This window comes from Mobula hypostoma, chromosome 7 (assembly GCF_963921235.1).
Source record: "Mobula hypostoma chromosome 7, sMobHyp1.1, whole genome shotgun sequence".
NCBI classification, from domain to species: domain Eukaryota; kingdom Metazoa; phylum Chordata; class Chondrichthyes; order Myliobatiformes; family Myliobatidae; genus Mobula; species Mobula hypostoma.
The window spans coordinates 23023913-23168091 of record NC_086103.1 but is presented as its reverse complement, the minus strand read 5'-3'; the positions used below and the strand labels follow the sequence as shown (position 1 = coordinate 23168091).

The following is a 144179-nucleotide window of genomic DNA, read 5'->3' as shown; positions in this document are numbered from 1 at the left end:
AAGGCATTGGTGAGGCCGAATCTGGAGTATTGTGTTCAGTTTTGGTCACCAAATTACAGGAAGGATATAAATAAGGTTGAAAGAGTGCAGAGAAGGTTTACAAGGATGTTGCCGGAACTTGAGAAACTCAGTTACAGAGAAAAGTTGAATAGGTTAGGACTTCATTCCCTGAAGCGTAGAAGAATGAAGGGAGATTTGATAGAGGTATATAAAATTATGATGGCTATAGATAGAGTGAATGCAAGCAGGCTTTTTCCACTGAGGCAAGGGGAGAAAAAAACCAGAGGACATGGGTTAAGGATGAGGGGGGAAAAGTTTAAAGGGAACATCAGTGGGGACTTCTTCACACAGAAAGTGGTGGGAGTATGGAGTGAGCCACCAGATGAGGTGGTAAATGCGGTTCTTTTTTAACATTTAAAAATAAGTTGGACAGATACATGGATGGGAGGTGTACGGAGGGATATGGTCCGTGTGCAGGTCAGTGGGACTAGGCAGAAAATGGTTCGGCACAGCCAAGCAGGGCCAAAAGGCCTGTTTCTGTGCTGTAGTTTCTATGGTTTCTATGGTTTCTATGGTTCCTATGGTTCATAAAACCATTGCCTAATTTTTCTCACAATGAGCTTTCTGAATATTTCCGGCGGATGCACAGAAGAGCTACGGTGGTGTCTGGTCAGATTCGACAAGCTATTCAGGATGACACATACAAGGCTTGTTTATCACCCACCTGCCCTGGTATCTGTTTCATGCCTGGATAACAGACAATCCAATTTTGGGCTGATTATTATCTAATAACCCAGGAGCATCAGCTGAGCAAAGTTAGTTTACACATAACAAATTTTCCAGTCTTTTGCTTACATGATAATGTTAATTTCGATATGGTTAGAATGAAATTAGAGTCTCACATTGCACTGAATTTCTTTCAGTTTCCTTAGTGCTAACATCAAGAGACATATTTATCTACCAAGGGGCAATATCAGGTTTTTTGAGTTGTAATATTCCTTCCATCATGTGAAACGGTTGAGTGATGGATTTACAAAGATTGTCAAAGCCCTTTGCTCTGGGGTTGGTTTCAAATTAGTGCCAGGAGCTAGAAATTGTTCTTTGCAATGTCAGACTGAGTTGAAATATATTTATATATTGCATTTGATGCAGAGGAGCTGAAATATTAGAGCAATTTCAAGATTTACCCTCGTATTGCAAATAAAATGTTGGCTGTGTAGAAAATTCCAAGAGATATTGAAGAAAAGGTATAGCACAATAAATAAATTACTTCTTAAAAAAGATCTAGTGCTTTCCTGGTATGTATGATGAATAAACTCTTCTTGGGCTTCCAGCCTGGTACAGGTATCTATTTTAACAGACATTTTGATGACAAATGCATCAGGGATGATGCCTGGGTATGTCTACTCTGGTGGTATTCACACCTTTGTCATCTATCCCTCCTGATTGGTTAGTCCTCATCCAATCAGTTTCCTGCTCTCCCATCTTGTTTACAATCAAATTCCAGTTCTTACTTAGAGTGAGACCTTGTCCTTTGATAAAACACTTTTCTTCTGGATTTATTTCAATGGCTTTCTTCACTAGGCAGTGCCAAAAGCCATTGGCACAGCACAGTAATTTTGTGCTGTCAAAGTCAATACTATGGCCTTTGCGAATACAATGTTCTGCTACCGCCGATTTCTCCAGATAACCCAAACGGATACACCTCCTGTGGTCCTTGATGCGGGTTGTGTACGATTGGATACTATCAACTGAAAAGAATTTATAACAGGAGTAGATCAAAGTTCAAGCTGAAAGTATATCTATTACAATCGAATTGCAGTTCTTACTTAGAGTGAGACTTTGCTCTTTGATAAAACACTTTTCCTCTTGTTTTATTTCAATGGCTTTCTTCACCAGGCAGTGCCAAAAGCCATTGGCACAGCACAGTAATTTTGTGCTGTCAAAGTCAATTCTATGGCCTTTGTGAATACAATGTTCTGCTACCGCCGATTTCTCCAGGTAACCCAAACGGATACACCTCCTGTGGTCCTTGATGCGGGTTTCCACTATGTGTCCTATCTGGCCGATATATACTGCTCTGCATTCTGTAAACGCCAGCTGTCCTGACTTCCAGGTCATCGTTGACCCATATAAGCTATGATTTAAGCTTCTTTACGGGATATGGATGGTATTAATCTGGAATTTATTCAGGATCCTGGCGATCCTTCCAGAAACGAAGGGATATAGGGAAGACAGGTGGTAGCGACGGGTTCCTCCTTACTGTTAGGTTTCCTGGTTTTTCCGTTGGCCATTTTAAGGGGCCAATTGACTTCCCTTACCTTGAAGCCAATCTACAGGAACATTGTGGGTAATCGTCCCATTTCCTCGTGGAGACGCTCCAAGGCCCAAATAGTTTTTGCACAGTTAATCATCTTACTTGTTGACTTCTAAAATTACTTTTTTTTCACACAGTTCATGATGCACGTCTTCCATCTTATCTATTTATTTATTGAGATACAGAGCAGAGTAGGCCCTTCTGGTCCTTCAACTCATGCGGCTGAGGAAACCCCCAATTTAACCCTAAGCTAATCGCGTGGCAATTTACAATGAACAACTAACCTACCAACCGGTATGTCTTCGGACTGTGGGAGGAAACCAGAGCACCCAGAAGAAACCCACGCAGTCACAGGGAGAATATACAAACTCCTTACAGGCAGTGTCAGGAATTGAACCTGGGTCGACTGTACTACAAAATGGTGTGCTAACCATTACGCTACCATGCTGCCCCAAAATTCTTTTAAATTCTTTTTTCAAAACCTATTGACATGTATAGTTAAAGAACCATAAACTAGAAATAATTGTCTCTAAGATGCACCTTTCTTATTCCTTTTCATCTGTTCTAAAGAACTTCACAGCCACTGCAGTAATTTCAAAGTGTAGTCAAGGGGGAGTGTGAGTTTCCTCCCGTATTCCAAGGATGCATGGTTAGGGTTAGTGAACCGGTGGGCAAGTTATGTAGGCACCAAAAATGTGGCAACTCTTGCAGGCTGTCCCCAGCACATCCCCAATGCAAGCAACGCATTTCACTGTATGTTTCAATGTTTCAATATACGTATGACAAATAAAGCTCATCTTTTAATCTTTACCTTTAATGTTGGGAACATAGCATGCAGCACTTACACCAGTTCCCATAAACAGTAATCTGATAATAATTAGATAATCTGCTGTGATGATAAATATTGGACAGGGAATGGTAGCAACACATATAAATGTTGGAGGAACTCAACAGGTTAGGATACATATGGAATTCAACAGATGCTGCCTGACCTCCTGAGCTCCTCCACCATTTCGTGTATGTTGCTCAAGATCTCCAGCACATGCAGAATCTCTTGTGTCTAGGATACGTGACAGATCTTCCTGCTCTTCTGCGAAATAGTACGATGAGATCTGTTATGTTTTCATTTTAACCATATAACCATACAACAATTACAGCATGGAAGCAGGCCATCTCGGCCCTTCAAGTCCATGCCGAACTCCTACTCTCACCTAGTCCCACCGACCTGCACTTGATCCATAACCCTCCATTCCCTTCCTGTCCATATACCTATCCAACTTAACTTTAAACGACAACATCGAACCTGCCTCAACCACTTCTGCTGGAAGCTCGTTCCACACAGCTACCACTCTCTGAGTAAAGAAGTTCCCCCTCATGTTACTCTTAAACTTTTGCCCTTTAACTCTCAACTCATGTCCTCTTGTTTGAATCTCCTCCATTCTCAATGGAAAAAGCCTATCCACGTCAACTCTATCAATCCCCTTCATAATTTTAAACACCTCTATCAAGGCCCCCCTCAACATTCTACGCTCCAAAGAATAAAGACTTAACTTGTTCAACCTTTCTCTGTAACTTGGGAGATGAAACCCAAGCAACATTTTAGTAAATCTCCTTGTACTCTCTCAATTTTATTGACATCTTTCCTATAATTCGGTGACCAGAACTGTACACAATACTCCAAATTTGGCCTTACCAATGCCTTAAACAATTTCAACATTACATCCCAACTCCTATACACAATGCTCTGATTAATAAAGGCCAGCATACCAAAAGCTTTCTTCACCACCCTATCCACGTGAGATTCCACCTTCAGGGAACTATGCACCATTATTTCTAGATCCCTCTGTTCTACAGCATTCTTCAATGCCCTACCATTTACCATGTATGTCCTATTTTGAATAGTCCTACCACAATGTAGCACCTCACATATTTCAGCATTAAACTCCATCTGCCATCTTTCAGCCCACTCTTCTAACTGGCCTAAATCTCTCTGCAAGCTTTGAAAACCTACTTCATTATCCACAACGCCACCTATCTTAGTATCATTTGCATACTTACTCATCCGATTTACCACCCCATCATCCAGATCATTAATATATATGACAAACAACATTGAGCCCAGTACAGATCCTTGAGGCACACCGCTACACACCGTCCTCCAATCTGACACACAGTTATCCACCACTACTCTCTGGCGTCTCCCATCCAGTCACTGCTGAATCCATTTTACTACTTCAAGATTAATGCCTAACGATTGAACCTTCCTAACTAACTTTCCATGTGGAACCTTGTCAAAGGCCTTACTGAATTCCATATAGACAACATCCACCGCTTTACCCTCATCAACTTTCCTAGTAACCTCATCAAAAAAATTCAATAAGATTTGTCAAACATGACCTTCCACGCACAAATCCATCTTGACTGTTCCTAATCAGACCCTGTCTATCCAGATAATTATATATGCCATCTCTAAGAATACTTTCCATCAATTTACCCACCATTGACATCAAACTCACAGGCCGGTAATTGCTAGGTTTACTCTTAGAACCCTTTTTAAACAATGGAACCACATGAGCAACGTGCCAATCCTCTGACACCATCCCTGTTTCTAATGATATTTGTAATATTCCTGTCAGAACCCCTGCTATTTCCACTCTAACTTCCCTCAAGGTCCTAGGGAATATCCTGTCCGGGTCGACTTATCCACTTTTATATTCCTTAAAAGCACCAGTACTTCCTCTTCTTTAATCATCATACTTTCCAAAACTACCCTTCTTGTTTCCTTCTCCTTAGTGAATACCGAAGAAAAGAAATTGTTCAAAATCTCCCCCATCTCTTTTGGCTCCGCACATAGCTGTCCACTCTTGTTCTTTAAGGGACCAATTTTATCCCTCACTATTTATATAACTGTAGAAACCCTTTCGATTTATTTTCACCTTACTTGCTGAAGCTGCCTCGTACCTTCTTTTAGCTTTTCTAATTTCTTTCTTAAGATTCTTTTTACATTCTTTATATTCCTCGTGTAACTCATTAACTCCAAGATGCCTATATTTATTGTAAATCCCTCTCTTTTTCCCAACAAAGTTTCCTATATCCCTTGAAAACTATGGCTCTCTCAAACTTTTAACCTTTCCTTTCAACCTAACAGGAACATAAAGATCCTGTACCCTCAAAATTTCACCTTTAAATGACCTCCATTTCTCTATTACATCCTTCCCTATAAAACAAATTGTTCCAATCCACTCCTTCTAAATCGTTTCACATCTCCTCAAAGTTAGCCTTTCTGCAATCAAAAATCTCAACCCTGGGTCCAGTCCTATCCTTCTCCATAATTATATTGAAACTAATGATATTGTGATCACTGGACCCGAAGTGCTCCCCAACACATACCTCCATCACCTGCCCTATCTCATTCCCTAACAGGAGATCCAACACTGCCCCTTCTCTATTTGGTACCTCTATGTATTGCTGCAAAAAACTATCCTGCACACATTTGACAAACTCCAAACCATCCAGCCCTTTTACAGAATGGGCTTCCAGGTCTATGTGTGGAAAATTAAAATCTCCCACAATCACAACCTTGTGCTTACTACAAATATCTGCTATCTCCCTACAAATTTGCTCCTCCAGTTCTCGGTCCCCATTAGGTGGTCTATAATACACCCGTATAAGCATCACTACACCTTCCCTATTCCTCAGTTCCACCCAAATAGCCTCCCTGGACAAGTCCACTAATCTATCCTGCCAGAGCACCGCTGTTATATATTCCTCTGACAAGCAATGCAACACCTCCCCCTCTTGCCCCTCTCATTCTATCACACCCGAAGAAATGAAATCCTGGAATATTTAGTTGTCAATCACACCCCTCCTACAACCATGTTTTTCTAATAGCTACAACATCATATTTCCAGGTATCATTCCATGCTCTAAGCTCATCCACCTTTCTTACAATGCTCCTAGCATTAAAATAGATGCATTTAAGAAACTCTCCAACTCTTATTCTCTGTTTATCCTCAATGGAGCAAACAACTTTGTAATCTTTTTCTTCCTTGTCCCCTACATCTTTGGTCTGAGTGCTCCTGACCTCTGTCCCCTGCCTATCCTCCCTCACACACTGTCTACTAGCTTTCTCTATTTGTGAACTAACCTCCTCTCTCCTAGTCTCTTTTATTTGATTCCCACCCCTCAACTATTCTAGTTTAAAGTCATCTCAGTAGCCCCCGCTAATCTCCCTGCCAGGATATTGATCCCCCTAAGATTCAAGTGTAACCCATCCTTTTTGCACAAGTCACACCTATGCCAAAAGAGGTCCCAATGATCCAAAAAATTGAATCCCTGCCCCCTGCTCCAATCCTTCAGCCACGCATTTATCCTCCACCTCATTGCATTCCTACTCTCACTGTCGCGTAGCACAGGCAGTAATCCTGAGATTACTACCTTTGCGGTCCTTTTACTCAACTCCCTTCCTAACTCCCTATATTCTCCTTTCAGGACCTCTTCCCTTTTCCTACCTATGTCATTGGTACCTATATGTACCACGACCTCTGGCTCCTCTCCCTCCCACTTCAGGATATCTTGGACACAATCAGAAATATCCCGGACCCTAGCACCAGGGAGGCAAACTACCATCCGGGTCTCCAGACTGCGTCCACAGAATCGCCTATCTGACCCCCTTACTATCGAGTCCCCTATTACTGCTGCCCTCCTCTTCCTTTCCCTACCCTTCTGAGCTACAGGGCTGGACTCTGTGCCGGAGGCATGGCCACTGTCACTTCCCCCAGGTAAACTGTCCCCCGCAACAGTACTCAAACAGGAATACCTTGTCAAGGGGCCCAGCCACTGGGGTACTCTGAATTACCTGACTCTTCCTCTTCCCCCTCCTAGCCGTGACCCACTTGTCTGCCTCCCGTGGGCCCGGTGTGACCACCTGCCTGTAACTCCTCTCTATCAACTCCTCACTCTCCCTGACCAGATGAAGGTCATCGAGCTGCAGCTCCAGTTCCCTAACGCGGTCCCTTAGGAGCTGCATCTTGGCGCACCTTTTGAAGAGGCAATTGAAATTCAGCTTCGTACATCATCCAGAAGAGAATACCTCCAGCAGTGCAGTACTACTCTAATACTGCACTCAAACATTAGACTAGATTTATACGTTTAGGACCCTGGCTGGGCTTGGCCCAAAACCTTCTACTATACCACCATCTGATTACTCCCAGTGGCCACACATTTTAATTCCACATCCCATTCCCATTCTGACATGTCTATCCACCCATTCCCATTCTGACATGTCTATCCACGGCCTCCTTTACTGTAAAGATGAAGCCACACTCAGGTTAGAGGAACAACACCTTATATTCCGTCTGGGTAGCCTCCAACCTGATGGTATGAATACTGACTTCTCTAACTTCCGCTAATGCCCCACCTCCCCCTCGTACCCCATCCGTTATTTATTTATATTCACACATTCTTTCTCTCTCTCTCTCCTTTTTCTCCCTTGCCCATCCTTTGGGTATACCCCTTGCCCATCCTCTGGGTTCCGCCCCCCCCATCTCCTTCTCCCTGGGTATATGTCCCATGATCCTCTCATATTCCTTTTGCCAATCACCTGTCCAGCTCTTGGCTCCATCCCACCCCCTCCTGTCTTCTATCATTTTGGATCTCCCCCTCCCCCTCCCACTTTCAAATCTCTTACTAACTCTTCCTTCAGTTAGTCCTGACGAAGGGTCTCAGCCTGAAATGTCGATTGTACCTCTTCCTAGAGATGCTGCCTGGCCTGCTGCGTTCACCAGCAACTTTGATGTGTGTTGCTTGAATTTCCAGCATCTGCAGAATTCCTGGAGTTTATCTGATTACTGATTGGTTGTGTATGATTGGATACTATCAACTGAAAAGAATTTATAACAGGAGTAGATCAAAGTTCAAGTTGAAAGTATATCCATTATCAAAGTATAGTACATATTTTTCACCAAAAACAACCCTGGGAGTTATTTTCTTGTGGGCTATCACAGTAAATACAAGAAACTCAATAGAATCAATGAAAGACTGTACCCAACAGGGTGGTCAACAACCATTGTGCAAGAAAAAAACAATAAATTATGGAAACAGAAAAAGAAAGAGAAAAAATGAGTTAATAGTAACAACAAATATGCAATAAATATTGAGAATATGAGATGACAAGTCCTTGAAAGTGAGTCTATAGATTGTGAGAACATCTCACTGATGGGGAGAGTGAAGATGAGTGAAATTATCCTCTCTGGTTCAAGAGTCTGATGGTTGAAGGGTAATAACTGTTGCTGAACCTGGTGGTGTGAGTCCTGAGGCTCCTGTACTTCCTTCCTGATGCCAGTAGTGAGGAGAGCTTGTCCTGGGCGGTGGGGATCCCTGATGATGGATGCTGCTTTCCTGCAAGAGTGCTCCGTGTTGACGTGCTCAGTGGTGTAGAGGGATTTACCTGCAATGAACTGGGCCACACGACTACTTTTGTAGGCTTTTCTCTACAAGGGCAATGGGCATTTCCATACAAGAGCGTTCTCATTCTGCATGCAATTACATGTTTATTTTGCTGGAATTGTTTTCCTTAAATAGCGAGAGACGCAGTGATAGATATATCATTGACTCAACTCTTAGTAGTCCACGAGTCTGTGAAGTCATGTAGATGATCTGAGCAGATATGACCAAACATGCAAACTTAATCAAAAGTAGTCTTCTGAAAATGTATGTGAAACGTGTGTTTGCAGATATTGACTCACAGACTAATCCTGCAGGAATGCTTGGGAAAATGTGGGAATGGTTTACAAACTAGCATTGTACCAAATCTCCACTGGATTTAGCAAATTGAAACTCCAAGAAAAATGCAGGGAGTGGCTCTAGGCACTACACATGGCATTTTCCAATCTCAGTAAACCTTTTAACTCCAACAATCAGGAGGGCCTGTAGAAAACGCTCCCCAAGTTCCTTTGCCCATAGAAATTCATTTCCATCTTATTTATTTTTTAAATTTTATTTAAAGTCAGAGAGTCATAGAGAAGTACAGCACAGAAACAGGGCCTTTGGCCCATCTAGTCCATGCCAAAACCATTTAAACTGCCTACTCTCTTCAACCTGAATCGGGACAATAGCCCTCCATACACATATCATCCATGTACCTATTGAAATTTCTCTTAAATTTTAACGTCAAGTTTGCAGGCACCACTTGTGCTGGCAGCTCATTCCACACCCTTATGACCCTCTGAGTGAAAAAGATTCCCCTCATGCTCCCCTTGATCCTTAACCCATGACCTCTGGTTGTAGTCCCACCCAACCTCAATGGAAAAAGTCTGCTTGCACTAACTCTATCTATATACTTCATAATTTTGTACATCTCTATCAAATCTCCTCTCAATCTTCTACGTTCTAAGGAATATAGTCCTAACCTATTCAATCTTTTCAGACCTTGAAATATCCTTGCAAATTTTCTCTACACTCTTTCAACCTTGTTACCCTGCAGGTGGGTAACCAAAACTGCACACAGTACTAGAAATTAGGCCTCATTAGCATCTTATACAACTTCAACATAACACCCCATCTCTTGTACTCAGTACTTTGATTTATGAAGTCAGATATGTCATAAGCTTTCTTTATAACCCTATCTACCTGCGATGCCACTTCCAACAAATTATGGACCTGTATTTCCAGATCCCTTTGTTGTACCACACTCCTCAGTGCCCTGTCATTCACTGTGTACGACCTACCCTGGTTGGTCCTACCTCACACTTGTTTGCATTAAATTTAGCCATTTTCAGCCCATTTTTCCAGCTGATGCAGATTCCTCTGCAAGCCATGATAGTCTTCCCCGCAGTCCATTATATCCCCAATCTTGGTGTCATCTGCAAATTTGCTGATCCAGTTGACCACATTATCATTCCGATTATTGATATAGATGACAAACAAGAAAGGACTCAGCACTGATCCCTATGGCATACCACTAGTCACAGGCTTCCAGTCAGAGAGGCAACCATCTACTACCACTCTCTGGCTTCTCCCACAAAGCCGATGTCTAATTCAATTCACTACTACATCTGTAATGCTGAGTGACTGAAACTCAGAAACTTTTTAACCAATCTCCCATACAAGACCCTGCCTTTGCTAAATTCCATGTAGATAATGTCTACTGCCTTGCCTTCATCCACTTTACTGCTAACTTCCTCGAAAAACTATAAGATAGGTTAGATATGACTTACATCACGCAAAGCCATGCCGACTATCATTAATCCATCCATGTCTATCCAAATATCTATATATCCAGTCCCTCAGAATACCTTCTAATAATTTTCCCACAACTGATGTCAGACTCACCGGCCTATAATTTCTTGGTTTATGTTTAGAGCCTTTTTTAAAAAGCGAAATAAATATAAGTATCTCAGCTAGGGCCCAGGCAATTTCTGCATTTGCCTCCAGTAGGGACAATGGAACATCTTGTCAGGCACTGGGGATCTGTCCACTCTGATTTGCCTCAGGATAACAAACTTCTCCTCCTCTGTAATCTGTGCATGGTCCACGAAGTTGGTGCTGCTTTGCCTCACTTCTATGAACTCTGTGTCCATCCCCTGAGTAAATACAGATGCAAAAAAATTATTTACCATCTCCCCAGTCTGTTTTGGCTCCACATGTAGATTACCATTCTGGTCTTTCAGAGGACCAATTTTATCCCCTGCAATCTTTTTGCTCTTAACATATCTGTAGAATCCCTTATGATTCTCCTTCACCTTATTAGCTCAAGCAACTTCATTCCTTCTCTTAGTCCTCCTGATTTCTTTCTTAAGTACTCTCTTGCATTTCTTGTACTCCATAAGCACCTCATTTATTCCTACCTGCTAATATCTGCTCTACCCCTCCTTTTTCTCCATCAGGTGCCTCAATATCTCTTGAAAACCAAGGTTCCCTACACTTCAGCTTGACTTCCGACATCTTCTGGATAGACCATGAAACCATATATTTCATGTCTTTTTTAAACGCAAACAACAGGAATTCTATAGCGAGTTTGAGTCAAAGTCTGGATAGCGAGTTTGAGTCAAAGTCTGGATAGCGAGTTTGAGTCAAAGTCTAGTAGCGAGTTTGAGTCAAAGTCTGTCTTTTATGTCTCTTAAGTTTGCTTTTCATCTTGGATGTGATTCTGGAACTGTTGGAGCCTGTGATTTGCAGTTCACAAATCATTTGTGTGCTCCAGCGCTCTGCAGTCTCACAGAGGACTCTGCGAGACAGAGGCAGCGTGTGTGAATCTTATAGCGGGTAGGCTATGAGCTGGTGTTCAACTCCATTTCACCTATTAAAGCTTCCATCGTTTGCCGATTAAAGCGACGATGGAGATTGAAACATTGAGGTGAATGCGGAAGCTTGGAGATCGTTTGGGTGCTTCAGCACTCTGCGGTCTCCAAGAGGATTCGGGGAGACAGAAGCAGTGTGCACGAACTTCATGGCAAGAAGGCTACAGGACAGGGTACAAGCCGATATTTGACTCCACTTCACTAATTAAAGCTTCCATTGTTCGCCAATTAAAGCGACGAGTGAGATTGAAGCATCAAGGCGAGCGCAGAGGGTTCCCTGTCTTTTGATCAATCTGCTATGGAGAGGGAAAGGTCGGCCGCTGAGCCTGGAGAGTGTTCCCCAGGTTTTCTGCGTTTTGGATGTGGACTTGGACTATAGACTTATTGTCAGTCTTATGGTTTGTTTTTTTATATTCTGTGTTTTTCACTCAAGCTTTCTTGTTTTTTTTTGTGCGGGGAGGGGAATTTGGGGGTTGATGTGCCTGTTCATTATGTTTGTTTTTTTCTGTGTGGGAGGAGGGATTTGGGGGTTCATGTGCCTGTTCTATTTTTGTTTTTTTTTGTGCAGGCAGGTGGGTGGGGGGGATTTGTGGGAATGATGATCATGCTGCTTTTCTTTTCTTTCTTGGTTTCATGGCTACCCAGAGAAGAAGAATTTCAAGTTGTATACTTTGATAATAAACGAATCTTTGAATCTTTGAACCTTTGAACTTGTTATTTTTACCTTTTATTCTGGCAGGTACATACAAGCTTTGTACTCTCAAAATTTTGCCTTTGAAGGTCTCCCACTTACCAAGTACACCTTTGCTAGAAAACAGCCTGTCCCAATCCACATTTGTAAAATCTTTTTTGATACCATCAAAATTGGCCTTACTCCAATTTAGAATCTGAACCGCAAACCAGACCTGTCTCTTTGCATATTTGCTTTGAAATTAATGGCATTGTGGTCACTAGATGCAAGGTATTCCTCTACACAAACTATTGTCATCTGCCCTGTCTCATTCCCTAATAGCAGATCCAATATTGCATGCTCTCTTGTTGGGGCTTTCATGTACTGATGAAGGAAACTTTCCTGAATGCATTTAACAAACTGTATCCCATCTAGTCCTTTTACAATATGGGAACACCAGGCAAATTGCAGAGAGTTAAAATCACCTACTATAACAACCTCATGTTTCTTGCAACAGTCTGGGATCCCTTTATAAAGTTGTTACTCTAAATCTTTAGGACTATTGGGTGGTCTGTAATATAGCCCCATTAATGTGGTTATACCTTTCTTAGCTCTCAGTTCCACCAGTAACGCCTCACTAGGCAGTTCTCCAGTCTATCCTGACTGAGCACTGCCATGTCTTTTTCCCTGACCAGTAACGTCACCTGCTCTCCTTTAATTCTTCCCTCCCTGTCACATCTAAAACAATGGTACCCCAGAATATTGAGCTGCCAGTCCTGCCCCTCGGTCAACCAAGTCTCACTAATGGCCACGATATCATAATTCTAGGTGTTGATCCATACCCTGAGCTCATTCACCTTTCCTACAATACTTCTTGCATTGAAACATACACAGCTCAGGACACTTAGTCCTGTTAGTCCTGACGAAGAGTCTCGGCCTGAAACGTCGACTGCGCCTCTTCCTATAGATGCTGCTTGGCCTGCTGCGTTCACCAGCAACTTTGATGTATGCAGCTCAGGACACTAGTCGCACCATGCTCAGCCTTTTGATTCCTAACTTTGCCTGAGGTCTTACCAACATCTGTCTCCACAACCTCTCCTCTAGCTGTTTTGGCACTCTGGTTCCCATTCCCCTGCAACTCTAGTTTAAACCTCACCATGCAGCATTAGCAAACCTTTCTGTTCGAATATTAGTCCCCTTCCAGTTCAGGTGCAAACTGTCCCTTCTGTACAGGTCCCACCTTCCCAGGAAGAGAGCCCAATGATCCTAAAATCTTATGCCCTCCCTCCTACCCAAACTTCTTAGACAAGTGTTAAACTGTTTAACCTTCCTTTTTCTGGCCTCACTAGCATGTGGCATAGGTAGTAATCCTGAGATCACAACCCTGGAGGTCCTGCCCTTCAACTTAGCACCTAATTCCTTGAACTTCCTATGCAGAACCTCATCACCCCTCCTACCCAAGTCATTGGCACCTACATAGATCACAGCCTCTGGCTGTTCACCACCCACCCCCCAACTTGAGAATCCTGAGGTCTCGATCTGAGATGTCCCAGACCCTGGCACCTGCCACAGAACCTCCTTTCTGTTCCCCTAACTAATGAATCGCTTATCACAACAACAGGTCTCTTTCTTCCCCTCCTCCTTCCCTTCTGAGTCACAGAGCCAGACTCAGTGCCAGGGACCTGACTGCTGCGACTTTCCTCTGGTAGGTCATCATCCCCACCCCCCTACCCCATGCTATCCGAAGTTTTACTTAGAGATACAGCACGGAACAGGCCCTTGTGGTCCAACAAGGTGAAATGCCCACCAATCACCTATTTAACACTCGCCTAATCACCCGACAATTCACAATGACCAATTAACCTACTAACCTACAGTCCTTTTTTGGACTGTGGAAGGAAACTGGAGCACCCGGAGGAAACCCATGCATTCACAGGGAGAACGTACAAACTTCTTACAGACGCCACTGGAATTGAACTCCAAACTCTGGAACGCTCGGAGCTGTAACCACTACGCTATCTTTAGCTTATGTCACAATGTGACAGAAAGCCTATTTTAACCAAGCGATCTGCAACATAACCAATCTTAGTGGCGGATGAGGTTAAAATGGGTGTGTCATTGGCACACACTTTTCTCAGTCTTTTTTGCCCAATAGTGCATTTCATCCCCAACAAATATTCTGTGGGAGTGACTATCCTTCAGAAATAGAGGGAAACTCATCAACTGTCTGACCTAAAAATAATTACACTCTAGAACCAACATCACCAAAAAATCTCTAGTTGATTAGCAGTAAAACACCTGGAGGGCTGTAGAGGAGGGTGGTTTGCATAGTCCGAGGTGCTTTTTCTAACATGCATAGTGTGTGTAGTATCAGATGATCCTCTATGAGTGACCACATGACCAGAGTAGCATAGAAACATAGAAACATAGAAAATAGGTGCAGGAGTAGGCCATTCGGCCCTTCGAGCCTGCACCACCATTCAGTATGATCATGGCTGACCATTCAACTCAGAACCCTGTACCAGCCTTCCCTCCATACCCCCTGATCCCTTTAGCCACAAGGGCCATGTCAAAAGTCTGGATGAATTTAGCAGGTTGGGACGTCTCCATTGAAGGAAATAAACAGTCAACGTTCTGGGCGAAGCCACTTCATTAGGACTAGCCTACACCAGATGAAGGGTCTTGGCCTGGAAGGTCAGCTGTTTATTCCTCTCCATAGATGTTGCCTGACCCATTAAGTTCCTCCAGCATTTTGCATGTGTTGCTCTGGATCTCCAACATCTGTAGACTCTCTTGTGTTTATATACCTTGTGACCGGTTGCTCTGTGGTACAGAACTTGTGAGAAGCTGTCTGCCTCTGTGGAGTGAACGCACAGTGTAAAAATACTGCCTTCTTATGAACCTTCTATGAAGTTTCTAGATACTTCAGGTAACTGCGACAACTGCAAATGATGGTTAGCAACAGTGTTTCTTTCCTTCAAAGCCACAGAACAGAAAACAAATAGTGGACCACTTCTAGGAAGAGAACTTCTGGAGAGGTGATTGCCAGCTAGGTTGCAAAGTATATCAATCAGATTGTGTATAACATTACCCTGCCTTTCTGAATCAATAAATGGTGTTACTGAAAGAAAGGGCCTTTGACGAGTGAATCTCGCTGTTTTAGTAAGATGTTAAAAACTGAAAGTTAACAAGACAGCAAGAGGTGCACTATCCACTGACTGGTGGAACTAGCGTCCTTCTCTAGCTATGTGTGCATCAAGAAATCCTTCATCCCTGGGAAACACTCCAGGAGCTGCTAGAAGCCTTTCTCCTTGCAGGTTCAGACTGAGAATGCAGTCCATGAGAAAAATCAGCCTCTTGCCTGATTCGTCTAGGTCTTCGCAGCCCTGAGAGGGAAGAATTCAAAGCAGTGGGACTCAGACAGATCAACAAAACAGCTCTGCTCACTCTCACCCCCAACCTTGGTGGCACGAGGATCAGATAATCTTAACTTGCCTAGTTTGTTTTGCCTATCAGATATCCAGCTAAGGGGCAATGGAACTGGCTAGTGGAGATGTGAGGTTGTTTGTGTGCTGGCCGGGGAAGCAAATGCATTAGTGGGTATTGGGCAGCACCAAATGAAGGATCACAGGCAACAGGGATGACGTGAGCTCATGAGCAAGGGGTGCAGAGAGGATTTGGCAGGAGCAAAGTGAGATACCATTTCTTTATAAGAAGTTGTTGATTTAATAGTTACCACAGCCACGTATAAATAACCAATTCCAATGTGAACTTATGAGAACCTATGAGAAAATTCTGGGAGATCAGCCACCCTGTCAAACCACCCCATCTGGCACCAACAATAATCCCACAGTCAAAGTCACTTGGATCACATTTCTTCCTCATTCTGATGTTTGGTCTGAACAACAGCTGAACCTCTTGACCATGTCTGCATGTGTTTATGACATGAGTTGCTGTCACATCACTGGTCAATTAGATATTTGCACTAAGGAGCAGGGGTGTACCTAATAAGGTGGCTACTGAATGTCCACATGACAAAAAAAATCTAATCTTTAACACCAAAGTCATTTTAATGGATTATTATACACACAAGAAAACCTGCAGGTGCTGGAAATTCAAAGCAACACATGCAAAATGTCGGAGGAACTCACCGGGCCAGGCAGCATCTATGGAAAAGAGTAAATAGTTGAGGTTTCAGGCTGAGACCCTTCTTCAGGACTGAAGAATTATTATAATGTTGCTTCTGGAATCTTACTGTGTGCAATGTGACTGTCATGTGTCATCTTCAATTGCAGTGATTATATTTCAAACATGCTTCATTGTCTGTAAAGCACTTTGGAATATCTTGAGTTTCCATATCACTCCCTGCCTGAAAATCTTTCCTTTATCTTAAATTGTATTTTCTATGCCTATTGTTACCTAGCTTTCTGAATAACATGCAGGAAACAGGTCATTTTATACCAAGCATGGATTGGATCTCCTTCTTATCTGAGGTCCCTTAACTAAAGGACAATTCCTTTTGCTGGTTACTATTAATAACATTTCCTGGTCATTCTATAAGACAGATTTTAATTGATATTCTTGCTAAACGGTCCATCAGTTACACTGCACTCGATATTTATCCTTCCTTTGTGGTTTTTCTTCACTGCAATTACTTACAATTATAACTTTTATATCTTGCGTGCTTACTATAAATATTCAAATTTTATGACTGTTTGAAGCTGTAATCAGTCCTTTATTTATAACTCCTCATTACTCAACGCATTGGCACGGGCCGATAAAAGCATGCCGATTAAACAAACAAACGACTGGGGAAACTGGGAGCAAAATTGGAGTTGCTGGAGGCACTCCTCAGGCAAGGCAGCATTTGTGGAGGGAACCGGACAGCTAATGTTCCAGGTTGAGACTCTTCAATGAGCCTGAAAGAGCAGAGGGAAGACAACAATCAAAAAAGACGAGGAGGTGGGGTGGAGCAAGAGATGGCAAGTGATAGGTGGATCCAGGTGAGGAGGAGTTGATTAGCAGAGGGACTTAGGTGGAGGAGGGAAGGATGGAGTTAGTGACAGAGGCTGGGAAGTGATAGGTGGAGGCAACAAAGAGCTGCACGTGATGAGTTCCAATAGGAAGGAAGATGAAGAGTGGAACCATGTACAATGCCAACCAAAAAACATATCTTATACCATGTCATTGGGACTCAACTTTGACATGTTAGCTTTTTCATTTACCTGGACCAAGCAACTACATCCAGTTAGAAACCGGTATGTTAAAGCAGTAGAGGTGGGGAAAGCAATTCTGAGAGCCTAAAATGGCTGCTTGGTCTATTTTCATTCTTCACTCCCTCTTGTTTCAGCCCAGGTGGGCTGAGTTAAACTTCACTGCTGATCCTCAATACCTGAAATTCTCAGGCATTCTACCTCCAGCAGGAGATCCAGGATAAATCAGGTAGTGAGTGATCCTGGGAACGAGTGATACACGGCAATGCAATCTGACTTAATTTCTTTGGGAATATTAATTAGGCTTCTATTTTCAGTTCTGTACTTTCTTTTGTCTTTGACACCTTTTAATTAATTGTCCTGTTGATGGACCATACCTGTAGCAGAACTAGACAATTTGCTTCCCAACATAAACAGCATGCAGACAGCGCAGAATTTTACAGTATACGTCCACATTTAAATTAAAAGAAAGCAATTATTCACTAAATATTTAAGTTAGTGATCTACTTTTATTAAATTGTAATGTAAATGTTTCTTATGGAAATAAAATTGTCAATTACTTTCAATATTAACTTTTTTTGGCAAGGATGTAATATGTTACACTGTTTTTGCACTACTTATTTAATTTTACTGTTATATATATTGATATAGAAACATAGAAACATAGAAAATAGGTGCAGGAGTAGGCCATTCGGCCCTTCGAGCCTGCACCACCATTTATTATGATCATGGCTGATCATCCAACTCAGAACCCAGCCTTCCCTCCATACCCCCTGACCCCTGTAGCCACAAGGGCCATATCTAACTTCCTTTTAAACATAGCTAATGAACTGGCCTCAACAGTTTGCTGTGGCAGAGAATTCCACAGATTCACCACTCTCTGTGTGAAGAAGTTTTTCCTAACCTCGGTCCTAAAAGGCTTCCCCTCTATCCTCAAACTGTGACCCCTCGTTCTAGACCTCCCCAACATCGGGAACAATCTTCCCGCATCTAGCCTGTCCAATCCCTTTAGGATCTTATACGTTTCAATCAGATCCCCCCTCAATCTTCTAAATTCCAACGAGTACAAGCCCAGTTCATCCAGTCTTTCTTCATATGAAAGACCTGCCATCCCAGGAATCAATCTGGTGAACCTTCTTTGTACTCCCTCTATGGCAAAGATGTCTTTCCTCAGATTAGGGGACCAAAACTGCACACAATACTCCAGGTGTGGTCTCACCAAGGCCTTGTACAACTGCAGTAGTACCTCCCTGCTCCTGTACTCGAATCCTCTCGCTATAAATGCCAGCATACCGTTCGCCTTTTTCACCGCCTGCTGTACCTGCATGCCCACTTTCAATGACTGGTGTATAATGACACCCAGGTCTCGTTGCACCACCCCTTTTCCTAATCGGCCACCATTCAGATAATAATCTGTTTTCCTATTTTTGCCACCAAAGTGGATAACTTCACATTTATCCACATTAAATTGCATCTGCCATGAGTTTGCCCACTCACCCAACCTATCCAAGTCACCCTGCATCCTCTTAGCATCCTCCTCACTGCTAACACTGCCACCCAGCTTTGTGTCATCCGCAAACTTGGAGATGCTGCATTTAATTCCCTCATCCAAGTCATTAATATATATTGTAAATAACACTAATTCACAGTTTTTTCTCTTGATTATCATGTATTGCATCGTACTGCTGCTGCAAAGTTAATGAATTTCACTGCACATGCCAGTGATATTAAACCTGATTCTGATTCTGATCCTGAATAAAGTTATTGTAATCCAAATATGCTTTCAAAAGTAAATTTTGAAATGGAATACTACAGATTTTCTGAGTATACTCATTATTTTCTTTATAATGATTAGTTTGTATATTGCTGTCTTGGCTTACATTTAAAGAAAAATAGCTATCTAAAACTGTTTTGTTTTGATACTATACATTTAAACATTTATCCCTTTCCTTCTAAAACAGCATTGGATTCTCACATCCAGTACTTCATACAAACGTTCCAATGACTTACAGTTAATAAGAAGGAAAACATCTTGTGGTTTATTTGAGAAGGAGGGACTCCACCCTTCAGCATCTGACCAGTCCCACAGTCAACTTTGTCCACCTCTTTCTTCTCTCCTTGAGGTAAATCTGACCATTTTCCTAAATATGACTGAAATTACAGAGAGGAGTGAACACCATGTTCCTGGAACAACTCTTTATATCATTCAGACTGTACATTAATTATATGGTGATCTATATAAAGCAATGACTCATGTCTCTCCCTAACTTTGGCAATAATTAAAAAAAACAAAATTCAACACACTCTTCTGTGAAGCCCAGTGCACAGGATACACAACTAACGGCCTGAAGAATGCTTGCATGTCAAATCCTGGCTGGTATCCCAGCCAACTGAGAGGAAAACAACTCCCTGTCCAAAAATGTATAGCCGCAGGCCATGAATGTACCTGTGTGATAGCCCCTGCAATCACTGCGCACAGCTGTAAAACTGCAGCACCTCCGATCAAAATCTCTGTACCTGCTAAACACAGATGCAGGACCTATTGAAATGTTTGCTAACTGTACATCTTTTGTACTGATCAACAGAATATGCTAAAAATTCATAACTGATGAAAAATCAAAGCAACTTGTGTTGACATGTTGAAGGAGATTTTTGTCAGCTCACGATAGGAACTCTTTGGTGTTGACTAAGCAAAACAGGAAAGATGCAGTAAAACTAACATGCAGTAGAATATCATTCAGAATAAGTACAGAGCGTCAACGGTGAAAAAGGTGGTCAAGGATTTATATGTTTCAGCAAAAAAAAGTTTCCTTAATGAAGGAGCAGACAGACGAATCTCGTGTACTGAATGAAGAGTCTGCATAGTGTGGGCAGTAATTCCCCCAGGAGGACTACAGCCTTGTCATAGGGTTTGCCTCAATGACTCAGAGTATTTTGTTGGCTAGAGACACGGCCTTGTGCTCTAGCTTTTGGTAAGGTCACCTGTGCCAAACAGGTCAAAGGGTAGAGGCAAGACTAGGAGTGGTCCACCAATCCTCCAAGTTCAGGGGTTCAGCTCAGGTCTAACACTCCTGACTGGTAAAGCAAAATTGTTACAGAAACAGCAATGAAGTGCCCTTCTGTATCTGTGTGTGACTGTGTGGGACAGACAGAGATGCAGGACCTTCATTGCTGTCCTAAATGCCAGCGGCGTAAAGGACAGTAAGAAAGTAAATAATGTGGTGATTTGGTTTATTATTGTCCCTTGTACTGAGATACAGTGAAAAGCTTATGTTTGCATGCCACGTGGACAGATTATTCCAATCCTTAATACCTTAATACGTGCGTTAAGACAGCACCAAGAGAAAAGCAGTATAGTGTTACAGTTACAGAGAAAATTTAATCAAGTTGACAGATGGTTTGCAAAGGTCACGATGAGGTAGAGTGAGACATCAGGAATTCGTGTTTTTCATGCAATAAGTGCACTCAAACAGGACTCGGGCAGATGGGACTCATCAGCCAAGAATGGCAGGCCACCCAGGAGAAGGAAAACTCTGATCTCAAACCTCTGCTCTCTTGAGACTACGCCCACATATGGGGAAAACTTCAGGAGTAAATCCGGAGGAAAATATCCGGAGTTGGAGTCCCTAAGGCAGTCCTACGTTGAGTTCAACGCTGACTGGCAATTCCTGCGACACTGCTGGTGCCAAATTGTATCAAGATTCAAACTCTCACTTTGTGATCAACCTTTGGGTTTCAATCTTCAGCATTAACCCAGGACTTAGACCATAAGACCATAAGACATAGGAGCAGAATTAGACTATTTATTCCACTGAGTCTGCTCTGCCATTCCGTCATGGCTGATCCTGGATCCCATTCAAACCAAACACCTGCCTTCTTGCCATATCCTTCGATGCCCTGACCAATCAGGAAACTATCAACTTTTGCCTTAAATGAACCCACGGACTTGGCCTCCACCGCGGTCTGTGGCAGAGCATTCCACAGATTCACTACTCTCTGGTTAAAAAAATTCCTCCTTATCTCTGTTTTTAAAAGGTCACCCCTCAATTTTGAGGCTGTGCCCTCTAGTTCTGGATACCCCCACCATAGGAAATATCCTCTCCACACCGACCCTATCTAGTCCTTCAAAATTTGGTAGGTTTCAATGAGATCACCCTGCATTCATTTAAATCCAGTGAGTGCAGGCCCAAAGCTGCCAAACGCTCATTATCTGTTAACCCCTTCATTCCAAGAATCATTCTCATTAGCCTCCTCTGTATTTTCTCCAACGATAACACATCCTTTCTGAGATATCGAGCCCGAAACTGTTGATAATACTCGAAGTGCGGCCTGACTAGTGTCTTATAAAGTCTTGGCATTATCTCTTTGTTTTTATGTTCTATTCCTCTTGAAATAAATGGCAACATTACATTTGCCTTCCTTACTCAACCTTCTGTGAGTCTTGCACGAGGACCCCTAAGTCCTTCTGCACCTCTGATGTTTGAACCTTCTCCCCACTTAGATAATAGTCTGCATTGTTGTTCCTTTAACCAAAATGTATTATCATACATTTTCCAACACTGTATTCCATCTGCCACTTTTTTGCCTATTCTTCCAATAAGTTCTGCTGCAATCACATTGTTTCCTCAGCACCACCCACCCCTCCACCTATCTTCGTATCATCTGCAAACTTTGCCGCAAAGCCATCAGTTCCATTATGTAAATCACTGACAAACAATGTGAGAAGTAATGGTCCCAATATTGACCTCTGGAGAACACCACTTGTCACTGGCAGCCAACCAGAAAAGACCCCCTTTATTCCCACTCACTGCCTCTTGCCTGTCAGCCATTCCCCTATCCATTCCTGTGTCTGTTCTGTACCTCCACAGGATTTTATCTTGTTAAGCAACTTCTTGTGTGGCACCTGGCACCCTATCAAATGCTTTCTGAAAATCCAGGTAAATGACATCCATTGCATCTCCTTTGTGCACCCTGCTTGTAACTTCCTCAAAGAGTTCTAGCAGATTTGTCAAGCAATATTTCCCTTCATAGAAACCATGCTGGCTTATTTTATCATTAGTCTCCAAGTACCCGGAAACCTCATCCCTAATAATAGACACTAACTCTTTCCCGACCACTGAGGTTAGGCTAACTGGCCTATAATGTTCTTTCCTCTGCCTTCCTCACTTCTTAAAGAGTGGAATGACGTTTGCAATCTTCCAGTCCTCTGGGACCATGCCAGAATCAAGTGATGCTTGAAAAATCATGACCAATGCATCTGTTATCTCTTCAGCAACTTCTCTCGAGATTCTGGGATGTGGTCCATCTGGTCCAGGTGACTTATCCACCTTAAGATCTTTGAGTTTGCCTCATACTTTTTCCTTTGTAATAGCAATGGCATTAATTCCTGCTCCCTGACACTCAAGGACCTCTGGCATACTGCTAATGCCTTCCACAGTGAAGACTGATGCAAAGTACTTTAAAAGTTCATCAGCCATATCTTTGTCCCCCCATTGCTACCTCACCAGCATCATTTTCCAGTGCTCCAATATCAACTCTTACCTCCATTTTACTCTTTATATAACTGAAAAAACTTTTAGTATCCTGCTTTATACTACTGGGTAGCTTGCCCTCATATTTCATCTTTTTCCTTCATAGCTTTTTTAGTTGCTTTTTGGTGGATTTTAAAACCTTCCTAATCATGCATCTTCCCACTCAATTTTGCTACCTTATGTGCCCTTTCCTTGGCTTTTATGCAGTCCTTAATTTCCCTTGTCAGCCACGGTTGCCGAGCTCCTGCCACTTGAGAACTTTGTCTTCTGTGGGACATATCTATTAGGCGCCTTGTGAACTATTCCCAGAAACTTCAGCTACCTCTGCTCTGCCGTCATCCCCGACAGTATCTTCCTCCAATCCACCGGGGCGAGTTCCTCGCTCATGCCTATGTAATTCCCTTTATTCCATTGTGATACTGATACATATGACTTATGCTTCTTCCTCTCAAATTGCAGTATGAATTCAATCATATTATGGTCACTGCCTCCTAAGGGTTTCTTTACGTTAAGCTCCCTAATAAGATCTGGGTTACTACACAATACCCAATCTAAGATAGCATTTCCCCGAGTAGGGTCGAGCTCAAGCTGATCTAAAAAAGCCATCTTGTAGGCATTCAACAAACTCCCTTTCTTGCAATCCAACACCAATCTGATTTTGCCAATCCCCTTGCATATTGAAGTCCCCCATTATGATTGTGTGATTACCCTTATTACATGCCTTTTCCAGCTCCCTTTGCAATCTGAATCACACATCTTGGCTACTATTTGTAGGCCTATATATTATTCTCATAATACCCTTGTAGTTTCTTAACTCCACCCAAAAATATTCCACGTCCTCTGACCTTATGTCACATCTTTTTAAAGATGTAATTCCATCTCTTACCATCAGAACCACACCACCACCTATGCCTTCCTGCCGGACTTTTCGATACAAAGTATAACCTTTGATGTTAAGCTCCCAACTATGGCCTTCTTTCAGCTGCAACTCAGTGATGTCCGCGTCATACCGACCAATCTCTAATTGCACCACAAGTCCGTCCATCTTATTCCGAATGCTATGTGCATTTAAATTGAGCACCTTCAGTCCTGCATTCTTCACCCTTTTGAATTTTGCCTCTGCAATACAAATTAATTTGTTGCTCTGTCTGCATTTGTACCAAATCATTGGCTTGTCCTTCCTTACATTCATATCACATCCATCATCTACTTGCAAACCTGCTGGCTCATCCTCAGCTCTATCATGCTGGCTCCCATCCCTCTTGCCACATTTGTTTAAAGCACTCCCAACAGCTCTAGTAAACCTAGCTGCAAGAATATTGGTCCCCCTCACATTCATCCCTTTTGTAGGGGTCACACCTGCCCCAGAGGAGGTCCCAATGACCCAAGAAATCTGAATCCCTGCCCGTTGCTCTAATTCTTCAGTCATTCATTTATCTGCCACCTCATTCTATTCCTATGCTCACAGTCGCGTGGCACAGGCAGTAATCCTGAGATTACCACCCTTGAGGCCCTGATTCTCAGCTTCCTTCGTAACTTCCTGTATTCTGTTTTTAGGACCTTCTCCCATTTTCTACCTATGTCGTTGGTACCAATATGTACCAGGACTTCTGGCTGCTCCCCTCCCTTTTCAGGATATTGTGGACACGTTCAGAAACATCGCTGAAGCAAACTACCATCCATTTCTTTTTTTGCATCTACAGAATCTCCTATCTGGCCCCTGACTATAGAGTCCCCTATTACTGCTGCCATCTTCTTCAGTTCTCCACCCTTCTGAAACACTGGGCAAGACTCAGTGCCAGAGGCACAGCCGCTGTTACTTTCCCCAGGTAGGTTGTACCCCACAACAGTACTCAAAATGAAATACTTATTGATAAGGGGCATGGCCACAGGGGTGCTCTCCATTATCTGTTGTTTTTCCTTCCCTCTCCTGACAGTCAGCCATTTATCTGTCTCCTGTAGCCTTGTGGTGCCTACCTCCCTGTAACCCCTGGTCTATCACTGCTTCACTTTCCCTAACAAGCTGAAGGTCGTCGAGCTGCAGCTCCAGTTCCCCTAATGTGGTCTCACATCTGACACTCAGAATAGTACACTGGCCCTGTAGACATAACCCTTATTCTCTCAAGAGTTAAATAAGAAAAAACAAAGGAATGAACTTACCTACTTACCTAGCCTCCACCTGTTCTCGCGGAAGCCATATTGAGTCAAAGCTTTACTACTCTGACTCAGTCTACTCCCACGACAACTGCTCCCACAATGACCTCTCCGCTAGATGATACCTCTCTTTTATGAAGACTGGCTTTTTAAAGTACCTTGCCAGACCCATGCAGGAATGCTTCCGTTGTGTCTGCGCAGTATTCCAATCAATGACTTGCTGATGACGGGACTTGAACACTTGGTCTCTCCAATTTGTGTACCTAAGGGGGTCACCATCGCTTTTGCCTCCTGCCCACATGAAACTTCGGTCCTGGAACACACTAACAACTCCAAATCTGTCTGCCCAGCATCCACGTCATTGGTCTTTGAATGTAGAGCAGAGACTTGGACAGCAGTCTGTCCTTTAATTCCCTCACATCCCTGTCCCTAAATACTAAGCTGACCCCTAATTCCTCTCTCTGTCCCCAAAATCATCCTTATGAATCTAAAAATCCTGGAAAAATAACTGAGTTTGTGCTGCAACCTCAACTGGAGAAACTGCTGCTCAGTGCCAGTTTGATGCAATGAGGTCCAACAGCAGGGACCTGTTGACCGTTCATCAACAGAACTAGTTTAGGAAATTCACCTTGCAACTCGTAATTAATTGAAGCTCACACTTTATTGTCTGCACAAACAGCAATGTAACTACTTTGACTCCGGCCCAACAACTTGGAACATGAATCTTACTGTTTCCTCTGTGCCAATACTCACTTAGACCACTTGTCCGATTTATAACACTGAAATAGGGGATCTCCACTGGCCAGATTATCGATCTTTACTTCTCCCAGCCCCTGGCATGGGGGTTCTTCCTTGCAATGGTGGGTCTCTTGAGAAAGTTATTGCTGGTAGCTCACTCGAAGTGTCCATTTTTATATTTGTTCCTTACCAATTCAAATATTGCATTCCAGTGTCGTTGACTGAAGGTCATCTGATTGACCTTAAAAACCTTTTTATTGGCTCTGCTCCAGGCCAGCCCACTTCCCAGCAAGAGACAATGGGTGATTTATGGCTCTTTGTTCTCTTCAGTAACCAGCTCAAATCACTCTATGCAGGCACCAACTCCAACATTCACAAAGCTTCATGTTATATTCTATCAAAGAATACCTCACAAATAACTTATTTGGAAATGATCTCTAGTTCAGCATCATTGCGTCTGCTTTAAAACACAGAAAAGCAAAGCAACTTCATCTCGCAAGATGAAAGTTCCACAAAATGGCAGCCTCCATCTCCAAGTGCATGGCAGAAACAAAGACAATTGATCTGTCTGCTTCCACTGTCCTTGACACCTTCGAGTTTGACCTTTTCTTCTGTATTGTCGATCCGCCATGGCCAACTGGCCAAAATATGGGCCATTATTACCGGAAACAAAGAAAAGCAGTGATACAGAGGTGCAGTAAGGGAATTCTTTACAGAATTAGAGATGAGCATTATTGGACTTGTACATCAAAACATAGAAAGAAATGCAACATTAGCTTCAATGACCAACATAGTCCGTGGATGTGCTGGGGGCAGCCTGCAAGTGTTGTCGTGCATCCGGTGCCAAATAGCATGCCCAAAACTTACTAACCCTGATGAGTATGCCTTTGGAATGTCGGAGGAAACTGGAGAGCCAGGAGGAAACCCACACAGTCACGGGGAGAACATGCAAATTCCTTATAGACAATGGTGGGAATTGAATCCAGATCACTGGTACTCTAAGGCATTAAGCTCACCACTGCACCACTGTGCTGCCAGACCTCAGGTTCAGTATGGCTGAAAGTGCAGCTACCAGGGGTAGATAATGACTCAAAGTTAAGTTTATTGTTATTATTAAAGTTAAGCACGCGTGCAAAAAAAACCTACTTGCAGCTGTATCACAGGTACAAAGCATTAATCATTGTCTCCAGATCAAAGACCAAAGAGTAACAGGGTAGCGTAGTGATTTGTACAATACTTTACAGGGCCAGCTATTTTATAAGAAGTTTGTACATCCTCCCCACAACTGCAAGGGTTTCCCCCAGGTGCTCGGGTTTCTCCCACATTCCAAAGGTGTATGTTTAGAGTTAGTGAACGTGCGATGTTGGCGCTGGAAGCATGGTGACACTTTCAGGCCGCTCAGCGCAACCCTCGCTGGTTTGATTGATGTAAGACGTTGCCATGGGAAGTCACAAGGGCCCAAGCAAATCTGTCTCTTTTTGGATATGTGAAACAGCCTTGTTTAAGTGTTACTCAGGACCGGTTGCTCTATCATTTCTCTGCTGCATCATTGATGCTATTTCAGAATCAGAAAACGTCTGCTGGCAATTTTCACCCTCACTTCACCTTTACTTGCTCTGTCTCTGACTCTTCCCTTCCCTATTTAGATCTCTCTGCTCCCATCCCAGGAGACAGGCTAGTAACAAACATGACTTACAAGTGACAGACACCCATAGCTGTCTTTACCATACTTCCATCTTGCCTCCTGCACGGGTTTGGGTCCATTCCAAACAGGTATCTCGGACATGTCTGCAATTTTCCTGATACATAGCTACTTCTCTATCATGGCTTATAGAGGCTTTGACCACATCACCAACATCATCATTATGTGCTGTGTCATATGACATAAGCGATAATGGTCTTGACCATTAATGCTATTAGCAATTTCTTCTGCAACAGTGGTTTGCCATTGCCTTCTCTGGGCAGCGTCTTTATAAGACGGGTGACCCCAGGCATTATCAATACTCTTCAGAGATTGTCTGCCTGGAGTCAGTGGTCGCATAACCAGGACTTGTGATATTCACCAGCTGCTCATACAACAATCTGCTCCCATGGCTTAATGTGACCCTGATCAGGGGGGCTACGCAGGTGCTATACCTTGCCCAAGGGTGACTTTCAGGCTAGTGGAGGGAAGGAGAGCTTTACACCACCTTTGGTAGAGACGTATCTTCACCCTGCCACCTTAACCACATCTCATCTATTGACCACACCACCACTCTCACTGTTCTCCTCCTGGCTAAGGACCCGATAGACTTCCACAGGATAGTCTTCACTTTGCATTCCACTAGCCTAATCATTCACATCATCCTGTTCAATTTTTATTAGCTTCCTGAGAATCCACCACAAAAGATTTCTTCCCCTCTACTTCAATGTCAGTATTTCAAAAAACACAGAACACAGAAGAGTACAGCAGAGTACAGGCCCTTCAGCCCATGTAGTTGGGCTGACCATTTAACATATTTCGTAATCAACCTGACCCTTCCCTCCCACAAAGTCCTCCATTTTCCTTTTGAAGTTCAAAGTCCAAACTAAATTTATGATTAAGCTACATTTTCTTGTGGGCATTTATAGTAAATATAAAGAAACGCAATAGATTCGATGAAAACCCACACTCAACAAGATGGACAAACAACCAGTGTTCAAAGGACAAATTATACAAATACAAAAGAGAAAAATGCAAAATAATAAATAAATAAATAGATAGATAGATAGATAGATAGATAGATAGATAGATAAATAAATGAATGAATGAATGAATGTATGTAGAGAACATGATTTGTAGGATCCTTGAAATTGATTCCAAAGGTTGTGGAATCAGTTCAGTGTTTAGGTGAGTGAAGTTATCCACTTTGGTTCAAGAGCCTGATAGTTGAGGGATAAATGCTGTTCCTGAACCTGGTGGTGTGGAATCTGAGGCTCCTGTCCTTTCTTCCCGATAGCAGAAGTGTGAAGACAGCGTAGCTTGGATCATGGGGGTCCTTGATGATGGATGCTGCTTTCATATGACAGAACTCCTCATAGATTTACTCAATGGTGGGAAGGACTCTACTTGTGATGGACTGAGCTGTGTCCACTACTTCTGGTAGGTTTCCAGTTCAAGAGCATTGATGTTTCCATACCAGGTCATGATACTCTCTACTGTGCATCTATAGTAGTCTGAGAAAAGTTTTAGATGACATGCTGAAACTTCACCAACTCCTAAGGAAGTAGAAGTGCTTCAGTGTCTTCTTTGTAGTGGCACTTATGTACCGGACCCAGGATGGTTCCTCTGAAATAATAACACCAAGGAATTTAAAGTTGCTGACCCTCTCCACCTCTGATCCCCTGAGGAGAACTGGCTCATGGATCTTCGGTTTCCTCCTCTCGTAGTCAATTGGTTTTACTGTCATTGAGTGAGAGGTTGTTGTTGTGGCATCCATGTGCTGATCTAAAGATCTCCTAAATGTCCCGAACGTACCAGCATCTACACCACCCTCATCAGTGTCTCCCATGCATCTACCACTCTCTGTGTAAAAAAAATCTTACCTCTGACATCCCCTCTACACTTTCCTTCACTCACCTTGTCCTCTCATATTTGCTGTTGCCACCCTTTGCAAAGTGGCACTGGCTGTCCATGCAATTTATGCCTCTTACTAGCTCATATACCTCTTTGAAATCACCTCTCAACTTCTTCCGTCTAAAGGGAAAAGTCCTGGATTGTACAATCTTTCCTCAGAAGACAGGTTCCAGAAAGGACTAGAGTGGATATGGAGAGGATATTTCCTACGGTGGGGGAGTCAATCACCGGAGGGCACAGCTTCAGAAGAGAAGAATGTCCATTTCGAACTGAGATGAGGAAGAATTTCTTTCTTTAGCCAGTGGGTAATGAATCTATGGAACTCATTGCCACAGACAGCTGTGGAGGTGAAGTCATTGGTTATATTTAAAGTAGAGCTTGATAAATTCTTGATTAGTACGGGTGTCAAAGGTTGCAGGGAGAAGGCTGCAGAATGGGCTTGGGAGGAATAATAAATCAACCATGATGGAATGGTGGAGCAGACGCGATAGGCCGAATGGCCCAATCCTTTTCCTATGTCTTATGGTTTTATATTCTCTAATCAAGACAGAATCTGGTAAATTTCCTCTGCACCTTCTCCGAAGCTTCCTATGATGAAGTATCCAGAATGTGCCATTCATGACTTTCTGGTCTAATCCACCATCCCAACCAACCACTCCCCTTCTGACAGCACTTTCCTGTGTAACTGCAGGGGATGTGACAACCCTCATTTTACCTCTTCCCATCTCACCATTCAATGTCCCAAAGAGTCCTTCCAAGTAAAACATCGATTCATATGCACTGCTTCCAATCAAGTGCACTGTATTTCACCCTCATTTATCAGAGAAACCAAATACATATTGAGTGGAAGTTTATGGTGAACTGGTGATTTGGCATTCTGTGCTGCCTGTCACTTTAGCACTTCACCCTGCTCACGCTCTGAACCATCTGCCTGTTGCTTCCTACACCGTTAAATGGAGGCCCAATGTAAGATTGAGAGACTGCATCTCTTCTATTTGGCCAAGCTGCGGCAGTCTGGACTCACTAATGAAGCCTACAACTTCAGATAGCTCATGTTCACTGTTCCTATAAGAATGGGCAATTTTTGCTGTGATTTTGACTCATTTCTTTTTTCCTTCTCAGCTCCCCAGAACCTGCTTCTTACACCAGCTCAGATTCATTTTTATTCTTTATCTGATCCTAACAAGATCTTGTTCCTTTTTTTCTTCTCTCCCTATCAATGTTCAAAGTTCAAAGTAAATTTATTGTCAAAGTACATACATGTCACCAAATACAACCCTGGGATTCATTTTCTTGGGGGCATGCTCAATAAATTAATAAAAGAATAATAGTCATAACAGCATCAATAGAAGACCACACCAACTTGGGTGTTAAACCAGTGTGCAAAGGACAACAGACTGCAAATACAAAAAGAAAGAAACAATAACAATAAGTAATAACTATTGAGGACTTGAGATGAAGAGTCCTTGAAAGTGAGCCCATAGGGAGCATTTGAATGATGTGACAAGTGAAGTTGAGTGAAGTTATCCCTTTGGCTCAAGAGCCTGATGGCTGACATGTTCACTGAACCTGGTGTTGTGAACCCTGAGGCTCCTATACCTTCTTCCTGATGGCAGTAGTGAGAAGAAAGCACATCCTGGTTGAATGATGGATGCTGCTTTCCTGCGACAGCATTTCAAAGCTCAATGGTGGGGAGAGCTTTACTTGTGTTAGATTGGACCATATCCACTACTTTTTGTAGGATTTTCCATGCAAGATCATTGGTGTTTCCATTCCATTCCATGCAAACTGTCAATATACTATCCACTACACATCTGTAGAAGTGCGTTGAAATTTTAGATGTCATACCAAATCTTTGCAAACCCCTGAAGATGTAGACCACACTCACTGACTAGGAGAACTTCAATGACATATCCCCAAGGTGACTCTAGCTTCACTCTATCAGCAATATTCCCTTGGTCATATTTTATACTATATCCCACTCCCATCCCTTTCCCAAATTCCTCCGTGACTTAAAAAGGCTTGTTTTCTGTCTTTCTAGTTCTGACATGTTAACTCTATCTGGATGCTGCAAGACCTATTGAATGCCTCCAGCGTTTTATGTTTTTGTTCAGAGCAGCAATAGATGTTGCAAGGTGTGCGTGTGGGCAGATAAAGAACCGTGAATTGGAAACTCACAAAGATATCGTGGAAATAGAGTGAGAGGAAGTTAGAAAAATACGGAGCGTAAGGCCAGTGGAGGGATTTGAGAACAAGGATGAGAATTTTAAAATCAGAATTTGGCAAACCACTGGCTGCCGCAGTATTAAGACTGACGGTAAGTTAGGGCAGCTGTCTTTTAGAAAGCATAAATTTATAGAGAGCAGCAGATTGGAGATTGATTCAAAAAGCATTGTAAGAGTGGATTCTGCAAGAAATAAAGACACAGATGTAGGTTTCATCACAGAATGCAGCAGGGCAAAGAATGGTTGAGGAACTTTTGATTAAAGTCAGAGGCTTAGGACCTTATAGAAAGTTACAGTTGTGATAAATTGTATTCAACCTCAGAGAGTTGACCATAACATCATCCTTTTCAGTTGGATTTAACTTAGAAGCTCCATAATTAAGTGCTTTGAGAGACAAGCAATAGCCCTCTCAGAAAATCTACACCAACCTCCCGGACAATCTAGACCCCCCTACAATTTGCATACAAGAAACATAGGATCTACAGAGAAAACCACCTCTCTTACAGTATATTTAGTTCTCGATCTCCTTAATAATAGTAATGCATATGTTAAACACAAGAAATTCTGTAGATGTGGAAAATCCAGAGCAACCCACAAAATCCTGAGGAACTCGGCAGGTCAGACAGCATCTATGAAGGGGAATAAATAGTTGATATTTTCGAGAGAGATCCTTCATTAGGATATCAGCATGTTATTCATTGAATATAGCTTAATCTTCAACAGCATAATTTCTATTATTTTCATTTCTAAACTCTGAGCTCTTTACTTTGAAGCTCCCATTTGCAACTGTCTTCTAGATTTTTTGACCAGCAGACTTGAGTCGATTAGAACTGATTAAAATTAGTCATAACATTTCATCCACCCTGATCCTTATAGATACAGTGCCAAATACAATCGCAACTCGATCTCTAAGTTTGCTGATGGCACCACTATTACGGATTGGATCAACAACAAAGATGAGACGGAGTGCAGGAATCATGAACCTTGTCTCAGGGTAGCATGGCCGTTAGCGTAAAGCTGTAACAGTGCCAGCAACCCGGGTTCAATTCTGTCGCTGTCTATAAGGAGATTGTATGTTCTCCTCCTGACTGTGTGGATTTTCTCCAGATGCTCTGGATCCCTCCCACTTCCCGAAGAAGTACGTTAGTAGGTTAATTGGTCATATGCTTGTAATTGTGTGGCATGGGCTTGTTGTGCTAGAAGGATTATTACCATGCCTAAATAAAATAATAAAAAAGGTGTCAGAACAAGCACCTAGCATTTAACGTCAGCAAGATGAAAGAAATGGTTCTTGACCTAAGGAAGTAGGCGTGGGAGTTCATTTGGAGTGGGGAGGGGCATTGAGCACAACCCTGTCTTCATCAGTGGAGATGTTCAACATCTTCAAGCTCCCAAATATCAATATCACCAGCAATCTCACCTGGTCCCTCCAAACTGGTGTATGGATCAAGACCACACATCAGTGTAAGTACTTTTTTTAGGCACCTGAAAAGATTTGGCTTATCTATGACGATTCTCTCCAACTTCTACCGAAGTGCCTGAGATATTGCATCTCAGCCTGGTATGGCAACTGCTCTGCTCTGGACTGGAAGGTGTTGTAAACTCTGTCCAGTCCACACAAGCTCATCACTTCCTTCCATCCAGTCTATAATATAACTAAGGCAAATACATTATCAAGGATGCCTGCCAATCTGACCATTTCCTCTGCTCTTTTTTACCTTCTGGGAGAAGATTCAAGAGCTTAAAATTTCAGATGACCAGACTCAAGAACAACTTCTTCCCCCACTGCTATCAGACTCCCACAGATGCTGTTAAACTACTCCAGCAGATTGCTTCTTGTTGAGTTTCAATCGTCCACATTCACAAATGAAAGAATGACACATTTAGACAGAGACGAAATGTAAAGATTTTTACTCCTCACGTATATGAAGGATGTAAGTAATAAAGTTAACTCAATTCAATTCAACTCATTTACCCATGTCACAGTTCAACAACTTTACTTCAGTATAGATATCACAACTTCCAGCTGCTGTTTAAGAGTGACAAGATTGAAATTGCTATTGAGTAAGGTGGATGATGGATAATTGACTGTAAATTTTAAACCTCATTGAAAAGAAACTCAGACAGACTAAAGCTAGGTATCTCTTTATGAAACAGACATCAAAGTTGCTGGTGAATGCAACAGGCCAGGCAGCATCTCTAGGAAGAGGTACAGTCGACGTTTCAGGCCGAGACCCTTCGAAAGGACTAACTGAAAGAAGAGCTAGTAAGAGATTTGAAAGTGGGAGGGGGAGGGGGTGATCCAAAATGATAGAAGAACACAGGAGAGGGAGGGATGGAGCCAAGAGCTGGACAGGTGATTGGCAAAAGGGATATGAGAGGATCATGGGACAGGAGGCCCAGGGAGAAGGAAAAGGGGGAGGGGGGAAAAGACCCAGAGGATGGGCAAGGGGTATAGTGAGAGGGACAGAGGGAGAAAAAGGAGAGAGAGAGAAAAAGAACGTGTGTATATAAACCCCTGCTGAAATCTGGAGGAAAACACACAGAGGGGGATCACAAAGCCAAGGAAAGAGGACCGGGTCGAGACAACAGAGACTTTTGGAGAAGAGGAGTTCGGTGGGTAATACCGTTCTGACTGACCGGAAGTGCACTGACAGCGGTAAGTGTAAAGGAGTTCGGTGCTTACTGTTCTGGCTAACAACGGATGGTGCAGTCCGGGGTATATTACGATCGAGGAACGTGTTTGCAGACTGGATATTGAACTTTTTACTGTTGGACTTCGGCCACGTTCCACCGTGATACAACACTTGGCGGCACGGGAGGTCGTTCCTGCCTGTGGCCATCGAATGTGCAGCTCCTCCCGTGGAGGGTCAGACACCCTGAGCCAATAGACTGGTCCTGGACTGATTTTCCATCTGGCATAGTTTGCATTTTGTTGTTTGATTGTTTGTGGTTTTGTATTGCTATATTTACGCTCTATTCTTGGTTGGTGGAGCTGTAACGAAACCAAATTTCCCTCAGGATTAATAAAGTATATTTATCTATCAATCTAAATAAATAACAGATGGGGTACGAGGGGAAGGTATCTCTTTATGATTTTCCATTTTGCTTCACTGCTGAACAACAACTTTGTGTCGACCTTTATTTTATACAATTGATGCATCAACTGGTAATAATTGGCAATAGTTCAAGTGCAAGTACAGTCACTGGCAACATAAGGAGCACAAGCTGTGTTCAAAATTGGCAGTGCCAGCTGTAGTTCAGAAGGTACATTCGGCTGAGAAGGTTACACGTTGAGTCTCACTCCTGAGTTGAGGAGCATAAAATTAAGACTGATACTCCAGTGTGATACTGACAGGATGGTGCACTATTATTTGCCTTCTCACAGGAACATAAAACAAAACGTGGTCACAGGAGATTCTGCAGATCCCAGAAATCTTGAGAACACAAAGTACTGGAGGAACTCGGGCAGAATTTATGGAGAAGAATAAACAGTCAATGTTTTAGGGCCAAGATTCTTCAGCAGGACTGGAAAGGAAGGGGGAAGAAGGTAGAATAAGAAGCTGGAGGAAGGGTAGGAGTGCAGGCTGGGAGGTGATACATGAAGCTGGGTGGGCAAAGGATGGAGATTTGAAGTAGGACGTTGGGAAGTGATAAGTGTAAGAGGTAGAGGGCTGAAGAAGAAGTCTGAAAGGAGAGGACAGTGAAAGTTAAGGAGGAGGGAGGTGATGGCTGGTGAGGAAGTGAGAAAGGGTAAAAGGGGAGACAGAATGGGGAATAGAAAAATAGAGAAGGGGGAGTGGGAGAAATTATTGGAAATTAAAGAAATTGAGGTTCATACCATCAGGTTGGAGGCTATTCAGATTTAATATGAAGTGCTGCTTCTCCGGTGCGAGTGTGGCCTCACCGTGGCAGTACAGGAGGCCATTGACTGCGATGTCCGAAAGTGAATGCAAAGTTAAATTGAAATTGGTGGCCACTTGGAAATTGTGGCAGATGGAGTGAAGGTGCTTAACAAATCAGACCCCTAATCCACATCAGATCTCACTGATGCACTGGGGTACAAGACAAGGCATTATTTTGAATAGGTGTGGAGAGATGCAGAGATAACAGAGGAACTGGATGCATATCAGTCTTCACAGTGGAAGATATCTGCATATCTTGGTTACACTGGCTGCTGATGTGTCTAAAATGGTTTCTTTGTATGTTATATAAAATGGCTTTTCTGTAATAATAACTGTGATGTAAGGAGTTCTCTCTCTCTCTGATTGTTTGGGTTATATTATTGATAAGGGAGGGAACAAACAAATGAGTATCCATGTTATTCCTTTTGTGTCTCATAAGGCTGGGGACAGTGTGGTTTGGCAGTTTTTTTCGGGTGGAGAAGATGAAGGAAGGTTGCATTCAGAGGCGCTCTGGTCGACCACCCGAGGAGTGGTCCCGTGAGCGTCGTCAGAGGCCGAGGACGGAGGGTCGAGGTTCAGCGGGATATTGAGCTCCAACGAAACCTTAAGTGCGCTGACTTTTAAAACTCTATTCGAACTTTGGCACCTTTCTTTGTTTTATTCTTTTAGAGTGTATTCTTTGTTAACTGATATTCGCAGTTAGATTTATAAAGTGTACGTATTTAACCTCTTATGGTGTTCTGTCTGATCTGTGAATTGGGCGTTTACGCAGCCTCCACATAAACTGGCTTACGCAGTTGGCTGGTTGTGGGGTTTCCCTGGACACTGAGGAGCAGGATTTGTCTATAGCCTTACACCGGACATTCAAGAGTGTCAGGGAAGTGCATTATGTGCAGTGAAAATTACGACTGAGAACATGCTCAGGAAGCTCAATGGTCTGAGGGTGGATAAATCTCCTGGACCCGATGGAATGCACCCACGAGTTCTGAAGGAAGTAGCTGGAGAGATTGCAGAGGCATTAACAATGATCTTTCAAGAATTGATAGATCTCGGCATTGTACCGGATGACTGGAATATTGCAAATGTTGCTTCACTATTTAAGAAGAGTGGAAGGCAACAGAAAGGAAACTATAGACCTGTTAGCCTGACGTCAGTGGTTGAGAAGTTGTTGGAATCGATTGTTAGGGATGAGATTATGGAGTACCTGGAGGCACATGACAAGACAGGCCAAAGCCAGCATGGTTTCCTGAAAGGAAAGTCATGCCTGACTAACCTACTGCAGGTACAACAGATTATTAAGAAGGCAAACGGAACACCGGCCTTCATGGCTAGAGGGACTGAATTCAAGAGCAGGGAGATTATGTTGCAACTATACTGGGTACTGGTGAGGCCGCACCTGGAGTAGTGTTTGCAGTTCTGGTCTCCATATTTGAGTAAGGATATACTGGCTTTGGAGGCAGTGCAGAGGAGGTTCACCAGGTTGATTCCGGAGATGAAGGGGTTAACTTATGAGGAGAGATTGAGTCACCTGGGACTATACTTTCTGGAATTCAGAAGAATGAGAGGGGATCTTATAGAAACATACAAAATTTTGAAAGGGATAGATAAGATAGAAGTAGGAAAGTTGTTTCCATTGGTAGGTGAGACTAGAACTAGGGGACATTGCCTCAAGATTCGGGGAGAAGATTTAGGACGGAGATGAGGAGAAACTGTTTTTCCCAGAGAGTGGTGAATCTGTAGAATTCTCTGCCCTGGGAAACAGTTGAGGCTTCTTCACTAAATATATTTAAGATACAGTTAGATAGATTTTTACATAGTGAGGGAATTAAGAGTGATGGGGAAAAGGCAGGTAGATGGAGCTGAGTTTACGGACAGATCAGCCATGATCTTATTGAATGGCGGGGTAGGCTCAATGGGCCTACTCCTGCTCTTATTTCTTATGTTTTTATGTTACTGCAATTTTCTGAGGAAATTACAAGCAGGGTAGACAAAGGAGATGTGGTGTACTTGGATTTTCACAAGGCTTTTGACAAGATGCCGCACATGAGGCTGCTTAGCAAGATAAGATTCCATGGAATTACAGGGGACTTACTAGCATGGGTGGAGCATTGGCTGATTGGCAAAAAACAGAGAGTAGGAACAAAGGGATCCTATTCTGTCTGGCTGCCGGTTACCAGTGGAGTTTCACAGGGGTTGGTGATGGAACCGTTGCTTTTTACGATATATATCAATGATTTGGACTATGGGATTAATGGATTTGTGGCTAAATTTGCTGATAATACAAAGATAGGTGGAGGAGCGGGTGGTGTTGAGGAAACAGAGAGCCTGCAGAGAGACTTAGTGGCAAATGAAATACAATGTTGGAAAGTGTATGGTCACGCACTTTGGTGGAAGAAATAAATGGGCAGACTACTATTTAGATGGGGAAAGAATTCAAAATGCAGAGTTGCAAAGGAACTTGGGAGTCCTTGTGCTGGATACCCTAAAGGTTAACCTCCAGGTTGAGTCGGTGGTGAAGAAGGCAAATGCAATATTGGCATTGATTTCTGGAGTAATAGAATATAAGAGTAGGGCTATGATGTTAAGGCTCTATAAGGCACTAGTGAGACCACATTTGGAGTATTGTGTACGATTTTGGGCTCCTTATTTTAGAAAGAATATACTGACATTGCAGAGGGATCAGAGAAGATTCACGAGAATGATTCCAGGAATGAAAGGGTGACTGTATGAGGAAAGTCTGGCAGCTCTTGGGCTTTATTCCCTGGAGTTCAGGAGAATGGGGGGGGGGGGGGGGGGATCTCATAGAAACATTACGAATGTTAAAAGGCCTGAACAGATTAGATATGGCAGTTATTTCCCATGGTAGCGGAATCTAGGACAAGAGGGCACAACTTCAGGATTGAAGAACATCCATTTAGAACACAGATGCAGAGAAATTACTTTAGTCAGAGAGTGGTAAATCTGTGGAATTTGTTGGCAAGAGTGGCTGTGGAGGCCAAGTCAATGGATGAATTTAAGGCAGAGATAGATAGGTTCTTGATTAGCCAGGGCATCAAAGGGTATGGGGGGAAGGTAGGGGAGTGGGGATGACTGGAAGAATTGGATCACCCCATGATTGATTGGTGGAGCAGACTCAGGCTGAATGGCCTACTTCTGCTCCTATATCTTATGGTTTTATGGTCTTATGATCTGAAACCTGGCTGCCAACGGAGATAAGCTGTAAACAAGTATTTCAGGGTATTTTGAAAGGAACAGGAAAGGTTAAATTCAACTTCTCTCACTGAGAAGTTTCATTAATGAAGACATTTGACTTTATTTTGGCTTGCATTTCTCTCAAGCTTCTGTAATTCCATGGCCTGAGGTGAGCCAACTACTGTACACTTAAAACTGCCTGCTCTTTAAATCAGCCTTGATCAGAATTGATCACTAAATTACAACATCTGTCAAGTCAAGTGAATCTCTGTCAGCCAATGACGTGGCGGCGAGGAAGACCACCCCTCCTCCAAATGATCGGGTGCTGTGTCTTATCGTGGCCGATGTGAGGAGAACCCTGTGCGGGGTCAACCCGTGGAAGGCTGCTGGACCAGACAATATTCCTGGCAGAGTGTTTAGAGGATGAGCAGACCAGCTAGCAGAGATTCTCACTGGCATCTTTAACATCTCCCTGAGCAGCGCCGTCGTTCCTACGTGCTTCAAGGCCACCACCATTGACCCCGTACCAAAGAGGTCTTCAGTATCCTGCCTCAGCGACTACTGTCCCGTTGCACTCACATCCATCATCATGAAGTGTTTCCAGAGGCTCGCCATGAGGCACATCAAGACGCTGCTGCCCCCCTCACTGGACCCCCTGCAGTTTGCGTACCATCCCAATCGTTCAACAGACAACACCATTGCCATCACCCTCCACCTGGCCCTAACCCATCTGGACAAAAAAGACACGTATGTTTGAATGCTGTTCATAGACTTCAGTTCAGCATTCAACACAATAATTCCTCAGAAACTGATTGGAAAGCTGAGCCTACTGGGCCTGAACACTTCCCTCTGCAAATGGATCCTAGACTTCCTGACTGGGAGACCTCAGTCAGTCCAGATTGGAAGCAGCATCTCCAACACCATCACTCTGAGCACGGGGGCCCCCCAGAGTTGTGTGCTCAGTCCACTGCTGTTCACTCTGTTGACCCACAATTGTGCAGCAATACACAGCTCGAACCACATCATCAAATTCGCCGATGACATGACCATGGTGGGTCTCATCAGCAAGAACGATGAGTCAGCATACAGAGAGGAGGTGCAGTGGCTAACGGACTGGTACAGAGCCAACAACCTATCTTTGAATGTGAACAAAACAAAAGAGATGGTTGTTGACTTCAGGAGGACACGGAGCGACCACTCTCCACTGAACATCGACGACTCCTCCATAGAAATCGTTAAGAGTACCAAATTTCTTGGTGTTCACCTGGTGGAGAATCTCACCTGGTCCCTCAACACCAGCTCCATAGCAAAGAAAGCCCAGCAGCATCTCTACTTTCTGCGAAGGCTGAGAAAAGTCCATCTCTCACCCCCCATCCTCACCACATTCTACAGAGGTTGTATTGAGAGCATCCTGAGCAGCTGCATCACTGCTTGGTTCAGAAATTGCACCATCTCGGATCGCAAGACCCTGCAGCAGATAGTGAGGTCAGCTGAGAAGATCACTGGGGTCTCTCTTCCCTCCATTATAGACATTTACACCATATGCTGCATCTGTAAAGCAAACAGCATTATGAAGGACCCCACGCACCCCTCATACAAACTCTTCTCCCTCCTGCCATCTGGCAAAAGGTACCAAAGCATTTGGGCTCTCATGACCAGACTATGTAACGGTTTCTTCCCCCAGGCCATCAGACTCCTCAATACCCAGAGCCTGGACTGACACCAACCTACTGCCCTCTACTGTGCCTAGTGTCTTGTTTATTATTTATTGTAATGCCTGCACTGTTCTGTGCATTTTATGCAGTCCTGGGTAGGTCTGTAGTCTAGTGTAGTCTTACGTAGTTCAGTGTAGTTTTTGTATTGTTTCATGTAGCACCATGGTCCTGAAAAATGTTGTCTCGTTTTTACTGTGTACTGTACCAGCAGTTATAATCGAAATGACAATAAAAAGTGACTTGACAAAGAACATTTTGGATTTGATCATAGAATGATGCACCCTCTAGTGGACTGAGACTTTCATAACAGAAGATGATAATATTTACAGCACAGTATTTGGTTAATTACAACATTTCTGGTGCTCTTTCACAAAGCCGACATTACTCAGTACATCTGGTTATTGGCCACTCGCAGAATTTATTTTACTGACTAATTAATAACCTATCAAGCTGACTGAACTATAACTGTATCTCCAATTATTGATAATCAACCACAACAAGTGGCTTTAATTTGTCATATCTTATTTTATGATACAGCATGGTAACAGTCTGTTCTGGCCTGACGAACTCGACCTGCCCAATTACACCCATGTGACCAATTAACCTGCTAACCTGTACATCTTTGGAATGTGGGAAGAAACTGGAGTGTCCAGAGGAATCCCATGCAGTCACCAGGAGAACGTACAAACCCCTTCCAGACAGTGGTGGGGATTGAACCTGTGTTGCTGTAAAGCATTGTGCTACTTTACTGTGCTGCCCACCTGCACCTTTTGCTTTCACTTCAGTCCTATATACATGCTTTCTTACTGCAACAAAGTCAGAGCCTTTTGTACGTGCAAGAGAGATGGTGTTGATGACTAGTTGTAGTCATATTGTGCCCTCAATGAAAAAAAATCCCTAAGGGACTTAGAAAAGATGAAGGGGCTCTCTGAAATGTGAGTTATTAAAAAGGGTAGCCAAAAGACATATTACATTGTACAGGAAAGAAAAATTGTCATACATTAAGATATATTACATTCTGTATAATGTTGAATCCTTTAACTTCAGGTAACTTGATTTCTTTGTATCAGTCATCCATCTTTGATATTGGCTCATATTGTATTTTATTGTCTCCTTTTCTTGTTTCTCCTCTCTGGAACGGGAGGACATGCCCAAACTGACCTGCCAGGCATGTCTCCTTGCCGTGCATTTTGCAGCCCTGATATTCTTTCACCTATGTTCATTATGTTCTCGAGATGCTACCATTCAGTTATTGGGCCGATGACCTTGTTTACTGCTTAACTCCCTGGTCATCTTGATTTTGGCTTTATTAGTGATGTCCCACTCCATCACTCTTCCTGCAGCTTCTTAGTCTCTTTCCCAGTTCTGATGAAGGGTCATAAACCTGAAGCATTAACTCTGTTTTTCTTCCCACAGATGCACCCTGACCTGTTCAGTATTCCCAGCATTTTTATGTTTAATATATGTTTTCCAGCATCTGCAGTTTCTTCACAATACATTAAAGAGGTAGATTGAGGGTAAGTTTTAAAGGAAAGTGTTAGACTTTAGAGAAGGAATTCCATGTGTCTGCTCCAAGTGGGATGAGGGGCACGAGAGTGAAAGGAACTTGCATTTCTAGGGAAGTCCTGATGAAGAGTCTCGGCTCAAGATGCTGAATGTTTATTCCTCTCCATAGATGTTGCCTATCCTGCTGAGTTCCTCCAGCATTTTGTGTGTGTTAGTCTAGGTAATGTTGCTGAAGAAGTGATTGGACAAATAAACATACTCACATGGGCAAATATTTGATCTGTTGGATGTTGCAACTTATCTTTTAGTTGTTCATCCTTTACCGATTACATTCCTTATCACAAATTATGGCTCCTTGACATGCCATGCTCCAAGTTAATTTCAGAACTATCTGTAAAACTTCAACTTGTGCATATTTATTTCAATGTGGGAGATTTGACAGAGGTATACAAAATGATAATGGGTATAGGTAGGGTAAATGTAAGCAGGCTTTTTCCGCTGAGGTTGGGTGAGACTACAACTCGAGGCCACGGTTTAAGGGTGAAAGGTGAAATGTTTAATGGGAACTTCTTCACTCAGAGGGTGGTGAGAGCTTCCTGCACAAGTGATGGATGCTGCGTCAATTTCAACACTTAAGAGAAATTTGGATAGGTACATGGATGGGAGGGGTATTGAGTGCGATTGTCCAGGTGCAGGTCAATGGGACTAGGCAAGTTAACTCTAAACCTGCCCCTAGATGGTCCAAGGGGCCTGTTTCTGAGCTGTAGTGCTCTATGACACTAATGTATTTTGTGCACCTGTTATGTCATGCTCATATTTTAACCTCTAACTTATTTTCAAAATAATTCTTTGTTCTTTAGAATTATTGAAAATTGTGTTTTTATTGTTGTTATGTTGTGTCAACACACCACGGTGAATTCCTAACATGTGTAAATGTATATGGCGAATAAAGTTGATCCTTGTTTTGTTTCCTCCATCCTGACTGCATCCTGTGACTCAAGAAAGCTCCGTACTCAGTTGCAGAGATGGCACTTCAGTAATGAGTATGATGCAAAATGTGTGTTCCTTAGTATTTCAATAACCACCAAATAAATTAACATGCACAAGCAATCCTAGTTTATTTTACTTCTTACAGTCAACCTCTGCACTGAATTCAGATCTAACACATTGTGTTCATCCATCGTTGACATTGTTGAGGACCTCGACACCATTATGATGGTGTCAAGACTAGCGCGTGATTTGGATTTAAGTGAGGGAGAGTTGCGCAGCGTCAGCCTCACTCTCTCTTCCCAATTCCCATCTGGATCCAGTGGCAAGGCAGAGTCGAGATGGCTAGAGATGGGACTAGGCACAGCAGATGACCAGGACGTCTTCTGTGTTTTGTCCTGCTCTACACGTTCCACGACGCTTGCAGAGTCCGCCTTCTTGACCATTGGACCTTCCATTGGTCTCCTCCGCTCAATCCGCCGGAGTCTGTCTTCACATGCTGGGATAGACAACTCCCTATCTCACCAAGGGTTTGAGACCCGTCGGCTACCCTCACCTGGTTTAGCCAGCTTGTCGAAGCCGTTGCCCGGGGTGTGGCTGCTGTCGCATGCAAACAGCTACAGGGAGCCACAGGTGAGAGCTGAGTCCCAGATAGGGACCAAAGGTGGGCTAACTGCCTTGAAAAGGATGCGATATGTTCCCCCACCAGAGGTGTTACCCCTCCCTGACACCCCATACACCCCTACAACATATCTACTGCAGCATCAAGCCCACAAGATGATTTACTTAACAATGAATTCACTCAAATCTACATACATCACACTTCATTGTGAAGTCTTTCAGTTCGGTTTTCTTTCCTGGCAACACAGTGACTGATGATACCATCTCAAATAGCTGCTCTCTGCCTGTGCTGTCGTCAGTCCCAGCTGCTGGACTGCAATATTTTCTTCATATTCTCTTCAAGTGCAGCAAAACTGCTTACTTCGCTTTTCTATGGTTCTTCAGATTTTTCTTTCTCTCTCTCAAGGTTCCTCATTTTCAGCTTAGATTCATAGTCATGATGCAGATATGCTGTCAGAATATATTTCATACTTTTTATTGCAGCTACTGCATATTCTATGTTTAAGCTTCTCAGTAATGCTGCTACAAGTCACACCACTCTTCGGCTGATAATCATCCAAGTAACATTGCTGTAAAAAATTGCATTGAATTATAAAAGAAGGTAATGCTGAAAATATTCAGCTGGCCAATCAGCATTTACGGAGAGAGAAAAGTCAGGAATGAAATATATAGAATATCAAGCTGCAAAAGAATGGAGTGATGGAGAGATCAATTGAATATTCACAGTGGAAGACACTAGCAGTATTGTAAGGTGTGCTAAGCTATCATAAGTAGAGGGAAGGTTCTTAGCGAACTGAAAGGACTGAAGGTAGATAAGTCACCTGGACCAGATGGTGTACCCCGAGAGTTCTGAAACAAGTTGGTGAAAAGATCGTAGAGGCATTAGAAATGATCTTTCATTCTAATGTGCACATTAGTAATGATCTCTCAGCGAGGTCCTCAATGAATACTTCTCTTTGGTATTCACCAATGAGAGGGAACTTGATGACGGTGAGGACAATATGAGTGGGGTTGATGTTCTGGAGCATGTTGATATTAAGAGAGAGGAGGTGTTGGAGTTGTTAAAATACATTAGGATGGATAAGTCCCCGGGGCCTGACGGAATATTCCCCAGGCTGCTCCACGAGGCAAGGGAAGATATTGTTGAGCCTCTGGCTAGGATCTTTATGTTCTCGTTGTCTACGGGAATAGTACTGGAGTATTGGAGGGAGGTGAATGTTGTCCCCTAGTTCAAAAAAGGTAGTAAGGATAGTCCGTAAAGTGAGCCTTACGTCTGTGGTGGGAAAGCTGTTGGAAAAGATTCTTAGAGATCAGATCTATGGGCATTAAGAGAATCAGGGTCTGATCAGGGGCAGTCAGCATGGCTTTGTGAAGGGCAGATTGTGTCTAACAAGCATGATAGAGTTCTTTGAGGAAGTGACTGGGCATATAGATGAGGGTAGTGCAGTGGATGTGATCTACATGGATTTTAGTAAGGCATTTGACAAGGTTCCACACGGTAGGCTTATTCAGAAAGTCAGAAGGCATGGGATCCAGGGAAGTTTGGCCAGGTGGATTCAGAATTGGCTTGACTGCAGAAGGCAGAGAGTTGTGGTGGAGGGAGTACATACAGATTGGAGGGTTGTGACTAGAGGTGTCCCACAAGGATCTGTTCTGGGACCTCTACTTTTCGTGATTTTTATTAACAACCTGGATACGGGGGTAGAAGGGTGGGTTGACAAGTTTGCAGACGACACAAAGGTTGGTGGCACTGTAGATAGTGTAGAGGATTGTCAAAGATTGCAGAGAGACATTGATAGGATGCAGAAGTGGCCTGAGAAGTGGCAGATGGAGTTCAACCCAGAGAAGTGTGAGATGGTACACTTTGGAAGGACAAATTCCAAGGCAGAGTACAAAGTAAATGGCAGGATACTTGGTAGCGTGGAGGAGCAGAGGGATCTGGGAGTACATGTCCACAGATCCCTGAAAGTTGCCTCACAGGTAGATAGGGTAGTTAAGAAAGCGTATGGGGTGTTAGCTTTCATAAGTCGAGGGGCAGAGTTCAAGAGTCGCGATGTAATGATGCAGCTCTGTAAAACTCTGGTTAGGCCACACTTGGAGTACTGTGTCCAGTTCTGGTCGCCTCACTATAGGAAGGATGTGGAAGCATTGGAAAGGGTCCAGAGGAGATTTACTAGGATGCTGCCTGGTTTAGAGAGTATGCATTATGATCAGAGATTAAGAGAGCTAGGGCTTTATTCTTTGGAGAGAAGGAGGATGAGAGGAGACATGATAGAGGTATACAAGATATTAAGAGGAATAGATAGAGTGGACAGCCAGTGCCTCTTCCCCAGGGCACCACTTCTCAATACAAGAGGACATGGCTTTAAGGTAAGGGGTGGGAAGTTCAAGGGGGATATTAGAGGAAGGGTTTTTACTCAGAGAGTGGTTGGTGAGTGGAATGCACTGCCTGTGTCAGTGGTGGAGGCAGATACACTAGTGAAGTTTAAGAGACTACTAGACAGGTATATGGAAGAATTTAAGGTGGGGGGGTTACATGGGAGGCAGGGTTTGAGGGTTGGCACAACATTGTGGGCCGAAGGGCCTGTACTGTGCTGTACTATTCTGGAATGAAAAATTGCAAATGTTGCTCCACTCTTCAAGAAAGGAGAGAGGCAGAAGAAAGGAAATTATAGGCCAGTTTGTCTGACTCCAGTTGTTGGGAAGATGTTGGAGTCAACTATTAAGGATGAGTTCTTGGGGTACTTGAAGGCACATGATAAAATAGGGAATAGTCAGCATGGTTTCCTCAAGGGAAAATCTTGCCTGACAAAGCTGTTGGAATTCTTTGAAGAAGTTACAAGTGGGATAGACAAAGGAAAATTGTGTATGTGGATTTTCAGAAGGCCTTTGAAAATATGCCACACTTGAGGATGCTTAACAAGCCACGTTCATGGTATTACAGGAAAGATTCTAACATCGATAAAGCAGTGGCTGATAGTCAGGAGGCAAAGAGTGGGAATAAAGGGAGCCTTTTCTGACTGGCTGCCAGTGACCACGGTTTTCCAAAATGGTCTCTGCTGGGACTGATTCTGCTTACAATATATGTCAATGATTTGAATGATGGAATTGATGGCTTTGTTGTGAAGTTTGCAGATATGAAGATAGGTGGAAGGGCAGGTAGTTTTGAGGAAGAAGGAGGGGCTACAGGAGGATTTAGACAGATTAGGAGAATGGGCAAAGAAATGGCACATGGAATACAGTGTCCGGAAGTGTACAGTCATGCACTTTGGTAGAAAAATTAAAGGGTTGACTCTTTTCTAAATAGAGAGAAAATACAAAAAAACTGAGGTGCAAAGAGACTTGGGAGTTCTTATGTAGGATTTCCCAAAGGTTAATTTGCAGCTTGATTCTGTGGTGAGGAAGGCAAATGCAATGTTAGCATTCATTTCAAGAGGACTAGAGTATAAAAGCAAGTATGTCTTGTTGGAAATTTATAAAGCACTGGAGTTTTACAAGCAATTTTTGGCTCCTTATAGAAACATAGTAAACCTACAGCATAATACAGGCCCTTCGGCCCACAATGCTGTGCCTAACATGTACATCTTGAAAAGGATGTGCTAAACCTCGAGGGTTTAAAGAAGATTCACGAAAATGATTCCAGGATTGAATGGCTTGTCATATGAAGAGCACCTGATGGCTCTGGGCTGTATTCACTAGAATTCAGAAGAATGAGGGGTGACCTCATTGAAACCTATTGAATGGTAAAAAGCCTTGATAAAGTGGATGTGGAGAGGATATTTCCTATGGTGGGTGAGGCTAAGACCAGAGTACACAGTCTCAGAGTAGAGGAGCATCCTTTTAGAATGGAGATGAGGAGAAATTTCTTTAGCCAGGGAGTGGTGAATCTATGGAATCCTTTGCCACGGACATCTGTAGAGGCCAAGTCTTTAGGTATATTTAAGGGAAAGGTTGATAGATTCTTGATTGGTCTGGGCATAAAGTGATATGGGGAGAAGGAAAGAGATTGGGGCTGAGAGGAAAATTAGATCAGCCAAGATGAAATGGCAGAGCAGACTCGATGGGCCAAATGGCCTAACTCTGCTCCTATATCTTATGGTCTTATACTTAAAGCCCAAGATAGATTGGACAAGGAGCGGATGTTTCCTATAGTGAAGGGGTCTAGGACCAGAGGACACAGCTTCAGTAATGAAGGATGACCCTTTAGAACAGAAATAAGGTTATTCTTTAGCCAGTGGATGGCGAATCTGTGGAATTCATTGCCACAAATGGTTGTGGAAACCAAGTCATCGGGTATATTTACAGCAGAGGTCAATATGTTCTTGATTAGTCAGGGCATCAAAAGTTACTGGAAGAAGGTTGGAGAATGGGGTTGAGAGGGAAAATAAATCAGCCATGATGGAATTGTGTAGCAGATTCGATGAACCAAATGGCCTATCTTTACTCCTATCTCTTATGGTCATATGATCAGAGTCAATGTCTGTAAGAGGCTGATGGAGGTGATGCTGCTGAGGGAGGGTGGTGAAGGTTCATTAATGGAGGACAAGCAGAAAGGAGATGAATGAAAGCAAAGAGGGGAGACAAAAAGCAGTATAGGATCTGTGAGAGACAAACTGGAGGATCAAATGTGGATGCCCAGCAAGATTTAATATACTTTGCCACAATTAAGTCTGCTTCTTTCAGTTCTGCAGTTTGAATTCCACATGCTATCCTGTCATGGATAAAACAAGTCAAAGTCAAGGTACATTTATTATCAAAGTATGTATAGAATATATAACCCTGAGATTCGTCTTCCCGCAGACATGCATGAAACAAAGAAACACCATGGAACCTGTTCAAAGAAAACGTCGAAAACCCAACGCGCAAACGGCAAAAAAGTCTTTCATAACTGTTACCATTTGCAGTCAGCATAGAACATAGAAAATTACAGCCCTGCAGTCCATGATGTAATGCGGACACTTTAACCTACTCCAAGATCAACCTAACCCTTCCCTTCCACAAAGCCCATTTTTATATCATCCATATGCCTATCTATGAGTTTCTTAAATGTACCTAAATTTCCTGCCTCTATCAACACTGACGATATGCTCCATGCACCCACATCTTTCTGTGTAAAAAAAACTACCTTTGACATCCCCCTATACTTTCCTCCAAAAGGAAGACATAAAAGGAGAAGGAAGTAGTTACTGAACTGTTTGAAGGATGTTGCCCATCACATTGTTCGCTGACACCATCTTCGTCCAGATCACCCATATCACCCTGCAAGCAATCCAGGACCTAATTTTGTCAAATTTCACCAGACATCTTCTTTCTGCTCCTGCAGCCCTTGTAGAATTTCTCAAAGGTAAGTCAATGTCCCAATCAAAGTTACAATTGAAGTCTATATATCATGCCCTTAAATCAATATATTATGCTTGGCAATAGCAGCTCTTGCTTTAAAAAAACTGTATGCTTTATTATTTCTTTAGGGCTCTTGGTGAGTCGTCTTTTATTTCAGAGCTGTTTATAAGCCTGCAATGTGATTTCTCCCACTTGACCCAGAAATGTTCGATACTCATTTGGGATAAACTGTGGATAGTGTTTTTTTTTGTTAGCCACTTGTGCGCAGGTTGTGGATGTCACTGGCAAGACTATCACTTAACCATTTCCTAATTACCTTGTCCCTGTGTAGCACAACATTACCTGCTATTTGTCAGCCCATGGCTGAATGTTGTCGACGCTTTACTGCATGAAGGCAAACTAATCCCTTTGCAAATTGAACTGAAGTGTATAATTATAGATGAACATCTCCACCACTCACCTTAAGATGAAAGTCACTCATAAGGCAACTGGTTGGGCTTATGTACTGCCTTGAGGAATTCTCTTCAGTGATGTCTCAGACCATAAAATAACACAGGCCCTTTGGCTCCCAGTGTCTGTGTTGATCATGATGCCAAATAAATTAATGCCATCTCCCTGCATGTGATTCATATCCCTCCATAGTCATATGCCTGCCTAAATGCCTCTTCTGTGTCTGCTCTACCATCACTTTGGGCTATGATGATCAACCACTGACATCACAGCCACTCCTGTGTGAGATATGACTCTATCAGAGAGAAAGTCATCTTCCCTGATTGCAAATGACTTCAATTTTGCTGTAAGTCCTTAATGTCACATTCAATCAAATACTGCATAGGCATCGAGGGAGCTCAGGCTGTCTCACTCCTAGAATTCAGATTTCTTTCAGTCAATTTAATTCAAGGTTGGAATGAGTTTTAGAGCCCAAAAAACATTGGCAGAACCCATCCACAAATAGACTGCAGACAGACTTAAGTGATGCAATGGAGCGAGAGGTAAGCAATCTTTTTAATGGAGAAAATACAAGTTGGAAGCTCAGCTTAGCAGTAGAAAGGGCACCAAGTTCCAAAGAGTATTGTTTAATTGAAAATATTGATTGATGAGAGGTACAGAAATGGAATAAGGAATACAGTTTATGATGGGTGGATGTTGGGTCTACAGTTACCTTAAGATAACATTTTTGAAATGCTACACAAAATTGAAATTAACTCAAGAGCCACTGTATAAAATGATTGGGTAATTATAAGCTGTTCCAAATGTCATATAGTAGAGAACTACTATTAGAAGTGATCATGATTACTACTTTATACTTCAGTATTTTTTCATAAAAGAAGTGGAAATGATCAAGTTTGACAAAAATTATGATTTAATATACGTACAGCATCTCAGTTACAATTGGCATGAATCGCTGATGGTCAGGGAATCTGCTGGTTGTATTTGAACACCTCAACGGTAAACATGAGAAGCTCTGCAGATATTGGAAATCCAAAGCAACACACACAAAAATGCTGGAGGAACTCAGCAAGTCAGGCAGCATCTGTGGAAATGAATAAATAGTCGACATTTCGGGCTGAGACCCTTCTTCAGGACTGGAAAAGGAGGAGGAAGATGCCAGAATAAAAAGATGTGGGGAGGGGAAGGAGGATAGCTAGAAGGTGATAGTTGAAGCCAGGTGGGTAGGAAAGGTAAAGGCAGGAGAGGGAGGAAGCTGATAGGGGAGAGTGGACCATAGAAGCAAGCCAAGGAGGAGGTGATAGGCAGGTGAGAAGAGTTAAGGAGCCAGAGTGGGGAATAGAAGTGGGGAAGAGGAGGGAATTTGTTTTTACTGGAAGGAGAAATTAATATTCATACCATGAGGTTGGAGGTTACTCAGATAAAATATAACATGTTGTTCCTCCACCCTGATGGTGATCTCATCATGGCACGCGAGGAGCCCCTGGTCCAACATGTCACCTCAATGGTATACCACTTACTTAAAGGGAATATAAGAACACTCAAATATAGTGGATGTGATATTCAAATAAACTGTGAATGGACATCTGAAAATCAATGGGCAATAGAAGCTAATACCAGTAGCTAAGACCTACCTGTGCATCAGTATTTGGCTGGGGAAAAATTGTAACAGGAATTAGAACAGCAGGGGAGAAATTTTGTAGACATTGACTCATGGAGAACTAAGGTCCTTGGCAAGAACACGTTATCCTTACCTTAGCCATTCTTTATTCTCATTTGATGTTAGTCCAAGTACATTTTTCAGTACCATTTTCAGTTACAGGCACTTCCATGTTACTTCATATTCCAGATGATTGTTGCTTGATCCCTTGGCATTGGAAGTTTTATTCACAACAAAATGATTTTCCGTTAATAACATCTGAACATTACTGAATGACACTTATTCTGCTGTGTCCAGATGTGATTTCTGGCAAATAATTTTAATATGTCATAAATATGAGTTCAGTCAAGGATAACCATATAACAATTACAGCACGGAAACAGGCCATCTCGGCTCTTCTAGTCCATGCCGAACTCTTACTCTCACCTAGTCCCACCGACCTGCACCACACTCAGCCCATGACCTTCCATTCCTTTCCTGTCCATATATCTATCCAATTTAACTTTAAACGACAACATCGAACCTGCCTCAGCCACTTCTGCTGGAAGCTCGTTCCACACAGCTACCACTCTCTGAGTAAAGAAGATCCCCCTCATGTTACCCCTAAACTTTTGCCCTTTAACTCTCAACTCATGTCCTCTTGTTTGAATCTCCCCCATTCTCAATGGAAAAAGCCTACCCACGTCAACTCTATCAATCCCCATCATAATTTTAAACACCTCTGTTAAGTCCCCCCTCAACCTTCTACGCTCCAAAGAATAAAGATCTAACTTGTTCAACCTTTCTCTGTAACTTAGGAGATGAAACCCAGGCAACATTTTAGTAAATCTCCTCTGTACTCTCTCAATTTTATTGACATATTTTCTATAATTCGGTGACCAGAACTGTACACAGTACCCCAAATTTGGCCTTACCAATGCCTTATACAATTTCAACATTACATCCCAACTCCTATACTTAATGCTCTGATTAATAAAGGCCTGCATACCAAAAGCTTTCCTCACCATCCTATCCACATGAGATTCCGCCTTCAGGGAACTATGCGCCATTATTCCTAGATCCCTCTGTTCTACAGCATTCTTCAATGCCCTACCACTTACCATGTATGTCCTATTTTGATTAGTCCTACCGAAGTGTAGCACCTCACATTTATCAGCATTAAACTCCATCTGCCATCTTTCAGCCTACTCTTCTAACTGGCCTAAATCTCTCTGCAAGCTTTGAAAACCTACTTCATTATCTACAACACCACCTATCTTAGTATCATCTGCATACTTACTAATCCAATTTACCACCCCATCATCCAGATCATTAATATATATGACAAACAACATTAGACCCAGTACAGATCCCTGAGGCACATCGCTACACACCGTCCTCCAATCTGACACACAGTTATCCACCACTACTCTCTGGTGTCTCCCATCCAGCCACTGCTGAATCCATTTTACTACTTCGATATTAATGCCTAACGATTGAACCTTCCTAACTAACCTTCCATGTGGAACCTTGTCAAAGGCCTTACTGAAGTCCATATAGACAACATCCACCGCTTTACCCTTGTCAACTTTCCTAGTAACCTCATCAAAAAATTCAGTAAGATTTGTCAAACATGACCTTGACTGTTCCTAATCAGACCCTGTCTATCCAGATAATTATATATGCCATCTCTAAAAATACTTTCCATCAATTTACCCACCACTGATGTCGAACTTACAGGCCGATAATTGCTAGGTTTACTCTTAGAACCCTTTTTAAACAATGAAACCACATGAGCAACATGCCAATCCTCTGACACCATCCCTGTTTCTAATGACATTTGAAATATTTCTGTCAGAACCCCTGCTATTTCCATACTAACTTCCCTCAAGGTCCTAGGGAATATCTTGTCTGGACCCGGAGACTTATCCACTTTTATATTCCTTAAAAGTGCCAGTATTTCCCCTCTTCTTTAATCGTCATACTTTCCATAACTACCCTTCTTGTTTCCTTTACCTTGCACAATTCAATATCCTTCTCCTTAGTGAATACTGAAGAAAATAAATTGTTCAAAATCTCCTCCATCTCTTTTGGCTCCACACATAGCACCACTCTGATTCTCTAAGGGACCAATTTTATCCCTCACTATCCTAATATAAGTGTAGAAGCCCTTTGGATTTATTTTCACCTTACTTGCCAAAGCAGCCTTGTATCTTCTATTAGCTTTTCTAATTTCTTTCTTAAGATTCTTTTTACATTCTTTATATTCCTCAAGCACCTCATTAACTCCAAGCTGCCTATATTTATTGTAGATCCCTCTCTTTTTCCCAACCAAGTTTCCTATATCCCGTGAAAACCATGGCTCTCTCAAGCTTTTAACCTTTCCTTTCAACCTAACAGGAACATAAAGATCCTGTACCCTCAAAATTTCACCTTTAAATGACCTCCATTTCTCTATTACATTCTTCCCATAAAACAAATTGTCCCAATCCACTCCTTCTAAATCCTTTCGCATCTCCTCAAAGTTAGCCTTTCTCCAATCAAAAATCTCAGCCCTGGGTCCAGTCCTATCCTTCTCTATAATTATATTGAAACTAATGATATTGTGATCACTGGGCCCGAAGTGCGCCCCAGCACAAACCTCCGTCACCTGACCTATCTCATTCCCTAACAGGAGATCCAACACTGCCCCTTCTCTAGTTGGTACCTCTATGTATTGCTGCAAAAAACTATCCTGCACACATTTGACAAACTCCAAACCATCCAGCCCTTTTACAGAATGGGCTTCCCAGTCTATGTGTGGAAAATCAAAATCTCCCACAATCAGAACCTTGTGCTTACTACAAATATCTGCTATTTCCTTAGAAATGTGCTCCTCCAGTTCTCGGTCCCCATTAGGTCGTCTATAAAACACCCCTATAATCCTCACTACACCTTTCCTATTCCTCAATTCCACCCAAATAGCCTCCCTAGATGAGTCCACTAATCTATCCTGTCAGAGCACCACTGTTATATTTTCTCTGACAAGCAATGCAACACCTCCACCTCTTGCCCCTCCTATTCTATCACACCTGAAGCAACAAAATCCTGGAATATTTAGTTGCCAATCACACCCCTCCTGCAACAACGTTTCACTAATAGCTACATCATATTTCCAGGTATCAATCCATGCTCTAAGCTCATCCACCTTTCTTACAATGCTCCTAGCATTAAAATAGATGCATTTAAGAAACTCTCCAACTCTTACTCTCTGTTTATCCTCAATGGAGCAAACAACTTTGTAATCTTTTTCTTCCTTGTTCCCTACATCTTTGGTTTGAGTGCTCCTGATATCTGTCCCCTGTCTATCCTCCCTCACACACTGTCTACTAGCTTTCTCTATTTGTGAACTAACCTCCTCTCGCCTAGTCTCTTCAATTTGATTCCCGCCCCCCAACCATTCTAGTTTAACTTGATGCTAGACCATAAGACATAGGAGCAGAATTAGACCTTCTGGTTCATTCCATCGCAGCTAAATTATTATCCCTCTCAATCCCATTCTCTTACCTTTGACACTCTAACTACTCAGGAAACTGTCAACCTCCGCTGTAAAAGGATTTACAAGGATGTTGCCTGGATTGGAGAGTGTGCCTTATGAGAATAGGTTGAGTGAACTTAGCCATTTCCTTGGGGTGACAGAGGATGAGAAGTGATCTGATAAGAGGTGCATAAGATGATAAGAGGTATTGATCATGTGGATTAGCCAGAGACTTTTTTCCCCAGAGTTGAAATGGCTAACACAATGGGGCATAGTTTTAAGCTGCTTGGAAGTAGGCACAGGGGGATTTGCGAGGCAAGTTTTTCCTCACAGAGAGTGCTGGGTGCGTAGAATGTACTGCTAGTGACAGTGGTACAATAGGGTCTTTTAAAAGACTCTTAGATAGGTACATGAGGCTTAGAAATATAGAGGGCTATGTGGTAGAGAAATTCTAGGCAGTTTCTAGAGTAGGTTACATGGTCGGCACAACATTGTGGGCCAAAGAGCTTGTAATGTGTTGTAAATTTCTATGCTCTGTGTTCTAAATATACCCAATGACTTGGCCTCCACAGCAGTCTGTGACAGGTTCACCACTCTGGCAAAAGAAATTCCTCCCCATCTCTGTTCTAAAGGGATATTTTTCTATTCTGAGGCTGTGCCTTCGGGTGATTGACTCTTCTACTATGGGAAACATCCTCTCCACATTCATTCAACCTAGGCCTTTCAATATTTGATAGATTTCAATGAGCTCCCGCATCATAGTTCAAATTTCCATCAAGTACATGGCCCACAGCCATTGAACACTCCTCATAAATTAACTGTTTCATTCTCGTGAACCTCCCCATTACCAGCATATTCTTTCTTAGATAAAGGGCTCAAAACTTCTCACATTACTTGAAGTGCGGTCTGACCAATGTCTCATAAAGCCTCAGCATTACACATTATTCTTCTTAAGCCAATCACCCCTACTGGGCCATGGGCCACCGCCTGCAGCTCGCCAGGATGCTCTGTTCTGGGCCAGTCTCTCAAGTCTTTCAAGGTGTATCCATATTCTTGTTGTACCCTTCCTCTCCCCGCAATTAAATCTTTGAAGCTTCTGTTGGTGTTTCTGTAGCACTGGTTTTTTATGGGATGGGGTAGTTAGCTCCATGCCAAACTCTCCTCTTCTCGCAACTGGGCTTGGGACTGCCAATGTTCAACATAACAACCTTGCTTTAAAGTTTTAGTCCTTTTGAAATTAATGCTAACAATGCATCTGCCTTCCTCACCATTGACTTGACCTTCAAGTTAATCTTTAAGGAATCCTGCACAAGGACACCCTTTGCACCTTTGATTTCTGAATTTGCTCCATTTAGAAAAGTCTCCCCATTTATTCCTTCTATCAAAGTGCATGACCATACACTTCACTACACTATATTCCATGTCATTTCTTTGTCCATTTTTCCAATCTGTCCAAGTCCTTCTGCAGACTCTTTGCTTCCTCAACACTACCTGCCGCTCCGCCCATCTTCATATCATCCACAAATTTGGCCACAAACTCCATCTTCATATTCCAAATGCTACCTGTAATCCATTAATTCTGGATGAATGGAAATAGGAAATGCAGCCCTAGTGTAGCTGGAGCATGCTATTGATAAAAATAATTCTGCTTAAATTTTAGTTGAATGTGATTTTAATTAGTTTAAACGAATGAGGTTAGTGAGCACTACATAAGCAGGAACCCCTGTAAATATTGTCAGCTTTTTATAAAATATTCAAATTACTAAGAATTTTAAAAGGGAAAGCTTTTATACATTTTTACTGAACTCCATATGTAAACATAAGCATACTGTTGCTGGTACATTGATTACTGTGTGTAATTAATATTATGCTGTAAGTATACAAAAAATAATTGAATTCCTGCTTGCATATAATATCAAGCTGGAGACAGTTCCTCTTTGAATTATTTGCCCTAGCTAGAGTACACCAATCCCCGTAAACCATGAGCAGGTGAAGCTCCTGGCTCTGACTGTTTCAATTACCAAAAGATATTTTTTGATAAAGCATCTTCATCTGGCAATGTGTGCACTAACGACGTTCAGTGCAGATGATTTTGGTCAAATACATCGAAATTTGTGCTTTCGACAACATTGCCGAACTGTGCATTGATGAAATCAATTAACTGCTTGAAGTAATGTTTCATATGACCGTCACTAACAACTTATTTTTCTCACCAACTCATAATTTGATTTACTTCCATTTTCCTTTATTCTTCCAAAATTGTCATACCAAATTGCAGAGCTCTTGGGAAAATGATTCAAGAGAAGAAAAATTAGAAGGCTGGGAAGGGTTGGTAGTGGGTTTGAGGGATGATATAGTGCAAGATCAGTGAACATGCAGTGGACCTCTGTAAATCCAAACTTATTTCAATACAAAATGGCTTCTGACTTTCCTTGGAAGATCTGCTCAAGCACGTTTTCTTCAGCCGAATAATCTTCCAGTGGAATCCAGAAAAAAAAATGCAGTCAAGAAAGACTGGAATTTATGTTGGATTGTTTGAGATCTAAATATCATCTAAACTAATTAGAATTGCCTTCAGCTGCAATTTAAGTGTGATATCTTAAAGCATCTCTCACAGTCAATGAAGTGAAAATCAAAAAAGAAAACTGTAGACGCTGGAAATCTTGAGCAAAGCCAGAAAAAGCTGAAAAAAATCTGCAGGTCAGGTCACATCCATGGGAAGATAAACAGAGTCAATGTTTCAGAACTGATGAAGGGTTGATGATGTGGCACATTTGGTCTCCACAATCCTTCCCCCACCCCTCACCACCCCCTGGTACAGGATTCTATAAGACTGTGGTTGAATGTCTTACTTAACCTTATGTTCTCACCCTATTCCAATTCCCTTGATTCTACTAAATCTACCCAGGTTTGAATATATCTCAAACTGCTGAGATAAACAAATATGCCAAGGCTTCCTTTGAGGTAATTCCTTAACTCAATATAAAATATCCAACCCTTATACTTAGGACTGGTTCCTGCTTTTCCAGTCAGGGGACACCACCTCTCAATGTTTACCCCATTCAAGTCCTTTAAGAATTTTGTGCTTCTTGGAGATAACTTGCCATTTTTCTAAATCTTACAGATTACAGGCAGGTTCTACACGAACTACTAGAAATAGCTCATAATGGGTCTATTTTTAAAATTTTGTACAATAAATAATATTGTAGTTGGGATTCAGTTATTCCTATTCAGAAAATTAAAAATTGAGTTAGTTCACAAAAATTTACAATGCTTAAAAAAAACTTTTGGATATATACATGGATCAGAAATGTTTAGGGGAATATGGGCCAAACACAGGCAAATTTGATCTTGATCTGCATGGAGAAGTTGGGTCATAGGGCCCAGTTCTGTACTGTATCATTCAACTATAATCTAGGAATAGACAATGATCCTGCACAAGGACTCCCAAGTCCTTTTGCACCTTTGAATTTTCCCATTTGGAAAACAGTCTACTATGTTTTTAATTCATTTACCGGAATGTACAACCTTACGCTTCCCGACATGGTACTCACTCATGAAAACTATCTCATTATTCCTTTTGTGTTTGCATGATTTATTTTTGTAATTTATAGCAACTTTACATTTTTACGCTCTGCAAAACAACAGATTTCATGTCATAGAAATCAGGAATAAATCTGAACCTGATTCTAAATAAATTGAATGCAGGAGAACAGACAGGCCTTCATGACAGCCATATAACTAAAAGCTGCTGCACCAGCACAAATAGCTTGACAAATATTTATTTTTATTTGACTGTTAATGTAATTTTTCTGATTAACCTTACTGTTTTTTTTACTTCACTCTGACAGGTTTTGCCAAGCTTTAGGACTTCATGGCTGGTAAAATAGAACAATTCAAGCTTCTCTCCTTTCAGAGAACAGAGAATATTTCACAAATTAGAAACATTATAATCAATTCCCAGTCAAAATCTGTGTAGCATAATCCACAAGCTTCACCAGAAAACTGTACCTAATAGTGAAAACTGTACAAATATTGATTCTCAATGAGACACAACAAAATCCAAAAATTGCATTTATCAGACGCTTGCTTCGAGTCTTAACACAAAAGTTACAATTTATTTAATCATTCCTGCACATCAGGCAGTCTTTTAGTCATAGATACCATAGATTTTGTTTCTTTCTCCACAGATCCATCCTGACCCGTTCAATTCTTGCAGCAGTTGTTGCTTCAATTTTCAGAGACTGCAATGAACTTAAACTTTGCAACTTTTATGATAATATATTTTGCTTTGCACAGTTATATAAACACTTCTCCAAGGATCGTTACCTTGTCTGACATCCCGAGATAGATGCTGTCTGGAGCTTACTACTGGTAAATCAATAGTGGAGCGAGAGGAAATGATGACACATCACAATGGCAATGAAGGATCCAGTTTTCTTTTATCCCGTGCCACTGAACCCTGACCTCGATCTGTCAAGGACGGTGGTGGCTGCTCGTGCATCAGCCTCCCCACATTAAACAGTCATGCACAGGCATTCTCCATTTAAAGACAATCTATTAGGAGATTATACTCTACTCCAATGATCGCACTACTACTATACAAACAGGACATGGCATAAATTGAATTAGAAGTGTATGGACAAGGGCAAACAATAACTAAGGGGGTACTATGTACAGGTATAGTAGTAGTCAAAAACAATGAATTAATTTGGTGTATAAGAAATAGTTTCTAGATCTTTAAACTGAGGGATTAATTTTAGTACCCCCACTCTGCCGGAATAAAGGGGGTAAATTTAAAGCAATCTGTATGATTAAAAGGGCAAAAGGAAAAAATTTGCTGCAAGATCTTGGTGTCAGTCTGAATTCCTAGACGATAAGAGGCAGAAACCCTCATGAGAGGGAGACAAGTGTTTGGGTGATTATTTGAATTGCTGCAATCTACAAGGCTATGGGGTCAAGAGCAAAAGATCAGTGAGTTCTTTCATGGCCATAATCAGAACAATCAGCAGAGTAACATCCTCCTCCGTTGTAAATTGCTATAGATTGAGAGATCCAGGCATATTATCGCTTACTCCCTCAGCACACTGCTGCTCAAATGTCTACAATTTTTTACGTGATGAATCTTGTTTACACACAGATTATAATACAAACACTGCAGTATTCCAATTAATGATATCAACTCCTTCACATTAGCACCTGAGCTGCATTTTTAATTAACACAGGGAATTTTGAAGTCTTGATTAGTTTTTCTGCCAAAGTTGCATTATCAGATTATCTTTAGGTGCAATTTTCCAAGAGGCAAATGACAAAACTCTGAAATACAGACCAATGCACATTTCAGCATCGGTACAGAATTTCACACTGACTATACACTCAGTGGACACTTGTTAGGTACACTTGCTCGTTAATGCAAATATCTAATCAGCCAATCATGTGGCAAGAACTCAATGCATAAAAGCATACAGGCATGGTCAAGAGTCTCAGGCTACGTCCACACTAGACCGGATAAATCTGTAACCAAAGGTTCTTCTCTTCATTTTGACCCTCCATCCACACTGAAACGGTGTTTTCCTCCCCCGAAAACGGAACTTTTCTAAAATGCCCTCCAGAGTGTGTAAATTTGAAAACAGCGATTGTGCAGAGCAGTGTGGACGGGGTAAACGGATATTTTCAAAAACGCTGTCATGACGTGCCGGAACAGATGGCGGCAGCGTGGCATTTCATTGTTTTCTTGAACGCAACCCCCCCCACACCACCTAACAATTTCAGAACAGACGGCAACGAGACTGAAGCCAGAAGAGTTAGAAATGTACTCACCAAATACTTTGACCCATAGCTTACTGAATAAATACGTATACTCACTTTGCTCTGTTTTCTGTCCTTGCTTGTATGAAGGTGGTTTACCTATTTATGCAAGTACTTCTCTGACAATAGATGTGTAACAGCCTACTGAAACATTGCATGGAAATACAAGATAACACTGATGCAGACATGTTTTATACATTTAACAAGGTGCTTTATTAATGCAACAGAGTTAGTCAGTTTTTCAATTTTCGTTGTCAGCCGGGTCATACTGTCTGTGAACTCCCTGTCGGTTGCCTCCATATGCTCCAGTATTTGTTTTTTTTAGTTTTAAGTCCTCCTACACGAGAGCCAACAGCTTTCGCTCGTTTGGCAATTTCTTTTTAAGTTTTTCTAGTAACTGCACAAACGTGCACTTTCACAGCGAGATTCAACACCAAACATGTCGCTTGTTTTCTGTAGATGTGTCCTGCACATGCCCAGCAGGAGGAGATTTGTCCAAATACCCATTTTAATGTGGACAGAGGTATTTTCAAAATCACTTGGTGTGGACGTAGCCTCAGTTGTTTAGATTCAAATGACTTTGACTGTAGAATGATTGTTGGTGCCCTTAGGGTGGTTTGAGTATTCCTGGAGCTCCTAATCTCCAAGGATTTCATGCATAACATTCTCTAGAGCTTACAAAGAATGGTGAGCAAAAAACAACACATCCTGTGAGCAGCAGTTCTGTGGGTGAAAACGTCTTGCTAAAGAGAGAGGTCAAAGGAGAATGGCCAGACTGGTTCAAGCTGACAGGAAGGCGACAGTGATTCAAACAGTGGTATGCAAAATGCACAATATGTTGAACCTTAAAGTGGATGGCTATAGCAGCAGAAATGCACACTGGGTTCCATTCCTGTACCCAAAGAAGCAGCCACTGAGTTTAAGTACAAAGCTGCTGTCATCCTTGGGAAGGCAAAACAAAGGAACAGATGCCAAGTCCGTTGCAACACTGAAATCTTCAGCAATTTTAATAGTTAATTTAGTGATTCAGACAAAGGCAAGAGGCAAAGTCACAGCAGATACTTTATCAATTACTAAGACATTTACTCAGTGGTCCCCAACCTCCGGGCCGTGAAGCATGCATCGGTACAGCGGTGGCCAGGACACACCCAGCACATCTTTAAGAAAAAAGCCGAAATAAACAAGCTAATTAGTTAGGTGCCGCCCGGCATGTAAATGTCGGCCCAGATCAGAGGTGGTTGATCTGGGCGGCACCTAATTAATTAGCTTGTTTATTTCGGCTTTTTTCTTAAAGATGTGTTGGGTGCATTCCGGCCACCGCTGTACCGCTGCATTCTTCGCGGTATGTATCGGTCCACGGCCTGGAGATTGGAGACCACTGCATTTATTTATTGTGTAAATGAATGCAAAAGAAAAATTATAGATCTATTCTAACACATTATAAATGAAGGCATTTTCAGCAATGTAATAGTCCAAACAGCTCTTTGCTTTCCATTCAATTTGACATTAATAATTATTGAAGTTAGAGTTTTAATTATGTTCACAAAGAATCCAGCTGCTGTTGCCCTGTAATTTGGTTCTATTGAATCTGCTGCCAGAGGAATTCTTTGATTTCACCTGTCTGGCTGGTGTTTCTGAAAAGAAGAAAAATACAATCCACATTACAAAGTTCACCAACTGCAATTACCTTGAGAATAACAAACAGACTGGAGCACTTTACAGGAAAGGAGAATTGGAGATGGTGGGGGTGAGTGAAAAATGGATAATTAGAGGATGGGGAATCAGAATGGACGGGAGGGTGGCAGGATTTGGAATTGGAGACAGCAACAGAATGGGGGGGGGGGGAGGAGAGGACGTTAATCTACATTAAGTGGTGGAGAGAGCCCAGTCCATCACAAGCAAAGCCCTCCTCACCACTGAGCACATTTACAAAGAGTGCTGCCACTAGAAAGCAGCATCCATCATCAAGGACCCCCATCAACCAGGTTATGCTCTCTTCTCTCTCACTACTACTGTCAGGTAGGAGATAGAGAAGCCTTATGTCTTATACCACCAGTTATTACCCTACAACCGTTATGCCCCTGGACTGATGTGGATAAATTCACTCATCACAACTGATTCCACAGCCTACATACTCTCTTTCAAGGACTCTACAATTTGCATATTTTTTTGCAAAAATGGTCTTCTTCTGCACTTTTTTTGTCAGTCTTTATGTATGGTTTTTCATAAATTCTACTGCACTTTATTTTCTTGTAAATGCTTGCAAGAAAATGAATCTCAAGGTAGCATATTGTAACATATGTGTACTTTGTAATAGACTGAACAGAGGAATGGACAGGTAAAGAGGGTCGGTAACAGAAGATTGAGGGGTAGAGGTTTGGAGGAAAGAAGCTAAAGGCAATAAAAGATAGATCAGTTGGTGAACCTCTCTGTATTAGGATCTTGCTCCTCTAACTTTGCTAACTTTGCCATCCTTGCTTCAATGAGACAAAAGGCTTCAGCTAACTCTTTCGTCATAAACTTTTTCGGTTCTGGAGTTTTTAGGTCCCAGTCTTCTTCCTCAAATGCTATCAGCACTTTATCCTTTAAAATTGTTCCAATCGTTGACGGACTGTAGCCTAACGCTTTTCCAATGACTGATGCTGTTTCACCTCTTTCTGATCGCTTTATTATTTCAACTTTATTTTCAATTGTGATCGTTTTCCTTTTCTTTGATGCATCACCAGCACTTGCATCGGACTTAACCTTTGGAGGCATGGTTACAGGGGTAAATAAGAGAAAAATTTAAGCCAAATACAAAGTTACACACTCAACACAGTATTAACGGCAACGTGATCCGGCTTAAAATGGCGGATGGCGTTCTCCTTCCTCGGGCCGACGAACCGCTGAAGCCGCGCAATGTTTTCATGAGCTTCACAAAGTACTGCGTGCGTTCGTTATTATGAACTATTGTATTTAACTCAAATTTTTAATATAATAGGCTTTATGGCAGTCCATTACTAAGTACGAGTTGTCTGTAAGTCGGACGTTTGTAACCCGGGGACTGCCTGTATTAGAATCACAAACTGATTACCTCATTTTAACATGTCCACAAACAAATGTAACTAATTATTATTCCAGGAGCAAATATTCACTTTTTGAGAGCCACATTATTACACCAAAATTCCTGGTTTAAAGTAAATAAACATGAAATTACAAAGTTGTTCTGAAATGTTTCTTCTTTTACATCTTAAAGATTTTTTTAATTGGATAAGATTTTAAATCTTAATCTAACCTAAAGTCAAGAACATAGAGAAGCTTCCCTTCCTCCACTATCAACTCTGCTCTTAAACGCATCTCCCCCATTTCACGTACATCTGCTCTCACTCCATCCTCCCACCACCCCACTAGGAATAGGGTTCCCCTGGTCCTCACCTACCACCCCACCAGCCTCCAGGTCCAACATATTATTCTCCGTAACTTCCGCCACCTCCAACGGGATCCCACCACTAAGCACATCTTTCCCTCCCCCCATCTCTCTGCATTCCGCAGGGATCGCTCCCTACACAACTCCCTTGTCCATTCGTCCCCCCCATCCCTCCCCACTGATCTCCCTCCTGGCACTTATCCGTGTAAGCGGAACAAGTGCTACACATGCCCTTACACTTCCTCCCTTACCACCATTCAGGGCCCCAAACAGTCCTTCCAGGTGAGGCATCACTTCACCTGTGAGTTGACTGGGGTGATATACTGCGTCCGGTGCTCCCGATGTGGCCTTTTATATATTGGTGAGACCCGACGCAGACTGGGAGACCGCTTTGCTGAACATCTACGCTCTGTCCGCCAGAGAAAGCAGGATCTCCCAGTGACCACACGTTTTAATTCCACATCCCATTCCCATTCTGACATGTCTATCCATGGCCTCCTCTACTGTAAAGATGAAGCCACACTCAGGTTGGAGGAACAACACCTTATATTCCGTCTGGGTAGCCTCCAACCTGATGGCATGAACATTGACTTCTCTAACTTCCGCTAAGGCCCCACCTCCCCCTCGTACCCCATCTGTTACTCATTTTTATGCACACATTCTTTCTCTCACTCTCCTTTTTCTCCCTCTGTCCCTCTGAATATACCTCTTGCCCATCCTCTGGGTCACCCCCCCTTGTCTTTCTTCCCGGACCTCCTGTCCCATGATCCTCTCGTATCCCTTTTGCCTATCAACTGTCCAGCTCTCGGCTCCATCCCTCCCCCTCCTGTCTTCTCCTATCATTTTGCATCTCCCCCTCCCCCTCCAGCTTTCAAATCCCTTACTCACTCTTCCTTCAGTTAGTCCTGACGAAGGGTCTCGGCCTGAAACGTCGACTGTACCTCTTCCTATAGATGCTGCTTGGCCTGCTGCGTTCACCAGCAACTTTGATGTATGAAGCAACTAACTGTAGGATTTTAACATTGTGCTATTTTAGAAGGACTGATAAACAAAATTATCCCTCAGTCATCTTTCAGTGGGGAGAAAAATATAATCATAGAATTGTTTCAAATTTGTCAGACGAGCATTTAGTCTCTTATCACTGATAATTAAAAAACTGTACATGACTCTACTCCACAGACCAGAGAGAATGTGAATTTAAAATATCCACTAATCTAGTCCAAATCAGGCCACAACAACCTGCTAAATAGTGAAGTACCACAACCAACAGGCCACATTGAGCTTGTATGTGGTAAAAACAGAAGGACCAGCAACGTTGACGTGCGATTGGCTGAGGCAAGTATCATTTGATTGGAGATCCATCCACAATTTGCATTCCACACCCGCTGTAATGAAGCCAACTGCAAGCAAATTAAAGAAGGCACTAGATGATGCCAAAACTGCCTCCATGCTGTACGTTATGAACCGTTGCCCAACAATGGACAAACAGGTGTTGGTGCCAACCTCTGAGCCTCTGAGTGGAAAGCATGTTGGACTAAGGAAAGACCTTGCTGCTCAGAGGAATTGTGAAAGTGACAAAAGCAGTAGTCCGGCCACAACAGTTTTTGCAGGCAGCATATCTGAGAAAGGTTCTAATATGTTAATTGCAAAATGTGGCTTGGTTTTCAGCTGGAAGAGTGTTCAGGGAGCCTCAGGAAAGTTGCAAGCTTTAGATTATTATGAGTACAAAGAACCAGAATCTACTCCGCATGCATTATGGTTAATACATGAACTTCAAGTGGAAGAGAAAAGGCCGCTTAAACAAATAGATGTCCAATGACCAATGCCCAGCTAGATGAGTTAAAGGCCAAAGAGAAAAGAGTCAATGGAAATATGAAAAGGATTTGTCAGATGATGTTTGGATGAGGGAGTCGAGAGGAGAGATCAGATTGGAAAGGGAGCAACAGAAGGATTAATAAGGTAAGCTCAATGGACCTTCTCTTGATCAAGATATACAAACCAGGAAAAGAAAAAGGAAAGAGATGGGGAGAAAGAACAGGTACAGAAAGTGAATGGTGTGAAAGACAGCAGGAGGGCTTTCCGGCAGGGGACTCATGGAGTGAGCTGCATTTGGGTGTTGCTTCGTACCCTTTACTTTCTTACAAGTAACCACTCTTACCTACCTTATCTATACCTACACTGAACAATCTATATTACATTTATATTACTGAACTACGACTTTTACTTATTGAAAATGAATACCAGAGCACGAGAAGTTAAAGAAGGGAAAGGTTCCAGCGGGAACTGGAAAAAAAGTGGTGATCCTGGAACTTCAAAGGAAACTCCGGTAACTATGGAACTAATGAAGAAACTTTTAGAAGATACAGTTAATCGAAGACTCACCGCAATTGAAGAAGCATTGAATTTGAGGAAAGAAGAATCAAGAACATTCAGACGTGAAATCGACCAACATCAAGTCAGAATTTTGGAATTAGATGAAGATGGCCGTAAAAGAGAAAAAAGAATTGAAGCGCTTGAAAAAAGTTTAACTTCGGTAACTCAGCAATTGGAACGCTATCAAGCTAAGACTATCGATCTTGAAAATCGTTCCCGACGACAGAATTTGCGAATAATTGGTTTTCCTGAGGATGTTGAGAAGGGAGATCCTACCAAATATTTTTTTCTAAATTGCTAATGGATGTGTTTGGCTCTGATATATTGGAAGAACCCCCGATATTAGATCGTGCTCATCGTTCATTCCGTTTTAATCCGGAGAAATCCGCCAAACCGAGACCGATCATTATTCGGTTTCACTATGTCCACGAGAAGGAATGAGTTATCCGAGCTGCTCAGAAGAAAGGTATGATCGAATTTCAGATCTCAAGTTCAGAATTGTTGAAGACTACAGCCAAGACGTACTGAAAAAACGGATGGCTTTTAAACCTCAGATGGCAGAACTTTATTGTCGGGGTTATAAAATAGCGCTACTGTTTCCAGCCCGTCTGAGAGTGGTTATGTCCGATAACTCGCGCAGCCTGTTTAAAAATCTGATGGAAGCCCAAAGCTTTCTCGATGACCTGCCTCCCTCTACGGAGGATTAGTCAATGTATCGTTTGGTTTTTTCTCTCGTCTCTGATTGTATAGTTTCAGGTTTTGTTTTCTCGATCTAGCAGTGTAGGTTCATTTTATATAGTTAAACGATATTAAAACGCTTTCTGTTAGTGATCCTGTATATCTTACTCTTAATACCTTTTGGTAGTTATTTAGTTATAAGTTTAATGCTTGTTTTCTTTTTGAAATGTTACTAAAGTATATTTCAAAATGGTGGATTGTTTTCTTCTTCTCCCCAGAATCCTTGCTGTTTCTCACGTCATTTCCAATCATTCATATTTGAAAAATTAATATAGTAATATGATCTAACATTTGATGTTCTTTGAAATATGACTTGCAAGGAACTATTCGATGCTCTTAATCACTTTAAGATTTTTTTTACTGTTATAGCTAGTTTTTACTTTTTTCCATAAGGGTGGTGTCTTTTTTTTGATAAACATATTTCTGTTGGGTCGCCCTCCGGAAAGATGGGATTAGGTTTGGTCTTAGATTTAGCATTGGCCACTGTCTGGCTTTTTTCTGGGTTTTTGTGGGAGGTGGGTGGTATTTTTCCTTTTATTCCATTTTCATTTTTTCTTTTTAAACGGGCCAACCTAAAACTACCAAAATGTCTGAAATATCGTAACTTCCGGTTCCTCTTTGGACCTTTTTTCCTCTTCCAGGATCATGAGTCTCTACTCTGGTTAACCCTTTACATACTTTATACTCAAGCTCATTATGATGGATAAGACTATCAATTTAGTTTCTTGGAATACAAATGGTTTAAACCACCCGATTAAACGGAAGAAAATTTTTAAAGTACTCCATAGGATGAATGCTCATATTATTTTTGTACAAGAGACTCATGTCCGGAAAGAGGATAATCAACGTTTCTTTAGATTCTGGAAGAACCAACAGTATCATGCAAATTCACAGGCTAAAGTAAAAGGTGTTTCTATATTTATAGATTTGTCAATTTCATTTATGCACTATGAGATGATTTCAGATTCTAATGGCAGATTTTTGTTGATTACTGGCTTGCTATTTAACAAAAAAGTTGCTATGCTCAATGTTTATGCCCCAAATGTTGACTGTCCTGATTTTTTTAAGAATCTCCTCACATCTCTTCCCAACTTAAATGACTATATGCTGATTATGGGTGGTGATTTTAATTGTTGTTTAAATCCTTTGATAGATAGATCCAAGTTTAATCAAGCACTTCCGAATAAATAGGCTACCCTTATTAACTCTTTTATGACCGACTCTGGAATCTCAGAAATTTGGAGATTCTTACATCCGAATGACAAAGAGTTCTCTTTTTTTTTCACATGTACATCAGCACTATTCAAGAAATGACTACTTTCTTATTGACTCTCGATTAATTCCTTTTGTTATGGGTTGCGAATATGATTCTATTGCTGATTCTGACCATGCACAGTTGAAATTATTTATTAACTTAAGGGATATATCTACTAACTCTAGACAATGGAGATTTAATACCACTTTGCTTCAAGATTCAGATTTCGTTAGTTTTATTGATGAACAGATTAAGTTTTTCTTTACAACGAATTCCACAGATGATATTTCCAGTGGGATACTCTGGGATACTTTTCATACTCCCAATACACTGCTGGACTAAAAAAGCGAACTAATAAGGAAATACTTAAACTGGTCGACAAGATTAAACAAGTTGATAAGAAATATTCTACAGCTCCTAATCAAGAACTTTATAAACAGAGAGTTGAACTTCAAATGGAACATAATCTCTTATTATCATCTTCCATTGAAAGTCAATTAATCAAAACTAAGAGTCAATTTTATATACATGGTGATAAAACTGGGAAACTTTTAGCTAATCAATTGAAATCGGCCTCGGTTAAACGACAGATTCTTAAGATTCGTAAACAAGATGGCACTTTGACAGTTGACCATGACAAGATTAATAAATCCTTTCAAGAATTTTATACCTCCCTTTATCAATCAGAATTTCCTGATGACTCCACTATAATGCATGAATTTTTTAAGAAACTGAATATTCCAAAATTATCATCCAATGAACGTTCAAAACTAGATGTACCTATTACAGCAGAGGAAATAAAGAATACTATTTTTTCAATGAACACAGGTAAAGCACCTGTTCCAGATGGATTTACAGTAGAATTTTTTAAATTTTTCTCAACTACACCAACTCCTTGGCTATGTAGTGTTTTTAGGGATGCAGTCTCAATAGGTAAATTACCACAATCTTTCTATCGAGCTTTTTTTCCCTAATTCTTAAAAAAGATAAGGATCCTACTGAATGTGCATCTTATAGATCTATATCTCTGCTGAATGTCGATTCTAAGATTTTCTCTAAAATATTGGCAACGAGATTGAAGAATGTATTACCCAAATTATTTCTGCTGATCAAACTGGATTTATTAAAAACCGTTACTCTTTTTTTAATATTAGGAGATTAATGAATATTGTTTATACGCCTTCACCCAAAATTCCAGAATGTGTCATTTCATTGGATGCTGAAAAAGCTTTTGATAGAGTTGAATGGATATATTTATTTAATACCCTTGAGAAATTTAATTTTAGTCCGATATTCATTTCCTGGATTAAACTGATATATTTTACCCCTTTGGCCTCGGTATTCACTAACAATCAAAGATCCCCTTTCTTCATTTATTCTGAGGTACTAGGCAGGGTTGCCCTCTTAGTCCACTACTATTTGATATTGCCTTGGAACCGTTAGCTATTGCCATTCGTGACTCCCCTAATATATTTGGTATTACCCATGGAAATGAGACTCATAGATGATCACTATATGCAGATGATCTACTATTATATATTTCTAACCCAGGAAAATCTATTCCGGCAGTATTAACTTTGCTTGCTCAGTTTAGTAGCTTTTCTGGTTATAAACTGAACCGAAGTAAGAGTGAACTCTTTCCATTAAATATACAGGTTCCCATTTATAGAAACTCTCCATTTAGAGTGATTACTGATTATTTTACTTATTTGGGAGTTAACATTACTAAGAGACATAAGGATCTATTCAATTTCAACCTTTTACCATTAATTAATCAGGTTAAACAACTGATTACTAAATGGTCCCCTTTGTCTCTATCACTCATTGGCCGTATTAATGCTTTTAAAATGATTATTTTACCCAAATTTTTATATTTATTTCCAGCGATACCGATTTTCTTTCCTAAATCTTCTTTTGATACTATTGACTCTAAAATTTCCTCTTATATATAAATAGAAATCCCCGATTAAGTAAAAAATACTTACAGAAATCTAAGAAAGAGGGTGGTTTGGCATTGCCTGTCCTAAGATTTTACTACTGGGCAATTAATATCCGATACTTAATATTTTGGACACAAGATTGGAATACAACTCCAAGCCCACATTGGGTAAACCTTGAAGGCCATTCTGTACAAGGGTTTTCTTTAGCTTCCATTTTAGGAACTTCACTGCCTTTTGCACTATCTAAATTGAATGTACAAATTTTCAACCCTATAGTTAAACATACATTGTGAATATGGTGTCAATTTTGTAAATTTTTTGGCCTGAATGAATTTATGTTATCAAGCCCTATTATATCTAATTTCTTTTTCCAACCCTTGGTAATGGACCAAGCCTTTTTGATATGGAAAACTAATGGTATAATATGTTTTCCTGATCTATTTCTGGATAACTGCTTTATGTCTTTTGAGCAGTTATCTGAGAAATTTGATTTGCCTAGATCCAATTTTTTTAGATACCTACAAATAAGAAAGTTTTTAAATACTACGTTGCCTACCTTTCCGACTTCAAATCCTTCTGGCATTTTTGATAAAATTTTACGTTTTAATCCTTTGCAGAAGGGATTAATAGCAATAATTTATGAGATAATTATGAAATTACAGCCAGATATATCTGATAAAATCAAAAATGAATAGGAAAGGGAACTTCAACTTTCCCTACCTATAGAGAAATGGGAAAAAAATTTTCAATTAGTTAGTACTTCTTCTATATGTGCTAAAGATACATTAATACAATTTAAAGTAGTACACAGAGCTCATATGTCCAAAGATAAACTAGCTCGTTTTTATTCCCATATAAACCCTACTTGTGATAGATGTCACTCTGAAGTGGCTTCTTCATTCATATGTTTTGGTCCTGTCCTCTTTTGGAAAAATATTGGAAAGACATTTTTGATATTATTTCAACAGTTCTATACTTTGATTTAAAACCTCATCCTATTACAGCAATCTTTGGATTGTCAATGGTAGAACATAGATCTTTGTCTTCTTCAGCCTCTCGAATGATAGCTTTTGTTACTTTAATGGCGAGAAGATCTATTTTGTTGAACTGGAAGGAAACTAATCCTCCAACTACATTCCAATGGTTTTCTCAAACCATATTAAGTTTAAATTTAGAAAAAATTAGAAGTGATATTTTTGACCCTTCGGTTAAATTTGAAGATACTTGGAAACTTTTTATGCAACATCTTCATATGATGTAATCTGACCTTTCCGAATCTTTTTTCTAAAATTGTATGATAAGAGGAGCGGAGTTAACGACATTATTGAACGTGTCTGATACAAGCTGTTGGTCTAGCCCTGTTTTGCCTTTTTTTGGGTTTTTTTTTCTCTTTTTCTTTAGGGTCTTTTTTGTTTTTTTTCTTTTATTTCTTTTTTAATGTTTAATCACATTATGAGTTTGGAAGTCTTTTATATCTATGTTACTTAAAATTCATTTTATATATGCTGATGAACATTTTTTCAATCTCTTTCTACCAACTTGGTTATTGAGTTTTTAATTTTGAAAAATTAATAAAAAGATTTAAAAAGAACGAAAGAGAGCAGGAACGTGAGAAAGAAAAACGGATCAAAGTAGATCCAGAGGGAGAAAAGGAGAAGAAAAGTTTCTAGAGCTGTCAAAACCACTTCCTACAGTCTCAAAGAGTCAACTTCTAAACCATCACAGAGGAGGCCCCAGAAACTGAGATTGTTTTCACAGCCACAAATGTCACCTGACAAGCAGAGGGATCCTCCTTGTCATAAAAGACATTATCCCACAAGAGTAAAACACGCCTCAACTGCGATGGAATCTTTTGTCATGAATGGGTCAATTTAAAATTTACTACGCTGTGGATGTCTGTTTATAGTAGTTATATTATATGCAATACTGTGTAAGTAGTTGAGGATTTTATTTAGGAATAAATTCTTATTTAGGAATCGTAACTTAATTAAAGGGTTAGTAAAGAAAAGAAAGAAAAACAACAAGAGCCCAGTATAATTAAACAGTCAAATGTGCACAAGTTGGAGCTCAACTCTTCCAAAAATCATATTCACTGATCCTCCGTAGCCTCAGCACCTTGTTCCATCAAATCACAGTCCCCCACTGGGCCAAATCCCACGACTGGGTCTCTCCAGTGTCTTCTCTCTCCATCTCCTGCTGAACAGACTCCAGCTCACACTGGTGTCAGGCACACAACACAAAAACCCGCTCCCCTGATTGGATGGCTCACATTCCAAAGCACCCATCATCTCTAACCATAACCCAAATATTACTTCTACAGAAAGAGCATTACATTAGCAGTGAAACCTTTTCCAGGGTGGTACACGCTTGTCCCACCAAAATTAGTCATGTCGTCATGACTTTGAGGCAATTTATCACCCCTTCATAAATAGCACAAAGTCTCACGAAAATTTTGTGATATCAGCTCTTCTAACTCAGGTTTAAATAGCAGTGACATATCTCACCAAGGACATAGGTGCCACACTCTGTTCCCCGGGTGCAACATAAGTCAGTTTATCTAGGCGTTTCCTGTCCTTTTGAGACCTCGTTACTCCATTTTCTACTTCTTCTTCAGCTTTAGACACTCCCCAGGCTCTTTCCTGTCTCCCTGGAGAGGCCCCTCCCTGTCCATTGCTCATGCGTCCCGACAACTCAGGTCCTCTTGGCACTTGGCTGAGCTCGGCTTCATGCAGCAGAGTCCCCTCACTAGGTGTAGGGTCCATATCAAGCTCTGAATCACCAGCCCCAGAGGTGAAGGTGGTTCTGATGGAGAATCTTGATAGGTCCAACCCCATCCTCTGGTTTCACTCAGAAAACGGGTATGTTTGGCATCTGACTCTTCATTACATAGGGCGTAACCACCCAGCGGTCAGCTAACTTATGCTTCCCAGGTAGCCCCAAATTCCTTATGAGGACTTTGTCTCCTGGCATTCGTTGGGAGAACCTAACCTTTTGATCATACCTCCTATTTCCTTGATTCTGCTCGGCAGCCGAGACTTCAGCTAGTTCATAAACCTTTTGCAGCTTTAGATATTTCAGATAGGTCTTCTGTTGTAGATCTGCCACACCAGTCCCAAAACAGAGATCAACGGGCACCCTCGCTTCACACCCGAACATCAGATAATATGGCAAGTACCCGGTATCTTCATTCTGTGTACAGTTGTAGCACTGGACTAGATGCCCAATATGTTGATTCCACTTGTTCCATTTACTGATCTCCAAGGTTCCAATCATGTCTACCAAGGTCTGGTTAAACCTCTCAGGCTAGGGAACACCTTGCAGGTGATAAGGCGTAGTCCTCAACTTTGACTCCAAGCATGCTCAGTAACTCATGTATGAGCCTACTCTCGAAATCTCATCCCTGATTACTATGTATCAGCCTGGGGAGGCCATAATAAACAAAATACTTCTCCCATAACACTGTGGCCACGGTGGATGCCCTCTAATCCTTGGTCGGGAAGGCTTGTGCATATCTGGTGTACTTATCCGTAATAACAAAGACATTCACCATTTTGCTGGCATCAGGCTCTATTGACAGCAAATCCAGCCACACCATATCAAGTGGCTCTGCACTCCACAAATGGGATAATGGAGCGGCCCTCATAGGCAACATCTTTTCCCGTATACATCGAATGCACGACTTGTAGTACTCTTCGACCCCCGGCTTCATTCGGGGCCAGCAGAACCAATCTCCGAGTTTTGTCAACCCTCAAATGACTGGAATCATCATGGAGTGACTTCAACACAATCCTCCGATACTCCTCACACAGAACCAGCTGGGAACACCAAGGCCTGTCTGGAGGCGATGTGACCCGGTATAGAATCTGGTTCCTCAACTCCAATCTCCAGGCATTGGCAAGGGTGCTGAGGAAGAGGATTTCTTGGAATGTATGCAGGATGGTTTTTTGGACCAACATGTCGAGGAACCAACTAGAGAGCAGGCCATTCTAGACTGGGTATTGAGCAATGAGGAAGGGTTACTTAGCAATCTTGTCGTGAGAGGCCCCTTGGGTAAGAGTGACCATAATATGGTGGAATTCTTCATTAAGATGGAAAGTGACATAGTTAATTCAGAAACAAAGGTTCTGAACTTAAAGAAGGGTAACTTTGAAGGTATGAGACATGAATTAGCTAAGATAGACTGGCAAACGACACTTAAAGGGTTGACGGTGGATATGTAATGGCAAGCATTTAAAGATCGCATGGATGAACTACAACAATTATTCATCCCAGTTTGGCAAAAGAATAAATCAGGGAAGGTCGTACACCCGTGGCTGACAAGGGAAATTAGGGATAGTATCAATTCCAAAGGAGTATACAAATTAGCCAGAAAAAGTGGCTCACCTGAGGACTGGGAGAAATTCAAAGTCCAGCAGAGGAGGGAAAAGGGCTTAATTAGGAAAGGGAAAAAAGATTACGAGAGAAAACTGGCAGGGAACATAAAAACTAACTGTAAAAGCTTTAATAGATATGTGAAAAGAAAAAGATTGGTTAAGACAAATGTAGGTCCCCTACAGACAGAAACAGATGAATTGATTATGGGGAGCAAGGACATGGCAGACCAATTGACTAACTACTTTGGTTCTGTCTTCACTAAGGAGGACATAAATAATCTTGCAAAACTAGTAGGGGACAGAGGGTCCAGTGAGATGGAGGAACTGAGGGAAATACATGTTAGTAGGGAAGTGGTGTTAGGTAAATTGAAGGAATTAAAGGCAGATAAATCCCCAGGGCTAGATGGTCTGCATCCCAGAGTGCTTAAGGCAGTAGCCCAAGAAATAGTGGATGCATTAGTGATAATTTTTCAAAACTCTTTAGATTCTGGACTAGTTCCTGAGGATTGGAGGGTGGCTAATGTAACCCCACTTTTTAAAAAAGGAGGGAGAGAGAAACCAGGGAATTATAGACCGGTTAGCTTAACATCGGTGGTGGGGAAAATGCTAGAGTCAGTTATCAAAAATGTGATAACAGCACATTTGGAAAGCGGTGAAATCATCGGACAAAGTCAGCATGGATTTGTGAAAGGAAAATCATGTCTGACGAATCTTATAGAATTTTTTGAGGATGTAACTAGTAGAGTGGATAGGGGAGAACCAGTGGATGTGGTATATTTGGATTTTCAAAAGGCTTTTGACGAGGTCTCACACAGGAGATTAGTGTGCAAACTTAAACCACACGGTATTGGGGGTAAGGTATTGATGTGGATAGAGAATTGGTTGGTAGACAGGAAGCAAAGAGTGGGAATAAACGGGACCTGTTCAGAATAGCAGGCAGTGACTAGTGGGGTACCGCAAGGCTCAGTGCTGGGACCTCAGTTGTTTACAATATATATTAATGACTTAGATGAGGGAATTAAATGCAGCATCTCCAAGTTTGCGGATGATACGAAGCTGGGCGGCAGTGTTAACTGTGAGGAGATGCTAAGAGGATGCAGGGTGACTTGGATAGGTTAGGTGAGTGGGCAGATTCATGGCAGATGCAATTTAATGTGGATAAATGTGAGGTTATCCACTTTGGTGGCAAAAATAGGAAAACAGATTATTATTTAAATGGTGGCCGATTAGGAAAAGGGGTGGTGCAACGAGACCTGGGTGTCATTATGCACCAGTCATTGAAAGTGGGCATGCAGGTACAGCAGATGGTGAAAAAGGCGAATGGTATGCTGGCATTCATAGCAAGAGGATTCAAGTGCAGGAGCAGGGAGATACTACTGCAGTTGTACGAGGCCTTGGTGAGACCACACCTGGAGTATTGTGTGCAGTTTTGGTCCCCTAATCTGAGGAAAGACATCCTTGCCATAGAGTGAGTACAAAGAAGGTTCACCAGATTGATTCCTGGGATGGCAGGACTTTCATATGAAGAAAGACTGGATGAACTAGGCTTGTACTCGTTGGAATTTAGAAGATTGAGGGGGGATCTGATTGAAACATATAAAATCCTAAAGGGATTGGACAGGCTAGATGCAGGAAGATTGTTCCCGATGTTGGGGAAGTCCAGAACGAGGGGTCACAGTTTGAGGATAAAGGGGAAGCCTTTTAGGACCGAGATTAGGAAAAACTTCTTCACACAGAGTGGTGAATCTGTGGAATTCTCTGCCATAGGAAACAGTTGAGACCAGTTCATTGGCTATATTTAAGAGGGAGTTAGATATGGCCCTTGTGGCTAAAGGGATCAGGGGGTATGGAGGGAAGGCTGGTACAGGGTTCTGAGTTGGATGATCAGCCATGATCATACTGAATGGCGGTGCAGGCTCGAAGGGCCGAATGGCCTACTCCTGCACCTATTTTCTATGTTTCTAATCTGGGCCATTTTCTCAGTAGTAGAGACATGGCAGAGTGTTTCATCTTGTCCACCTGGGGTCACATCTCCTTTCGTAACCGCTGACCAAACAGTATCTCTGCACAGGTCATCTCACTGTTGAGTGGCTGCCACATCCCCGGGACTCAATTCTAGCAACTGCTTTGTCTTCAGAGCAGTCAGGTTGCAGTAAGCTTGTGGATGGCACCATCAGAAGCTCCCAAATGATCAGCATCAATGTTCCAACTCCCCGGCCAGACTTCAGGCTGAAATCACACTAGACAATGCCACCAACCACTGATGGCCTGTGGTATCCAATTTCGCCGAGGTCAGGATACAAGTTAATGGGTTGTTGTCTGTCCTCACCTCAAACTTGGCACCATATAGTCACTTAGCTTATCCAGCACAGCCCGTTTCAATGCCAGGAACTCCAACTAGTGTGTGGGGTAGTTTCGTTCAGAGGGTGACAGACTCCGAATGACAAACGCGACAGATCTCAACCCTGTGCCCTGATCCAGAACACCCCCTAAATCCTCTCTGAAGGCATCCATATGCAGTACATACAGCAATCGAGGGTCTGCAAGAGCCAGCACAGGCGCTTTCATCAGCAACTGAAAGGCCTCATCACATTTCGTATCCCATCTCACTCCAAAAGGCTCAGATTATCTTTACCATTCTCTCTTTCCGTCCTCCTCCCTTATCTTCCCCAAGGGAGGGTAACCGCACAGAAGCTGATTTAAAGGGTAACTCATTTTAGTGTTGTCCTTTACAAATCTCTGATAGTACCGACAGAATCCAAGGAACGAGCGCAGGGCACTCACAGTCTGGGGCCTTAGCCATGTGGTCACCGCCTCTATCTTAGATAGATCTGTAGCTGCTCCATCACTTGTCCATGGAAATCTTTAACCCTTCAGCTTTCAGGAGGCACCTTCAGTAGCCTCACTTCATGTTCCTCCAAGGTGGACCCAAACACTATGAGATTATCCAGGTATACCAACATCTCAAGCAAGTTCATATACCCCACAGTTTTCTCCATGACACATTGGAAAGTTGCCCGGACTCCCGATACGACCTGGGGCATCCTTTCTAACTGGAAGAATCCCAGTGGGCATACAAATGTCGTCTTCCCTTTGTCATCCTCACTCATGGGTATCTGATAACACCCATCCCTCAAGTCCAACATACTGAACCACTCAAGGCATCCTCAATTCTCAGGACCATATACTGGTCAGGACCGTACACCTGTTCAGAGTCCGATAGTCCACACACATCCATACCTTCCCATTCTTCTTCCACGACTGGAGATGCATAGGGGCTTCTGGACTCAGTCACGATCCCAGCTTCCTTCAGCTTCTGCAGATGCTGCTGATTGTCTTCCACCTCTGCAAGCGCCAATCATCGCGACCCTTCTCTGAACGGCGTGAACTCTTGTCACCCAGATGGTATGACGAGTGCTCTTGGAACAACCCACATCAAACTCGTCAGTAGAAAAGAGATCTTCCAGCTTCAACATCTTCTCCATCAACCTCCTCTTCGAACCTCCTTGGGGGAGTTCCCAAAGTTGAATGACTTGGCAGTCAATTTCCCTTTTTCGGAGAGAGTTTCTTCCTGGCTTGTCTCACAGGGACACTAGACATTACCGTCTTGTATTGGAGAGACTGCCTTACATAACCAGAGGAAGGGCAGGAGAATTTGAAAATGTGTGGAAACCTTTATTGGAGTTTCTTGGACGTCAAGGTGCACAGTCATTTTGAAATAGCTGTGTGCCGTTGAGTGCTTCTATGGTTTTTTTTCTGATGTGTTTTTATTTTATTCCTTTGTTAAATATGTGAAGTACGTGAAATGTTATATTTCTTTTCCTCTGATGATTGTGAAAAACATGAGGACATGTTTCACTATTTAGTTTAATTATTATTATTGTTTATTTGCATATGTGAAATATATGTAAAATTCAATTAAAATATTGAAAAAAAAGACATTACCGTCACTGGAAAAAGTTCCACCATTGGCATCCCCCGCCTGACAGTGACCTTCCTTTCCCAATTTACAATGGTGAGAGAGGGGCACTGGCCAAGGTTGACTGGAAAGGGACAATAGCAGGAAGGACAGTAAAGCAGCAATGGCTGGAGTTTCTGCAAAAAATGAGGGAATTGCAAGACAGATATATTCCAAATAAGAAGAAATTTTTGAATGCAAGAGGATACTACTGTGGTTGACAAGTGAAGTCACGGCTAAAGTAAAAGAAAAGGAGAGGGAAGCCAAAGCTAGTGGGAAATTAGAGGATTGGGAAGCTTTTAAAAACTTGCAGAAGAAAATTAAGAAGGTCATTAGGAAGGAAAAGATGAATTATGAAAGAAAGCTGGCAACTAATATCAAAGATACTAAAAGCTTTTTTAAGTGTCTAAAGGGGAAAAGAGAGTCAAGGGTAGATACAGAACCAATAAAAAAATGATGCTGCAGATATTGTAATGAGAGATGCAGAGATCACAGAGGAACTGAATTCATATTTTACATCAGTCTTCACAGCAGAAGACATCTGCAGTATACCAGGCATTCAAGAGTGTCAGGGAAGTGAAGTATGTGCAGTGAAAATTATGACTGAGAAGGTACTCCGGAAGCTTAGTGGTCTGGGGGTGGATAAATCTCCTGGACCTGATGGAATGCACCCTCGGGTTCAGAAGGAAGCAGCTAGAGAGATTGCGGAGGTATTAACAAAGATCTTTCAAGAACTGATAGATTCTGGCATTGTACCAGTTGACTGGAAAACTGCAAACGTTATTTCGCTATTTAAGAAGGGTGGGAGGCAGCAGAAAGAAACATTACAAGCAGGGTAGACAAAGGAGATGTGGTATACTTGGATTTTCAGAAGGCCTTTGATAAAGTGCCGCACATGAGGCTGCATAACAAGATAAAATCCCATGGAATTACAGAGGAGTTACTAGCAAGGGTGGAGCATTGGCTGATAGGCAGAAAAAAGAGTGGGAATAAAGGAATCCTATTCTGGCTGGCTGCCGGTTATCAGTGGAATTCCACAGGGGTTGTTGTTGGGACTGCTGCTTTTTACGATGTATGTCAATGATATGGACTATGGGATTACAGGTGTCCCCCACTTTTTGAACGTTTGCTTTACGAAAACTTGCTTTTACGAAAAACCTACATTAGTTACCTGTTTTCGCTAAAAGGTGTTCTCACTGTTACGAAAAAAGGCAGCGCGTGAAAAAAGCAGCGCGTGATAAAAGGCAGCGCGCGTCCCGAGCAGCCAAACTCATCCCCCAGAACTGCATTCTAGCCGGCATTGCTTAAACACGTGCCTGCAAGCAGCCGTTAGCAAGATGAGTTGTAAGGTGTTGGAAAAGCCTAAAAGAGCTCGTAAGGGTGTTACACTTAGCGTAAAACTAGACATAATTAAGCGTATCGATTGTGGTGAACGAAGTAAGGATAAAATGATCTTGGCTTGTGGAAGTTGACTAAGATGATGCTGAAGAGGTTTTGACATCCCATGACTAAGAACTGATAGATGAAGAGCTGATGCAATTGTAAGAGGAAAGGATAACAATCGAAACCGAATGCAGTAGCGAACGGACCGAAAATGAAGTCATCCAGGAACTGAACGTGAAGCAACTGCATGAGATGATAGAAAAATGCGCGAGGCTAAGCAGTCGAGCATACTGTCGTTTTTCAAGCCTTCCACATCAGCCACAGCAATAAGCTAATTAATTAGGTGCCGCCCGGCATGTAGATGGCGGCCCGGATCAGAGGCGATTGCCGATTGCGTCGCCTCTGATCTGGGTCGACATTTGCGTGCCGGGCAGCACCTAATTAATTAGCTTATTTATTTCGGCTTTTTTCTTAAAGATGTGCTGAGTGTGTCCCGGCTACCACTGTACCCCTGCATGCTTCGCGGATCGGTATGGGTCGGTGGCCTGGAGGGTGGGGGCCACTGCACCACCCCAACCTCCGGCGACTCAGCCTAACACACCATCAGTGTGCTCGGCAGTGTCTTCCCGATTCCAGTAAGTGATAGTACACTACATACATTATTTCTACTTTATATAGGCTGTGGATTTTTATGTGTTATTTGGTATGATTTGGCAGCTTCATAGCTTAAGTGTTAGTGGAGAGAGTGTTTCTGCCGAGAGCACTTGCATGAGATTTTCGCTACGGAGAACAGTGCGGCAATGATTGTAGAAAAGTATTTCTACTTTATATAGGCTGTGCATTTATCCTATCATTCCTGCTTTTACTATATGTTACCACTATTTTAGATTTTATGTGTTATTTGGCATGATTTGGTAGGTTATTTTTTGGGTCTGCGAATGCTCACAAATTTTTCCCATATAAATAAATGGTAATTGCTTCTTCACTTTACAACATTCTGGCTTACGAACCATTTCACAGGAATGCTCTACCTTTGGATGGCAGGGGAAACCTGTAACGGATTTGTGGCTAAATTTGCTGATGATACAAAGATAGGTGGAGGAGCGGGTAGTGTTGAGGAAACAGAGCCTACAGAGAGACTTAGATAGTTTAGGTGAATGGGCAAAGTGGCAAATGAAATACAATGTTGGAAAGTGTATGGTAATGCACTTTGGTGGAAGAAATAAAATGTGAGAAAATTCAAAATGCAGAGATGCAAAGGGACTTGGGATTCCTTGTGCAGGCTACCCTAAAGATTAACCTCCAGGTTGAGTCGGTGGTGAAGAAGGCGAATGCAATGTTGGCATTGATTTCTAGAGGTATAGAATATAAGAGCAGGGATGTGACGTTGCGGTTCTATAAAGCACTCATGAGACCACACTTGGGGTATTTGTGCAGTTTTGGGCTCCTTATTTTAGAAAGGATATAGTGACATTGGAGAGGGTTCAGAGAAGATTCACGAGAATGATTCCAGGAATGAAAGGGTTACCATATGAGGAACATCTGGTAGCTCTTGGGCTGTATTCCCTGGAGTTCAGGAGAATAAGGGGGGATCTCAGAAACATTTCGAATGTTAAAAGACAAAAGACAATAGACAATAGGTGCAGGAATCGGCCATTCGGCCCTTCGAGCCAGCACCGCCATTCACTGTGATCATGGCTGATCATCCACAATCAGTATCCAGTTCCTGCCTTATCCCCATAACCTTTGATTCCACTACCTTTAAGAGCTCTATCCATCTCTTTCTTGAAAGCATCCAGAGACTTGGCCTCCACAGCCTTCTGGAGCAGAACATTCCATATATCCACCACTCTCTGGGTGAAAAAGTTTTTTCTCAACTCCGTTCTAAATGGCCTACCCCTTATTCTTAAACTGTGGCCTCTGGTTCTGGACTCACCCATCAGCGGGAACATGCTTCCTGCCTCCAGCGTGTCCAATCCCTTAATAATCTTATATGTTTCAATAAGATCCCCTCTCAGCCTTCTAAATTCCAGAGTACACAAGCCCAGTTGCTCCAATCTTTCGACATATAACAGTCCCGCCATCCCGGGAATTAACCTTGTGAACCAACGCTGTACTCCCTCAATAGCAAGTATGTCCTTCCTCAAATTTGGAGACCAAAACTGCACACAGTACTCCAGGTGTGGTCTCCGCAGGGCCCTGTACAGCTGCAGAAGGACCTCTTTGCTCCTATACTCAATTCCCCTTGTTATGAAGGCCAGCATGCCATTAGCTTTCTTCACTGCCTGCTGTACTAGCATGCTTGCTTTTAGTGACTGATGTACAAGAACACCTAGATCTCGTTGTGCTTCCCCTTTTCCTAACTTGACATTTAGATAATAATCTGCCTGAACAGATTAGATATGGCAGTTATTTCCCATGGTAGGGCAATCTAGGACAAGAGGGCACGACTTCAGGATTGAAGGACATCCATTCAGAACAGAAATGCGGAGAAATTACTTTAGTCAGAGGGTAGTAAATCTGTGGAATTTGTTGCCACGAGCAGCTGTGGAGGCCAAGTCATTAGGTGCATTTAAGGTAGAGATAGATAGGTTCTTGATTAGACAATAGACAATAGACAATAGGTGCAAAAGTAGACCATTCGGCCCTTCGAGCCTGCACCGCCATTCTGAGATCATGGCTGATCATCTACTATCAATACCCGGTTCCTGCCTTGTCCCCATAACCCTTGATTCCCCTATCCATAAGATACCTATCTAGCTCCTTCTTGAAAGCATCCAGAGAATTGGCCTCCACTGCCTTCTGAGGCAGCGCGTTCCACACCTCCACAACTCTCTGGGAGAAGAAGTTCCTCCTCAACTCTGTCCTAAATGACCTACCCCTTATTCTTAAACCACGCCCTCTGGTACTGGACTCTCCCAGCATCTGGAACATACTTCCTACCTCTATCTCGTCCAATCCCTTAATAATCTTATATGTCTCAATCAGATTCCCCCTCAATCTCCTTAATTCCAGCGTGTACAAGCCCAGTCTCTCTAACCTCTCTGCGTAAGACAGTCCGTACATCCCAGGAATTAACCTAGTGAACCTACGCTGCACCTCCTCCACAGCCAGGATGTCCTTCCTTAACCCTGGAGACCAAAACTGCACACAATACTCCAGGTGTGGTCTCACCAGGACCCTGTAAAAATGCAAAAGGATTTCCTTGCTCTTGTACTCAATTCCCTTTGTAATAAAGGTCAACATTCCATCAGCCTTCTTCACTGCCTGCTGCACTTGCTCATTCACCTTCAGAGACTGATGAACAAGTGCTCCTAGATCTCTTTGTATTTCACCCTTACCTAACTCCACACCGTTCAGATAATAATCTGCCTTCCTGTTCTTGCTCCCAAAGTGAATAACCTCACACTTATTCACATTAAATGCCATCTGCCAAGTTTCTGCCCACTCACCCAGCCTATCCAAGTCACCCTGAATTCTCCTAACATCCTCATCACATGTCACACTGCCACCCAGCTTAGTATCATCAGCAAACTTGCTGATGTTATTCACAATGCCTTCCTCTAAATCATTGACGTAAATCGTAATCCACCAAAGAGGGCCTTGGCATCAAGCATTCCGGAAAATTTGGGATTTCCCTTCACTGTAGTTACTTCCCCAGGCCATAACACGACTGGTTTGGACTGGGTGTACCACACACAGTCCCTTGTTTATGCTCGCCATCCAGCCCAGTGAGGCCACGCACTTCCTCAAATGCAGCTCTGAACACAAGGTGAATGGACAATGTTTTCAGAAAGCTAACTCCAACTTTCTCCTTGCAGGTTCCCACTAGCCTCCACACAACAGGAGTATTTCTCCCCAGAAGAATTGAAGCTTTCCCCTTCTCAACCAGGTCTGAACAAACCAACACGAACGTATCAAGGGCCTCCGCTACTCCTACATCTATCTCTGAAAACTTTAGCTTCGACAAATAACTATCATATGGATAGTCATCCGTACTAAGACCCCACACCTCTAGCGCATTGAGTGGCATCAGTAGTAAATGCTTTAAATACCGGTTGTAAAACGAACGGTACAGCAGAGTAACTTGAGAGCCTGTGTCAAATATGGCTCGCATAAATATCCTCATTCCGTAGGGATACACTGGAGCTTGGCCCCACCAAGCCTTCAGGAATAGGGTTATTTGCTTCAGGGTGTTCCTTGATATATTGCTGGGAGCGTGTTCCCCCGAGATGCCAGGTTGTTCCCTCACTGGATCTCTTCTAAGTTTCCCAACATCTTTCTCCGCTTACGTGCCAGGGGCTCACTCTCCGGAGGCTTTCCCGGCCTTCAAACACCCACCTGAAGTGTCCCTCTTCCCCACAGTTACAGCAGACAATACCAGTTGCTCCCCTTCTCGCAGAACCCTGTTCAGTAGCAGCCCCCTGCTTAGTCCGACTCTTTTGTCACGTGGGGTGGCTGCACCTGCCAATAACAACTGGAGTATCTCAGTTCTAAACTCTGCCACAAACTCCTTTACCACCCCCCGGGGGTGGGCTATCAGGGATCACTTCAGCAAAGGGGCTACTACAGAGGACTGTACCCTGCTGATGGAGGCCTCCCACGCCTCACATTCGCCTCTTCTCTTACTTCTTTGATCAGCTTGACAAACGAGGAAGGGGGCACGTCTTATGAGACAATCGGAGACCCCAAGAGATCATGTACTGTGACTGTACGCGTTCGCCACTTGGTCCATTGTTAACTGATTCACCTCAGCCATTCGAATGTCCCCCTATGCTGCAAGCAACTCAGTTGCCCCTCTAGCTGAAAAATGTAGGCAGGAAGTTTCTCCCCTTTCTCCTGAAACATGATGCGAAACCCGGTCATAAGCTCTATTGGACTTTCCATCATGCCCAAAACATTTTCTAGTGCTTGCATGTAGCCCGGAGAAGTAGCCAAAGGGTCGTGTGACTTTAAGGATCTCACTATGTCAGCAGTTGGCCCCCTCAGACTCTCTACCAGTTGCTGTCTTTTCACATCATCAGAGCACTGCCATTCACCCGGCATCTGAGGTCTGCTCCACCCAAGTCTCATACTCCTCTTGCCATACGGGGGTGGGCGTTATTCCTGAGAACATACTCAGTCTATGACAACCGGGGCGTTGCCATTTATTTGCCATGAAGGTAAGGGCCGATACCAATTCAGAATATTCGCCACTTGCTGGAGGACTCATTAAGTCTTTCAGATCAGACCACTCCTTCCCCTTGCTCTGCAGAAACCAGAGAAACTTGTCTTTCAAGTCTCCGTCGCCAGCTACGGGAAACTCGGCTTTCAATTTGGCACTCTTGTCTATATTCCCCTCCTCCCGGAAAGTATGGACAGCCCACAGTTCCCAATCTCCCGGTTCCCCAATAGTACCATCAAATCCACTGCCATTATGTCAGCGCTAGTCTGAACTAAAACAAAGTCTGTGCCCGCCATTTTGTCAAACCTCCGTTCCATGATTGTAACTGTTCCAAATGCTTTATCAGTACTCCAAGTCCTAATTAACAATTCATTGGGGCTACGAATGTCTACCCCACTCAATACACACACATTCGTTCCCGGTAATCCTGTTGATTTGCACCAACGCTCAACCCCTACAGCTTCCATAACCACATATTGTAATCACCTCACTGGACAATAGTCTAACACAGGCTTAAACACACAACCCCCTGGTTCAATGCTCAGGGTAATCATACAGCATCCAACAAAATCAATCCCAGAAGAGCCCCCACAATGAAAACCCCAAGTTTCCTTGGGCTGTGCAAGTCTAGGGAATACACACCCCGGTCCTGTCAAACCCGTGAGACCGGGACGGCTCTCGCACACCAAATCCCGATTTGTGTGAATACTGTGTAATTTGCTATACTGTTACAACTCGGTACCAAGAAATAACAGACAGCACATTGCATATGATTAAAGGAATTATATTCATGAATCTTAACTTAACTGAAAGGCTAGTAAAGAAAAGAAAGAAAAAAACAAAAAGTCAACAGTCAAATGTGCACAAGTTGGAGTTTAACTCTTCCAAAAGTCATATTCACCAATCCTCCACAGACCTCAGCACCTTGCTCCATCGAATCACAGTCCCCCCACCGGGTCAAATCCTACAACCAGGTCTCTCCAGCCTCTTCTCTCTCCATCTCCATCTCCGGCCGAACAACAGACTCCAGCTCACACCAGTGTCAGACACAAAACCCACTCCCCTGATCCAAAGCACCCGTTATCTCTAACCATAACCCAAACACTGCTTCTACAAAAAAACCATTATGTTAGCAGTGAAACCTTTTCCAGGACATTACACTAATTTTCTATAGATCTATTGAATATGCTGACAAGAAAATAAATCTCAGGGTTGTATGTGGTGACATATACAGTGCCTATAAAAAGTATTCACTCCTCTTGGAAGTCTTCATGTTTTATTGCTTTATAACATTGAATCACAGTGGATTTAACTTGGCTTTTTTGATATTGATCAACATAAAAACTTTTTCATGTCAAAGTGAAAACTGATCTCTACAAAGTGATCTAAATTAATTACAAATATAAAACAAAATAATTGATTGCGTAAGTACTCATGGCCTTTAATATAAAACACCAAATCATCAGTGGTGCAGCCAATTGGTTTTAGAAGTCACATAATTAGTTGAATGGAGATCTGTTTTTAGAGAGCAGTCAAGGTGTTTCAACTGATTATTCTAAAAAAAACCTGTATCTGGAAGGTCCAACTGCTGGTGAGTCAGTAACATAGCAAAAAACTACACCATGAAGACAAAAGAATGCTCCATACAACTCTGCAAAAAGGCTACTGAAAAGCACAAGTCAGGAGACAGATACGAAGAAATTTCCAAGTCACTGAATATCCCTTGGAACACAGTTAAGTCAATCAAGAAATGGAAAGAATATGGCACAGCTGTAAATCTGCCTAGAGCAGACAGTCCTGAAAAGCTGAGTGACCGTATAAGAAGGGTACTAGTGAGGGCAGCCACCAAGAGACCTATGACAGCTCTGGAGGAGTTACAAACTTCAGTGGTTGAGACGGGAGAGTCTGCACATACAACAACTGTTGCCCAGATGCTTCACCAGTTGCAACTTTATGGGAGCGTGGCAAAGAGAAAGCCACTGTTGGAAAAAACTCAAATGAAATCTCGGCTAGTTTGCCAGAAGGCATGTGGGAAACTTTGAAGTCAACTGGAAGAAGGTTCAATGGTCTGATGAAACCAAAATTGAACTTCTAGGCCATCACACTAAATGCTATTTTAGCGTAGCCAAACACCGCACATCATCAAAAACACACCATCCCTAGCATCATGTTGTGGAGATGCTTCACGGTAACAGGCCTTGGAAGGCTTGTGAAGGTAGAGGGTAAACTGATTGCAGCAAAATACAGGGAAAACCTGGAGGAAAAACTGATGCAGTCTGCAAGAGAACTGCGACTTGGGAGGAGATTTGTTTTCTAGCAAGACAATAACCCCAAGCATAAAGCCAAAGCCACACAGGAATGGCCTAAAAACAAAGTTAATGTCCTGGAGTGGCCAATTCAGAGTCCAGACTCTTATCCAATTGAGAAATTGTGGCTGGACTTGTAACGGACTGTTCACTCACAATCCCCATGCAATCTGACAGAATTTGAGCAGTTTTGTAAAGAAGAATGGGGAAAAATTGCATTGTCCAGATGTGCAAAGCTGATATCAGAGACCTCTCCACACAGACTCAGGGCTATAATTGCTGCAATAGGTTCATCTACTGAATGCTGACTTGAATACTTATGTGATCAATTATTTTGGGTTTTATATTTGTAATTAATTTAGATCATTTTGTAGAGATTTGTTTTCACTTTGACACAAGAGTCTTTTTCCATTAATCAGTGTCAAAAAAAGCCCAATTAAATCCACTGTGATTCAATGTTGTAAAACAATCAAACATGAAGACTTCCAAGGGGGACAAATATTTTATATAGGAACTGTATGTACTTTGATAATAAAATTTACTTTGAACTTTAAATCATCCTGTAAGTAGGCTAGAGTTAAATTGGTGGGTTGCTGGACAAGCTTCGTTGGCCAAAAACATTTGGTACTTTAGGTCTACCGCATCATTGAGCTCTTTGACAGAGGAGCCGGACTTGGTATGGAGCGCGAAGGCTATGTATAGTGTAACAGTGGGCTATTGTCTTTGATGTTTCTCTCGCAATTGCAAGACCCTGTTGGACATTGATAATATAAGATGCCACAGGTCTGTTTCCCTTGTTTGGTGGCATGACAGGTGGCAGGGGAGCTGTGCGGTCTCAGTTGTAGCAAGAACTAGGCCTCAAACTGTGGGCCTGCCTGCTGCTGCAGTCCAGCAAAGGAGACACTGGAGGCGGTGTAGTGTGCTGTCCATGCTTAGTTGGGGGCTGGCAACTCCTGTCGGTGTTGCCCTCCAGTATTTGATCGGTGGAATGACAAGCTGGATTGTGTGTGCAATTTTATCTGCGGACTGCCGAGAATTGCACCATCGATTTTCTCATGTCACTCAGGGCCTTGGGCTATATATACATTTTTTTTGTGGGACTACATGTGTGCCAGCTATCTTGAATGTGCTGTGTATGTTTTGCACCTTGGCCTCAGAGGAATGTTGTTTCATTCAGCTGTATTCATGTAGAGTTAGAATAATAATTACACGTGAATTTGAGAAGGTCCATTCTGCATTGTCTCTAAAAATCAATAAAATATAACCTGTTATTTTTCAAAATAGGGACATGCAATTGATATTATTGTATGTGGAATTTATGTAGAAAAATTAAGTAATATGCAAACTTAACAGTGATACGGATAAAATCAAATGTTTCACGCGACTGGGTACTTCAACTTTGTGTGTGTGTGTGTGTGTGTGGCATGTGGAATGTTAGTTCAGAGTGGATTGTAATGCCGATATGACAGACTGAAGCAATAATCACTGCACTTCTCTCATCATGACATTTTACAGTCTAAAGACTTTTTTTTATTGATTCACTTAACAATGCATTTAATTCTACTTTCTACCCAGAGCAGGATTAACAATGTAGTTATTAAAGAAGCAACTTGTGTAAATTATGGTTTAGAATTAAGGGTCTGCAGAATCTTGGATGAAAGTATAGGTATCAGCAACAGCAACAAAGCTCTGAATATTTCATGCATTCTTCAACAATTTTCTCGCAGAATATATGATGTGTGATTACCTTTTCAGTTACCTTGACCACCATATGTGCTCTACTTTTTTCCAATATATTGTACATCCTTCCCCGTCTTTTTCAGATGTTCTGTCAAAGTCTCCACACTGTGTTTAGAGTCAATAAAAACTTTCTTGTTGGGGAGATCAATATCAAACTGTACATCTGCAATAAATGGAAAAAAATTATCAAGTGAGGTCATTTTAGTTCTGCTACTTAAAACAAAAGTTCTACAGGAAGCAATGATCATTTCAAAATTGTCACACATAAATCTTTATAATGTAGCAGTTTTAGTGAAAAATATTAATAGAATTAAGGTAAATCACTCAAGAACTTCAATTGTGAACAATATAGTGGCATTCTAGAGTGCTGGGAGAAGCTGGAATGGAGGAAAGACGTACTCAGTGGTCACTTGAAATTAAGTATCTCCTGTATCTAAGTGGCCACTGACTGTATGTACTTGGTCTTCAGCTGCTGCAGCCAATGGACTTCAAGGTTTGATGTGTCATGCATTCAGAAATGCTGTTCTGCATAACACTGTTTGAACACGTGGTTATTTGAATTACTGTAGACTTCCTGTCAGCTTGAACCAGTCTGGCCATTCTCTTCTGACCTCTCTCACTAACAAGGCACTTTCGCCCAAAGAACTGTCGTTCACTGGATTTTTTTTTGTTTCTCACACCAATAACTGTAAACAAGAGACTGAAAATCTGAGATCAGCAGTTTTAGAGATATTCCAACCACGCCTTCTGGCACCAACAATCATTCCAGTGTCAGTCACTTAGATGACATTTCTTACCCTTTTTGATGTTTGGTCCGAACAACAACTGAACCTTTTGACCATGTCTGTATGCCTTTATGTATTAGGTTGTTGTCATGACTGGCTGATTAGATATTTGTATTAATGAACAGGTGCACAGGAGTTCCTAATAAAGAGGCCACCTAGTATATAAAAATATCCAACTCAACCAAGTGTGACCACTTGACCTAATTCAACAAAAAAAACAAGTCCAATCTCAAGAATCAGTGAAACACAAGAACAGCAAAGTCATGCAAAAGTGAACATTCAAATCAAAATCTGTCTAATTAGGGCACATATAGCATCTTTTCATTTTTGCCAAGCCAAATTCCAGACATTTCCCATCAAATACGATTTTGTCATCTGCCTAAGGTCATCAGAAGGAAAAGAAAACTAATTTAAACACTGGTTAGGCATATTGCATATATAAAATGTTTGCTTTGAGGATGTAGTCTGTTTATCTTTCCCAGAAGCTAGCACTTTGATTAGACAAAACTAAATTCAATATTTGGGAGTTACACAGGAGCACATGCAGATAAAATTCCATGAGACACAGGAGGAAGGGTGAAAAGAAGGCACAGACGAAAGAAGGGTTATGAGGCATTAATAAATTCCGCTGGCTAGGGCCCAGGCAACCTAGATGCTACTGCCAACTTTGGAAGTAAAATATGGAATGCCAGGAGTGGTCAGAAATCAGAAAGCATGGGGATTTGATATCGTAATGCTGGATGCTACAGAAATTGAGACCACCGAATAATTTGAAAATGAGGATGAGTGTTTTTAAAATTCAGGCAGTGCTAAACCAAGAGCCAATGCTAATCATCAACCACAGGAGATAATAAATGAACAAGATTAGGTAAGAAGTGAAAAGAGATCACAGATGCTGGAATCTAGAACGGAAAAAAAAACAGGATGCTGGAAGAACTCAGCAGGACAAGCAGCATCTGTGAAGGCAAAAGATGCAAGTTAATGTTTTGGATTGAGATGCTCTACTAGGACTGAGTGGTGCAGAATTGACCTGAAATGACGACTTAATGTTTGTCTTCACAGATGTTGCTTAACTCTCCGAATTCTTCCAACTTCGTTCAGGATGTATTAAGGATTTGGATTCAGGTTATAGAGCTTGAAATGTATTCTCACATACAATTAACAACAATGTTACTTGTGAATTTGGAAGCCTGAGACATTTAACGCACAACAGCATTTTATGAACATAAACTGGAAGAGGTTGCAACCACCTGGTTTTTTGAGCCTCATCTGCAATTTGTTAAGGACATGTCTGATCTTCTATATCAGCAGCAGTTTCTAACTAGTATCTCACAGCACTTTATTATTTTCATGTCCGTAAATCTAACTACGATATGAGTGAACACCATGATTAAGTACCATCAGCTCTTAGTGTGGAGATTCAAAAGGAATAAGTTTTGCATTTTATTTTTAAATGCCAACCTGTAATTTGGAAACTGTGGCCATTGCCCAAGACTCTTTAGCCAAAGGAACATTTTCCCTGCACTTGAGCTATTAAGCCCTTTAAGAATTTTGTGAGGTTTTGATGAGAATACAGACCCATTCTACTCAAACTCACCTCACAGTGAAGAGTCATTGCATTCCCTCTATGGCAAGAACATTCTTTCATAAGAAACAGCAATCCTCCAGATGCAATCTCATCAAGAAATGTACAATGCAGTAAGATTTCCTTTACTCCTCAATTCAAATTTGCTGGTAATGCAGGTGAACATATCGTTTACCCACTTAATTGTTTTCTGATTGTGCACTTTAGCAATCTGTATACAATTACATGTAGGTCTCTTTAAAATTTAGTTTACTTAATCTCTCACCATTTAACAAACCATCTGTTTTTCTCATATGTGCAAAAAAAATGAGCTTCATATGATCAACCTTTTCTTCCATGCCTCACCTCCTCCTACCTTAATAATTTATAAATTAAATACTTATCACTCACCTCCCAAGTTTTGCAACATCACAATCAAACTAAAAGCCAAAGCTGAGAGACTCCTAAATTCCACTCAAAACATTGACTCTGAAGACTTCTGCATTCCAAGAACCACGTGTCCAAGTCACAAACTTTACACTAACTACCTGCACTACAGCAGTGACAACTGACACTAGTAAAGTTTTCCCAAACTTAAAAGAAAATCTTTGTATTAATTATAGATGAAAACTCATATAGTTCTTGTCAAACTTGGCTTTCTGCAAGGGAAGTTTATACATAATTGTGTGTGTGTCCAAAAACATTGTTATGTTACTTTCAATGCTTCCATAGTTACTGACCCAAAAACCTATTCTTCGCACCTTCAACAGAAACAATACTTCAGTCTGCTTACTGATACTTTATCTTGCTGTCATTCAACAGTTCTGCAATCATGGCAATTAACTGTGGGTTCAAATTCTATTCACAGACCCAAGCACAATTGAGGCTGTTACATCAGCATCAAACTGAGCTAGCACAGCACTACCAGAGCTCCTGCATTTGATTTACAATTTTAAAAAGCTCCAGGTTGTTCTCTGGCAAAAGCTAAAGATTGCAGGCACTATCTTGAAATGCAGCAGGAGAATTATCAGTGGCCTGGTCGTTACCTATTACCAATTGTTTGCTTTTTGGGGGGAGCACTCTATACACATTCTGTTATCTTTTTCTACATTCTAACAGCACTCACACTTTACATTTTACTTAGCTGCAAGGCGCTTTGAGACACGGACCTTGAAGGACCCTCATAGCCAGTAATGAAAGTGAATTGCAAAAAGAATACAAAGAGGTTGCAATGTGATTTTACTGGGTTAAGTAAGTGGAGAAGAAGGAACAATGAAAATAAAAATTAATTATTCACTTTAAAAATGAGTGAAAAATAATATAAAGTAAAACTAATAATATGACTGGGATATTTTCTAGTCCATTTAAAGTTATATACTACTATAATAAAATTTCTAGTGCATCCTGTATGCTTCTAGAGTACAAAATGACAAAGCATTGATGAGTTTTGGTTAAATGGTGTAGCTAGAGCCCCTGTGAAATTTACTGTATTTTAAACGGTGAAAAGGTTGCAACTAGCAGCGTATTAAGGAGCCTTGGTGTTATGGTGCATAAAATAGAAACATGCAGGTATATCAAGCAATTAGAAAGGCAAGTGCTACAATGTTCTATGATGCAGTAGTGCGAAAGAAAGGATGTCTTGCTGACATTGGTAAGTCTATATTTCGATTACTGGATAGCTTTTGTCTCAGTGTCTCAAGGGATGTACTTACTTGAGTCCTAATAAAATTAACTTGGTTCCTGAGACAAGAGAGTTGTCCATACTCACTAGAATTTAGAACAAATTATGATCTTTAGCTTGCAAGATAATAAGAGGTACTGACGCGGTTACTTCTGATTTTGAATGTAAATTTCCCAGAGCAATGTTCCAGAATGGTGACTGCTTGTTTAGGTTGATGCTGAGAAGCTAATCTAGTTTGAAAATTAAAAACCAGTACATACAATCTCAGCACAAGGAGCTCACCATCCAGGACTGATACATTGTGAAATGTCACTGTTCACAGGGTTGCAAAGAGCTAGAATTCTCAACTGCAGAGTCCAGGGATGCCTTGGTCATTGAGCATTCCTTTCACTAACAACATAAGCCTCTTACACGATCCACAACAGTGCACAAAAATTTAACATACTTATATATTTGTGATCTTCCACTACTGTAACCCATCCACTTCAAGGTTCAACACGTTGTGCCTCTAGAGATGCTTTTCTGCACACTACAATTGTAATGTGTTGTTATTTGAGTTACTGTTGCCTTCCTGTCAGCTTGAACCAGTCTGACCATTCTCCTCTGACCTCTCTCGTTAACAAGGCATTTTCACCCAGTGAGAGGGGCCCTCCCAGTCAGAGCCCTCCTGTACGCCCGGAACATCGTCTCCATACCCCATTGCCCACGGGAGACTGCAGTGAGGAGGAGTCTGTGACCCACCTCTTTGCACACTGCCAGTTCGCAAAGAGGGTGTGGAGGAGGATGGACGGGCTAGTGTCACGTTTTATCCCCAGCAGCTGCGTAACAGAGGACTCTCTGATCTACGGGCTGTTCCCGGGGACGCACATGGAGACCAACATGCGGTGCTGCTGGCAGATCATCAACTCGGTGAAAGACGCTCTTTGGTCGGCCCGAAACTTGATGATCTACCAGCACATGGAGGTGTCCGTGGGAGAATGCTGCCAACTGGCACATTCTCGGCTGCAGGAGTACGTGCTGAGGGACGCACTGAAACTCGGTGCAGCCACCGCAAGGGCCCGGTGGGGAAGGACCACAGTATAGGTTTCTCCACCCGTGGGAGTGGGAGAGGTCGGTGGGCGGGGAGTATACCCCTCAACAATGATATGGTAAGCTGAACTACTGGAGTGCCACGTGGGTGGCTATAAATATGGATATGTACTGAGTATAATGGAAACGTATGTAAAGGATGAAAAGTTATTGAATGGTTTATTGTATATATTTATTTTTGAATAAAGTATATTTTGAAATTAAAAAAAAATTTTCACCCACAGAACTGCTGCTCTCTGGATGCTTTTCAAGTTTCTCGCACTATTGTCTGCAAATTCTAGAGACTGTTGTGTGTGAAAATTCTAGATCAGCAATTTCTGAGGTACTCAAACCACTCCATCTGGCACCAATAATCACTCCAAGTCACTTCGATCACATTTCTTCCCCCATTCTGATTTTTGGTCTGCACAACAACTGAACTGCTTGACTATGTCCACATGATTTCATGCATTGAGTTGCTGCCACGTGATTGGCTGATTAGATACTCACATTAACAAGGTGTACAGTGTACCTAATAAAGTGGCCACTGAGTACATCTACAGTATTTGGCTCATCTTTCACTTCTTGTTTTAAAACAGGCAAGTCATGATTTCCTTTAAAACGAAAACAAGAAAATAGCATAGAAGTTTTTGTTCTCAAATGAAGAAAGATTATATATGGTAGAGTAAATGGTGATGATCAGACCTTTCTTCAATGATAGCCTTGACATTTAAAAGCTGTCAGTGCTCTCTGGCCAAGACATTAGGGAGTCAATCAAACAATCAGGACTGTGTGCAAGGAGAATGCAAAACTCACTCAGTCAGCTAATGGAAGAAAGGAAGCTGCTGCAATAAGAAATGTCAGTTATTCAGCACTGTAAAGAGATAGATGTGATTAATTTAGAAGCACTTAAATAACAAAAGCATGGGAAAAGATAAACCTGGAAAATTGTGAAATAACAAGGTCAACAGTGAAGCAGATATCATGAGATCTTTACATATTAAAAGAAAAACAAAAGATAAAGAGTTGGTGCAGGAAGAATAAAGTATCCGTGATCGTTCTGAATACCAGAACAAGCACAAGTTTATTCCAGCTTTTTTCTTATGCAGTGAAGCTGTAATTTAGGATTGATATAAAGAAATTTTTCTTAACATAAGTAATCAACATGTAAAATAGACTCCTGCATAACTAACTAGAAGGAATAAATCTTGAAATGGCTACAAGAGTATGCTGACTGGTTGTATCACCGTCTGGTACGGAAACATCCAATTCCCAAGATTGGAAAAGCCTCCAAAAAGTGGTGGATGCAGTCCAGACCATCACAGGCAAAGCCCTCCCCATCAATTAGCAAATCTACAAGGAACGATGCCACAAGAAAGCAGCATCCACCATCAAGGACCCCACCGTCCAGGTCTTGCTCATCTCATTGAGCCACTGGGAAGGAAGTATGGGAGCCATAGGTCCCACACTACCAAGTTCAGGAACAATTAATACCCTTCAACCATCAGGCTCTGAATCAGCATAGATAACTTCACTCCACTCTGAGCTGACCGCACAACCTATGGACTCACTTAAAGCACTCTACAGTTCATGTTCTCAGTATTATATATACTATATTTTTATATTTGTAGTTTGTCTTCTTGGCAATTTGCCAGTCCTTGTGTGAAATTTTTCCATTGATTCTATTGTTTTTAACTGTTCTGGACTGAATGCCTACAGGAAATGAATTCCATGGAAGTATATGGTAACTTATACATACTTTGATAATAAATTTACTTTGAACTTTGAGTGGCATATTAATGGGATCTACAAGATGGGCCAACTGGTGTCACTCCTTAATAAGACTGAATTAGTCCATGATTTTATAGTTTTCTCTACAAATTTAATTTTGAACAGTAATCTTGATTCAGAGCTTAACATCCAAAGCAAAATATTTGAATATGAACAATTCTGAAGTATAATCTTCTATGTTTGAATCAGCTTTCAAGAGTCATATCTTCAGCTCACCTCCTAGTTTATTCAGCACTCGAGTCACTGCATTAGAGCAGCCTTCACATGTCATATCCACGAAGAATTCGTGCTTCTGCAGAAGATTAAATATTTAATAATCACTTTTTCAAATTACTCATTACATTCTTTTTTTTTAACCAATTTCCCCTGGGATCAATAACGTATGACTATGATTAAGTTTCTTTAAAGAGCAATATCTGATTGTTGGGTGGTTAAATTAAACTTTAAAATTATGTAAAAGATGAGATCAGAAATCTCTATATACAACACACACAAAATGCTGGAAAAACTCATCAGGCCAGGCAGCATCTATGGAAAAGAATAAACAGTTGACGCTTCTGGCCGAGTCCTTTAATCGGGACTGCAAGTTTCTCTCCAAATGCTGTTTCAAGTTGAAGGCACAACAGCTTAGGGTGCCTGAAAAGGACCATTGCAAAACAATCAAAACAAGTCATGCTACATATCATCTGGTAGTCCTGATCAAAGCCCCTGGTGTTTCGACAACGAAAGTGACACAAATCCTAGACTTCCACGCATATGGAAGTTAATGACCACTAACAGATTAAGAATGCCAAGTCAACCGACTCTCCCAAGGAACGCCAGACACAGTTAAAACTATTAAAACAGAATTATGCAAAGTGTTGTCCCTTCACTTGTCAGCTATCCGAGGCAGTAGTTTAGGGTAAGGAGATGGTGCGGTCTGTGAACATCCTGGAAGGGGTGTACTCTGGAAATATCCAGGAGAGGCACTGACGCTGTAAACTTCCCCACCCTCCCCTTGAGCCCCGACAGTTTGCCGAGCCACCTCAGCCTACTCCCCGGACACTGTAGTCTCACTTCCACCCGACCCGTCCCACGGACAGGAACGCTTCCCTCACCGACATCTCCGCTCCTCCGCTCCTCCGCTCCTCCGCTCGGCCGCTCCCGTCTCCAGCCGCGAGGATCCGCCGCGCAAGTGCAGACGCAGTTCACGTGAGAGGCCGCCGCTCCGGACTCCGGCGCCTAGGGGGAGCCAGCGGTTCGTGTCGGACGGCAAGCGAAAGGGAACTGCGTCGGAGCGTTCGTCATCTTCCTCAATCTCTCCTGGTGGCTCTGGGTCCTTTGTCATTGAGCTCCTAGAGCCGGGTGCTTGCGTTCAGTAAAACTCTTACAGTCTGGAACGCTTGTGGTTCGGCACCAGAGCTGATGCTTACCCCTCGAAACTCAGTGGGATCCTGGTTCCTATTTATCCTTGAAACACAACAGCTTCATTATAACGCAAACAACAGGAAATCTGCAGATGCTGGAAATTCAAGCAACATACATCAAAGTTGCTGGTGAAGGCAGCAGGCCAGGCAGCATCTACACTGACGTCCTGACGAAGAGTCTCGGCCTGAAACGTCGACTGCACCTCTTCCTATAGATGCTGCTTGGCCTGCTGCATTCACCAGCAACTTTGATGTATGTAGCTTCATTATAAATTTATTCTAATATACCATGTACAGATCCTCCCAGGTTTATTACCTGAACCGAGCTCTCAAAGGGCAAAAGCCCCGATGCAGCCGGCAGATTAAAGGTAAATAGGGACTGTTGTGATCTGGGAAGAACCTGAAACAGCCTAATTAATGAATTAGTGTTTAATGAATAATAGCCCAGAAAATCCATCGTTTTAGCATCACCGAAGTCCACAGCATGCCAGATTATCAGTGTTACAGAAATTGTAGAGAGCTGTGTTCATAGCCCGGTCTATCATGAAAATCAGTCCTCCCCTCCATTGATTCAATTTCCTTGGGAAAGCTGCCAACAGAATCAAAGATCTCACCCACCCCCACCCCCACTGGGCAGAAGGTACAAAGTTCTTGAAATCACACACCACCAGGCCTAAGGACAGCTTCAATCACGGAGTTATAAGACTCAACAAACAACCGATGTTCAAAAGCAGACATACTATGCAAGTAAAAGTAAGTCCATAGGTTGTGGAATCAATTCAGTGCCGAGGTAAATGACGTTATCCGAGCTAGTTCAGGAGACTGATATTTATATCATAATAGCTCTTCCTGAACCTGGTGGTTGGGGCTTGAAGCTCTTGTACCTCCTTCCTGATGGCAGCAGCAAGAAGTGGGCACAGCCAGGTTAATAGGGGTCCTTGATGATGGATCCTGTTTTCTTGTGGAGATGCTCAATGGTGGAGAAGGCTTTTCCTGTCATGGACGAGGCTGCATCCATTACTTTTTGTAGGCTCAGTGGCCCCATGTTATTTTAAACATAATCCACACAGGAGATGAGTAGGCCTGATATTTTTTCAATTTTTTCTGTCAACTTGCATGTTTATAAATCAGTAGATCTCGTATACTACTTCGCAACTTTTAAAATCTGCCTAGATGGTTCTGGGCATGTCTGAGACCAGTAGCTGTGCACACGTGTCGCCTGCAGTGGGCAGCAGAGACTTACTGTTTCTCCTATTGACGGTCGATGATTCTGCACTCGCAGAACTTTTATGCGTGATATAGTCGAGTTCCTTCAAAAGTACCAGTGAATAGTTGAACTGTACAGACTTTAAATATGCATAGTTGCATTCTCAGTGTACATTGTGTGAATCATTCTCAACCAGTGCCATAACTCTGGATGCATGTGCAAGTTCAAGTTTATTTTGACTTGCAGACCTCAGTACGTGTGCTTGCAACACTGTGTGTCCGACAGAGTGATCAGCTGCACTGAGGCTCCACAGGGGACTGTCTTGTCTCCCTTTCTCTTCACCATTTACACCTCGGACTTCAACTACTGCACAGAGTCTTGTCATCTTCAGAAGTTTTCTGATGACTCTGCCATAGTTGGATGCATCAGCAAGGGAGATGAGGCTGAGTACAGGGCTACAGTAGGAAACTTTGTCACATGGTGTGAGCAGAATTATCTGCAGCTTAATGTGAAAAAGACTAAGGAGCTGGTGGTAGACCTGAGGAGAGCTAAGGTACCGGTGACCCCTATTTCCATCCAGGGGGTCAGTGTGGACATGGTGGAGGATTACAAATACCTGGGGATATGAATTGACAATAAACTGGACTGGTCAAAGAACACTGAGGTTGTCTACAAGAAGGGTCAGAGCCGTCTCTATTTCCTGAGGAGATTGAGGTCCTTTAACATCTGCCGGATGATGCTGAGGATGTTCTATGAGTCTGTGGTGGCCAGTGCTATCATGTTTGCTGTTGTGTGCTGGGGCAGCAGGCTGAGGGTAGCAGACACCAACAGAATCAACAAACTTATTCGTAAGGCCAGTGATGTTGTGGGGATGGAACTGGACTCTCTGACGGTGGTGTCTGAAAAGAGGATGCTGTCCAAGTTGCATGCCATCTTGGACAATGTCTCCCATCCACTACATAATGTATTGGATGGGCACAGGAGTACATTCAGCCAATGACTCATTCCACCGAGATGCAACACAGAGCGTCATAGGAAGTCATTCCCGCCTGTGGCCATCAAACTTTACAACTCCTCCCTTGGAGGGTCAGACACCCTGAGCCAATAGGCTGGTCCTGGACTTACTTCCTGGCATAATTTACATATTACTATTTAACTATTTATGGTTTTATTACTATTTATTATTTATGGTGCAACTGTAACAAAAACCAATTTCCCCTGGGATCAATAAAGTATGACTATGACTATGACTATCTCATAGGCATACATGTATGCAGGGTATTTTTGCAGTAGCAGCTCAGTTACAATCATAACAAACATAAATTGCATAAACTTAAATGAACATAAATTATACATGCCTTAGACAACAAAATAAACAACACAAACAAAATGCTGGAGAACTCAGCAAGTCAGTCAGAATCTATTGAGGAGAAATAAACAGTCCGAGATCCTTCATCATATGGATGGACCTTCCTCATACCGGTAAATGTGCCTGTATTGCTGAGTTTCTCCAGCGTTCTGTGTGTATTACTGAAGATTTCCAGCATCTGCTGAATCTTTTGTGTTTGAACGAAAAATTGCTATAGCATTAATGCAAGTTAAGGGAAAGATTATTCAAGTCAAAATTGCATTTTTCAGCTTCATTCAGAAACTGATGGCAGTTAATCATCCTAAGGGCAGGTAGTGTTGAAGCAGAGGCTACAGAAGGATTTGGGCAGGTTAAAAGAATGGGCAAAGAAGTGGCAGATGACTATAGGGTAGGGAAGTGTACGGTCATGCACCTTGGTAGAAGGAATAAAGACATAGACTAAGTTCTGAAGGTGGAGTGAATTCAAAAATCAGAGGTGCCAAGGGACTTGGGAGCCCTCATGCAAGATTCGCTAAAGGTTAACTTGCAGGTTGAGTTGGTACTAAGCAATACTATTGCAATGTTAGCATTCATTTTGAGAGAACTGGAATATAAAAGCAAGGATGTAATACTGAGATCTAATATAGCATTGGCCAGGCTGCAGTTGGAGTATTGTGAGCAGCTTTGGGCTCTTTATCTGAGAAAAGATATTCTGGCATTGGAAAGGGTCCGGAAGAGGTTCATGAGAATGATCCCAGGAATGAAAGGAGCATTTGTTGGCTCTGAGCCTGTACTCCCTTGAGTTTAGAAGTATTGGGGGGGTGGGGGAATCTCCTTGAAACCTACAGAGTGGGTGTGGATGTTTCCTAGAGTGGAGAAGTCTATGACCAGAGGACACAGCCTCAGAATATAAGGATGTCCATAAGACGTACTAGCAGAATTAGGCCATTCAGCCCATTGGGTCTGCTCCGCCATTTTATCATGGTTGATTTATTATGTGTCTCAATCCCATTCTTCTGCCTTCTCCCCGTAACCTTTGACACCCTAACTAATCAAGAACCTATCAAAGGACGCTTTAAATATTGTATACTCAATGATGGCCTCCACAGATGTTTGTGGCAATGAATTTCATAAACTCACCACCTTCTGGCGAAAGAAATTCCTCCTCATTTCTGTTCTAAATGGACATTCCTCTATTCTGAGGCTGTGCGCTTTGATTCTAGACTCATCCACAAAAGGAAACATCCTCTTCATATCTACTCTATCTAGGCCTTTCAATATTACAATAGGTTTCAGTGAGATCCCACTCATTCTACTAAACTCCAGCGACTGCAGGCTCAGAGCCACCAAGCACTCCTCACACGTAAACCCTTTAATTCCCAAAATTACTCTTGTGAACCTCCTCTGAACCCATTCCAATGCCAGCACATCTTTTCTTTGATAAACTGCTCTAAACTGCTATAATACTCCAAGTGCAGTCTGACTGATGCCTTATAAAGCCTCAGCATTACATCATTATTCATATTCCAGTCCTTTCTGGAATATATTGAATGCTAATATTGCTTTCTTTACCACTGAATCAACCTGCAAGTTAACCTTTAGGGAATCCTGCAAGAACTCTGTACCTTTAGAACAGAGATGAAGAGGAACAACTTTAGCCAGAGGGTGGTGAATCTGCAGAAATCGTTCCCACAGTCAGCTGTGAAGGTCAAGCTGCCGGGAATTTTGAAGTGGAGTTTGATAGGTTCTTGATTATTCAGGGTGTCAAAGGTTATGGGGAGAAGGCAGGACAATGGGGTTGAGAGTGATAATAAATCAGTCATGATGGAATGGCAGAGCAGACTCGATGGGCTGAATCTGCTCCTATTTATTATGGACTTAGGTTCCTGTCCTTTTATCATCAACAAATTTACGAACATCCCTTCAATGCCTTTATTCAAATAATGAATACAAAAATAAAACATTGAGATTCCAGCACTGATCCCTGTAACTCAACACTTACTATATCTTGATATCCAAAAGAAGACCCATTTATTTTCACCTTCTGTTTCTTGTCAGCACACCCACATATTTTTCTCCTACCAGCAGCTGTTCCTCAGTTATCAGTAGATAAGGGGGAGGGAATCATGGCTGCTGGTGTGATAAGAAATTTAGGTGTCCAAGTTGAAAGAAAGGATGGCATTCACAAGATCAGTATGTTTCAAAGTGTTGTGGGCAACTCAGTATTCAGTTGCCTCTCAATTTACTCTCGTGATGGATCACCTTTTCTTCTTCTACCGCAACAGGCATGATTTCCCAGTCGCGACCCATTTTAATTCTACTACCCATTCCAATTCCGTTGTGTCGACCAATGGCCTCCTCGACTGTCGCGGGGAGGCCATACTCAGGTTGGAGGAGCAACACCTCATATTTCATCTGGGAAGTCTCTAACCTGATGACGTGCACATTCCCCTTTCTCACCTGGCCATTACCTCTCTCGGGTGACCCACCTTTTCCCTTTCTCCCATAGTTCACACTCTCCTATCAGGTTCCTTCTCTTCAATTTCTGTCATCATCCAGGGGTTCTCTATCCTCATCAGTTTTGTCCTTCACTCTAACAGGAATATTCAGACCTTGAGCTCTCACTATCTCACTTTTAAAACGCCTCCCACTTGCCTGTGGTCCCTTTCCCTGCAAACAACCAACTCCAATCAATCTTTGCAAACTCCTGCCTCATACCATCAAAAGGCGTCATCCCACTTTAGAACTTGAACCCCTGGACCAGTTCTATCTCCTTCCATAACTGTTTCAATACTAGTAGAACAAAGGACCCTATTACCTCAGTCACTTACCCCAAGAGTAGGTAAAGCTATGCCCACTCCCTAGCAGGGCCTCAATCTATTGCCCAAGGAAACTTTCCTGAATATACTTAACAAGTTCCACTCTAGCTAAGCCCTTAATTGTATGACAATTCCAGATAGTTCGAAAAGCTAAAATTCCCTATTATACACTCAGAGGCCTGTACACCTGCTTATTAATGTAAATATCTAATTAGCCAATTGTGTGGCAGCAACTAAATGCATGAATGTAAGCAGACATGGCCGAGAGGTTCAGTTGTTATTCAGACCAAACAACAGAACGGGGAAGGAATGTAATCTAAGTGACTTTGACCGTGGAATGATTGTTGGTGCCAGACAGGGTGGTTTGAGTATCTCAGAAACTGCTTGATGTACTGAGATTTTCACTCACAACAGTCTCTTAGAGTTTACATCTCTGATTGCACAACATGTCAAACCTTGAAGTGGATGGGCTACGGCAGCAGCTGATCATGAACATACCTCCTGTACCTAATAAAGTGACCTTTGAATGTACTGACAGGCCTGCACTATCTCCCTGCTTATTTGTTCTTTTCATTCCCCATGATGAAGGAGGTCTATGGTACAATCCCAATGATGTGATCATATACGTTGTGATTTCTCCTAAAGACTCATAGATTATCCTTCAATAATTTAATCTCTGAATAAAGCTGTGACGTTCCCTTCTATCAATGAGCTTTGCACCAGAGAGAAAGCCGGGAGAGTGAGTTTCAAAACAAGTTTATTTTGATTATATTATTAATCTAAACAAATTCAGTAAAAGCTAAATCTATAGTACCTCCACCCCAACAAAAATATTTTTCACATCTGATTCCTCTGAAAAACTAAGTAGTGCCTTGTACACTGGTGAGACTTTTACACCATTTTTATGGTGCTTTCCATCCAGTACTGGAGCTCTGGAATTTTTCCTATAAATTATCTCAGTTCTCTTCTCCTTTGAGATGTTGCTCGAATAAATAGTTGTAAAATATTAATGCTTTTCTTTTTTAATAGATGATATTTAACCCTCTGTGACTCAAATTTTCTATTTCTGTAACTTTCCACAAAATTAGTAAATTTTGATATTAAAAATTCTAATAATTATTTGTTATATTTAAGAAGGCCAAATCAAAGGTGGTATGAATCAGTATATAGGAAGGAGAATGAAAATCTGGCTGACAAAACACTAACTTTTCTCTCAATGTCAGAAAATCCAAAGAGCTGATTATTGACTACAGGAGGAAGAAACCAGAGGTCCATGAGTCAGTTCTCATCAGGGGTTCAGAGGTGGAGAGGATCAGCAACATTAAATTCCTCAGCATTACCATTTCGGAGGACCTGTACTGGTCACAACATGTAAGTGCCATTACAAACAAGGCACAGCTGTGCCTCTACTTTCTTAGAAGTTTATGAAGATTGGGCCTGTCATCCAAAACATTAACAATTCTACAGATGCACGGTGGAGAGTATACCGACTGATTGCATCATGGCCTGGTGTGGAAACACCAGTGCTCTTGAACGGAAGAGACTACAAAAAGTAGTGGATACAGCCCTATCCATTGTGGGTGAAGCTCTCCCTATCATTGAGCACATCTACAAAGACCACTGTCACAGGAAAGCATCAATCATCAAGGAACTCCCACCACCTAGGCCATGCTCTCTTCTCAGAAAGGGGGTACAGGAATCTCAAGTCACAACCACCAGGTTCAGGAACAGTTATTGTGCCTCAACCTTCAGGCTCCTGAACCAGCAGAGATAACTTGACTTACCCTAATACTGAACTGATTCCAGAAACAGTAGACTTACTTTCAAGGACTCTACAACTCATGTTCTCAATTTTTATTTATCTACTTATTAATTTATTACTTTTCTTTTTGTATTTGCACAATTTGTTATCTTTTGCGCATTGGTTGTCTGTCCATCTTTGTGTGCAGCTTTTCCACTGATTCTATTGTGGTCCTTTGCATTTACTGTGAATACTATCAAGAAACTGAATCTTAAGGTAGCATAGGATGATATGTATGTACTTTCATAATAAATTTGACTTTGAGACTTTGAACTTATTGCCTCATAACATTTGAACCGATATTTCCTCAATGTAAATTGGAGATGCAAACACTCAATAGGCCAATTACTGATAAGTTCAAATTTTTATGACAACCTTCTGTTAATTATTTGAATGCACTAATGTAGTAAGATTTGGCCCAGCCTCCTCTGTTCAAGTTAAAGTTTATTGTCATCTTACTGTACATATACAACCAAATGAAACAACATTCCTCGAGACTACGGTGCACCCTCAAAACATCTAACACATAGCACATAAATCAAAATGTTACCATAAATAAGTTCAAAATGCATGCAGCCCAGGCAACAGTAGAAAACAGCACACTGTCCTAGTGACAAAACCTCTGAGGTGGCAGGGTTTTCATTAGTCTCACAGCCCAAGGGAAGACACTGTTCCCCAATCTGGTAGTCCTAGTCCTGATGCTTCTGTACCTCCTTCCTGACAATAGTCGGACAAAGAGATTGCAGAATAGTTAGTGGGGATCTTCAACAATGCTTTGGGCCCTTCTTCTGCAACGTTCTTGGTAGATGTCACAAATCGGGGGAGGAAGACTCCAGTTTTTATTATCCTCTGTAGGGTCTAGTGCTCTGATGCCACACGATGATGCAGCCAGATAGGACACTTCTCAATGGTGCTCCTATAGAAAGTTGTTAGAATCGGGGCGGGGAGCCTTGTACCCTCAATCTCCTTGGGAAGTGTAGACGCTGCTGGTGCCTCCTTGACTAGTGAGGAAGTCCAGGTTAGATCATCTGTTACGTGCACACCATGGAACTTTGTACTCTTCACTCTCTCCACAGCAGAGCCAATGACATGCAATGGAGAGTAGTCAGCCCGTGTGTTCCTGAAGTCTACAATCATCTCTTTTGTCTTGTCCACATTAAGACTCCAGTTGTTGTTCTTGCTCCACTTGACAAGCCTCTCAAATTATTTACCATATGCCGACTCATCATTGGAGCAATGGCGCATGAGATGGTGCTGCCAACTCAAACTGACTAGGGTCTTTCCATTAAGAAGTCCAAGATCCAGTTACAGAGTTAGTGGACAGAACTTGGTCAAAGAGTGAGGTATTTCTGAGTGATTTTGACAATCTCAGAGAGTTATATAAAGAAACATTTTAAAAGGAAATGGAGAAGGTGGAGAAATTGAATCAGCATATTAAGAAAGACAGGCTTGTCTATGTAAAGTGTCTTTTCTGTCCTTTTTAGAACTTCTAAAAGCACATCAGAACAATAAAGTCAAGTCAAAATTGTGATGCAGGGAAGATGGCAGACAACCTGGACACAACCCAGTGCTGTACAGTCCTAAATTCCAGTGAAATGTACAAGTACACTTTCATTCAACCCATCATATTTATTTTTATTTGATGAGATACAGTATGGAATAGGCCCGCTGGCCCTTTGAGCAGTGATCTTGATGCCAATTTATACTAAATCTCCTCCTCCCTTGTATTATTCTTACCTCTCCATTCCCTTCGTATACATGTGTCTGTCTAAAAGCCTATCAAACCCCACCAAACTATCTGCTTTCACTACTACCACGGTAACCCACTCCAGGCACCTGACATTTTCTGCGCAAAAAAAAAACCTTGCTTCCCCCATCTAAAGTTAAAAGCATGTCCTCCGGTGTTTGTCATATCTATCCTGGAGGGATTAAGTTCTGAATATCTACACTATCTAAACCTCTCATGATTTTAAAAACCTTTAACTTGTCTCCACTGAGCCACTGATGCTCTAGGGTAGGGATTCCCAACTTTTTTTGTGCCGTAGACCCCTACCATTAACCGAGAGTCTGTGGACCACAGGTTGGGAACCCCTGGGTTAAGGATAACAACTCAAGTTTGTTTAACCTTTCCTGGTAGCTCATAATCTAGGCAGCATCACACTAAAATTCTTCTGCACCCTTTCCGCAGTCTCCAATTCCTCCCTATAATGATCTGCACACAAAAAGTCAAGTGTGGTCTGACTAAAGTTCCATATTGCTGCAGCTTGACTTCCTTACTCTTACACTCAGCACTCTTGCCAATGAAACCAAAAATTCCAGACACCTTCTGTGCCACTGTATCGACTTATGCAGCCACTTTTAGTGAACTATGTACATGGACTCTAAGATCCTTTTGAACATCAATGCTATTAAGTGTTTTTCCCTTTATATTTTACACGAACTGTGTACTTTGTCCTTACATTTGATCCCTCAAAGTGCAACACCTCACACCTGCCTGGATTAAAGTCCAACAGCCACTGCTTTGCATATATCTGTGACTGATCTATATCTCACTGTATTCTTTGGTAGGCCTATTCACAGCTCCACCAATTGTGGTGTCATCCACAAACTTGCTAATCCACCCATCTACGTTTTCATTCAAATCATTGATATATCACAAACAATAGAGATCCCAGCACTGATCGTTCTATAACACCACTGGTCATGGACCTACAGCCAAAATAATAGTCTTCCATCCCTATTCTCTGTCTCTTACAGGCAAGCCAGATCTGAATCCAAACCTGCAAATCATCTTAGATCCCATGCATCTTTATCTTCTGAATCAATCTACACTGAGAAACCTTATCAGATACCTTACTAGAGTCCATGCAGAAAATGTCCTCTTCCTTGCCCTCATCAAGCACCTTTATCACTCCCTCAAAACTTTCAGTCACAGTTTGTAAGGCATGACCTACCTGCACAAAACCATGCAGGCTGTCCCTAAACAGACCATATCTTTCCAAATGGGCATAAACCCTTTCCCTCAGTATCCTCTCCAGTAATTTCCCTACTAGTGAGTGAGGTTCACTGGCTTTTCATATTTGATTATCCTTCTCGAACAAAGGAACAACATTCGCTACTCTCCAGTAATCCTGGACCTTGCCTATTCTTAGTGAGGATACAAAAATTCTTCTCAAAACCTCAGCAATGTCCTCAGTTGCTTCTTTCAGTATTTGGGATATATGCCATCAGGTTCCAGAGATCTGTCCACTTAATACTTTTCAAAAAACATCACATCTTATTTAATCTTAAAATGTCCCAGCACATTAGTGTGCCCCATTCTGATTCGACTACCTTCCATTCCTTCTCTGTAAATACTTACTTAGAACCTCGGCCATTGCTCTGACTTTTTATTTCTTCCTTTCTTTAACCTTGAGTGGACCTACCCTACCCTCAGTTATTCTCTTTCTCTTAAGCACACTGTATAAAAATAAAATGCTGTGGGATTATTAGACCTTGCTCACTAAAGGTATTCTATTGCCCCTTTTGGCCTTCCTAGTCACCTGCTTGAGCACTATCCTGCTGTATTTATACTGCACAAGAGCCCAGTCTCATTTGAGCTTCCCAAACTTTATATTTAGTTCCTTTTGCCTTCCTGACTAAATTTAGGCTCTCTCAGGTCATCCAAGGCTCCCTTACCTTACCATTCTTGTACTTACTCCTTACTGGAACTTGACAATCCTGATCTCTGATCAGCTGGCCTTTAAACAACCCCCATGCGTCAGACACGGACTTGCCTGCCAGCAGCTGCTCCCAACCAACACCCCTTAGCTAGTGTCTTATCCCTTTGTAATTTGCCCTCCTTCAATTTAGTCCCTTCATGCTGTTACGAGAATACACATAAAATTAAGATGTTTGCTGGCCAGTGGCATCAGCAGTTGGTCTGCCACCTGCCCTCAGGGGAAGGAGAGATAAGGAACAATGGAGCAGCGTCTGGAGATGTGTAATGAAGGGATGTGGGAGGAAGAGCTGTCTGGAGCGGCTCCCCCCTTTGAACCCTGAACTGTTTGAAGTGATGGACAGGCGATACCCCAGCAGGGGGATAAAAAGGGACAGGTTCGCTAAGACAGACACACGCCACCCGAGGTAACGAGACCCTGGAAGCAGTGCGCCTCTCACGAGTGGTGAGAAGTACCGGACAACGCACAGGGTGGAAAGGTACGATCAGCGGGAACCCGGTGTGTGTCCGCCCTTGCCTGGGTGCCGGGTTCACTGCAGAGGATCGACCGCATCTGGAGGAGGGGTCACAGTCGGTGACCTCAGGTGACATCACCAAGGACCCGCCCAAAAGTTGCTCGTGAGCAATCTCGCTGGTCTGTGAGTGAAGCTGTGCTGAATGATGAGTTGTTCTCTCTGTCTCTCTTCCCCCACCTTGTCCATCGCCATGGCAACGATTACTGCGAACTGAACTTTGAGCCATTTTGAAATTGGTCATTTACCCCTAGACAACGATAGAGCTTGATTGATGCTGTTATCTTAATTCTGTGCACATGTGTGGTTATCATTGTTGAATTGTTGCATTTATTATCCTTTCGATTACTGTGTTGCTTGTTTCTTTAATAAAACTTTCTTAGTTCTAGTACTCCAGACTCCAACTGAGTGATCCATTTCTGCTGGTTTGGCAACCCAGTTACGGGGTACGTAACAATGCAAAATCCAATTTTATCCTTACTTATAATTGCCTTAAAACATCATGAGTTGTTGCTACTGTTTCCAAATTTTCACCCAAAGCTGGGTCCAGTATGTTCCCTCCTCTAAATGGACTCTCCACATAATGTTGCAAGAATCCTCTTGGATGCACTGAAGAAATCCCACACCATCTGAGCTTTTTGTATTGAGCAAGTCCCAGTCAATACTGAGGAACTTAAAGTACCCCAATATGACAACCTTTTTGATTCTGCACCTTTCCATTATCTGTCTACATATCTGTTCTTCCACTTCCTGGTGGCTACTGAGAAGCCTATAGTGTAATTCCATCAGTGTAAATGTACCTGTCCCGTTTCTGAACTCTATCCAATTTGCCTCTATGTATGAGCCCTCCAGGATATCCTCTGTGAGTTTCTCTGTAACATTCTACCTTATCAATAGTGCAACCCTGCCACCTCTTTCACTCTCCTCCCTCTAATATGCCTAAAACAAGGAACACTGAGCTGCCAGTTCTGTCCCTCATGCAACCAGATCTCTATAATGGCAGCAACATCATAATTCCAGGTACTGATCCAGACTCAAGTTCATCCTCCTTACCATAATAATCCTAGCATTGAAAGAAACACATTTCAGCCCATCATTTTCACCATATTTATTCACCTGTCCATTATTGTTGATAATGGAACATGATAGTGGTCTGGTAGTCTGTTAAAATATGTTGATTAAGGATAAATATTGCCCAAGACATGAGCAGAAAGTTTCCTTCTCTCCTTTGAAGTGGTTATCTCGTATCGATGACATCTCACTGAGAGAATAGGTGGAGTAGCTCCAGTTGATTATTTAAACAGCATTCTTGCTTGACCTAAATTCTATAATGATCCTATGCACTTAACAGACATCCAAAGAAAACTATAAATTGTTTTCAGTCAGAGAAAGTGACCAGGAATTGTAATTGGGGCTTCAGCCAGGTAGGTCATCAATCAAATCTTTGGATAAGTGGGCAAGGATTCAAGCTCCATCAATCAAAGACCAAGCTAACACTGTGATTCTTGAGGTAGGGAAGTGTGTTCCATGGAAGGAAATGGGAAAATGTGGGGAGTCCCATCCGGGAATCTGATTTGGCAACTGGGTATCAGCGACTTTGCAGGAAGTGTAAACGAGGAGTTTGAATAAAATATTCTTAAAACACTCATCTTTCAAAGATCTACCTAGAATAATAATAAGTAGTTTATCGATCCCGAGTGGGGAATTATTTCCATCTTAAAATTAATACCCTAGCAAGATTTGAGATTTTGAATGCTCTGCTCCCCTTATTGTTGCTGTTCCTCTCCACGCCTTGTGGCACGTTGGGCAGCAACCTTGCCGTTTCTTTAGCATTTGTCTGTTTTTATTTACAAGGAGAAGTTGATAGCTCAATGCTCAACCCAGAATGGATGGAAAGTGTGCAAGAAGATGACCAGATTTGAACCCAGGACTACTCTCCTCTAAGTCCGGTGAAGATGCCACTACACCACCCACCAGCTAATCTCCATTAAAGCAAGTTTAGAAGTTCCTCCTTTGTTGCACAATTATAGAGCAGCTGGCAGACAGATGTGCTCCAGCATATACAAGGTAAGATGGTGAGATGTTAAATTAATTGTTCATATTAATACATGCTAGCTCAGCAGAAATTTTCATTATGATAAGTTGTACCAATAATTTGATTTGTAAGGTGTTTTATTTTAGCTGACACAACGATACCCATAGTCTCACCTGAAGGCCTTGCATCTATTATCATTGATTAATATTTCACAAATAATTTATGGTCAGATAAACTATCTCCTACAGCTACAATAAATGTTAAAGAGTTTTTTAAAGTCTGCCATTAGACTCCATTTAATTTGTCACCAGAAAAAAAGGTGCAGTGTTTATTTTCCTTTGTTGCTTCATTTTCTGTATCAGCATCAGCCCAATATGTTAGAACTGGTTCATCCAATACAAATTTAAAATTCCATTTGAATAGCAAACAAGCATCCCAGTAACAATGTAGATCACTTTAAAGCTGTATCATGTACTTGTGTTGAAGATCACTTCCTGAAATTAAACAAAAAAAAGTGAAATTCATAGGATAATGTAGATTGATATGATGGGCGAAATGGATATAGTAGGTGATGGGCTGAATGGCCTGCTGCTGGTATTGTATTATCAAAGAATTCAGTGACAGGATAGATCACAAAGAATCTTACTAGAATTTTGAGCTCATCCTTTGCCAAGAAATATTTCACAGGAAATGGGAAGTCCAGATATAAAGGTCAGGCCTCAGTTGATTGATGAATTTACTTTGATTGGATAATGGGGCCAGAAATGAAGTTCCCACATTTTATTTTCCAAATCCGATCTGCAACCCTGTGCCCTGAAATTTGCTGTCAATTGCAAGATCTTCATGCCCTAAGCTGAACATTTAACTAACTTGCGACTCCCAACGAGAACTTGCTGGGCAATCAGGTGCACAGCTCGTGTGTGCTTCTACAGCAGGGCCTTCCACACATAAAATCCAATCAGGTATGTCAGGGTGTGTCGGAACAAACCCTGTTCATGAACTGCTGAGAATAACCTGGCAGCTGACTAAATCACAGCCCCAAGCTTAGATAGTTTTCAAAGCTGTCAAAACACTGACTTACAGAACATTCAAGACAATTCAACACTATTAAAATTAATAACACTATTGAAGTTAATCAAAGGCAAAGAATCTTCATTTAAAACACTTAAAACTATTATGAAAACAATTAAGTTCAATATACTCCCAATTCCTCACAGTTAATCTTCTCCTCTGCAGTCAGATGCAGACTATTTGAGTAAATTCAATGAGGACAGTGAGGAGTGGAGCAGTGATGAGCGGATTGGGAATCACTAACACAACATCTGTCAAAAAGTTTGGGTTTCCTGTGTTGTGGTCTCTGTGGACATCAAGGACCATCCCCAACTTTTTTGCCTCTGGCATCCATCAACTAAATCTAGATTAATTGAACTAATTTCCTTCTCTCCAAAAAAAACTTCAAACTTTACTGCCTCACGTCAAAGTCTCCTTTTTATTGTACTTGAAAGAAAATTTACTAGAAGAGGACTATTACCGTCAATAGAACTAAAATGTGATCTGTATGGTTATATTTGAGAGGGGTAAGGGTGGCCAGGAGTGAAAAGTATTGGAATTCAAGGAGCAAGAATGACTATCCCCTTCATTTCTAGGACAACCATCTCTTTTTTTACTATCCTACCAAATTTCCTCCCCTGTTTGGTTTGTGAATATTTTTGAAATAAATACACTCACCAAATTGAGCCCAGATGTATCCTAAAAACTGATTTATTCATTTATAAATATCTACTTATTGAGATACAGTGTGGAATTGGCCCTTCTAGCTCTACGAGCCGCGTTGCCCAGCAACCCCCGATTTGATGCCAGCTGACTCATGGGGCAATTTACAATGACCATTTGGGGTCATTGTAAATATTGGGGTTCCGGGTCGGTGATGTGTTGGTTATTGTGTGAGGGAGGGGTTGTGGGTTTGCGATCTGATGTTCTTGTTGATTTTTCTGTGTGGGCAATCTGTTGGTTGTTGTGTGAGGGAGAGGGGGCTGGGGGTTTGATATATATCAGAATTGTATTGTTCATGCAAACTTTGACAATAAAATGAACGTTGGAGCATTTGAACCTTTGAACCTTTGGACCAGTATGTCCTTGGACTGTGGGAGGAAACTGGAGCACCTGCAGAAAACTCACACAGTCACAGGGAGAACGTACAAACACCTTACAGAGAGCAGCTGGAATTGAACCCAGGTCACCAGTACTGTAAAGCATTGTGCTAATCACTACGCTACTGCGCCACCCCACATATGATGAAGGCTCTCGACCCGAAATATCAACAATTTATTCCTTTCCATAGATGTTACCTGACCTGCTGAGTTCCTCCAGTATCTTGTGTGTGTTCCTCTGGATTTCCTACATCTGCAGAATTTCTTGTGTTTATGAGTATCTTAGCCAGCAGAACAGTTTCCCTGTCTAGTGTTTCTGAGTAGGTACCAGCTCCAACTGTTGTGATCCAATCTGATCCAACTTACCCACTGCTTGTTTTTATTTTTTTAAGGTATTTATTGTATGACCTTTGCATCGATAATAGTGTTTTCAATAGTTACTTTCATTTCCAGTTTAAGATGGAGTTGCTAAAGTTGTGCCACAGCTTACTGGTAGTTCAGTTGGCAAGAAATATGACTGAAAACATTACTAATAACACTATTTCTGAAGTAAATTGTGATCAACTATCACCGCAAACAATAAAGAAGCAAGCGGAGACAAAGCTGATTCAAAGGATGGACCTTATGGGTGCATCACAAAGCCGAGGGGCAGCGTGTTCAAGATGGGGTCCCAGTCAAAGTTCGTAATCCTGTCACTGTTGGAGTGAACGATTTGGAGAGGAGTCAATGTGGAAGAGTTTCGATGCCCGCCCACCTAATCTGAGTGCGAGTTTGGATTGTTCAGGCTGCAGAGCTGATTTGGTGAGATCGAGGACAGCTTCAGGTAGTGCGGCCCAAGTGTTTTGAGGCTCCGGGGTACGGGTCCTGGAGCAAGGCACTACCTGCTGCTCAAGACAACGTAACCACCGGTCCAGATAGATTGGAAAGCCCGAGCCTCAGGATCAGAGTCAAGAGTCGGGCTCATTTTGCTCGCTGTCCTGTGATGCTGATCACTCTCTCCAGCGGTTGTCATCTCTGCTAGTTTCGTGGTGTTTTTGCCTGCTGATATGATGAACTGAGATGGCTAATATGAGTAAGCTTAGGCCGAGTCCGGCTGCTCTGGGGAGCGTATCTAAGGACTCAGTCTGGTTTGGTGTTCTGTCATTTGCTTCTATTGTTTGCATGATGTTTGTGTATTTTTTTTCTCTTTTATGGTATTTTTCTAAAATTGGATTCTTCAGTTTTCTTGCTTTGTAGCTGCTGTAAGCAAACAAACATCAAGGCGTATAATTTACACATTCTTTGATAATAAATGTATTTGAATCTTAAGTCTACTTGAGACATTGACTAATCTAATTATCATCTCTTTTTAGGGGCTCTTCAGCATTAACAATGGATTGCATCCACGCCAATCATGTGGATGCTGTAGTTACAGGAGCTGCAGCTCCTAACGCAGGGCTGCTTCACATAGTAAGTGGTGGGCGACTTGTTCTCTTTCCTCTGGTCTCCATGCATTCCCCTTATAGACTGCAGGGGCTTAAAGCCCTCCCCCCACCCTCCAACATGCACCTTCTCCATTCAGAGGGACCACAGAGCAGTGACTCCAATAAGTTGGTGAGGAATTTTGTATTTTTTTCAATGTGACTTTGAGAATATCCATAAAGCATATTCTTTTTGCAGAAGTGTAAATCTTTCACAAGTCTGCTGTTGCCCAGGCAAGTGATGTGGCTTACCCACTGTAGCCTAAAGTAAATTTCTTACATATCACACCCATGATTTAACTTAATGTCACCCTGGATTAGATTTGCTGGGAAAAGAATGGTCCTGCAGTAGCAACACCATTATTAGTGTGGAAGTTGTTTTTAGTTAACCTCAGGAGATTAAAAGAGTAGTGAATTCCCAGAATTTGCTTTTGAATTAACACCAGTTGTGGCATCTTGCCCCTAACCTCTCAATTAATTTTTTAAAACATGCTGAATTCATACATTAATTGCCAGATAGAACTCGTTGCAGATTGTTAGAGCTTGAACCAAACAATACACCCTTTTAATAATGCGACAATGACTGTGAGGTAACATCTCTGGCACAGAAATGGAACAACTTAAATTGATCTATCTCATTAAATAAATTGTGAGCCATCTTTAAAATATAAAATGTTAATTGTTTTTAATTATTTTCTCCCTCTGACCATTTTTCTTACCTTAATCCAGTCATTTTTTGTCAATTCTTGATGTGGGACTCTAGTTTACTTTCATCCTGTGTCATTTTTGTTTGTCTTTGTCTTCATGATTTGTTCGACTGCTGTCTTTGCCACCCATTTAAGACAACAAGTCCTCATTTATCTTTGGTTGCATGCATTGGGTTCTTGCAAGCAACACAGTAAGGTAGCATTGAGGTTAGCACAACGCTTTACAGTACCAATGACCTGGGTTCAATTCCCACCGCTGTCTGTAAGGAGTTTATATGTTGTCCCCGTGACCACGTAGGTTTCCTCCAGGTGATCCGGTTTCCTCCCACAGTCCAAAGACTTATTGGTGGATAAGTCCCGTGATTACTGTCCCGTGATTACTGTCCCGTGATTACTGTCCCGTGATTATAGGCATCTATTAGTCTCGTGAGACCATGGGTTTGTGCCTTGGAAGGTTTCCAGGGCACAGGCCTGGGCAAGGTTGTATGGAAGACCGGCAGTTGCCCATGTTGCAAGTCCACGCCACCGATGTTGTCCAAGGGAAGTACACTAGGGCCGATACAGCTTGGCACCAGTGTCGTCGCAGAGCAATGTGTGGTTAAGTGCTTTGCTCAAGGACACAACATGCTGCCTCAGCTGAGGCTTGAACTAGTAACCTTCAGATCACTAGACCGATGCCTTAACCACTTGGCTACGTGCCTTGTCCCGTGATTAGGCCAGGGTTAAATCAGGGGTTACTGGGCGGTGCGGTTCAAAGTACTGGAAGGCCAATTCTATGCTGTATCTCAATAAAAACAGCAATATGGCAGTGTACTGGTTAACTTCCTGGACCAGCAATCCAATGATTCAAGTTCAAAACTCACCCAGCTGGCTGGTTTATTTAAATTCACTTAAAAACTCATGTTATTCTTTAAATCCCTATCTCTGGCACTTGTTTAATGATGCCATTTAGGAGAGGAATCCACAAGAACATATCTGCCTCTGAAATAATTCAACTCCAGTGGGGAATAAGTGATAACTGAGGAATTTACCAGCAGTGCCCGTATCCTGTGAATGAGTTAAAACAAAGCAGTCAGTGAATGTTCATATAAGTATATGGGGAAAAGGCTGAAAGAGACAGGTATTTCCCTGTTATGTCCTGGCCAACATTTTTCCCTCAGCCAGCATCAATAGAACAAGGCAAGATGAGTTGGTGGAGCAAGATTCAGCATATTGATAGCTCTTGAGGCGTACGGTCTTTGATTGTTAATGAAGTTTTATCGTTTGTGGAATTTATACTTCACACTCAATATAATATACAAAATCTCGCCAATACCACCCTTCCTCAGCAAAAGATATGCAACATGAGTGAACATAAGGTGGCTGCCTGTTAGGAGATGAATCTCAATCTTGCATAATGCATACATACTTTGATAATAAATGTACTTTGAACCTTTGCTATGTGGAGACGTCGAATATGACTCTACAATTACAGTGCAAGTTTGGGAACATAAAGAAGGATGTGATGGCATGGTAGTGTAGTGGTTAGCACAACACTTTACAGTACTGGTGATTTCCACAATCAGAATCCGAATCAGGTTTATTATCACCGGCATGTGACATGAAATTTGTTATCTTAGCAGCAGTAGTTCAATGCAATACATAATCTAGCAGAGAGAGAGAAAAAATAATAATAATAAATAAAATAAAACATAATAAATAAACAAATAAATCAATTACATATATTGAATAGATTTTTTTTTAATGTGCAAAAACAGAAATACTATATATTAAAAAAAGTGAGGTACTGTCCAAAGCTTCGATGTCCATTTAGGAATCGGATGGCAGAGGGGAAGAAGCTGTTCCTGAATTGCTGAGTGTGTGCCTTCAGGCTTCTGTATCTCCTACCTGATGGTAACGGTGAGAAAAGAGCATGTCCTGGGTGCTGGAGGTCCTTAATAATTGACACTGCCTTTCTGAATCACTGCTCCCTAAAGATGTCCTGGGTACTTTGATGGAGCTGACTAGATTTACAACCTTCTGCAGCTCCTTTTGGTCCTGTGCAGTAGCCCCTCCATACCAGACAGTGATGCAGCCTGTCAGAATGCTCTCCATGGTACAACTATAGAAGTTTTTGAGTGTATTTGTTGGCATGCCAAGTCTCTTCAAACTCCTAATAAAGTATAGCCACTGCCTTGTCTTCTTTAAGACTACATCAATATGTTGGGACCAGGTTAGATCCTCAGAGATCTTGACACCCAGGAACTTGAAGCTGCTCACTCTCTCCACTTCTGATCCCTCTATGAGGATTGGTATGTGTTCCTTCATCTTACCCTTCCTGAAGTCCACAATCAGCTCTTTAGTCTCACTGACATTGAACCTGAATTGAACCTGGGTTCAATTCCCACCACTGCCTGTAAGGAGTTTGTATGTTCTCCTCGTGACTGCATGGGTTTCCTCTGGGTGTTCCAGTTTCCTCCCACAGTCCAAAGCCGTACTGGTTGTCAAGTTAATTGGTCATTGTAAATTGTCCCGTTTAAATTATTCTGCACTGTATCTCAATAAATACATTTTTAAAAAATCAACATCATAAACAAGAGAAAATCTGCAGATCGTTGAAATTGTGTGTGTTGCTTTAAAAATCAACATCTTGAACCAAGGAAGATAAGATTTTGTCAACTGGAAGAAAGTTAATAAACTTGAGGAGTTGTATTATAAATGCAATGTGAAATTGTGACCTAATATCTTGATTAAAAGGTATTTACATTATCCACTGTTCACAACATGTTATTGTCACAGAGTATTTGGCTCATGTTATTATCTATAATCTTTTCAGAGTCAAAGACACTACTTATTTTGTTGTGCTGTTGCAATGATTAGTATTTTTCTTTGTAGTTCTGGTTCATCTGTGCGCTTGTCTGTTATTGCTGCTAGCATTTTACAAAGTTAGTAATTTTTTTATTGTTGATTGCCAGAATTTAAGTACATGGTGCATGATATTTTGATTTTAATTTGTCAATTAACATATTTAAAATTTTTATTTTATTTTATTGAGATACAGCATGGAATAGGCCTTTCCAGCCCTTTGAGCTGTGTGGGCCAGCAACCCCCAATTTAACCCGAGCCTAATCACAGGACAATTTACAATGACCAATTAACCTATTAACTGGTAAGTCTTTGGACTGTGGGAGGAAACTGGAGCACTCAGAGCAAACCCACATAGTCATGAGGAGAATGTACAAACTCCTTACAGACAATGGTGGGAATATTGAACAGAGCTTTATTAAATATTGGTTAAGCTTGCTTTTGATATCCTGAGAGTAGTTTTCTCAGATAATTTTGCATGGGTATAGAGAACTTTATTTGCATATTGATCTTCAGCATTTCAGACAACGACTTTTTCAGCAGATAAAATTTTGTAAAAAACCTCATGAAATTATGTGTCCTTCAGAAAAGTGCTTTACAAAAAAATAACAATTTTGATGTGTTGAAGTGCAGGAAATATGAAAACCGATATAGAACAAATCTGCACACATCCATAAGGACCAGTTAAGAGGTTTCAGGTGACAAATACTGGACGGGACATCAAGAGGAGTGAAGCTTCTCCTTGAAGATAGTGCATTATTACATCTTTTACTTCCACCTGAGGAAAAGTTAAGACTGTTGTTTAATACTTTTATCTGAAGCGAAGAACCTCGAGGCAGGCATAACAAATTGAACTGTTAGCGTTGACTTTGTGCTGGTTTGAAGATGAATTCAAACCTGCTCCCATAATATCATGAGCATTAATCTACAGTTAGGTTTATCTAATAAAGAAGTGGCCAGCTCTAAATCAAATATTTAGACAGATGCAATCACTATTGCAATCACTGGAAGGACATGCTGTCAGTTCCCTGAGGATGTAATTTTCACTCAGTTCTGGAGTTTAGTACTTGAGCAAGACTGTCCTTAGTGATCAGAGCACAACAGTGCCTTTAATTGTCAAGTGTAGCTCCAGGTGAAAGATATAAGTCAGTAAGTTCTGTATTCATTCCTGGTCTCCGGGGAACCTTCTGATGACCATCGCATGATATTCGGTGTGTCATCATTGATGACTCTGCCCACAATGATCTGAGCCTGAATCTGTAATGACAGTTCTGCTCTGAACTGATCATAGTCATTAATTTTCCCTTAATTTTCTCTTCAATCATTTCCCCAAATCTAGAAGACTTTAATTGTATGGTTACATGTGAGGAGTTTTCCATTAGCCTCAGCCAGTCGCCAATTATGACTCACAATGTGGAGGATTAAGAATGATGCCACAGTAATTGATTACTGGCTTAGTAAGTTAGGAGCATGGACTTAAGATCTAGAGACGTATGTTTAAATCCCTACCACTTCAAAAGGGGAAATTAAATTCAATTCAAAATTCAAAGTAATATTATTATAAAGTACGTATATGTCACCATATACAACCCTGAGATTTATTTTCTTACAGGCGAACTCAGTAAATCCAAGAACCATGATAGAACCAATGGAAGACTCCAATCAACAAGGTGGACAAACAACCAATTAGCAGAAGACAATAAACTGCGCAAATACAAAAGAAAAAATATATAAATAATAAATAAATAAGCAATGAATACTGAGAAGAGATGAAGAGTCCTTGAAGTGAGTCTAAAGGCTGTGAGAAAAGTTCGGTGACGGTGCGGGTGAAGTTAAATGAAGTTATCCCCACTGGTTCAAGAGCCTGATGGCTGAGGGATAATAATTGTTCCTGAACCTGGTAGTGTGAGTCCTAAAGCTTCTGTACCTCCCTCCTGAAGCAACACTAAGGAGAGTGCATGACCTGGATGATGGGGCCCCTGATATTGATGCTGCTTTTCTGAAACAGTGCTTTGTGTAGGTGTGCTCAGTGGAGGGGAGGACTTTACCCATGACGGTCTGGACAGTGTCTACTAGTTTTTGCAGGATTTTCTGTTCAAGGGCATTAATGTTTCCATACCAGGCTGTGATGCAACCATTCAATATACTCTCCAACACATATCTGTAGAAGTTTGTTTTTTTAGCCAAGATGTCACCAGAGACCAATGTGACATTCTGCAGACAGTTAACTACTCTTTCTTCTTTCATATATACTTCTGCTACTAATCTGTGTGCGATTGGAGTCTGTAATTTACATTTTGATAATATGTCTTTGTGCTGATTGAGCAATCTGGTGCTTCTGTTATCTCCGAGGTAATTCGGTGTAGTTGAGACCGAGGTCGAGAATGGAGCATGTGGCCTGATGCAGAGCGCAAATCTGTGATCAGCTCCAATTCTCGACCAACTTGTTGATTAAAGCAACAAGGAAGATTGAGATGAATGAGGATAAGATGGAAAGCGAGTGGATGTTCAGCTCTGTCTGCCAGTGTTTGGCCAGTTTCCCTCACTCACTGCTGCTGGAAGATGGTGCAGGAGTCTTAGGCCTTGGGCAAGGTTTGATGGGCGTGGTTTGTAGATTGGATTCATTTTTAGAGGATTCTGCAGTTCACGTTATATGTGTTCTGGTTTCTAGTTAGTCCCTTTTTAATTGCTATTTTGTGCGATTTTGCTCGGGGTGGACTGGCTCTGCAGTCTGCAGTCACGGAACAACACAAAGCTAAATCGGACTGAACTGAACTGAACTAAACTGGACATTCCTAGACTGTTTCAAGTACTCTGCGGTTTGCTGCTTAATATCCTGTGGGTTATTCCCTCATTTTTTGCCGTTTGCGGGATTTGCTTTTATTTGTGTGTTGGCTGTTTGATGTTTTCTCTGGACAGGTTCCATGGTGTTTCTTTGTTTTATGTCTCTCTGCAGGAAGGCGAACCTCAGGGTTGTGTACTGCATACACACTTTTTGATAATAAGTGTACTTTGAATCTTTGAAGTATTAGATGCCATCCAAATCTTCGCAAACCTCTAAGGAAGTAGAGACACTCCCATGTGTTTTCTTCATAATCGCACTGACGTGCTGGGCACAGGACAGGTTCTCTGGGATGATAACACCAAGGAATTTAAAGTTGTTGATCCTGTCCACCTTTGATTCCTTGATGAGGACTGTTTCGTGGACCTCCGGTTTCCTGCTCCTGAGGTCAATAATCAGCTGCGTTGTCTTGCTGACATTGAGGGATTGAGGTTGTTGCTGTGGCACCACTCAGCCAGATTTTCAGTCTCCCTCCTATATGCTGATTCATTTAGAAGATTAAGGGGGCATCTAATTGAAATGTATAAAATTCTAAAGGGATTGGACAGGCTAGATGTAGGAAGATTGTTCCCGATGTTGGTGGAAGTCCAGAACGAGGGGTCACAGTTTGAGGATAAAGGGGAAGCCTTTTAGGACCGAGATGAGGAAAAACTTCTTCACACAGAGAGTGGTGAATCTGTGGAATTCTCCGCCACAGGAAACAGTTGAGACCAGTTCATTGGCTATATTTAAGAGGGAGTTAGAAATAGCCCTTGTGGCTAAAGGGATCAGGGGGTATGGAGAGAAGGCAGGTACAGGGTTCTGAATTGGATGATCAGCCATGATCATACTGAATGGCAATGCAGGCTCGAAGGGCCGAATGGCCTACTCCTGCACCTATTTTCTATGTTTCTATCATCACCTTTCATTTGGCCAACAACAGTGTGTAGCCAGCAAACTTAAATGTGGCCATACAGAGGTCATGTAAGTGTACAGCAAGTAGAGCAGGTGGCTAGGCACACAGCCTTGCAGTGTACCTGTGCTCAAGGAGATTGTGGAGGAGATCTTGTTGCCAATCTGAACTAACTGGGGCCTGTAAGTGAGAAAATTGAACATCCAATTGCACAAGAAGGTATTGGGGCCAAGGTCTTGAAGCGTATTGATTCGTTTTGAGAGGATGCTGAGCTATAGTTAATAAAGAGCATCCTGACATATGCATCTTTGTAGTCCAGATGTTTCTCAGTTGAGTGAAGAGCCAATGACATGGCATCTGCTGTGGACCTGTTGTGCCAGTAGGTAAATTGGAACAGGTCCAAGACACTTCTCAGGCAGTAGTTGATATGTCTAATCACCAACCTCTCAAGATACTTCATCGCCGTGAATGTAAGTGCTACTGGAGAATAGTTATTGAGGCAGGTTACCATGTTCTTCATAGACACTGGTGTGACTGAGGCCTGCGTGAATTAAGTGGGTACCTCAGACTGCCAAAGCAAGAGTTTAAAGAGATCAGTGAAACCTGCAGCCAATTGATCAACATGAGTCTTTAGTACTCAGCCAGATACTCCTTCTGGGCCGCATGCTTTCCGTGGATTCACCATCCTGAAGGATGCTCTCACATCAACCTCTGAGGCAAAATCACAGGGTTATCAGGGCTCTGGAAGTTTGTGGTTGTTACTCCAGGTTTTGATAGTGAAAGGTATTGAGGTTCTCTGGAAGCAAAGCCCTGCTGTATGTCGCTTGATTTAACCTTATATAGAGTTCAAGCCCTGCCACAAATGTCGAGCATCCTTCATTGATTCAAGTTTGGTCCTGAACTGCCACTTTGCCCATGAGAAGACTCCCCAGAGATCCTATCTGGACCTCCTGTATCTTACTTGCTCACCAGATCTGAATGCCTCTGATCTGAACATTAGCAGGCTGCGGATTTCCTGGATTCCTCCAGGGCTTCTGGTTGGGGAAATATCTGAATGATTTTGTGGGGACACACTCATCTATGACTGTTTTTATAGAGTCCATGACAATCGTGGTGTATTCATTCAGATCCACTGATGAGTCCTTGAAAATGGCCCAGTCCACCAAATGGAAACAATCCTGTAGTCACTCCTCAGCTTCCGGAGACCACCACAACCAGTTAATTCAATATTCTGTACTGTGTAAGTTTGTTTTCATCAAATTATAGGAGGAATATGATTGCACTGGAGAGGGTGTAAAAGAGATTCACTAGGACATTGGCTGGGATAAAGTGTTTCAGTTCTGATGACGGAATCAAAAGATTAGGAACAACTTCTCAGCTTTCTTCCAGTCCTGATGAAGGGTCTTGGCCTGAAACTTCAAATGTTTACTCTTTTCCATAGATGCTGCCTGGCCTGCTGAGTTCCTCCAGCATTTTGTGTGTATTGCTCAAGAGGATGGGTTTGTTTTTCTTAGAACAAAGAAGGTAAAGGGGGGGGGGGGAGTCCTGATAAAGGTTTGTACAGAATTAGCAGAGTGGAGTTGGGTATGCTGTAGGAAACTTTTCTGCATAGTGAACTTATCTAAAATTAGGTGTTATGATTTAGGGGGGGAGTAAGAGGTTTAAAGGACATCTGAGGTAGAACTTCTCACCCAGATGATACCGGGAATCTGCAACACACTGTTTATATCAAGGCAGGCACCCTCACAACACTGAGGAAGTAACTAGATGAATACTTGAATCATCTATGCATTGAAGGCTATGGAGCAAGTGGCGATGATTGGGTTAATATAGATAGAGTAGGTCATTGATAGTTGCCATAGTGTGCCAAAGAGTCTATTTCTGTACTCAGTGACTTTGCAATTTATGACTCTATAATAATCTGGAATTACATAGAGTTCATGAACAACTGTAAGTCATAAATTGTAGCTAATTATACTGGACAGTATATTATCATCTAATGAGTGAGTTTGCAATTGGTAACCTACAGTGCCTGAGCCAATGTAAATAAGGTAAAGTAACAGCAGGTAATTTCATTGTTCTGCAGTGTCATTGCACAAATGTTCATCAGCCCACTCCATATTGCAAGGACAACCTACAAAGGAACATGATGTAAGCCTTGATTTCCGGGGCAATGCACTAATTGTGTATCAGAGCATGGCTTTCCTACTGAAAGCAGATGGTTTGTCTAAGTTTTAAGGAATGTCAAGCTGTGTATTATGTTGCCCCTGTGGAGCCATAACCAGTACTGTATTGGTTAGCAAGCCTGAGGGATGATTGTTGCTGTGTCCTATTTATAGTTTAATACCAATTGTATTGTCTAATCATTAATCATTAAAGATAAAGATTAGCTCTATTTGCCGCACGTACACCCGAAACATACAGTGAAATGTGTTGTTTCAATCACATCAAATCACTGAGGAATGTGACAACCCGCAAGTGTCACCACGCTTCTGCTGCCAATATAGTATGCCCATAACCAGAAATCCTAGCTGTACATCTTTGCAATGTGGGAGGAAACCAGAGAACCTGAAGAAAAAACTACGCAGTCATGGGGAGAATGTCTCAAATTCTTTACAGCGAGCGGTGGGAACTGAACCCCAGTCTTACGCCTGGTGCTGTCGAACATTGCACTAAACACAATACTATCGTGCCGCCTTCTACGCAACCATGTGAACATCTCATTATCCTTTTCTAAACTGTGTTCTGGGTTCCATAAAAATTGAATCAATTTAATATTCAATCTTCTATTGTGGAGCACTCAAATTTACAGAGAACAAACAAGAAAAGCATATTCTAAAACACTCAAAATATAACTTCTATATTAAATATATCAACACAAATACCTATGTCAGGATGCTGTTCATCGACTATAGCTCAGCATATAATACTAGCATTCCCAAAGTCCTGATTGAGAAGTTGCAGAACCTGGGCCTCTGTACCTCCCTCTGCAACTGGATCCTCAACGTCCTAACCGGAAGACCACAATCTATGCAAGTTGGTGATAACATATCCTCTTTGCTGACGATCAATACTGGCGCACCTCAGGGGTGTGTGCTTAGTCCACTACTCTACTCTTTATATACATATGACTGTGTGGCTAGACATAGCTCAAATACCATCTATAAATTTGCTGACGATACAACCATTGTTGGTAGAATCTCAGGTGTTGACGAGAGGGTGTACAGGAGTAAGATATGCCAACTAGTGGAGTGGTGTCACAACAACAACATGGCACTCAACGTCAGTAAGACGAAAGAGCTGATTGTGGACTTCAGGAAGGGTAAGACAAAGGAACACATAACAATCCTCACAGAGGGATCAGAAGTGGAGAGAGTGAGCAGCTTCAAGTTCCTGGGCGTCAAGATCTCTGAGGATCTAACCTGGTCGCAACATGCCAATGCAGTTATAAGGAAGGCAGGACAGCGGCTATACTTCATTAGGAGTTCGAAGAGATTTGCTATGTCAACAGATGCACTCAAAAACTTCTGTAGTTGAAACATAGAGAGCATTCTGATAGGCTGCATCACTGTCTGGTATGGAGGGGCTATTGCATAGGATCGAAAGAAGTTGCAGAAGGTTGTAAATCTAGTCAGCTCCATCCTGGGCACTAACCTACAAAGTACCCTGGACATCTTTAGGGAGCGGTGTCTCAGAAAGGCGGCGTCCATTATTAAGGACGTCCAGCACCCAGGGCATGCCCTTTTCTCACTGTTACCATCAAGTAGAAGGTACAGAAGCCTGAAGGCACACACTCAGTGATTCAGGAACAGCTTCTTCCCCTCTGCTATCCGATTCCTAAATGGACATTGAATCTTTGGACACGACCTCACTTTTTTTAAAATATACAGTATTTCTGTTTTTGCACATTTTAAAAAATCTATTCAAAATATGTAATTGATTTACTTGTTTATTTATTATTATTTTTTTTTTCTCTGCCAGATTATGTATTGCATTGAACTGCTGCTGCTAAGTTAACAAATTTCACGTCACATGCCAGTGATAATAAACCTGATTCTGATTCTTTTAACTTTGCTTAATTATCTAGAGTCATCACAGTTAAATAATTGAAATTAAGGCATCTGTAAAATGGACACAAATTTAGATCTGAAACTTGTTATGCTAATATTTCTTTCTTTACATTAGTCACCATATGTCAAAGAAAAAAACATGTTATTGGCTGTAAAGTCTTAAGGTGATGAAAGGGTCAAAACAAATATAGGCCAGTCTTTCTTTTTTCTGTTTTCTCCTGTTGCAATTGCTTTTGAAAGTGCAACAAAGAATTTCATGTCAACGTTAAACAGTTTAAACACTGCAGCAAGTAAAAGCACAAAAAATATCACCACTGGGCTCCACCAGTTGTTAGTAAAAAGGCTGTGTTGTTCTATGTGACCCTTTTCAGCCATTGCCTATGTTCTATCTCGGACTCTGGGCAAAGTGACCTCCAGGGTCAATGCAAGCATGGCCCTGAGGCTGCTGTTAAGCTATCAAGCTAGTAGAACAGAGACTTTTACTAATAGGACCATGAGACCATAAGAAGTAGGAACCAAATTAGGGCATTCTGCTCTGGTATTCCATCATGGCTGATTTATCACCCCTTTCAAACCCACTTTCCTGCCTTCTGCTCACAACCTTTGGCGTCCTTGTTAATCAACATCCTGTGACTGGCCTCCACAACTGTCTGTGGCAATGAATTCCACAGATTCACCACCCTCTGTCTCAAGAAATTCCTCCTCATCTCTGTTCTAAAAAGGATGCCCTCGAATCCTGAACCTGTGCTATCTAGTCCTAGATTCTGTCACTGTCGGAAACAACTTCTCCATGTGCACTTTATCTCGGCACTTCAATATTCAAAATAGTCCAGATGCCCAAGTTCATATTTCACTATAGCAAATGGGAAATTTAAGTTCAGTTGATAATTGTAAATACTGTACCATAACAACTAAAATTATTAACATGGTGACCACAAAAACTACGCGCTTGCATAAAAACCCAAATGATTTACTCAAGCAACTTATTCAGGGGAGATAATCTTGAAAGCCTTACCTACTTCATTTGGTTGAATCTTAAGTGGTATAGCAAACTGTTCAGTTGAACCTCAAATCTTAAGTTAAAATAGAGAAGCGTAAAAGTGGCAAACAACCTGATGTTGACGGCAAAGTTGCTCCTAGCTTAATCAACCTCACAAAGCTCTCCTCAGAAACGTCTTGGAGTTGTGCCTAAAATTAGAGAGCTGTGATAGACAGTCTTATGGAATTATACCTTGCATCCAGTATGCAAAGTTGTTTCACTGCAGATACAACCCTGCAATCTATCTGACAATGTGGAAAATTACCTATGGAATCAATCTTGATCTCATGAGGAGTACTGAGGGGCATGCTGGGACCAGGATCCAGCAATGCTAAAAGTGATGAGGTGCCAGTCTCAGCATCATCATCATTATGTGCTATGCCATATGATGTAAGTGGTCATGGTCCTATGATCATGTTTGCTCTTGGCAAATTTTTCTACAGAAGTAGTTTGCCATTGCCTTCTTCTGGGTAGTGCACTTGCAAGACAGGTGTCCCCAGCCATTATCAATACTATCAGTGGTTGCTTAACCAGGATTTATGATATGCAGCAACTGCTCAAAGGATCATCCACTACCTGCTCCTATGGCTTCACATGACACCGATTGGGGGGGATAAGCAGGTGCTACACCTTGCCCAAGGGTGACCTGCTGGCTGTCGGAGGGAAGGAGTGCCTTACACCTCCTTTGGTAGAGACGCATCTCCACCATGCCACCCAGGTGCCAGTCTCGGGAAGGAGCCAAACAGCAAAATCAACATTCAACAGCTAGTGTTAAGCAAATTCAGAATCAGAGTACCCAGCTGGAGCTCTACTATTCCACCATTTCTTTCAGTTAATTCAATTCAAGTTTCATTGTCATTGAACCATACAGGAATACTCATGAATACAACCAAGTGTTACTCCGGGGCCAGAATGCAAAACAGTACCAGCAGTCACACACAGCACAAAGCACACATAGCATTCATAAGATAGAAAGGTACACCCAAGTAATAAAAGAGTCCAACTTGAGCCATCCGATGCAACCACAATAGAGCTTGTCTTCTGCCGAGTGAACACTGGGGCAACACCAATTCCAGCCTAGACAGTCAACAGGAAGAACAAGCTTCAAGAAAATCTATGTCCAGAATGTGAATGGATTCACAACCGACTCCAGCCAGACATGCCTAACACTTTCTTCTGCGATCTCCACCATCAAAGAAGCCTGTGTTCAGCCAAATCAATTCACTCGATTTTCTATCAAAAGCGACAAAGAACTCTGTGCAATTAAACAATGGGGCTAGATAACATCCCAGCTGTAGGACTGAACATCTGCACTACAGAACTAGCTGTGCTCAAGGCAAGTTGTCTCATTATAGAATAAAACTTGCCTCTACCCAACAATGCAGAAAATTGCTCAAGTACTGTATGTCTATTTACAAAAAAGGACAAATCCAATTTGGCAGTACATAGCCAAATTTAACTACTCTCATTCATCAGACAAAGTGATGAAAAGTGTAGCAGACAATACTCACAAGTGGCATTCATTCAGAAATAACCCATCCACTGAGTCCAGTTTGCATGGTTCCAGACATAATCAAAGCCTTACTTCAAACATGGACCAACGAGCTGGGTTTCAGAGGTGAGATGAGAGTGGTTGCATTTGGCATCAAAGCAGCATTTCACTGAGTGCAGCATAGGTGCAGCTCTGCACTCAGTGGCCACTTTATTAAGTACATCTGTAGCCTTGCTTCAACACAAATATCTCATCAGCCAATCACGTGGAGGCAACTCAATGCATAAAAGCATGCAGACATGGTCAAGAGGTTCAGTTGTTGTTCAGACCAAACATCAGAATGGGGAAGAAATCTGATATAAGTGGCTTTGACCGTGGACTGATTGCTAATGCCAGACGGGATGGTTTAAGTACTGTATCTCAGAAGCTGCAGATTTCCTGGAATTTTCACACACAAGAGTCTCTGGAGCTCGCACAGAATGGTGCGATAAACACAAAAAAAACAGTGAGTGGCAAAATCGCCTTGCTAATGTGAGAGGTTAGGGGAGAATAGCCAGACTGGTTCATGTTGACTGGAAGGTGACAGTAACTCAAGTAACCACACGCTACAACAGTATTGTGCAGAAGAGCATCTCTGAATGCACAACATGTTGAACCTTGAAGTGAATGGGCTACAGGGGCTACAGCAGTGGAAAGCTATGACCACATATTCAGTGGCCATTTTATTAGGTACAGGAGTTTCCTAATAAAGTGGCCACGGACAGCACAAAACCCTGGTGAGATCGTACTTAAAATATTGTATTCAGTTCCAATCACCTCATTACAGGAAGGATTTAGAAGCTTTAGAGAGGGTGCAGAGGAGATTTATCAGTATACTGCCTGGATTAGAGAGGGTGCTTTATGAAGTTAGGTTGAACAAGCTAGCACTTTTCACTTTGGAATGAAGGTCTCTTATCATGGCCGATGTGAGGAAAACTATACACAGGGTCAACCTACGGAAGGCTGCTGGACCAGACAATATTCCTGGCAGAGTGCTCAGAGGATGTGCAGACCAGCTGGCACATGTTCTCACTGACATCTTCAACATCTCCCTGAGCAGCGCCATCATTCCAACGTGCTTCAAGGCAGCCACCATCGTCCCCGTCCCAAAGAGGTCTTCAGTGTCCTGCCTCAACGACTACCGTCCTGTTGCACTCGCGTCCATCATCATGAAGTGTTTCGAGAGGCTCGTCATGAGGCACATCAAAACCCTGCTGCCCCCCTCACTGGACCCCCTGCAGTTCGTGTACCGTCCCAACTGCTCAACAGACGACGCCATCGCCACCACCCTCCACCTGGCCCTCACCCACCTGGACAAAAAGGACAAATACGTTTGAATGCTGTTCATAGACTTCAGTTCAGCATTCAACACAATCATTCCTCAGCACCTGATTGGAAAGCTGAAACTGCTGGGCCTGAACACCTCCCTCTGCAACTGGATCCTAGACTTCCTGACTGGGAGACCTCAGTCAGTCCGGATCGGGAGCAGCATCTCCAACACCATCCCACTGAGCACGGGGGCTCCCCAGGGCCGTGTTCTCAATCCAGTACTGTTCACTCTGTTGACCCACAACTGTACAGCAATACACAGCTCATATCACATCATCAAGTTCGCCGATGACACGACTGTGGTGGGTCTCATCAACAAGAACGATGAGTCAGCATACAGAGAGGAGGTGCAGCGGCTAACGGACTGGTGCAGAGCTAACAACCTGTCTCTGAATGTGAACAAAACAAAAGAGATGGTTGTTGACTTCAGGAGAGCATGGAGCGATCACTCTCCGCTGAACATTGATGGCTCCTCCATTGAGATCGTTAAGAGCTCCAAATTTCTTGGTGTTCATCTGCCGGAGAATCTCACCTGGTCCCTCAACACCAGCTCCACAGCCAATAAAGTCCAGCAGCGTCTCTACTTTCTGCGAAGGCAGAGAAAAGTCCATCTCCCACCCCTCATCCTCACCACATTCTACAGAGGATGTATCGAGAGCATCCTGAGCAGCTGCATCACTGCCTGGTTCGGGAATTGCACCGTCTTGGATCACAAGACCCTGCAGCGGATAGTGAGGTCAGCTGAAAAGATCATCGGGGTCTCTCCTCCCGCCATTACAGACATTTACACCACACACTGCACCCGTAAAGCCAACAGCATTGTGAAGGACTCCACACACCCCTCATACAAACTCTTCTCCCTCCTGCCATCTTGCAAAAGGTACCAAAGCATTCGGGCTCTCACAACCAGACTGTGAAACAGTTTCTTCCCCCAAGCCATCAGACTCCTTAATACCCAGAGTCTAGACTGACATCTACATCATTTATTATTATATTGTAATTTGTCCTCTACTATGCCTATTGTCTTGTTTATTATTTATTGTACTGCCCTGCCCTGTCTTGTGCACTTTATGTAGTCCTGTGTAAGTCTGTAGGCTAGTGTAGTTTTTGTGTTGTTTTATGTAGTCTAGTGAAGCCTTGTGTTGTCTCACTTAGTCTAGTGTAGTTTTGTGTTGTTTCATGTAGCACCATGGTCCTGGAAGAACGTTGTTTCATTTTTACTGTGTACTGTACCAGCAGCTTATGGTCGAAACAACAATAAAAAGCCACTCGATTTGACTTGACTTGGAGGACAAGAATTGAGTTAATCGAGGTGTAGAAGATGATAAATGGACAGCCAGAGACTTTTTCCTAGGGTGGAAGTGATTAATACAAGGCGGCATCATTTTAAAGTGTTAAAGCAATGTATATAGTGTGGTGGGTGCGTGAAACGCCCTGTTAGGGACATTTAAGAAACTCTTAGATAGGCACATGGATAATAGAGAAATGGAGGGCTTTGTAGGAGGGAAGGTTTAAATTGATCTTGGCAAGGGTTAAAAGACTAGCACAATATCATAGACCAAAGGGCTTCTACTGTGCTGTAAAATTCTATGTATCTATACGGCCCAATGAAAATATTGAACTTGGTAGTCAACATCAGGATGATGATGGAAACTCATTAGGAAACACTACATATGTACTATGCTTGCTACCTCTTAAATCCAGAGCTTCTACCAACAAGAAGAAAAATAAAAGGGAAGGTGTATGGAAACAATGAACTGTAATTTCCCTTTAAATTTCACACCATCGTGTCAATCTGAGCCAAATCGCCACTCCTCTCACCTCCTTCACTCAGTCACCTACCTATCTCACAGGTAAATTCGTCCATTGCCGTGGACCATACTTTAAAGGAGCTCAAGAGATGTTTCACTATGGCTCCCATTCTCCAGCAACTGAACCCCTCCAGACCTTTTGTGGCAGAGGTGGACACTTCTGAGATGGATGCTGGAGCCTTCCTTTCCCACCAAGGACCAGATGGGAAGACACTCCCTTGTTCCTCCTATGCAAGTTCAACTTTGCACAGTACTGATATGGAATAGGAGACTTGCTGTTCAATGGGTCTTGGAGGAATAGTTCATTGGCTGATGGGGAACACTCTACCCTTCCTGAGTTCAGAACCTCATATCCATTCACCAGACCCACCAACTCAACCCACATCAAGTTTGCTGGGCCTTCTCCTACTGAGCTAGCTCCAAGAACACTAAGGTGGAGATTCTGTCACGACAGTTTGACCCAGCTGAAATGCAGACCAACTCTCTGCCCATCGTTTCATCTTTTCAGATCTTTGCTCGATCTTGTGGAACCTAGAGAACCAGATTCGCCAGGCCCTACAACGAGCCTGTTCCAGCTGACACTTCTGACAACTGCATGTTCATGCTGGAGGCCATATGTTCTGAGGCACTCCGGAGGGCCCTTTTCAGTCAAACAGGTGTACGACAGATTCTGAATTTTCTGTGACGACAGTTCTGCTGGCTCATCATGATTGCAGATGTACATCAGTTTGTTGTTGCCTGCCCTTGATGTGCTCAGTCCAATTTCTCCAACCAGAAGCCCTCTGGGCTTCTGCGGCCCTACCGGGCCCTCGAGGTGTGTGATCCCATATTACCATGGATTTCACCCTGGGCTTGCCAACTTCGCTGGGGCAATGGTGATCATAACAGTGCTGGACTGGTTCTCCATGGTGGCCCGTTTCTGTCGGCCGCTGATATGTGGTTCGCAACCATGGCTTCGCCCAGGAAGTTGTGCTGGAGTCTTCTGTTCCCTCATCCACACCTAAATGAGATGGTCCTCTGCCTATCTTCTGCAGACCAATGGTCAATCAGAAAGAGCCATTCAGCAGGTAGAGAAGTTTCTGCGATACTTCACCGCCTCTAACCCTTCCAAACTTCAAAGTAAATTAAATATCAAGATACATACATGTCACCTTATTCAACCCTGAGGTTTGTTCTCTTGTGGGTGTGCATGGTAGATCCAATAAACATAATGGAGTCAATGAAAGACCACATCCAACAGGGCAACCAGTGCGTAAAAGACAACAAACTATGCAAAAACAGAAGAAAAAGCAGAAATAATAATAAACAAATAGGTAATATATATCAAGAACATGAGACGAAGAGCCCCTGAAAGTGAGTCCATAGGTTGCGGGAACGGTTCAGTGATGAAGGTGAGTAAAGTTACCCCCTCTGGTTCAAGAGTCTGATGGTTGAGGGATAATAACTGTTCCCAAACCTGGTGGTGTGAATCCTGAGGCTTCTGTACCTTCTTCCTGATGGTAGCAGTGAGAAAAAAGAATGACATGGGAGGAGGGGTTTGCTGCTGATGAATGCTGCTTTCCTGTGATACCATTCTGGGTAGATATGGTCAGTGGCGGGAGGGCTTTACCCGTGATGGGGTGGGCCGTATCCATTACTTTTTGTATGCATTTCTGTTCAGAGGCATTGCCATGAGCAGCTAGCCAGTATACTCTCCACCACACATCTATAGAAATTTGTCAAAGTTTCAGATGTCCTGCCAAAGTAGAAACGCTGGAGTGCTTTCTTTGTTACTACTCCTATGTGCTGGGCCCAGGACAAGTTCTCCGAAATGATAACATTGAGGAATTTAAAGTTGCTAACCCTCTCCACCTATGATCCCCGATGAGGACTGGCTCATGGTCCTCCAGTTTCCTCCTCCAAAAATCAATAATCAGCTCGTTGGTCTTGCTGATGTTGCACAAGAGATTCTGACACATCTAAGAAGTATCTGCAACACAAAATAATCTGCAGATGCTGTTGCCCAAAGTTCTTCCTTCAGTCCTGATGAAAAGTTTCGGCCCGAAACGTCAACTAATCTTTTCAACTGATGCTGACTGACCTGCTGAGTTCCTCCAGTGCATTGTGAGTGTTCCTAAGAAGTATCTGCTCTGGGCTGAACTGTCCCAAAACTTACACACCACTTCTGCCACAGGGTACATCACCATTTGAAATGTTTCCTGGTTACCAGTCTCCATTCTTCCCTGTGGAGGAGCCACCGGTGAATGACCTATCCCCCATGGCCTCTCGTTCACCAAAGAAATGCTTAGAAGGGGGAATGGAGGACCATCCTGGCTACCAACTGCACCTACTGCCACCGTCATGTCCAGCCAGACCACTCTGGCCTGGGGAGAGTGTCCAGCTGTCATCCTGAGGTCAGCCCCTGTGCACCAAATCCCGTACGTTCAGGCCCCGGTTTACCGGTCCCTTTAAGATTACCCGTTACATCGACCAGGTCACCTACCATCTCAAGCTTGCGCTGAGCCTCAGGATCACACCTACCTTCCACGTGTCCTGCCTTAAGTCCATTGTTCATGGTCGAGTCAACCCCACCTGAGCAAGTACCTCTGGAACCAAGGATCATGGAACGTGGTCCAGCGTACATGGTCGGCCGGTTGATAGGTTCATCTTGTCGTGGATGGGGTGTGCGGCACTTGGTTGACTGGGAAGGGTACAACCTGGAGGAGAGGTCGCGGCTGCAGTCCAGTTTCATCTTTCATCCATCGTTCATTGAGGAGTTCCACCAAATCCATCCAGATGGCCCTGTGCCATTGGATGCCGGCTGCAGAGGACATGGGGTCCTACCAGGCCTGCAGAGGCAGGCACATCCCAGTCTCCGCCCAGCTGGCAGGAATCACCTGCCGCTCCTATCCAACTCATTGGCTTCAGTGTATTTCAGCCCAGCTCTCATCCCCAATCCTTGCTCACTCATTGAACCAGGCAACCTCAACCAGTTGCTCCTACCCTTCAGTTACCATTTTGCCTGCAAGCTTAGTATCTGTTCTCACCTGTTTTGTTGCCCTTTGTGGCTTATTATTTTGCAGTTTATTTTTAAAGGGATCATGCACTGCTGAATCATCCCCGCTGCTCAGCATTTCTGTCAGGCCTCCTCTACGCTTCCTGTCATGTCCACGCTATCTAGACCTTTCAAAAGGGCTGCAGCAGTTAGAGGCATTGGCCTACCACTCCCTATATAAGGGCAAGTAGAAAGAAACTTGCCAATGACCCCATATCACAAGTTCAAGTTCAAGTTTAGATGTCATTCAACCATACATGAATACCCATGAATTAAAAGGCATCTGTTCGTCTTGCGAGATCATAGATCTGCACCTCTCTGCATCACTCTCCAGGGTGCAGGCCTGGGCAAGGTTGTATGGAAGACCAGCAATTGCCCATGCTGTAAGTCTCCCCTCTCCACAACACCAATGTTGTCCAAGGGAAGGGCATTAGGACCCATACAGCTTGGCTCCAGTGTCGTCGCAGAGCAATGTGTGATTAAGTGCCTTGTTCAAGGACACAACATGTTGCCTCAGCTGGGGCTCAAACTCACGACCTTCAGGTCGCTAGTCCAATGCCTTAAGCACTTGGCCACGTGCCCACACAGCCATGAATACAACCAGCACTACTCTGGGGCAAAATTGCAAAACAGTCACACACTGCAGAAGGCATATATAACACATATAAGATAACAAGCACAGTAAAATACAGTCACACAAAAAAATATATAGTCCAAGACCCTGAGTAGAGGAATGTTGCAGAAGGCTGCTTTTGATCTGAACAACTTGTCTTCCACTGGGTGAACACTGAGGAGAAGCATAGACTCCAGCTTGGTCCCGCGCCACACTATCTCCAGTGGAATGCACAGGTTCTGACGCCTCTCTCCTGGGTGGCTGTAAACGGGCGACATCACGGCCTGGGGCCAAATCATCCCTGTGACCAATGCCACACAGCGACCCGCAATCTTGCAATAAGTCAATGTATAATGCCTGGTTAAGGTTTTTACTGCTATGCTGTAGGGGTTTCATTTTAACAGTTCCGTGAGAGCGCTCTGTTCTGTTTTCAGTTTGGGTTTGAGCTGAGATAAAGGGATTTGTTGTTTAGCTTAGGAATGTGGTGTCAGCCAATCAGAATTGGGAGAAGTGGGAGAAGGTTCTAGAGAACGTGAGGCTGAGAGGTTTTGTGAGGGACACTGGTGTGGGTCGAGGTCTTTTTTTGGTGGGAACTGGGAGAGGACAGGAGGGAAGATGTCTGAGGGTGCCATCCCCGTTGCACAAGTGCTTTGTGCAGATGAGTGGCTTCAAGGAGGAAGGACCAATACTCCCGTGGCAGAGCCCGTTTGTTCGAGATCGATTTTGCACAATATTCGGAAGGAGACACAGACCGAGGGTTCGGAATTACAGACAACTTCAAGATGGGCTCCAGCTTATGTGCACATTTGACCATTTGATTATAATAGGCCTCTTTTTTTACTTTGCTTTAATAACTCTTTGGTTAAGTTAACTTTCATAAATATACTTCCTTTATAATTGTATGCAGTGTACAATCTGTTATTTCTTGCCGACAGACGATTCCAAGGCGGGGGGGGAGCGGTTACACAGCATTCACACAAACCGGGGTTTGGGTGGGCAAGACATCCCAACCTCGTGGGTTCAGCGGGACCAGAGTCCTATGAACCCTAGACGTGCAAAGCCCGAGAAAGGTGGGTTCCTGCCTCGGGTTCAGTGGCTGTTAGTGAGACGCTAATGAGCTGCATTTCAAGAGACGCCCAGTAAAAAGGGGTTTCAAGTGAATCAGACATGCAGCATTCTCAATGATCTTGCAATCACAAGAAAAGCAACTAAGACCATCACTCATTATTAGACTGCACACCACTTTCACACACTGACACCTTTCTGACACAGGCATCAGCACGATCCGCACCAAGTCCAGCTCCTTCGGTTTCTCTGCCAACGAGCAATTCGCTGATGCGGCAGACCTTCAGTACTTTAAGTTTAAGTTTGGCAGGAGGAGAAGATGGCAGCGCAACGCAGCACGCGCAGCTCTCCGGTGAAATGATATTGTATTTGTAAGTAGGACGCCGTGCACAATTCTGACTTGATGGAGACAGACGCGAGAAGCACAGAGGAACATCTGGAGAAATTTCTGAAATGCCCGGTTCGCTGCCGCTGCTACTGTGTGATTGAGAATCTCCGGAGGGAAGACCCCAAAATCCCCGGCTTTGCCTGCTGCTGGCGACTAAGGCTGGGGTCGAAGCGATCAGCAGAGATGGTGCCTGGTGCTTGGTGTCGGAGGGCTGATCGGAGCTTAAAGTTTTCAGACGACTCAGAGTCGGACTGTGGTCGGGCATGGCAGGGAGAGTTTTCTTCCTTCTCCCGTCTGCGTGAGATGTGGGACTTTCGTAAGACTTTGAACTTTTTTACTGTGCCCATAGCCTGTTCTTCATCAAATTATGGTATTGTTGCACTGTTGTAACCATATGTTATAATTATGTGGTTTTTGTTAGTTTTTCAGTCTTGGTCTGTCCTGTGTTTCTGTGATATCACACTAGAGGAATATTGTATCATTTCTTAATGCATGCATTACTAAGTGACAATAAGAGAGGACTGCATGTCCTCATAATCTAATCTAATCTAATGTCCAGCAGGGTCTTGCAATCATATAAAATACATTTAAAAAAGGACAATAGCTCCTTTAATTGTCCCTGTAGAAGCAGCATTGTCTGAGCACTCCGCCATCTTACCGAAAGATGCAGTGTAATAATATAGAATAAATAATGCAGTACTTACTATCACCAGATACGAAGCAGGCTTAACAAAAGATCTCTTCCATGAAAATAGTCTTTTTGTCTGAGAAATCACATAAAATAAATCATGGATCTTTGCTAATCAGTTTTATTACATTTATAGGAATAGTTGCGTAACATAGATGCAGTGATGTAGAAAGTATGAAAGAAACCTATAGCGATTGGATGGATGAATGGAAACTTGCACAGCAGCCAAAAACAATTAGTATGCGTTCTATTATATTGTGTCCTATCATAATCACAAGTACGTGTATGAATAGGTGCACTGTAAACTTAACTGGTGTATTCTTATTCACTGAACAAACATCTACTCTAATGAAACAAGTATACACTTGAGGAATATCACCTCATCATATGACTGCATTTTACCCTCAGTGCTGAGTTCTGCATAAATGATCAGCAATCCAGCATATTTGTTCTAGTTTACACTGTGCCTTTCAAATTTCCGCAGTAATGTCACATTGTTGTTCTGCATTGTGACTTCACTTTGATCATCGTTACCTTGTACTGTCACCCTTGCTGTCATTTAGACCTTACTCAGAGCTTGTCTTACATTTTCTGCACCCCTTAAACTTTCCTCAGCATCTTGAACTGCTCTGGGTTCTGTTGAAGAGTGGTGGAGTCATGGACAGATACAGCATGGAAATGAGCCTTTGGCCCACTTCGTCCATGCCAGTCATCAAGCTCCCATTTTTTATACCCTAATGCTGTTCTAACACATCGTGTTCTCCTAACGTTCTCATCAATTTCCCAGATTCTGCCACTCACCTATACACTGATTTACAGTGGCCTATTAAACTGCAAAATTTTGGGTCCTGGGCAGACACTGGAACACACGGAGGAGACCCACACATTCAGATCCACCCAGACAGCAGGGGTGCTTGGAAGTGAACCAAGGTCACTGGAGTTGTGAGATAGTGGTAGTTTGTGGAGACTGGAAAATTGCAAGTGCCTCTCCACTCTTTAAGAAAGGAGGAAGGCAGCAGAAAGGTAATTATAGACCAGTTAGCCTGACCTCAGTGGCTGGAAAGATGTTGTGGTCAATTGTTAAGGATGAGGTGATGGAGTAATTAGTGATGCAGGACAAGATAGGACAAAGCCAACATTGTTTCTTTAAGGGACGAACCTGTAGGAATTATTTGAGGACATTACGCATACAATAGATAAAGGGAATGCAGTGGATGTTGTATATTTGGACTTTCAGAAGGCCTTGGACAAGATGCCACACATGAGGCTGCTTACCGAGTTAAGAATCCATGGTATTATAGAAAATTTACTGACATGGTTGGAGCATTGGCTGATCGGTAGGAGGCTGTGAGTGGGAATAATAGGATTCTTTTCTGGTTGCCTGTCAGTGACTAGTGCTATTCCACAGGGGTTGATGTTGGGACCACTTCTTTTTATGCTGTATATCAATAATTTATATGACAGAATAGATGGTTTTGTTGCCAAATTTGCAGATGATACCAAGATTGGTAGAGGGGCAGGTAGATATTGAGGAAACAGGGGGGCTGCAGAAGGACTGAGACGGTTTAGGAGAATGGGCAAGAGAGTGGCAAGTGAAATATAATGTTGGAAATAGCATGGTCATGCACTTGGGTAGTAGAAACAAATGTGCAGACTATTTTCTAAATGGGGAGAAAATCCTAACATCTGAGATGCAAAGGTCCTTGTGCAGAACACTTTAAAGCTTAACTTGCAGGTAGAGCTGGTGGTGAGGAGGGCAAATGCAATGTTAGCATTCCTTTCAAGTGGTCTAGAGTATAGGAGCAGCCATGTGATGTTGAGGCTTTATAAGGCACTAGTAAGGCCTCACCTTGAGTATTGTGAACAGTTTTGGGCTCCTCATCTAAGAAACAATATGCTAGCATTGGAGAGGGTTCAGAGGAGGTTCACAAAGATGATTCCGGGAATGAAAGGGTTACCATATGAAGAATGTTTGTTAGCTTTGGGTCTGTACTCGGTGGAATTTAGAAGGATGAGGGGGATCTCGTTGAATCCTTTTGAATGTTGAAAGGCCTAGACAGAGTTGTATTGGAGGGGTCGTGACTGTCACGTGAGAGCACTGCCCATTTATCTGGTCGAAAGACACGCCACCTGCCAATCAAGGTTTGACCGTCAATGCACACCTAACCATTGGCCCCTTTAATTAGCCTTGAGCTTGGGCAATTAGCTTTTGTAATCAGCTTAACCCTGCTGACACCGAGCCATTGGCTTCCCTGTGAATCACCAGGGCTGGACTCATCAGCCCTGCTGCACTATAAAGGAAGCCACGTGGGCTTACCGTGTCTCTTTTTTGCTACCTCTGAGGGACCACCCTGCTGTTGGTGAGTTGTGCATTGAATAGGGTTAGGGGTGTGGGTATCGTCCCTAATATCATAAGAGCTGTGCCCAGACAGAATCAAGGGTGTCAGGTATCATATTGACTTTTCCCTTGGTTGTGTTTGTGTGTGTATACTTTGTTCCCATGTGATTTTGTTAATTGTCCGCGTGTTTTATTGCTGATCCGACTACTGAAAATTGTGTGCGTGTTGCTTCTGTTGCCATTTTTCCCACCTTTGTCTTCTGTGAATAAAATCCTTTACTACCAAGACTGTGTCCAGAGTCCTTGCCTTTGAGACCTAGCGAATCTGTTTCCTCACCTACAACAAGAGTAGATGTGGAAAGGATGTTTCCCATGGTGGGGGAGTCTAGGACAAGAGGGCACAAACTCAGGATAGAGGGGCATCCATCTTAAACAGGGATGTGGAGAAATTTCTTCAGCCAGAGGGTTATGCGTTTGTGGAATGTACTACCACAGGGAGCTGCGGAGGCCAAATCATTGGCAGAGCTTGATAGGTTCTTGACTGGACATGGCATCAAAGATTACAGGGAGAGGGGGAATAGGGATCAGCCATGATCGAATGGTGAAACAGACTTGATCGGCCAAATGGTCTAATTTTGCTCCTATGTCTTATGCTCTTATAGTCATATTAGTTCAAGTCTCACCCACCCTCAGTGGGAAAAGTATGCTTGTATTTACCCTATCTATAACCCTCATAATTTTATATACCTTTATCAAATCTCCCCTCAATCTCTTATCCTCCAGGGATGATCGTGAAGATACTACTTAATTTGTACTTATTAGGTTTTACCAAATATGATAGACTAAGAGAGTCTCAACCCTATAATAAAGTCTTCCAAGTTTTTCATTTATAAATTTAATTTAACTAAACCTTACTTACTATATTAAGAAGACAAAAGACTTTACTATATTGAGATGATATGTAAGAGGAGAGTCAGTAGAGCTACTACCTCACCACACCAGAGACCTGGGTTCCATCATGCCTTTATGTGCTGCCTTTGTAGAGCTTGTATGCTCCCCCAATGCCTGTGTGAGTTTTCTCAGGTGCTTTGGTTTCTTCCCAGATCCCAAGGATGTGGGCATTAGTAGATAAATTGGCCATTGCAAATTGACCCTGGAGTGATTGGTCGAAATCGGTGGAGATGGGGGTGGGGTCTATTGATGAGAAGAAAAAAATGGGATTCAGGTGGGCTGATAAATGGGTGGTTTATGGTAAATGGTGGTGGAAGGCACTCCTTCCCTCTGCTAGCCTGCAGGTCACCCTTGGGCAAGGTGTAGCACCTGCTTTGCCACCAGATCAGGGTCACATGAAACCAGGGGAGGAGGTGGTTCATATCACATGTCTTGGTTATGCATCCATTGACGCATGGCAGACAAACTCTGAAGAGTATTGATAATGGCTGGGGTCACCCATCTTGTAAAGACACTGTCCAGAAGAAGGCAATAGAAAAACACTTCTGTAGAAAAATTTACCAGGAACCATCAAGGTCACAGAGAAGGCCATGGTCACCCATGGCATATGACACAGCACATAAGGGTTGTATGTGGTAAATATATGTACTTTGATAATCAGATTTACTTTGAACTTTGTACATTTACTTTGATGATGAATGTCAGCAGCGACACAACAGACCGAAGGGCCTGATTCACTGCTGCTCTCTGACTCTATTCTGTTTCTCTGCTGTATTTCTTTATGACTCAATCAGTACCATTTTTTGAGCCAAAAGGCTTGACTCTCTCTGCTTTGTATAACATAATGATTCACACGCAACGCACGTAAAAGTTGCTGGTGAACACAGCAGGCCAGGCAGCATCTCTCGGAAGAGGTACAGTCGACGTTTCAGGCTGCGACCCTTCGTCAGGACTAACTGAAGGAAGAGCTAGTAAGAGATTTGAAAGTGGGAGGGGGAGGGGGAGATGCAAAATGATAGGAGAAGACAGGAGGGGGAGGGATGGAGCCAAGAGCTGGACAGTTGATTGGCAAAAGGGATATGAGAGGATCATGGGACAGGAGGTCTGGGGAGAAGGAAAAGGGTGGGGGGGGGGAGAAGCCCAGAGGATGGGCAAGGGGTATAGTGAGAGGGAGAGAGGGAGAGAGGGAGGGAGGGAGAGGGAGAGGGAATATGTGTGTATATAAATAAATAACGGATGGGGTATGAGGGGGAGGTGGGGCATCAGCGGAAGTTAGAGAAGTCAGTGTTCATGCCATCAGGTTGGAGGCTGCCCAGACAGAATATGAGGTGTTGTTCCTCCAGCCTGAGTGTGGCTTCGTCTTTACAGTAGAGGAGGCTGTGGATAGACATATCAGAATGGGAATGAGATGTGGAATTAAAATGTGTGGCCACTGGGAGATCCTGCTTTCTCTGGCGGACAGAGCGTAGGTGTTCAGCAAAACGATCTCCCAGTCTGCATCGGGTATCGCCAATATATAGAAGGCCACATCGGGAGCACCGGACGCAGTATATCACCCCAGCCGACTCACAGGTGAAGTGTCGCCTCACCTGGAAGGACTGTCTGGGGCCCTGAACGGTGGTAAGGGAGGAAGTGTAAGGGCTTGTGTAGCACTTGTTCCGCTTACAAGGATAAGTGCTAGGAGGGAGATCAGTGAGGAGGGATGGGGGGAAACGAATGGACAAGGGAGTCGCGTAGGGAGTGATCCCTGCGGAAAGCAGGGGGGTGGGGGAGGGAAAGATGTGCTTAGTGGTGGGATCCTGTTGGAGGTGGCGGAAGTTACGGAGAATAATATGTTGGACCCAGAGGCTGGTGGGGTGGTGAGGGGAACCTTATTCCTAGTGGGGTGGCAGGAGAATGGAGTGAGAGGTAGGAAGGGATTGAACAAGGGGGGATAAAACCGTGTCGAGGTTTGCAGAAACGAGTTTGGTGGGGCAGGAGCAAGCTGAGACAACAGCTCTACCTGCCGATAAGGGGGATACTGTTGTAGTCTGGCGTACTGACCTCTACCTTGCCGAGGCACAGCAACAACTTGTGGATACCTCCTCTTATTTACCCCTCGATCATGACCCCACTAAAGAGCACCAGGCCATTGTCTCCCACACCATCACCGACTTTATCCACTCAGGGGATCTCCCATCCACTGCTACCAACCTTGTAGTTCCCACACCTCGCACTTCCCGTTTCTACCTCCTACCCAAGATCCACAAACCTGCCTGTCCTGGCAGACCTATTGTCTCAGCTTGCTCCTGCCCCACCGAACTCGTTTCTGCATACCTCAACACGGTTTTATCCCCCCTTGTTCAATCTCTTCCTACCTATGTTCGTGACACTTCTTACACTCTTAAACTTTTTGATGATTTTAAGTTCCCTGGCCCCCACCGCTTTATTTTCACCATGCATGTCCAGACCCTATATACTTCCATCCCCCAACAGGAAGGTTTCAAAGCTCTCTGCTTCTTTTTGGATTCTAGACCTAATCAGTTCCCCTCTACCACCACTCTGCTCTGTCTCGCGGAATTAGTCCTTACTCTTAATAATTTCTCCTTTGGCTCCTCCCACTTCCTCCAAACTAAAGGTGTAGCTATGGGCACCCGTATGGGTCCTAGCTATGCCTGCCTTTTTGTTGGCTTTGTGGAACAATCTATGTTCCAATCCTATTCTGGTATCTGTCCCCAACTTTTCCTTCGCTACATCGATGACTGCATTGGTGCTGCTTCCTGCACACATGCTGAGCTCGTTGACTTTATTAACTTTGCCTCCAACTTTCGCCCTGCCCTCAAGTTTACCTGGTCCATTTCCAACACCTCCCGCCCCTTTCTAGATCTTTCTGTCTCTATTTCTGGAGACAGCTTATCTACTGTTGTCTACTATAAGCCTACTGACTATCACAGCGATCTAGACTATTCCTCTTCTCACCCTATCTCTTGCAAAAATGGCATCTCCTTCTCACAATTCCTCCGTCTCCGCCGCATCTGCTCTCAGGATGAGGCTTTTCATTCCAGGACGAGGGAGACGTCCTCCTTTTTTAAAGAAAGGGGCTTCCCTTCCTCCACCATCAACTCTGCTCTCAAACGCATGTCCCCCATTTCATGCACATCTGCTCTCACTCCATCCTCCCGCCACCCCACTAGGAATAGGGTTCCCCTGGTCCTCACCTACCACCCCACCAGCTTCCGAGTCCAACATATTATTCTCCGTAACTTCTGCCACCTCCAATGGGATCCCACCACTAAGCACATCTTTCCCTCCCACCCCCCTGCTTTCTGCAGGGATTGCTCCCTACGCGTCTCCCTTGTCCATTCGTTTCTCCCCCCCCCCCCATCCCTCCCCACTGATCTCCCTCCTGGCACTTATCCTTGTAAGCGGAACAAGTGCTACACATGCCCTTACACTTCCTCCCTTACCACCATTCAGGGCCCCTGACAGTCCTTTCCAAGTGAGGCGACACTTCACCTGTGAGTCGCCTGGGGTGATATACTGCATCCGGTTCTCCCGATGTGGCCTTCTATATATTGGCGAGACTCGGCACAGACTGGAAGATCGTTTTGCTGAACACCTATGCCCTGTCCGCCAGAGAAAGCAGGATCTCCCA

General features: G+C 42.4%; 1 protein-coding gene and 1 long non-coding RNA gene across 4 annotated transcripts; one reads left to right on the top strand and one right to left on the bottom strand.

Annotated features, from left to right (window-relative positions):
* Nucleotides 1–58200: 58200 nt before the first annotated feature.
* On the bottom strand, nt 58201–97101 carry atox1 (antioxidant 1 copper chaperone). Its single transcript, XM_063053142.1, has 4 exons — nt 97045–97101; nt 96164–96239; nt 89066–89221; nt 58201–62056 (listed from the first exon to the last, which is right to left on the bottom strand). The coding sequence occupies exons 1-3, from the start codon at nt 97048–97050 to the stop codon at nt 89097–89099; spliced, it is 207 nt and encodes a 68-aa protein (XP_062909212.1). The 5' UTR covers nt 97051–97101; the 3' UTR covers nt 58201–62056; nt 89066–89096.
* Nucleotides 97102–98021: 920 nt separating this feature from the next.
* Nucleotides 98022–119927, top strand: LOC134348870 (uncharacterized). Of its 3 annotated transcripts, none has more exons than XR_010018506.1 (5): nt 98022–98106; nt 103951–104098; nt 110613–110825; nt 114296–114392; nt 119567–119927. It is a non-coding gene; the product is annotated as an uncharacterized LOC134348870 (long non-coding RNA). The 3 variants fall into 3 exon arrangements; XR_010018505.1 differs by having other exon boundaries at nt 114296–114536; XR_010018504.1 differs by lacking the exon at nt 119567–119927 and having other exon boundaries at nt 114296–115041.
* The last annotated feature ends 24252 nt before the right edge of the window (nt 119928–144179 follow it).

Excerpts from the sequence above, each read along its gene's own strand:
- atox1 (XM_063053142.1), bottom strand. Across the intron at positions 89,222-96,163 it reads AGTGCTGAATAAACTAGGAG|ATGTACAGTTTGATATTGAT; the intron begins GTGAGCTGAAGA and ends CATTTATTGCAG.